This window comes from Bufo bufo, chromosome 7 (assembly GCF_905171765.1).
Source record: "Bufo bufo chromosome 7, aBufBuf1.1, whole genome shotgun sequence".
NCBI lineage: Eukaryota > Metazoa > Chordata > Amphibia > Anura > Bufonidae > Bufo > Bufo bufo.
Genome location: NC_053395.1, coordinates 32,847,167 through 32,991,345, shown reverse-complemented (window position 1 = coordinate 32,991,345; position 144,179 = coordinate 32,847,167). Strand labels below are relative to the sequence as shown.

Below are 144,179 nucleotides of genomic sequence, written 5' to 3'. Positions count from 1 at the left end.
CCCCCTATTTTCTGCGAGGTGACAATGTCGTATTCCATCTGCTACCTCCATCCCCCCCAGCGTGTGATGTGTTATTCTCTACTGTAACCTTATCCCCTCGCCCCCCCAGCAGCTGTATTAAACCATGCTTGCAGTGACCATGACCCATAATTCTTTTCAAGCTTCTTCCATTCTAACCATATTTTTTTTACCATTCTCTTAAAGGAAACGTCATCAGCACAAACTGCTCGGCAGCTCACAGTCGTCAAGCCTTGTCCTGCAAGATGGCCGTGGAGTATGACAAGTTCATAGAGTCCAACAAAAAGTAAGTGTCAGAAAGTCCCCCCAAAAATTACAGAAATGGTTTATTGAGAGAACTTGTAGACAATCTCCTGGTGCTGGTATGTTCTTATAGCTAATTTCTGCTTCTTCTGCTTCTCTTAGGTGGTTCTGCCACGTGGACGATGACAACTACGTTAATGTGAAGACCCTGATAAAATTGCTGTCTCGCTACTCTCATACCAATGACATCTATATTGGGAAGCCAAGTTTAGATCGACCCATCCAAGCAACTGAGAGAATCAGTGAAAGCAAGATGGTAAGTAACCTGGAAGTTTAGTTTTTTTTAGCCTATGAGAACTTTTTGGACAATATTCTTCTAAACTTAACCTGGACCACTATACTAATGATATATCATCTTCTCAGCGTCCAGTTAACTTCTGGTTTGCCACTGGTGGAGCTGGCTTTTGCATCAGCCGTGGGCTGGCATTGAAAATGAGTCCTTGGGCAAGGTAAGGATCAATATATTAAAATACCATGACATGCTTAGGGCCCTGAAGTTTTTCTACTTAGACTGAGGATTGGCATGGACGTTTTAGTAATAAGTGGTTCCTGCTTTGTAATAGTGGTGGACACTTTATGAACACAGCAGAGAAGATCAGGCTTCCTGATGACTGCACCATTGGCTACATCATCGAGTCTGTGCTGGGGGTGAAATTAATTAGAAGCAACCTTTTTCATTCTCATTTGGAGAACCTGCACCAAGTTCCTCAAAGTGAAATCCACAATCAGGTAAGCAACAGAATCTGTTGGGAGGGGGGGTAAACCCTTACTATAGTATAGTTATGTACATGGTAGAATGCGATACAGATTCTGTCCCATGTAGTCAAACTGGAAGAAATTTGGTTGTAACCAGCTTTTTTTTCCCCCCCAGGTGACATTAAGTTATGGAATGTTTGAAAACAAGAGAAACGCTATCCTGATGAAGGGGGCTTTTTCGGTTGAGGAGGATCCTTCAAGGTAAGGAGAATTTAGTGTTACAGTTAACATTTTTATGGTTCTTTTATGGACCAAAGTTGACTACTCACTGTCATGTATTTTTTTTTTTTTATGCACCCACCATCCCGGATGAACCCCCAATATTTGTAACATGTAGATAAAACCTGCTCTCATCTAAAGTCTAAACATCTTTTCTTTCTTTCCAGATTCAGATCCATTCATTGTCTGTTGTATCCAGACACTCATTGGTGCCCCAAGACTATTGCCTATTAGAAGACTACAAATCTTCTTCAAACTCGTCCCAAGTTTCCCTGGTATCCAAAGGGCTATGTGGGACCTGTACGTGTTACCCTTGCTGTGAACGTCGCCGATCTCCGGTGCTGTGCTTGGAACGCACAGTGTTTTGATTTCATAGGCTGCTGTGCGGCCGATTACTGTCTCTGCTCGAGCAGCAAGAGACAGCTTATCTCCACAGCGCACCTCCTCGTGTGGCTGAGGTGTGCGGACTTCTGGAACAGAGCCTGAAGGCTGACATACTTGGTGCTTGTATGTCGTGTGGCTTGGTCAAAGCCTGTAGACTTTTATAAAATTGCTTTGCAGTGTCTGCTATTCTTATAGAATGTATGCTGAAGACCTGCCTGCTAAACATTTGCTTCCTGTAAGCTACCTATAGTTTATATTTTCTTTAAATGGCTTTCCCTATAGTGGACCAAATCTTAAAGCACCAATGTCCTTAACGTTCCCTAGTGACTGAAATATGTTAACTTTTTGGTACTTTTTATACCAGCTTGTTATAATTCCAGGAGGGCCTTCTTGGTGTTAGTCATATTTTTGACTTCTCGTAGGTCTTGCTTGCAGTTTTGGGGAAGTTTGAAGTTCCTCAAGAGAATGTTTCCACTTATTTTTTTAGGCTCCGGATTTATGCCCAAATGAAGAACCTGTTCTCTTGTATATCTTTTGGACAAAGGAAGTGATATTTTAATTTCATTGTACTTGGGCTCTGGTCTTAACAAGTTGGGGATGTTCCTTAGTGTGTGTGCCTGAGATGATCACCACTGGGAACATGACCTTCATTAGGACTAAAGCTTTTACCAGGTTCCTGCCGGTGTTCTGTATCGTATTTGCAGCAGCTGTGGCAGTGAATCGGGTATTTACTTTTTGTTTAAGGCACTTTGATCTATTGTGTATAGGTATTGGAGCTGGACTCTTGAAGCACCTTAAGCTGCTGCATTGAAATGGTCTCTCACACTGACGAAGGTGAGAGCTGCCAGTCTGCTCCCATCCCCTTTTTTTTTTTTTCTAGACCATTCATGATGGTCAGGGGAAGCACATGGGCCTGTAGTATATTTCGGTGCTAAAACTCTGCCAGTAAAGAACCAGACTACAAGGTAAACCTGGAATTGTTTGACATTTCAAATGGGCTCCTTTTACTCCATGATCCAAAGGTGAATTATAGAAAAATGATTTCTAAAAATTCCACCTTAAAATTACCCATAGACTTGGGTTTGATCCAGGAGGCCTCAGCCCACTTTTTTTGGCACGATAGGACTCCATCCTATAGGAGGTAGAACGTCTCCCCTTTTTGCCTTGTTAACCCTTCTCCACCCAACATGCCCATTAGAACCCTATGCAAAACATGTTATCTGGAAATTCACTTTCAGCATTTCATAGAGCACACGGATCAGTCCACCCTGCTGCATTTAAAGGAGTCCTCCGGGTGTTTAATATTGATAACCTATCCTCTTCCTAGGCGGGTGATATCGCTTTCACCGGTCACAGGGCTTAGGTCCAGCTCAGTCCCATTCAAGTGAATGGGGCTGAGCTGCAATACAGAGCACGGCCGCTATCCTGTGGACAGCGCTGTGCTTGGTAAGCTGGGAGGAGGCCGTGGCTTTCACCAGAGATTTGGGTCCCTGCTGATCTCATGTTGACGACCTATCCTGAGGATAGGAGATCAATATTAAACGCCCAGAAACCCCCTGCAGCAGTTTATGGTCAAACTGCACAGTTGTGTTCTGCAGATTTGCTCCACCACCAGTTTCCAGCACCCAGTGAGGCTTCTTTAGTGGCAGAGTTTTACGGCAGCTTCAAGTATTTTATTTTTTTTGGTGTGGGGTAGAGTTAATATTATTGCCCATACTGGGCATTGCTTGTATATAATGTAAAGATGCAGTATTTTTACTGTGGATCTCATAAATTTTTTTTATTTTTAATGTATCTGAATTTATATATATTTTTTTCTGTGGATCAGAAAATGTTCTGTTTACCAAAATGAAATCTGTTCTATCTTAAAATGCGCTTCCATTAATTTAATTTCCCCAGTATCTGGGGGTTTATTCTAGGACTTTTTTAATATAAAGAAAATTAACAATTGTTCTCAGGGGAATTATACCTGGTGTCAGGGTGATTCTGGGTGCTTTTAAATAAAGCAGTTTCTTGCTTGAAACGGTTGTGTTGTCTCACTATTCATTGCATGTCCATACATTATAAGTGTTCGGCTTATCTATGATCACGTGACCGGGGGAGGGCTTGTACAAGATGGGGGAGGCGTCAGTTTACTTAATATCAAGGAGCAAAACGGGGAGATAGAATTTCTCATGCGCCTGAAAAGTGGTGTTACAAAGTTGCAAACAATTGTCCCATCTGCCACTTTTTGCCGTCCTAGCCACTTTTCTGAAAGGGGAAGTGCCTAGCCGTTGCTACAAATTTATCTTCATGTACACCAGTTTTCTGGCGTAAATGAAGCCAGAAATGTATGGCAGATCTGAGCTATCGTAGCTTTCTGGTTAGGCGCACGGACTGCAAGAGAATGCGCCTAGTTTATGACTAGGAGCGTGCCTTGTCATAAATTATGCGCATACTCAAGCAGCGCAGGGGTATCAAGACCAGCACAGAAAGCGCCAGTCTTGATGAATCTTCCCCATGAGCTGCACATACATCACATACAGGAGGACAATATTGGATCAGTGGGGGTCTGACTCCCAGCACCCCCGCCCATCAACTTGAAATGATTGCATCCCCAGCCTGTTGACTTGAATGGGACTGAGCAGTGCCTAGGCCATGTGATCGATAAACGTGACATCACTGGCCTAGGAAGCGGCTGCGGTGGTCAATGTTGCACCAAGCCCTCTTCAAACAGCTGATAAATGGGAGTGTCAGGAGTTGGACATCCACTGATCTGATTTTGGATGAGCTATCTTTCGGATAGGTCATCAATATTGTACTTTCAGAACTCCCTTCCAATGTTTCCAGTGCTCCACGATGATCCAGTAAGGGTCAAGATTATGGCTGGTGACCTATGGTATATAGGTTCTGTATTGTCATGTATTATTGTCCTCCTGGATCAGTCATCAGTATCTGATCAGTTGGGGGTCCAACACCTGGGACCCCAACTTATCAGCTGTTTGAGAAGGCAACGTTGCTTGCACTGCGGCCTTCTCTCAGCTCGCCAAGTACAGTGCCGTCCATTGTATTGTGGCTTATCATTAGTCACATATGGCCTAGGCGCAGCTCAGCCCTTGCGAGAAGGCCACGGCACTACTGCTAGCGCTGGTTTCTGCATAAACGGCTCGTCGGCAGGGGTCCTGGGTGTCGGACCGCCACAAGATCAGATACTTATGACCTATCCAGAGCATAGGTAATCAGTAAAAAAAAAAAAAAACTCTTGGAAAATCCCTTTAAGCTATACCCAGTGACAGTCTTCACAGTACCCATGGCTTTAAAGGGGATGGGTTCTCTAGAATTTCAAAAACATGGCTGCTTACTTCCAGAAATGGTGCCACACCCATCTATAGCCCACGTTCCCTTTAATGGAGCCAAAATGCAATAATAGAAACATCCCATAGATAGGTGCAGAAATTTCTTGAAGAAAGCAGCCATTTTCCTAATTCTAGACACCCCCTTTGTGATTATTCTACATCTTTATTTTTTTTTTTTCCAGTTTAGATATGAAAAAACTAGAGCAGTAAATGGGCTAAATTATCTGGTACAGAATGAATAATTACAGCTGCCTCTGCAGTTCAGTATTCAGACAGCGAAAGGACTTGATGGATATTTCCTGTGGTCTAAGACCCGAATATATTGAGTCCAGCCCTGGAGATCTAATACAGGGATGCCCAACCTGCGACCCACCAGATGTTGCAAGACTACAACTCCCAGCATGCTTGGACAGCTATCAGTCTACAGCAGGGCATTGTGGGAGTTGTAGTTTTACAACCGCTGCAGGTTGGGCATCCCTGATCTACTAGAAAGCTCCTGGGTACCAGTGCAACATCTGTAACAGCCACATGTGCCATTTATGATACTTGGGGTCTGTTTCGGCAGATGGTCTTTATGGGCCCCAGTGGCATGAGGTCCTTGGTGCAACTGCATGCTGTGCACCCCTGTAGATATACCCCTGATACAGCAGCAGAAGACTGTCTAAGACAAGACCTTGAAGGGCATTAACCACCATAATGAGTTGGTCGCAATAGACTTTTTATATGACAAATTTTTGGAACTTCTCACTGCTAATGAGTGTGCAACATACAGGAAATGTTAAAGCTTAACCACTGCTTCAAACCACATTGCCTGCTTCCTCTTCAGCTGCCCAAAAGCAGTAAGATACCCAGAAATGAGTCAAGCTCTGCCAGCCGGCTGCAGACTTCTACCCACAAGAAGACGTGCTCAGCAAAAGAACAGAAATGCTTATCATAACGCAATATCTGAGACACAAGAAACAAAACTTTGTGGGCAGAAGGTTAATGTGACCGATGGATAACCCAACACTTAGTACTGGAAAATGCATCACATCCGCTGCTTTCTACCCGGCGCGTGATTGTTATCTGCCATGATCAACCTCTGTCCTCTTAAGTCGACTTTCATACTAGCATATTTTATATCCGTGTTGTAAGCCTAAGAGCCTAAGAGAAACAATAACGGAAAGATGTTGCATCTCTATCATGTTCTAGATGCACTCCTGGCATTGGCTTACAAATACTGCCATATAAATGAGGCTTTAGAAGTAAAGGGGCAGGTCACTGTTGCCCTCAAGTCAGCACACATCTCCTACTGGGAAGAAAGTAGGCCCCACATCCACATAAGGCAGTCTGGACCTTGTTGATAACCCCATCTCCACCCCCCATATCTAGAACAACAAAATGGGCTTGCGCAGTATTAGACCCCATCTACACAGAAAATGTAGAACCAACTTCTAACCTTGTCATCATTGCACACACAGGACATATCAAAGAGATCTAATAGGTGATTTGTGAAACATCCCCCAAAAAACACCCTGGTGACAAGAACTTGACTCCAAATCAGGGCCTTTGGTGAACCTGTTCTTGTATCAGAATCAGGGTCCATTAAATCTTCTGTTGGGCTTTTCTGACCCTGGACTTGTCTTAAGACTACTTCTCTATTCCACCATTGGCTAATGTGGACAGGGAGACTTGGGTCTCATTCAGATGGTTGCCATATAGCACCTGCATTATGTTTTCAAGTCCCAGCCCAACCGCTGGTCTAATGACCATAACTAAGAATGTCCCAGATCCCTAGGATGCTCTTAGTTCACATGGAAAAGAAGAACATGGCAACCTGGTTTGGGTCTATAGTATATACGTTTTTGGCCTATAAGTCCTATGATCCCGATTGCTGTAGGCTGCTCTGACCTACCCGTGGCACAGTTGGTTAGAGATAGTAGATGACAAATTGCAGAAAAACAGAAGAATACAGCTCAAGGATGATGTTTCAACTCAAAAAAAAGTCAAGAGATTATTTTTGAGCCAAACATTTGTGGTGATCGAAGTACTATGGTCATCTCTTACACGAGTTTGTCCATCTTGAAGTAAAGGCACTGAAAAGAAAACATATGTAATAATAATCATCAGACTAGATCCCATCTGATGTCATGACAAGACCCCCAGATATATTTAGAAGGTCAGAAGGTTGCTCAGTGAGCTGTCCTGCTGTACAAATACTATACATCTACTACATGGCTCATACTAGACAAGAAAAACACTCGGTTTCCGGACCTGGAGTGGGAAAATAAACGGGGAATCTCAGTAATGCTAAGAATTGGATGCAACTAATTATTATGCAAATATTTTTCCATTACTGAAGGCCAACCTAAGACTTGACATTGAGATGTCTCTCATTTATTGTATCCTGTAGTCCAAGATGTTTTTTACAAGTTGGACTTTTTTAAGGAGCTTCACTTTAAGGTGAATTTTTGATAATTTTCTTTTTACGTCTTGACTTTTCAGATAAGCCAAAATTATGAACCATACATGCCCTTTGGTGAAGGTCAGCCACCCACGTAAATCCAAAGGAAACTCCCCTTTAAGTGGTTCTTCCTTTTACTCAAAGACACTTTAAAAAAAAATTCATTAGAGGCAAGTCTTCCTCGAAGTCCTAGATGTAAGGAAACAGTCCATTATTCTGCTCCATTAGGTTTGCACAAGTCTATGGATTCCTAAAACCCATAGGGTCCTCTACTTTATACCCCATCAGAACCCAAAGAAATTGTCCCCAAAATCCAAATGTTCTTACGCTTTAGAGAGCTATTTGTTTCAATGGGGGCACATTAAGATAGCTTGGACATAAAGAAATCTCAGTGGCGTTGCGAGGGGGGGGTGGCGGCTGCGCATCGGGTGACACCAGTCTGATGGGGTGAGTGACATCACCCGCCAGACCCAACACCACTAGCACAACCCCCCCCCCCCTCCGTAGGCGATCTGTCTGTTAGCACCCCTAAACCCCCAAGACTCCCCCTCCCCGTCGGCGATCTGTCTGCTAGCACCCCCAAACCCCCAACACAATACAGGCATATCACACAATTTGACCGGTTTGGGTGATAGACGTGAAACTGGTCAAATTGTGTGATATGCCTGTATTCCTCTCAAGTTTGTGAGTATAATAAAAGTTTGGGATTAAAACTCATTGCGGTGCTTCACTATCTTTGCCTTTCTGGTCTTGACCAATATAGGAGAGGAGAATAGATGTGTGGCAAGAAAACAGTAATTGGCGTATGGATGAATGTCGGCACATCCTGAAGTGGTCTGAGTGGAGTTATTAGAGAGCAGCGCGGTTTCATCACTGTGTTAACATAACCATGAGCCTAACGCCCTAGCACAGCTCTGCATATAAAACCCCCCTTAAATAATCAAATTCTGGCTACCCGCAACAACCACTAGGAGGAGCTCAGAAGCTTACTGCAAACTGTTTCTACATTAAAATCAATATTAACACAGTATGCAGTATACTCATGTGTAAGAATCATAACACTTTAATAGGCGTTCCCATCCCAGCCATTCATAGCTGAGACTGGAAGACTCTTATGGGGCAGTTAGGGTGGGCAAACTGCTGCTCCTTTTTGTTAACTCCTATAGCTGCCAACATTTCAAAATTTACTGGAAATTTTGAGAGAGAATCTTTGCAAATTCAGGCTGTTCCAGGCTGAAAATGGGCAAGCTCATGCCCCGGTTGGGCATTCCTAGGGGCGGGGCTTACTTGCCATGCATTGACCAATTACAACGTTGGTAAGTATCCTATAGGAGTCAAAGGGAGCTACAGAAACATCATGACAGTGGCCCATTGAGCCCCATTCTCTATTACAACATACTTCCCAACAGTGCAGTTGGTGAATTAGGAGGACATGCAGACCCAGCCACTGGGAACGCCCCCAAACAGTGCAGGGCCACCCATTTATAGGCGGGGCTTCCATAAACTCCCCCCATTTTTGAACCAGAGAGACCGAATTTGCAGGGACTGTCCCTACAATTTTGAGACTTTTGGCAATGTTAAAAATCAGTGTGTGGGTAAAAAGCTTGGCTCGCCTTTCCTCTCTTCCTCCCGGTATCATCAGTCGAGGCCAGAATATAAAACTGAATGTGCGGTCGATGTGTTTTACTCTTTCCTTTCCTGTCCCTTGTGCATGTCAAAGACCACTCTGCTTCATTCACACGCTTCTTTCACAAGTCAAATCAAGCATTCTCCCATTTTGGCCTTCCCTTCTAACTCCCCCAACTGGAGCCTGCATTGTAGTAGGCCCGGTTGCCATGGAAACCTTTCTGCCATTATCGATAGAAAGGGTCTTTTTGTGCTCGGAGACTCTCTGTACTTTGTCCCCACAGCTTTTACATCAAGACGTGTCGGAGTTAAAGTGATTGTTGGGGTGTAAATAAGCTGTTTGGATTCTGAGCAGGGAGGGATGAGGAAACATTTCACGGGTGACATGAGGGTTCACTTATTTTAGTCTGAATCATCTCCTCTGTAGAGCAGACAGCATACACTCCTCAACGCGGAGCGTAAGAAATTAGGACTGGAGCAAAGCTTAATACCTCCTCCACCCCTTGTCATACGGGATCCAGAAAGCAGAGATTTTGGCTGCTGTACGCAGGAGAGGACTTGTACATGCATTCATGGATTTTGACCCAGCACCTACTTTCCTTAATATCAGTTCTTTAAAGTGCACCTGTCAGTAGAATCAACCCTATTAAACCACTGCCTGGTAGGGTTGATCATGCTGAGTAAAATGATTGGGGGTCAGTCAGCACATCCCAGTGGGCAGGTGCACGTCGTCATGGCTGAAAACACAAAAGCAAAAAACAAACAATACAAGGGCGCTCTGCAAACTCAAATAACAAATAAATTTCAATAGTGCCATACTCACTATAGAAAATGTACATTATAAATGTGAGATTCTTGGCAAATACATTTAGTACAAAATTATTTGTGCCTGTCCGCCAATGATAAGGCGATCTCTTTTGGACAGGAACCTACACTAAATACCACCTCTTCTGGTGCCATACTGGCCTCCATTAAATTCAGGGAATGCATGAAGAGCCTGCATTTCCTAAATTTAATGGAGGCCATTGTGGCAAAAAAAAAGAGGTATAATACAGTGTGGGCTCAGCATGTATGTGGAACCTGCATTCCCTATGACAGCTATGCCCCTATGACAGTCTCTATGCCCACCATGCTGGCCACAGTTCCTCAAGACAACCATAATGTCCAGGGGCAGATTGGCCATAGACTTTACAGGCAAATTTCCCGGTGGGCCGATGCCCACCTAATGAGCCCTCCTAATGGCCTGCCAGTGGAAGTTTTTGGGGATGTATTTTGTGATGGACTGTGGTATTTGGCTCTGTTGGGGTGGTATAATGTGCCCCAATATGGTATTGCTGGCCCTGCCTTCCATCAATTTAGGGGGCCAGTTTTAGTATTTTTTCCAGGCCCACTTCAAAGGGGTTGTCCGGGTTCAGAGCTGAACCCGGACATATCTCCATTTTACCCAGGCAGTCCCCCTGACTTGAGCATCGGCGCAGTTCATGCTCCGATGCTCTCCTTTGCCCTGCGGTAAATCGTGCGTGTATGGTGGTGTAGGCCAACCATACACTTGTCTACACAATAGAAAAAGTGGAACGTGAGTATAGCATATGCCGTGCCACATACTCTGGAGAAACGTATGTTGGACCTTATGTTTTTGCCCTAATAATGACATGCTTACTGGCCGGGTGCCAACCCTAATGATACTCTGTAGCCTGAAAGCATCAATTCTCCACAGTTTTGACCCTGCCCACATAATAGCTGCTTGTGCTTTGCGCAAGAACGTGGCGGAGTCTGACATAGAGGCCAGATGGGTTGTGGGATGTCATCAAGTTGCAGATTACAGCAATTTGAGGGAGTCAGATAGGATCCTGTTTCTGCAGGCAGGTGGCACAAATTTGCAAGAGTAAAATATATTCTTTCTTCATTTTCCAAACTCAAATCTGTCTACATCTGCACGGATAATGGTATCTTGGGCCTACGGCCTGGATTTGGTTTCAAAACATTAGCATTCCTACAAATGTCTATATGTCAATCAACAGAGTAATGAGATTCTACGTGGTGTTTATACGAACACTCTCCAAAATTTTGCCCCTTTAATACCAGAACATACTGCTCTTAAAGGGGTTGTCCAGTTTAGAAAACCCATTCTCATACGCCCTATTAAGGAGCGTTCTCTGTTCAGGATCTTCATCTCTTGACCAGTGCACTTGCAAAGAACGTCTCGTGTTCTGGAGGACCTGTCCTGTCCAGCATTAGTCACACAACCTCCCTTAATAGACGTCAGTATTAAAAGCAGAAAAGAGAAAAGCAGCCTGATAAAAGCAGATGGAAGCATTTTCTTTAACAAGATATATTACAAAGTTTCTTATATTCACCATTACTATTTATTTATGGATAGTTGTTCTATAACTGGAGGTACACTTAAAGGGTGCTGAGGACAACCCCTTAAACATTGTCTATGTGGAGAGTCAACCCAATGGTCAATGGGATTGCCCTCTCATTGTAAATATTCCACTTGCACCTGTGGCCCAGGCCAAAAGTAAATTGACAAAAGCCTATTGAGTCTCATGGCTTGGTGTAAGTGACAATCATAGAACAGCTGCACGCTCAATGCCCTTCCTATCCTTGTGGACAGAGGCTTCAAGATCACAGTATTAGTTTTTCCTTTCTGTCTAGGTCATGGAGCACAATGCCTGTTAGGTACATTATGCAGCTTCTCATTTTGCAGATGTCACAAGGCGGTGACCTGATTTGACTTGTTCCTCCTTCCAAGACTCTGACCTATCACTCAAACCACTATGTAAGGCAACAAGAGAACCTGCAAGGCAGTGCCGCTCTGTCAATAGGCATAGGCTTACAAACTCTACAGGCGTTATTGTGTTTGCATCAACTTATGAAATGGATTTTGAATATTTTTTTGTCGGTGGTGTTTGGAGGAGAGCTGTCAGCTGAAAAGTCTTCTCTCGGGCTACACCTTCCAGCTGTTAGCAGCTTCCATCATCCCTTTATTTCTGGTAGTAGTTCCTTGATGCCCCCTATTCAAAGTCCATTTGTCTCAAGCCAAACTGGGTAGTTGAGGACCATAGGTGCAAGATAGTATTCAGACACATTGCCTCCAAATCCACTGTAACCACGTACATTCTACTTAGTATGGTATTTTAATAAGTTTGGGAAATAAACATCTGCCTGGTAGCTCAAGTTGCTTATCTAGAAACATAGAATGTGTCGGCAGATAAGAACCATTTGGCCCATCTAGTCTGCCCAATATACTGAATACTATGAATAGCCCTTGGCCCTATCTTATATGAAGGATGGCCTTATGCCTATCCCATGCATGCTTAAACTCCTTCACTGTATTTGCAGCTACCACTTCTGCAGGAAGGCTATTCCATGCATCCACTACTCTCTCAGTAAAGTAATACTTCCTGATATTACTTTTAAACCTTTGCCCCTCTAATTTAAAACTATGTCCTCTTGTAGCAGTTTTTCTTCTTTTAAATATTCTCTCCTCTTTTACCTTGTTGATTCCCTTTATGAATTTAAAAGTTTCTATCATATCCCCTCCGTCTCGTCTTTCTTCCAAGCTAAACATGTTTAATCTTACCAGGGAAGATTAAAGGACCTTAAAGGGAACCTGTCATCTGGAGCCGTAGCCGGGATCATGCTGTGGCAGGACACGCACGACGCATGTGCGAGAAGAGCGCGGTCACGGCTACAGGGAAAAATGTCCATCAATATGCGGAGGAGCGGCATAGGGGCGGGCCGCTGCCCCCGTGACTTCAGCACGACTTCAAAAAGGTGCCAAACACAGTTTTATAAGTCGATTTTATGAGACAGCACAACGCAGAAAGAAGATATGAATACATCTTTGGGCACACTATGAGAGATACTTTAAGGTACTGTGATTAGTGTAAATTGTCTTTTCCAGGTAACAGGTTCCCTTTAAGGTCCTTTAATCTTCCCTGGTAAGTTTTATCCTGCAATCCATGTACCAGTTTAGTAGCTCTTCTCTGAACTCTCTCCAAAGTATCGATATCCTTCTGGAGATATGGTCTCCAGTACTGCGCACAATACTCCAAATGAGGTCTCACTAGTGCTCTGTAGAGCGGCATGAGCACCTCCCTCTTTCTACTGGTATTGCCTCTCCCTATACACCCTAGCATTCTGCTAGCATTTCCTGCTGCTCTGTGACATTGTCTGCCTACCTTTAAGTCTTCTGAAATAATGACCCCTAAATCCCTTTCCTCAGATACTGAGGTTAGGACTGTATCACTAATTGTATATTCTGCTCTTGGGTTTTTACGCCCCAGGTGCATTATCTTGCACTTATTAGGCCTCTTTCACACTTGCGTTGTCCGGATCCGGCGTGTACTCCACTTGCCGGAATTACACTCCGGATCCGGAAAAACGCAAGTGTACTGAAAGCATTTGAAGACGGAACCGTCTTCCAAATGCTTTCAGTGTTACTATGGCACCCAGGACGCTATTAAAGTCCTGGTTGCCATAGTAGGAGCGGGGAGCGGGGGAGCGGTATACTTACAGTCCGTGCGGCTCCCGGGGCGCTCCAGAATGACGTCAGAGCGCCCCATGCGCATGGATGACGTGATCCATGCGCTTGGGGCGCCCTGACGTCACTCTGGAGCGCCCGGGGAGCCGCACGGACGGTAAGTACACTGCTCCCCCGCTCCCCGCTACACTTACCATGGCTGTCAGGACTTTAGCGTCCCGGCAGCCATGGTAACCACTCTGAAAAAGCTAAATGTCGGCTCCGGCAATGCGCCGAAACGACGTTTAGCTTAAGGCCGGATCCGGATCAATGCCTTCCAATGGGCATTAATTCCGGATCCGGCCTTGCGGCAAGTGTTCCGGATTTTTGGCCGGAGCAAAAAGCGCAGCATGCTGCGGTATTTTCTCCGGCCAACAAACGTTCCGTACCGGAACTGAAGACATCCTGATGCATCCTGAACGGATTACTCTCCATTCAGAATGCATTAGGATAATCCTGATCAGGATTCTTCCGGCATAGAGCCCCGACGACGGAACTCTATGCCGGAAGACAATAACGCAGGTGTGAAAGAGCCCTTAACATTACATTTTAGTTGCCAGATTTTTGACCATTCCTCTAGTTTTCCTAAATCCTTTTCCATTTGGTGTATCCCTCCGGGAACATCAACCCTGTTACAAATCTTTGTGTCATCAGCAAAAAGACACACCTTACCATCGAGGCCTTCTGCAATTTCGCTGATAAAGAAATGAAACAATATGGGTCCCAGAACATCAACATCTCCTGATGAAATGGAAAAAAGCCAGGCTGGCCTGGGAGTAGAAGAAGTGGAGATGGATCTGGATCTCCTTTTCGAAGACATCATACATGTCAATAGTTGGCCAGTAGTGAAGTCTCGGTCCTGGTGCATGTGTGATCGAGAAAAGGTGAAGACAGCTGCCAGGGTGTGTCTTTTGTCGCTATGCAGATCTCGCTTTGAGGTTGTTGACCTACATGGATTTCAGATAGTGTTGAAGACTTTTCAGGCACACTTAGTAGATGTCTCTTTGTTCCTTTTATGACCCTTTTACATCTGAGTGTGAAACAAGTGTGTCTGGCATGTGGAGGACACCTGCCTCCAAGCCTTTCTCAAACACAACGCAATGTCAGCTACTGATACCTTGGGTGACCTGACTGATAGAGAACATTTAGGGTGATCATCAATATGTCTTCAAAGGGGTTGTTTTATTTGAGAGCAATCACTGACATCAGCTCGCTAATTTTGTAGGGTAGGTTCAGATCAGACAGACAAAAACATAGTATTACGTGACAGCCGTACAGATCAACGGCCATCCATGTAATACACGGATGAAGCAAGTCAGCCAGAGAACTTCAAGAGTGCTTCTCCATTCTGGCACATAGAAGGGGGTCAGGTGTGGGTCATATGAAATGCCACGCAACCGACTTACTGGTAGAGTGGTATGGCCCTTTGGTCAACTCTTTGCTCTTACAATCAGAATGACCCCAATACACATATGGTGTATAACTTGAAGGGTGCCTTGAATGTGTGAATATTAACACATTCTAAACCCTTTTGGTGGAGATCACCTGTGAATTACAGAGAGTGTAGACAGGCACACTTTCTTCTCAGTCCTGGAGTGACACTTCCTTCCATTAGACATAATTATCAGGAATGTGCTAACGGAGTGCGTCTGAAGAGGGGAGAAGTGTGCTTCACCTTTCCACTATACGTTTTTCCCACACTGTTTTTAGCATGGCAGGGGTACGCATTACAACAAACTCTATTTACCCCCTATAGGCACATTAGCATTGAATTACTGATTTACACCTCAATGGCAGCTGTGTCTGGCAGCAGTTTACATCCATCTCCCCATTAAGAATATGTCAAGCCTGTGTGTAGGGGAAATAGCTGTCGGCCGATATGGGCAGCTTTACTCACTTATCCATTGAGATGGCTTCCAATCGTGGTCTCCACATGACCACCATGAGATGATCAGGTCATTCCTGGCTTATTTATAGGCCCTAGATTCTCAACTTATGGAATATGTACCCCAGGGAGTTTGTGCCAAGTCTCTAGGGGGTACTCATACTGTGCACAAGCAGTGCTTGTAATAGGGGGACATTCATAAATTTATTTGAGTAGAGGGTTGCTTGGCCTAGAAAGGTTTAAAGGGTTGTACCAAGAAGAAATCTTTTACAGGATAGGGAATAAGTATCTGATTGGTGGGGTTCCGACTGCTGGGACCCCCATCAATCATGAGAACAGAGATACTGTGTCCTCACATAAGCACTGCCGCCCATTCATTTACAATAGGGCACTCCGTTAGACCAATAGTGATGGAATGGAGCTGCAGTATAAATGCCCGATCACCGTTCCATTCATACTAGGGATAGGACCTCCATTCTCATGATATGTGGGGGTTCTAGCAGTCAGAGCTTTCACAATCAGTCACTTATCCCATTTAAACTTCAGACAACTTCAAGAAACACTGATATAGGGGACAGTCTAGGGCTGTGATGGCTAACCTCCGGCACTCCAGCTGTGGTAAAACTACAACTCCCAAGATGTTTATTTGCTTGGCGGTTCTCATAACTCCTTAGAAATGAATGGAGCATGCTGGGAGTCGTAGTTTTACCACAGCTGGGGTGCTGGAGGTTGGCCATCACTGGTCTAGGGTTATGTTATGTCCCGGCCTCATTTATGGACCATCCCGTTGCCGGTCTACTTAACATGGACAGGACAATTTCTGGAAATTATGGACCACTCCAGACCAAATATAAATTCATGTAAGTCGACGTCTTTGAATTCAGTTATACAGTTTTAGAGAGTGTGTCATGCATAATGTATGTAGGTAGACTAGAAGGACATTGAGAACCTCAGTTATTATTGAAGAGCATCTCATATTCATTTACTTACCTGTAGAGCTCAGTTATGTCTACTCTGACATTTGGATAAACTGACTCTTTCCACTTGAAGCCTTCCTATTGCAGGGTCTGGTTTCTAAAACCCATTTTCAAATACCTGGAGTGGTTGCCCTATTTCAGAATCTCATTAGCTTAAGTAGAAAGTGGTTTCAAAGAGCATCCATGTCCATGTATAACACTGACAGCCTATTGATTATAATAGAAAAGGTATAATTCTTTATTTCTCCTGTGGTGGCACTGTAGAGAAACTGTAGGTTCTTCACCTGATCATAGCTGATCATAGGATCACACATGTCAATCCTTACATACAATCTTTATATCTCCTAATTGACCGGTTCCTGCGGTGACACCACAAAGCCCATGAAGCACTTAGCACCTCAGTGTCAGTATGACTGGTATGTCTTTGCTAGATCACCAAATTGGTTTCTTTTACACTCTCCTTCATGCTAAAGTCAGTCGTTACCTTTATGGCATCCTGTTGTCCATGTCCTACTTGTCCTTGTCTGGCTCACTCTTGTATGAGTGACATCCTTGTCTTCTCCACGCCGGGCAATAAACCTAATTATATATTTGTGCTTGATGTTTTGCTTGACTTCATGATATTGGCTTTGTGGATGTTTCGGGGTGAGGATGATCTTGAGAAAATAAAGTGACATTCCAGAGATTTATGGTCCATGGAAAAATTTACTATGTTTTAGAGAAGTTGACTTGGGCGGAAACACTAACAAGGCTTGGGTTGATGGCCAACCAGGTGTCACAATAGACTGCAGCCCCGGACTTAATATAAGATCACTAATTCTCAGGAAGGTTTTGATGAAACATGTAAAGCAGAATTCTTAGGCCCCTTGCAGACAAGCGTGTCAGGATTAGGTCCGGATGCGTTCAGTGAAAACTGCACGATTTTGCAAAAAAAAAAATCAGTTTTGTTTGCGATCATGTTCAGTTGTTCAGTTTTTATCGCGCGGGTGCAATGCAATTTACTGCGTTTTGCACGCACGTGATAAAAAACTGAATGTTTACAAACGACATCTCTTATCAACCATCCCTGAAAATCGCATCGCATCCGCACTTGCTTGCGGAAGCGATTTTCACGCAGCCCTATTCACTTCTATGGTGGGGCCCGCGTTGCGTGGAAATCGTAGAATATAGAACATGCTGCGATTTTCATGCAACGCAAAAGTGATAAAAGAAAACCACCGCTCATGTACACTGACCCATTTAAATGAATGGGTCCGGATTCCGTTTGGGCGCAATGCGTTCGCATCACGCATTGCACCCCCTGTGGAATTCTCACTCGTGTGAAAGGGGTCTTAAAGTGCAGTCACGTGATGACAAAGCTGAGCCCAAAAACATACATGGTGAAGATGTGCTCTTCAGCCTCATGATATATCTTTTATTATATCTATCTATCTACACAGAGCAAAAATATAAACACAACACTTTCGGTTTTTCTCCCATTTTGCATGAGCTGAACTCAAAGATCTGAAACGTTTTCTACATGCATAAAAGACCCATTACTCTCAAATATTGTTCACAGATCTGTCTAAATCTGTGTTAGTGAGCACTTCTCCTTTGCCGAGATAATCCATCCCACCTCACAGGTGTGGCATATCAAGGTGCTGATTAGACAGCATGAGTATTGCACAGGTGTGCATTAGACTGCCCACAATAAAAGGCCACTCTGAAATGTGCAGTTTGATCACACAGCACAATGCCACAGATGTCGCAACGTTTGAGGGAGCGTGCAATTGTCATGCTGACTGCAGGAATGTCTACCAGAGCTGTTGTCCGTGCAATGAATGTTCATTTCTCTACCAGTGTATCTATCTATCTATCTATCTATCTATCTATCTATCTATCTATCTATCTATCTCATATCTATCTATCTCATATCTATCTATCTATCTACGGTATCTATCTATCTATCTATCTATCTATCTATCTATCTATCTATCTATCTATCTATCTATCTATCTATCTATCTATCTACGGTATCTATCTATCTATCTATCTATTATCTATCTATCTATCTATCTACGGTATCTATCTACGGTATCTATCTATCTATCTATCTCTTTCTCTCTCTCTCTCTCTCTCTCTCAGCACTCTCAGGGGATTGTAGGTGGCCTCTTCTCACAGAAGGTCAGTGTCTCACCAGTTGGGTGTCAGTCTTTAGTGATGCAGTAAACTTGGTAAAACATTGACCTGGTGGGGCATCCTGTGTTGCCTTGTCTCAGGCCATCTGACACACTCCAGCGCTCGCTGCCTGGGCTGGAATTCTGATGATTTCATCTCACTGGAGTTAATAGGAGGAATCCTGATGGGATCTTTATGGGAGATCTGCAGACCTGTATGCTGTGTATGTATAATGGGCTCATTATACTGATAATGATCAGAAGTCTGAAGGAGAGAAGACTGACCTAAGAGCTATACATATATTACAATATCATGTCGGCTTTGTTCTGGAGCCAGTATTGACATTTAAATAAATACTAGTCTTAATGGGCCAGTATGCATCACGACTTGGACTCTATGGTGGTCCTCATTACCAATGAGGACCTTGTATAGACGCAGAAAAATGTGTGCATGCACCACTAGATGTAGAGCACCAACTGGACAAGTCTAAAGCCCTTTTTTTCCAGCCTTTTTTTTTTTTAAAAGCAGGGGTCAGCAACCTGCACCGCTCCAGCTGTTGAGAGACTACAACTCCCAGCTTGCTCTATTCACTTCTATGGGAGTTCCAAGAACAGCCAAGCAAGTGTGCATGCTGGGAGTAACCTACAGTAACTTATCTGTCAGTGCGATGGACACGTGTTAAACTATTCCAAATGATGTGAATCTCAATCCTCTAAGGAGTTGTCACCTTAGTGCGGAGTGTGACCTCTATGTTGAGTAGGACTGGGTGCGGATTTTGTCACGTGGCAGCGCCCGGTAATGAAGAAGACACTTGACTAAACAAGTGTGTCAAGCTCCTTCTGTCCTCTCCTCATGCTCACACCATGGTGTCACCATTGTCACCGCCGCTCATAGGTGTCAACTTGATGCCCCGGTGTGAGGATCTTCTGCAGGAGGTCTATGTATGAAGTGTGCCACTCCAGCCCGAGAAAGTCAAGAAATGTCCTTATTCTCACCAGGAGCAAAGTGAATTATTCTAAACTGATGTCACACCGAGGCCAATCCAGTCTAATAGTCCTCCTACTGTCCTCCTGCCACCACGGTGACCTGGGTGAGACTGTCAGTACTAATGGCAGGAACTTTCAGGTCGTGTTCCCTTTTGCTTTGTGGAATGGAACCTGATGGACCTCATGGCAACTCGATAGAACCAGCAGTTGTGGTTTCCATTATAAACCAAAACTATTAGGTAGATGTGAACAGAGCCTAAAATGAACAATTACAGGTGTCCTCTATAACTCACAATGGTGGGACTCAAGGAAAAGTGGTATTACAGCGCGCCCATTCGAATGACCATGTAATATATAGTTACATCAATTCCGGCATATGGAAAGGGGTTGGGGTTGTCTGGGTCAGTGGCGCACCACCAGTGAGGCGAGATGAGGCGATTGCCTCAGGCAGCACCAGATAGGAGCAAGAGGAAGGGATATTATCTGTTTCTGCAGCAAAGCATTGGGAAGCACAGTGGGCACAGCATGTGGTGCTGTATTAGGGCTCATTCAGATGGCTGAATGCTGACCGCAAAAATGCGGATCCGTTTTTTTGCGGATTAGATGCTGTCCCATTCACTTCTATGGGGCCTTTTCTTACATTGCACGGCTCAACAAAACAACTGAAACATGTCCTATACTTGTCAGTGAAAATCAGGACATGGCCCCATTGAAGTCCATGGGTCATCAAAAAAACGGACTGCAATCCATTTTTTTGCGGACATGCTGAACTGTCCGCAAAAAAACGGATCCGCATTTTTGCAGACAGCATACGGCAGTCTGAATGAGCCCTTACTCTGTATGTTCTGTAGCGCTCTATGTAATGTTTTCCAAGTATGTCTTTGAGGGTCCATTCACACGTCAGCAAAATGGGTCCGCATATTTTTTTGCGAGGCCGCGGAACGGTAGTGCGGATGCGGACAGCACACTGTGTGCTGTCCGCATCTTTTGCGGCCCCATTGAAAATGAATGGGTCCTCACCCGTTCCGCAATTTTGCAGACCCATTTTGCGGACGTGTGAATGGACCCTTACAGTAGGGCTGGAGAGAAGGGGTTAGGTTAAGAAATTGGCATTGGGGGGTTGGGGCGCCATTTCAGTTTTCGCCTATGGCAGCAGAAAGGCTAGGTGCACCCATTGTCTGGGTGTGACAACCCCTTTAAGCTTTAACCCCGTTAAGAGTGGAATAGAAGAGGGTGATATACATCTATGCTTAAAGGGAATGTACCATTAGAAAATTACCTATAGGTTTAACATATTTTTAAAGAATTTTTTATGGTTATTTTAAATTTTCCATGGCAATATCTATATTTAAACAAAAACCATAAAATCCTTCCATTTTCGCATTGGCCAATAATCCTAATAAAAGGCTCCACTTCTTGGTCTGTACTGATCATTTTACTGCAGTTATCTGCTTATCTGTCATTCTAATCCTGCCTGTAATGATATCACCTCTGTGTATAGATAAAACAGGATCCACCATTTTCAATAGGCGATTGTCAATGCTTGTCTATTCTTTCCTTGTACAATGACCTCTGCACAGCTCACAGAGCATGTCTAGAAAACTCTGCCATAGAAGTCAATGAGGTCCCCTGCCATGTTCAGGAAATAGAATAAAAAAATCTGCAATCCGGAAATAAAAACAGAGTAGAAAACAAGGAACATGTGTTGCTATCTGGTTTCAACTGGCAGATAAAATTTGACACATTTCCTACCGTTTTCGGTTTATTTATAATATAGTGTATGGACAGGGATGGTAAACAATTTTGTAATATACTTTATTAGAGAAAGATGTTTCTTTGTAACAGATAACATGGTGTAAAGAGTCTTGTTAGCAAAGCTCTAACTGACTGTTGCTTAAGGAGAGTCTGTCTTCAGTCTTCGGCGTTCTACTGAGCGCTAAAGACCCCTGTGTGTAACGTCAGATAGGCAGGGTGATGGGGTAGTCACAAGAGTCAGTCTGGAAGCCTCTGTACGTTACACACAGGTGTCTTCAACGCTCAGTGGAACTGAAGACTGAAGAAGGACTCTCCTTAGGCCTCTTTCACACGAGCGTGTCCGGATTAGGTCCGGATGCGTCCCGGTTCATTGCGGCAAACCCGCGCGAGTAAGTACGCAATTGCAGTCAGTTTTGACTGCGATTGCGTTCCGTTGTTCAGTTTCTATCGCGCGGATGCAATGCGTTTTGCACGCGCGTGATAAAAAACTGAATGTGGTACCCAGACCCGAACTTCCTTACAGAAGTTCAGGTTTGGGTTCAAGGTTGTGTAGATTGTATTATTTTCCCTTATAACATGGCTATAAGGGAAAATAATAGCATCCTTAATACAGAATGCATAGTACAATAGGGCTGGAGGGGTTAAAAAAAAATAAATAATAATTTAACTCACCTTAATCCACTTGTTCGCGCAGCCGGCATCTCTTCTGTCTTCTTTTGTGAGGAATAGGACCTTTGATGACGTAACTGCGCTCATCACATGGTCCATCACCATGGTGATGGATCATGTGACGGACCATGTGATGAGCGTAGTGACGTCATCAAAGGTCCTATTCCTCACAAAAGAAGACAGAAGAGATGCCGGCTGCGCGAACAAGTGGATTAAGGTGAGTTAAATTATTTTTTATTTTTTTTAACCCCTCCAGCCCTATTGTACTATGCATTCTGTATTAAGGATGCTATTATTTTCCCTTATAGCCATGTTATAAGGGAAAATAATAATGATCGGGTCCCCATCCCGATCGTCACCTAGCAACCGTGCGTAAAAATCGCCCCGCATCCGCACTTGCTTGCAGATGGTTGCGATTTTCACGCAACCCCATTCATTTCTATGGGGCTTGCGTTACGTGAAAAACGGACAAAATAGAGCATGCTGCGATTTTCACCCAACGCACAAGTGATGCGTGAAAATCACCGCTCATGTGCACAGCCCCATAGAAATGAATGGGTCCGGATTCAGTGCGGGTGCAATGCGTTCACCTCACGCATTGCACCTGCGCGGAAAACTCGCCCGTGTGAAAGGGGCCTTTGCAATGTTCAGGTAGAGCTTTTCTAAGAAGACTTTTTACACTCTTTTCTAGTATAAAGAAATATCTTTCACTAATAAAGTACATTACAAAAATGTTTTACATTCCTGTCTTCAGGACAGGTTCCCTTTAAGAGTGATACGCAGATTACATAGGTTTGAAGGGATGTCTGGGTTCAGAGCTGAACCCAAACATAACCCAATCTGCACTCATTCACCATGAATGAGTGGAGCATCGGAGCTCTTTATGCTCCAATGCTCCCCCTTGCCCTGAATTGCTCGGGGTAAGGGCTATTTGTTTACATTTGGATAGTGCTAGGTGGAGGCTCCCGCCTAGCAGTGTTGTAGGTGACGTCACCTGTTCTGATGGGCGGTCTTTAGTGCTTGGTAAAACAGGCTAGGTCAGCGCTAAAGACCGCCCATTAGTGCCTGTGACATCACCGGGCTCACTGCTAGGTGGAAGCCTTCGCCAAGGAGAGCTGGGTACATCAATGGATCTCAAGAAAATTTCCATTGACTCACGTAGGGCAAAGGAGGGCATCGAAGCATGAAAAGCTCCAATGCTCCACTCATTCATGGTGAAGAGTGCAGATCGGTTTGAACCCGGACAACCCCTTTAAGTGCTGTTCCAAGCCGTCACCACAGATAAATGTGTCTTCACGATCCCTTCTGGCCAATGAAGAAAGGAAAATGTACACTGATAATAATATGATGCAATATAAATATAATATAATAATATATAAAAATCTAATAATAAAAAATAAAGGAGAGCTGTGTAGAGCATGATGACGTCATCGGGCAATGATGGTTCCTCCATACTGCCTGTATATAAAGCTCTGCTCATTTATGCAGCACCGTGTAGGGTCCTGGGTGAGCCTGTACCTCCTAGAGTTACACCACTGGCATGAGTTGTGCCCCTATAGACACCCGTAAAATAGCGGACAAAATTTAAATTGCATAGAAGTAAAAATAAAAAAATTACAAAACATTCAACAATGAGGACAGGGGAGAAAACAAACATCAAGATGCATCAAGTCCATCTGCTCTATAGCGGATGACATCATAAGATCCCCACAGATATCCAGCAGCGTTCCCTTCTGGGGTGGTACCCATTGCTAGTGTCGACCACTCAAATTCATGCAGAGGGTACTTAGGGCAAAAGGAAGGGCAGATGAGTGTATGATAGGTGGTGGGAAGAGGGTGTCTCTTGGGAGGGGCCCCCATTTTGCTCTTGCTGTGGGGCCCTCCTACTACCCCCCCCCCCCCCCACTATTTTTTAATAGAAGAAAAAGGCAGCCTAATTTTGAGCAAGCAGAAACTTAAAAAAGGCCGAGACTTGAGCGGGTTCCAGTCAGACGATAGCATGACACAATAATGCGAGAGCCGTCTGCCGCAGTTAACCAGTTCCTCCCCAGATGTCGGGGTTCGCCACACGCTCAGGTTTACATTGGCTTGTGCATGCAGAAGATAAAGCCATTTCATGTAGGAGGGAAACGTGTCAGCAGAACAATAGATAAAAAAAAACATTTCCTGACTGAGGGCAAAGTGAGACGCCTGTGGTGCCTGTATGTAGCAGAGTTGTATGGGCTGCACACACAACTGCCTCTGATCTATACAATTTCTATATATTAAAGAGGTTCTGTGCCTTAAAATCTTAAAGGTTGGCCATACACAGTAGACGGCTATCCCCTGATAATTACCTCCCACTATCCTCATGCACGTGCATGCCCGGCTAAGGGTGCACATACAGGTTCTCTATAAGAAGAGAGAGCATCTGTCAGATACCTCTAGAGGTGGTGTATCTCCGATGAGATCCAACTGCCTGGGAAAGTCAAGACAACCCCATACAAATTCATGGATTTGGCTAACATTCATCTAATGTGTATGGGCACCTTAAAGGAGCTTTCTGGGTGTTAAATATTGATGATCTACACTCAGGATAGGTCTTCGATACCAGATTGGTGGAGGTCTGATGGCTGGCACCCTCACCGATCAGCTGTCCTCCTCTCAGATCACCAAGTAGAGCGCTATCCATTGTACAGCGGATGTGTTTGGTGTTGCAAATCAGCGCTATTCACTTCAATGGGACTGAGCTGCGCTTAGGTCATGTGACCGAGAAACGTGACATCACATGACCTTGTAAGTAGTTATGAACGAACATAATCAACCAGAACACACGTAATATCAGACTTACCTGGAAAGATAGTCTTACGAATGTCGAATTCTTGGATATAATGATCACTAAGGGATCTGACGGTCATTTGTCCACTGATCTTTTCAGGAAGTCCACTGCCGTCAATGCCCTTCTCCACGCCTCCTCTGCTCACCATCCCAATACGATTCGGGCAATACCTACAGGGCAGTTCCTAAGAACTCGCAGGATCTGCTCCAGTGATAAGCAGTTCGAACAACAAGCCGGCGTGCTGACACAACGATTCCTCGAAAGAGGTTATCAATATAATACCATACAGCGGGGCTATGAAAGAGCCAAAAAAACAACTAGAGACTCCTTGTTGGTGAGTAGAGTTCAGAAAAGGGATAACCGTGACACATGTGTGAGATTTATTACCCCTTTCAATTCGAAATGGAGGTATATTCAGAACATTCTGAGGAGACATTGGTCAGTTCTTCACACAGATGGTGATCTGGCGGTATGCCTCCCTACATATCCCCAGATTACGTGGAGGCGGTCACGCAATTTGCGTGACATCCTCACAAAGAGTCACTATGTCCCCACACCCAGGGGGGGTATTTTTGGCAGTAAAGGTCCCAAGTGGGGGTCTTTCTCCTGTGGATCGTGTGCCGCCTGCAGGTACATGATTCGTTCTGCCGCCTTCAGTGACTCCTCAGGCCGAAAAGACTTTAAGATTGTACACAACATAAATTGTAACACTGAGGCTGTGATATATCTGATCACATGCCCATGTAATCTTTTTTATGTTGGTATGACAAAGAGAGCCCTGAAGACACGGGTTTTGGAACATGTCTGTAGGATTCGAGCAGCGGCGGAAATCCCTGAGAGGGATTGGGAGTCACTGCAGGCGGTTCCACGACATTTTCGCAGGTTTCACGGGTCCGATCCAGGGGGACTGACGGTGAAGGGTATTGACAGAATCCATCTAGGGTCTAGAGGCGGTAATATTAAAGTGGCTCTACTCCGTAGAGAGACTAGGTGGATTGTCAACCTTGATACCGTCACTCCGTACGGCCTTAATGAATCTAACAGTTTTTCTTCCTTTCTATGAAAATTGCGCGAATTTTATTGCAGGGTATATTTTTTCTTTTGTTTTATTATATTGTATTTTCTATAATATTGTTATTTTTTTCTTTTTGAGATCATGTTATTCATTTCTGTGTGGAATTGGTGATGATGGACGGAGCTACCTATTGTGATGACATGGCCGCCACAAGAGAGGATGTTCGTCAAGACCTCCTAGCAACACATTTACATGATATTATATTACTCTTAGTATATATATATATATGGCGGGGCACTACATTGTGCTCCGAGAATACATGGGTATAGATCTGCCTGGCATATTATAGCCAGTGAGATCTTTGTTATGACATTGCTATATTTTTGGGGAGGACTTGTTAGATATCTGATGTGCTCGGTGCCATATGGGTGGGGCCAATTTCACCGTGGCCCTCCTTCTTTTTTTGTCGGGTTGTGGGGGCCCGGGTCGACCCCGCATTCGGCTCTTTTGGCGTCTGTGGTGCTGTCCCGGCCGCCCCGACTCCACTATTGCCTCGGTTCACATTGCTGCTCTCGTTGTTCCTTGTCTTGGCGGCTGGGGGTGTCTCGGCTGACCCCGCCGGCGGCCTTTGCCGCCGGTGGTGTCACCCCGGTCACCCCTTTCCGTTTCAGGACTTTTTGTGTATCCTCTTGTCATCTTTGCTGGGCGGTGGGTTGGGTGTGCCTGGGGTGACCCCGCGGGCTGCCTTTTGCTGCCCGGGGTGCCACCCTGTCCGCCCCCACCCTCTACCACTATCACAGCGGGTCTATATTATATAGCTTTTTATACAGTATTATCCTTTTTTTACTAATATAATGGGATGATTTCCTTTACTCGTATGAATTGTTTTACTATGTCCACCTTTTAGGCTTACATGTTCTTTACACTTCTGTCTCTTTGTCTACATGAATTTGTCTAGTAATCTGAGAGACTATATTATCATGTACATTTGAGAAGGAGACGGAGAGTGTATCTAGTTATGGGTGAATTACGGCCTAGATGGTAATATTGACCCATATGACCTGAATGGACACGTTCTGGATTATGTATACTAATGATTATATGTATATTACTGATAGCACTTTCTTATATATGTGATGTCTTTACGGATAAGATTTTCTCTTTCATTCACTATACCACCAGATCATCTGTATGATCGCTATATTGGTACTGGTTCTATCGTTATGGACCCCTAGCACATTGTATGTTCTCTATTACCCATCACTGTGTGTGAGTTACAGGGTTATGCTATAGTTAGTCATTATTATGGTTCTATTTATATGGACCCCTTACATGTCACCTTTCTATCTGATATGTCACTATGTGTGCATATCAGGAAGTCACGCTATTATCTGCTACACTTATGATCATGTTACTTCTTATTATCCTTTGATTCATATTAGATGTCCATTGATGGTCCTCTCCTTATATGATATTTTCTGTGAGCGAGGGGCCCGGTGGGGATACAGCAGGTGTGTGCCTGCGGCATTGTGGCAATCGTGCGATTACATCCCATCCTCTAGTTTCTTTCAGAGCTGCGGATTGCGGTTCACCTGCGTTCCACGGGGGTCGCGGGATGCGCATGCGCTGGGCGACGCCATCTCGACGCGCTCCGTGACGTCTGCAAGTGCCGCCGCGCATGCGCGGTGCGCAGACGTGGATGCGCTGAGAGATGGCGCCGCGTACCATGGAGCTTCCCGCGCCCGTTCGTGTGGTCCGCAGATGTGCCGCATCCAGGTAATTTCTGTCCATCGCCCCACCCCTATCATGTTCTATATATACCCTGCTTATGCATCATATAGTACCTCCTGACGAAGCCGTTGAGGTGAAACGCGCGTCGAGGTCTCGCGCCCAGGGTCTGTCATTCATTTTGCCACCATGTCTTCAGGTACGTTCTGTATTTAGCACGGTTCCATACTGCGTGTGGGGCACCCCTGTATGTATCCACGCTGGGTCCCTTGCACTTAGGCGTATACCAGTTTTATTATTTATCCCAGCCAAGTGATTTTTCATTATTTATATTACCTTATTTGGCTGATTGTGACGCCTATATCATTCCGTGTATGCTAGCTACGACTTTGGGTTTATTACATTTAGTCTGTGGTGCTTTGTGTACCATACCCCTATTGAGGAGACTATTATATGTGATACTTATCTGGTTTCCCAGAGCCTTAGCTTTAGCTTTACCTTTCAATCGTACCCATCTGTGCATTACTTTGCGCAGTCTCATGGTGGTTCTTTTGATTTGACTCACCCTGTGCTTCTCCGTGTACTGTATTACATCCTGTTGTTCTCCATTTTTATATTTTATAATAAATGATATTCTTTGATATTACACTCCACTTGTTTGGTTTTTAATGAACGAACATCGGCCAGGACATTTTGCGAACGAACATTCGTGAACATTTGATTGCGTTCGCAGCAGGCCCCATTCACTTTAATGGCAGGCGAACCTGAAAAACCTTCAGGTCATATTTGCAGCCACCAAATACTTACTAGAAGTACACAAATAGTCCCACAACATGGACAGTGACATACCAGAGGGGGATCAATGGCAAAAATTCCCACCAAAAATATGTATTTTAATTAGGAGCCATTTTTATGCATCTCAAAGGGAAACTCTCAAAAATGTGCCCTGATGGAGCCTAGAAATTTTTTATTTTAGGCCACAGGAGTACGGGCCCCAAAAATTAGGCATTCACCGGACAGAAAAGAACAAGTGATTATGTGGCTGGAGGTATATTAGACGGTCAGTGAATAACAATTTTACTGTTGGCCAGTGGAGTATAGACCCCAAACATTAGGCATTCACCTGACATAAAAGGCCTTTTATGCTGCTGTATATACATAAGACAAGGACCATTCTTTGTTCTGTCTGGTGGCGGATGTGTGTGGGCTGGCATGAGGAAATTCGATTACACGTGGTTGTCACAGGTGTTGAATTCCTCCGAGATCCATGCCTCATTCATTTTTAGAAATGTGAGGTAGTCCACACTGTCGTGAGCTAGGCGAGTGCGCTTATCGGTCACGATCCCCCCTGCTGCGCTGAACGTCCTTTTAGACAGGACACTCGACGAGGGGCAAGCCAAGAGTTCCATGCAAAATTGTGCAAGCTCTAGCCACAGGTCAAGCCTGCACACCCAGTAGTCCAGGGGTTCCTCGCTTCTCAGAGCGTCCACATCGGCTGTTAACCCGATGTAGTTGGACACCTGTCGGTCTAGGCGTTCCCTGAGGCTGGATCCGGAGGGCGGCTGTCGATGGGTTGGATGCCAGAATGATCTCATATCCGAAGTGACCAACACATCTTCAAACCGCCCTCTTTTTGTAGGCGCAGTAGGATTGGTACCCGCACCTGTTTCGCTGTGGGTGGAAATTCCTCTGCCAGTGCCCGCAACAGCAGAATGCAGCATCTATCACAGCAAGGCCTGGAAATGCTGCATTCTGACAGCCATCTGGGATGCTGGTAACATGTCCGCCATTTTGTGTTTGTACCGGGGGTCTAAGTACGTTGCCACCCAGTACTGGTCCTTGCCCTTTATGCTTTTTATACGGGGGTCCCTCTTCAAACACTGGAGCATGAAGGCCCCCATTTGCACTAAATTGGAAGCGGTGGAGCGGCCTGGCTCCTGCTCATCGCCCAGGAGAATGTCGTCCTTGGTCTCCTCCCCCCAACCACGGACAACACCAGGGATCCCCAAAAAGTTTAAAGTCCCCCTCAAAGCCTGCTCTTCTTGCTCCTCCTCCCCCCAGCCACTATCCTCCTCTGACTACTCTTCAGACTCCTGCTCACTTGTCTCAGATGGAGTAGCCCTCCCCCTGGTAATTCATTTAGCATTGCGACTTCCTCATCTTCCAGCTCCTGCTCTTCGACGGGTTAATCAATGACACGACGCAATGCACTCTCCAGAAAGAAGGCGTAAGGTACGAAGTCACCTGGCTGCGACTGACCAGTTTCGTGATATCATCAAATGGCCGCAAAAGTCTGCATGCGTCGCGCATGAGCAGCCACTGGCGCGGTGAAAAGAAACCAAGCTCCCCAGAACCTGTCCTGCTGCAGAGTTCGTTCAGGTAGTCATTAATGGCACGTTGCTGCTGGAGCAGACTATCAATCATATACAAGGTGGAGTTCCAGCGCTTAGGGCTGTCACAAATCAGACGTCTGACGGGCAGGTGGTGTCACCACTGAACATCAGCAAGGTGAGCCATGGCCGTGTAAGATCTAAAATGGCCATAGATTTTCTTGGCCTGCCGCAAGACGGCCTGGACCCAGGGGTATTTGGCAATGAATCGCTGCACGACTAAGTTCAGGACCTGCGCAATGCACGGCACGTGTGTCATTTTGCCCTGTTTCAGCGTGCTCAGATTGGCACCGTTGCCGCACACCACTTTGCCAACTGTCAAATTGAGCGGGGTTAGCCACTGATCGGCCTGTGACTGCAGAGCTGAAAGCAGTGCAGGACCGGTGTGACTCTTGGCTTCCAGGCACAACAGCCGCAGCACAGCATGGCAACGTCTCACCTGGCACGTCGAATAGGAGGAGTCAGCCGAGGAGGAGACGGATAATGGAGTAGGAGGAGGAGAAGAAGAGGCAGGCCTGCATGCAATCCATGGCGGTAACACCAAATCCACACGGGTGCCACGGGTTACATGCTTGACAGCCGTCAGAAGGTTCACCCAGTGGGCAGTAAAAGTTATGTACCTTCCCTGTTTGCTAGACTACGTGTCTGTGGTCAGATGTATCTTGGCACCGACACTGTGTGCCAGAGATATATTCACTTGCCGCTGAACAGGGCCATATAGCTCTGGGATGCCCTTCTGGGAGAAATATTTCCTTCCTGGGACCTTACATTGCGGTCTGCCAATGGCCACAAATTTTCTAAAGGCCTCCGAATCCACCAGTTTATATGGCAATAGTTGGCGGGCTAGCAGTTCCAACAAGCCGGTGGTCAGCCGTTGGGCAAGAGGGTTATCCGGCATCAACAACTTTTTATGCTTGAACATTTGCGCCACAGAAGCCTGCCTTCTGCCACATGAACGCGACGACGGCACGTGGAAGGTGGAGTGAAGGACAAATGGGAGGAGAAGGAGAAGAGGCAGGACACGGAGTGCCGGGAGTGTGGCTTTGTGGGTTCTGACAGCGTTGCTCCCACTGGGCACGGTGATGGGAGGCCAGGTGCCTTCTTAAGGCGGTTGTCCCTAGGTGAGTGTTGGGCTTACCACGACTTATGCGTTGACAGTACAGGCTGCAGATGGCAACACTATTGTCAGCAGATGACACGTTATAAAAAGCCCACACTGCGGAGCCATGTGCCGGCGTACTGGGAGCGCAAGATGTGACCATGCATGTTGGATGGCTCGCTCCAGATACATTTGCAGTCTGCTTTTTGCCTCCTGTGCACTGCGAGTTCTGCCTGCTTCTCCTCCCTATCTGCTGCTCCGTCTCTCCCACTGAACTCTCCTCCTCTTCCTCTCTTGTGGGCACTCACGTGACGTCCATAGACTGGTCATCATCGTCACCTTCACCACCACTGACCGTAGAGATCTCGGAGTAGGCAGCAACAGCGGGGACCTCCCTCCTTGGGCTGATCTGTGTACTGTCGTCAGACCGATGCGTGGCGGCCAAGAATCGCTGTGCATCGGTAAGGTCTGGGAATGGATGGGAAAATAATTCCTCTGACTCGAGTGGAGGGGTTATGGTGGTGGTGTCTTTGGGGGCGCACACAGCAGAGAGTGAGAAGGGTGCAGATACAGAGGATGAGGAGGGTGCAGAAGCGGAACGGCCTACCTCATCCTCTGCCTGTCATTTTCAAAATGACCCTGTGCCAAAGTCCCTAGAGAAGAGCAGTATTTCAGGAAGCAGGTATATCGCAGGCCTCAATCAGTATTTTGTGGAAGCAGGTATATAGAACCCCATAATCAGTATTTTGTAGAAGCAGGTATATCGCACCCCTCAATTAGTATTTTATGGAAGCAGGTATATCGCACCCCTCAATCTGTATTTTATGGAAACAGGTATATAGAACCCGTTAATCAGTATTTTGTAGAAGCAGGTATATCCCACCCCTCAATCAGTATTTTGTGGAAACAGGTATATAGAACGCCTGAATCAATATTTGGTGGAAGCAGGTATATCGCACCCCTTAATCAGTATTTTGTGGAAGCAGGTATATCGCACCCCTCAATCTGTATTTTGTGAAAGCAGGTATATCAAACCCCTCAATCAGTGTTTTGTGGAAGCAGGTATATAGAAACCGTTAATCAGTATTTTGCAGAAGCAGGTACGGTATATCGCACCCCTCAATCAGTATTTTGTGGAAGCCGATGTATCGCAGGCCTCAGTCAATATCTGATGGAAGCAGGTATATCGCACCCCTCAATCAGTATTTTGTGGAAACAGGTAAATAGATCCCCTTAATCAATATTTAGTGGAAGCAGGTATATCGCACCCCTCAATCAGTATTTTGTGGAAGACGGTGTATCGCAGGCCTCAATCAATATTTCATGAAAGCAGGTATATCACACCCCTCAATCAGTATTTTGTGGAAGCAGGTATATAGAACCCCTTAATCAGTATTTTGTAAAAGCAGTTATATCGCACCCCTCAATCAGTATTTTGTGGAAACAGGTATATAGAACCCCTGAATCAATATTTCGTGGAAGCAGGTGTATCGCACCCCTCAATCAGTATTTTGTGGAAACAGGTATATAGAACCCCTAAATCAATATTTGATGGAAGCAGGTATGTCGCGCCCCTCAATCAGTATTTTGTGGAAGCAGGTATATCGCACCCCTCAATCAGTTTTTTGGGGGGCAACAGGTATATCACACCCATTGCAAATAGTTGTTCCAATAACGCTTGGCCCTCTGTGAACCTGCAGTGTCGCAGCAGAACCGCACATAACTGCTGCACAATACAAATGCACTATATACTTTCTATGTTAGAAAGCAGGGGCGTAGCTTAAGGCTCACGGGCCCTGGTGCAAGAGTTCAGCTTGGGCCCCCATTCCCTTGGTGCTTGTTGGCAAGGGGCAGGGGAGCACATAGCCTTCCTGCTGTCAAAAGCAAACATTGAAAGGGCACCCCCTCATGCCATATTCTTCCCTCCAGCCAGAGGTGTAAATTGACCAGCATGCACTTTCTATAATGCCAGTGTCTTATGTGGCACAAGGGTTTTTGGGCCCCCTCAGGCTCCTGGGCCCGGTAGCAACTGCTACCTCTGCACCCCCTATAGCTATGCCCCTATTAGAAAGTATCACACCCCTCAATCATTTTTTTGAGGGGGCAATAGGTATATCACACCAGTTCCAATTAGTTATTATTCCATTAGCGTTTGCCCCTCTGTACAGCTGCGGTATCGCAGCAGAACCGCACACAACTGCTGTACAATACAAATGCACTATAATATACTTTCTATGTTAGAAGGTATATTATAAGTATATCACACCCCTCAGTAAGTCACACCTATCGATAGCAAACCTATACCAGTCCTTAAAAGGAGTTTTGTGGACCTATTTGATAGCGTTTGGTGTCCCTAACAGTCTGTCTCTGCTCCACACAGCAACCTCTCCCTACACTGGCAAAACATAGAATGTAAACTGGCTGCCAGATCGGGTTCTGTCCATGTTCTGAAACGTCTTAATTGGCTGTCCTATCCCACCTGATGGATGTGTCATGGGTCAAAGTTCGGCGCAATGCAAAATAATATGGCGCAAGTGAACATCGCCATATGTTCGCATGTTTGGCGAATCGCAAACGAGCAAAATTCGCTGAGAAACGACCGCCGGGTGAACCGCAAGGCCATCTCTACTTGTAAGAGACCGCAGCACTCATGGAGCGTGACTGTTTCGTCAAACAACTGATCAGGACTATTTGAGAGTCAGACCTCACTGATCAGATATTGATAACCTAGGGCAGGGGTGGCCAACCTGTGGCTCTTGAGCCGCATGTGGCTCTTTGCGTCTTCAAGTGCGGCTCTAGCTGTAGAAACGGGAAGCAGTCAGGCCGGCTCGCTCTCCACCCCATGCTCAGATCTCTTTTCCTGATCGGGCACTGTTGCTGCTTTGCAGCCCCAGCTCACTCTCCACTACGTCCTGATTCACACAGTGTGAGAACGTAGTACGTGGAGACACGCACCACGACCTGACGTTGTGCTCATCGGGTCACAGTGGAGAGCGTGTCAGACCTGCAGAGTAGCAGGTGTCCGAGCAGGAGCCCAGTGCCTGATCAGGAGAGGGAAGAGATTTTTTTTTAAATTATAGAACTAAGCATGGGGGTCTGATCTAAGCATGGGGGGTTCTGATCTGAGCATGGGGGGGGGGGGGGGGGGGGGGGGTGGGTGGCCTGATCTGGGCAATGGGGGTCCTGATCTGAGCAATGGGGGTCTGATCTGAGCATGGGGGTCAGATCTGAGCATGGGGGTCCAGATTTGAGCACGGGGGCAGATCTGAGCATGGGGGGTATCTCAGCATTGGGGGGGGGGGGAGATCTGAGCATTGAGGGTCTGACACTGGGAGTCTGATTTGTATTGTCTGATCCAAATATTGTGGGTCTTATTTTGGGGGTCTGATTTGGAGGTCTGATGAGGTTTGGGGGTCTTATTTTAGGTCAGATGAGGATTGGGGATCTGATTTAGGAGTCTGATCTGAGGTCTGATGAAAAATATATTTTTTCTTTTTTTCTCTGCTAATGAAAAATAAGAAAAAAATATTTTTATCAGACCTCAGATCAGATGAAAAATCTTTTTTTCTCTTATTTTTCTTTGTTACAACCTAGGTGCATCTTGTAGGGCGAAAAATACGGTGACCCGTGTGTAAATGTATAGCTTGTGGCTCCTGGTAGTCATAAGTTGTTTTTTTTGGCTCTTTGTGTCTGTAAGGTTGGCCACCCCTGACCTAGGGGGTAGGCCATCAATATTAAACTTCCAAAAAATCCCTTTAAGAAATGCTATCAATGTGATCATGAGAATTAAGGTGGAAACCAGATCAATGAAATATAACCACACCAATTGATAGATATGAGATAGATAGATAGATAGATAGATAGATAGATAATAGATAGATAGATAGATGATAGATAATAGATAGATAGATAGATAGATAATAGATAGATAGATAGATGTGGACAGACATAGATAGATGGATGACCTATAGAAGTAAAGTACTAACGGTACATAGATAGATTGAGATAGATAATAGAAGGGGACAGGTCACCGCCGCAACCTGCTACAGGCTGCACACATATCCCCGAGCCCCCATCCCTTGGGCGACGAATGTTGTTTTCTGCAGGCAGGGGAAATGAGAAGACAACCATGGAGCTATCTGGGAGTAAACCGGTGTCGGGGACCAGGTAAATATGCTTAGTGTTGCGGGTCCAGGCACTGTGGGGGAAAGGGGGGGGGGGGGGGCAGTTTTGGATAACCCCTTTAAGGTGGAACCCAGATCAATGGAATATCTAATATCCAATGCACCTAAATAACATGGTTATGGCTTGTGATGATAGATAGATAGATAGATAGATAGATAGATAATAGATAGATAGATAGATAGATAGATAGATAGATAATAGATATTAGATAGATAGATAGATAATATATAGATAGATAGATAGATAGATAATATATAGATGATAGATAGATAGATAGATAATATATAGATAGATAGATAGATAGATAATATATAGATGATAGATAGATAGATAATAGATAGATAGATATGAGATAGATAGATGATAGATAGATAGATAGATAGATAGATAGATAGATAGATATATTTAACATCTTTTTATTCTTTCGAATCCTAAAGTCCTCCGCAGACACCGGGGAGATGCCAATGTCGGGGGGTAGCTATAGAGGATGTAGAAGATGTAGCTGTGCCCGCCAGTCATGCCTGGGGCAGGCCAAATACTCCTCAGTCAGGGGAGAAGAGAACAGTACTACATTGGTACTACAGGGGGTGCATGATACAGTAGGAGCTTCAAGCCAGTGGCAGATTTAACGGGGTTCGCACACCATTAAGTATCATACGTGTTATATAGATCCTAAAAATGAACAATATTCACCATTTTACAGGATGTTAAAAAATGATCCAGCGAAGAGTTATGACAGTTCCTTTCACACCTGCGTTCAGAGCGGGTCCGTCTGGTATCTGCACAGACGGATCTGCTCCTATAATGCAAACGTTGGGATCCGTTAAGAACGGATCCGTTTGCATTACCATGAACAAAAAAAACAAAACATTTTTTGTTTTTTTTTGTTCATGATAATGCAAACGGATCCGTTTTGACTTTACATTGAAAGTCAATGGGGGACGGATCCATTTGAAAATTGAGCCATACTGTGTCAACTTCAAACGGATCCGTCCCCATTGACTTACATTGTAAGTCTGGACGGATCCGTTCGCCTCCGCACGGCCAGGCGGACACCCGAACGCTGCAAGCTGCGTTCAGGTGTCCGCCTGCTGAGCGGAGCGGAGGACAAACGGTGCCAGACTGATGCATTCTGAGCGGATCCGCGTCCACTCAGAATGCATTAGGGCTGGACGGATCCGTTCGGGGCCGCTTGTGAGAGCCTTCAAACGGAGCTCACAAGCGGAGCCCCGAACGCTAGTGTGAAAGTAGCCTAAGAGTATGGCTCCACCTAGTGTTCAGAGTGTATTGCAATGGGCATGTCCACCTAATGGACTGGTCACACATGCTCAGTCACTCTCTACACAACCAGGTCTCTGCATCGGGATACTATATTCCCTTAAGGGAAGCCAATGGAAATAGCTTTCTTCTCTGCTTGTCAGGGATGGAGCAGAGTAGTTTGGCAGTACAGCTGAGAAGAGACCTCCTGCGGGGGAAATAAGACTAATATTGTCAGCTGCCAGAGGGGGAAGGAGACCGATTCTGCCCAGAGCTTATCCCAAATACTTTTTATGATAGAAACACTGTAAATTATTTTAAAACTGCTTAAATGGGACTGAGCCATGTCGCCGATGAACGTGACATCACTAGCCTAAGAAGAGGCTCCTAGAAATAGGCTTCATGAGCATCAGGGTCTTTAAAAAAGGCTGATCGGCGGAGGTCCCACCGATTAGATATCAATGACATATCCTAAGGGTAGGTCATTAGTATTAAGTACTCGGACAACCCCTTTAACAGCATTTCCTGCACTTCCAGCCTTCACCAGCAGATGGCAGACTGTAATTCCTTTGGGGTCACAGACCAAGCAGACAGGCATCCACAAACAGCTGACCATAATGCCTATGGGGGGCGCTCCAGTAGGATGCAATGGACTCTGTGCAGAGATGAATTGTCACAGACTGCCATGATGAGCAGAGAATCCAGGCCCGGTATTAACCCCGCAGCTGTTGTGGTTTTGACTTGCAGATGGCTTACCATCCAAGAATATAAAAAAAAATTTGGTTATTACATTTTTCTCTTTATCCGAGATTTTGATAGAAGGAGCGGCGGCCTGGCAATGCAGACTTATAATTACGCTTTGTTAATACTTGCCTCCCATTTACTTACAATAGGAGCCTGGACCTCCGGCTCACACCCACTTCAATTACCTGTAACGGATAAAACAGTTCTGCGTCTGGCTCATTTTTAACACGGTGCCAAAAAAAACTGTAATGGTTTTATACCTTCTATAGCATATCTATCTGCATTCCCTCTGCTTGACCGAAAACAGCGCCACACCAGTCCTTAGGCTATGTGTGGTACTGCAGCTCAGCTCCATTCTCTTCAACAAAGCTGAGCCAGAACTCATGGACAAGGTGGGGGTGCTGTTTTTGAAAGAAAGTAATCATGTTTTACCCCTTTAAATACAGCAAACTGGATTTTCACCATTTTCCTTTTTCGGACGAGATCTTATCGGAGTGTTAACGGGAGGACTCCGCTGATGTGTTCCTTTCCTAGGTGCCATACGGTAAGATCTGACGGTGGTTGAGGATCAGTTGATTGATGGGTAATGCCAGTAGACCCACCAAGGGAAGAGAAAATGTTCACATAGGTCTTTCTTAAAAGGGTTGTCCAGGTTTTTAAATTGCTGACCTATCGTTAGGATAGGCTATCAATATCAGATCGCGGGGGTCTGACACCCCCTGCTGACCAGCTGTTCTGCAGTAGTTCTGGTGGCGGAACTAGACAGCTCCACCCATAAAGGACCCTAAAGGAAGGATCTGCCAAAGAGGAGGGCGCTAGGTAATATTATACTCTGTTCCCTATCATATAGGACAATTTGTTCCTGAACCGAGCGCCGCTTTAGGTAAGGGTCAGGTCTTCTGGCTTATAGGATGGGCCCAATCCACAAATTACTGCATAGAACGGGAGACCTGTGGGTATGAGATGAAATTTATGCTTAAAACTGATTTTATATTCCATCTCTGTAAGGTGGATATATAAAACCTTGGCAAATCATGGAAAGAAGCCTTGTACATGAACAGAGCCGGCAGATGGGGGAGATCACTTCCCCGCTATCATACTACCTAGGCTGTAAATGATGAGATAAGGGAACCAAGGTGACCCAAATGCCCCCGCAGTAAGTGCTGACCCAGGTTTTGCACTGGGGGCAAATTAACTTTTAGGCTGCATTCACAAGCGAAAAAAAGGCCATGAAAAACGGACACACTGTCCGTTTTTTAGGGCCATTTTTCACCCATTTTTTTTGCATTCATCGCCCATTCTCAATGGCCGTTTTACATCCCTTTTTTAACGCCTGTTAAAAACAGCCATTAAAAATAAATAATGATTTTTATTGACTTTTTATTTATTTAAGTCTCAACCCCTGCAGTATACATAATGCCCCCCATAGTGGCCCCAGCAGTAATAATGCCCCCCATAGTGGCCCCCAGCAGTAATAATGTCCCCCATAGTGGCCCCCAGCAGTAATAATGTCCCCCATAGTGGTCCCCAGCAGTAATAATGTCCTCCAGAGTGGCCCCCACCAGTAATAATGGCCCCCATACTGACCCCCACCAGTAATAATGGCCCCCATAGTGACCCCCACCTGTAATAATGGCCCCCATAGTAACCCCCACTTGTAATAATGGCCCCCATAGTGACCCCCACCAGTAATAAAGGGGGCCAGAGTGGCACAAGCAGTAGTGCCACTTGCACACACAGGGACAGTCCTTCTTCACTTGATGCAGAAGGACCTACACTCCCAACGTGATGACGTCACCATGCGCTCCCAGTGACGTTTTATTTTAACCCTTAAAAGCCAATTTAACGTCCGTTTGAATACAGCGTTACTAGTGCCAAGGCTACAAGATCCATCATATCTGCTATTTCTCTTTTACTAGATTTTTTCAGAAACTATTACCCTGGTTCCTAATTATATATTGGACAAAAATGAATAAATATCAGGACAGCTCTTGTAATTAACCTTCCTTAATTCTCTGCCCCATGTTTAATGCATTGAACATTTGTGTGCATGTGCTGCCACCTGGTGGGCACTTTGCAGAACTGCATGGACTTTCTTTACACTCTGCTTGTGAAAGGTTATGCTACAGGGGTCAGGACCTATGCAGTCTCTCCTCTGCACATAAGGGGCATACTTCCCATTTTCAAAATTTGCACGTGCTCCAAATAAAGCTTAAAGGGGCACTCTGGTTATTTTATATTGATAGCCTAGTCTCAGGATTGGTCACCAATATCAGACGGACAGGGGTCTGACACCCTGCTGACCAGCTGTTCTGCAGTAGCTCCAGAGCTCCACCCATTGTGTAGTGGACAGAGCTGGTTACTGCAGCATTGCCCCCCCCCCCCCCAAAAAAAAAAAAGAAAAGTGAATTCTGCAGTAACCAGCTCTGTCCACTATGTACAAAGGGGGAGCTGTGTAATTCCAGCACTGGAGCCAATGCAGAACAACTGATCGGCGGCGGTGCAAGGTGTTGTTGGACCCCCACTGATCAGATAATGATGGACTATCCTGAGCACTGGAAAACACCTTTAAAAAGACTAGCATAGGTCAGCACTTTGGGTCTATCCCTGTTGGTTCCAAAATCTGCACATACTTATTGGTTAAAAGGTTTGAATGAGACCTGTGTCTGGTAAATTGCTCTACTCAGTTGGATGAAGCTGAGCTGCAATACTGCACACAGCCACAGACAAAAGTGGCGCTGTTCCTGGAGAACAAAACAAAGAAGAAAAAAAATAGCCATGTTTTCCTAATCCAAGAACTTCTGGGGTCCCTGTGACTTGTGAACGGAATAATCACAATTCTCCTCTAAAATGATTTAAAAAATATTTTATAAAATTATCAGAGATTTCTGATTCACCTTCTGCCCATCAAGCTTATGGGTGACAATTTCATGTACATGTATCGCCATCTGCAGGCTGTGTGCAGAATAGCACAGAGGCCGCTTTTTAACTCTTAAGACATAGGCTATTACATTGGAAGAATGTAGGTGCAGCGGCCCAGGAGGAGCCAGAGCGGAGGATGGGAGTGATAGTGGCTCTGGCTGCTGATAGCTTTCCTCACACCAATGCTCCCTATGGCCGTTCAGTGAAAGGGGGGGGGGGGGGGGGCGCCCCTTTTCTTCCCGTGGGGAACATTCTGATGTTGGGGTTCCTGTGATGTTAAATGTATGGGTGAAAGGGAGGGGGTGTAAAGTAAAATGGCCGGAGTATGGTGTAGGAGTCCGTAACCAGGCCAGAGGTAACAGAATAAACCTCTCTTTACTATAGTACAAATAGGAGTTGTAGTACAACCAACGATATCAAAAACACAACTCCCACAATAGACAATGCAAATCTCCCGAGATGGTTTTGTGTGTATTTGAGCAAGGACAGAAATTATCGTACTCTCTCCTATCTCTTCCTGCAGAATCTATGGCTGGCAATCTCACTTTTCAAATTGTGCCTGTAATTTGCTACGGAGGTGTAGTTTTCAAGCACAACCGACCAAGTTGTGTCTGAACAGTATTCCCCTCATTGCAGTAAAGTCTAAATAGTTTAGGTAGCAGGATGCCTCACTGATTCCGATGCTCAGCCATACAGATTTCTTAAGCTTCATGTATCTCTCTTCCTTTCTGTAGATCATGTAGAGATTGGTCAGTCTCTGCAGCTTTAGCCCAGTCTTGTGAGGAATGGAGCACATGGAGTTGCTTCCTCTCCTTGCCAACTCCAGGCTAGAACTCTCTAGACACAGCGAGGGGGGAACCAGGATGTACACCCCACACAACCTTCCTTTTTTTTTGCCTAGGGGCTTTTTACACACCTTGATTGGTCCTTGGATACGGGTGTGCAATCTGAGGAGATCAAGACTGCAGCCCCATTCGAAGGGAGGTATCTACTCATGCTGGACTCTAATTAGTCATTGACAGCTTTGGAGAAAAGGTCTAAACTTACTAAAAATGTGAATAAACTTCGAGAGGTATTTACATCTTTGGCATTTTGTGAATATCCACAGGAGGTGTAGGTTCCACTTCTATTACCCCTAGCCATTGGGAGAATGGATGTCATAGTTCCCCTAGAGAGTTCAATGGAGAAGTTTGTGCAAGAGCAGCCACCTCACTATTAAAACTGTGAATTGGTGAATGGGGGCCAGAGGCGAAACATGCGCCTATCAGGCATTTCTAGAATATCCAGTGGATAACTCATACATAGTGTTGAGCGAACTTCTGCGTCTAAAGTTCGGCTTCCGGTTAGCGGAGAATCCCGATATGGATTCCGAATTCCGTTGTGGTCCGTGGTAGCGGAATCAATAATCGGCCATTATTGATTCCGCTACCACGGACCACAACGGAATTCGGAATCCATATCGGGATTCTCCGCTAACTGGAAGCCGAACTTTAGACGCCGAACTTAAAACAGAAGTTCGCTCAACACTACTGATACATGCTTAAAGTGAACCTGAACTTTCACATACACTTTATTAAGTGTAGGTTATTAAAAAAAAAAAAAAAAAAAAAAAAAAAAAAATATTCTAAAAAGGTGATAAAAAGAAAATTTGTAATATACTTTATTTTTTCTTTTCCTTGAGAAATAAGCACCTTAAGTTCAGGTGTCTATAAAGCTTTAGAATTTGCAGACCTCTGACATGTCAGGGGTGTACTGATGTACAGATTCCACCGGGGCCACGGTTAGCGATGTACAGGCACGAGCACACATCACTGCTCAAGCCTGGCATAGCACATCATCTCCAGAAGCTCAGGCAGGAGCAGCGATGAGAGCTCCGGCCCCTGATCGCTCTGCTAAAAGCCTGTACTAAAAAGGTGGTATGCAAGGCTTTTAGCGGGCGGCTCTGCATAGGACATGGGTGCCCCTGCCTGTGCCTACTCCTCTAAAGCCAGCCATAGCACAATGGTGATGTGCTATGCAGAGCTGGTACAGGCAGGGGCAGCAATGTGTGTTCCTGCCTGCTCGGGGTTCAGTAGCAAAAAAGAAAAAAAAAATCATATATTATACTGTATATATCACAAATAAAAATAGGTTTTCAATAAAGTCTGTGTGAAGCTTTAGGTAGACTAAGATGGGGACGCCCAGTTACACCTCTACTGTCGATATGTGTAACATCTAAATAAAGTAAACCAAAAAAATTAAAAATCATTTTTTTAATTTTAAAAAAACTTGATTGAATGGCAACCACAGAAATGACACTAATGATTGGGGTCCATAGATCAGCCCAAATGTGCAAAAAAATATAAAAAGTTCAGGAGGAGATCAAGCGAATCAGCGATGGTCTAATAGTATAGCAGTGTATGTATCAGGACACAATACAAATAGACGGAGCAGAGCTCTTCGCGGATATTAGAGCAACGCTTGCTGCCATCTTCTGAGGTGTCTGGCGTCTTTGTCACTACTTCATCCAGTGGTCTCCAGCCTGTGGTTGGGAGTTGTGGTTTCACAAATTGATGGCAGGTTGAAGAACAATTCTTGAAGCAATTCTTCCCGTTCCTCCATCTTTTCTACTTATAGTCTAAGATCTCGGCCTCCTGGTGACTCATCGGGAAGGACTCCACACGAGCAGAGCTGCAATGTATTGCTAGAATTCCCTATGACCATTACAGCGCTTATAGCTACATGTAGGGGAAAGGTAGTCACCAAGAAAGCAAGTCATGCGGTTGCTAGGCAACCCAAACTTGCACATTCTGCATATATATATATATATATTCTAGAAATATATGCAATACCAAGTATACAGTGTTGTGTCTATGCAATTACTGTAGCTGGTAAATATATTAAATCTGACCTCCTCCCCTAGGGATAAGCGAATCGACTTCGGATAAAACATCCGAAGTCGATTTGCATAAAACTTTGTTTCAATACTGTACGGAGCAGTATTAGAATGTATTGGCTCCGATGAGCCGAAGTTATTACTTCGCGAAGTCTTTCAAGACTTCGCATAATAACGTCAGAAATAGATTTAGACCTTAAAAAAAATATTCCCGAACTCAGGTTCGGTTCCAAGTTTTATACGAATGGACTTCGGATTTTTCATCCAAAGTCGATTCGCTCATCCCTATCCTCCTCCAAACTTTGAGGAGCATTGTAGGGATACCTGGGATGATGTCCATGTAAGCTCCAAGAAATCCACTTTTAATCCCTCGTAACACTTCCCAAATCCTCCCCTATCCTGAAGAGATCACCTCCATGGAATTTGGGATTGAGGAACCAGGGAGATTAAATGTTGTATTTCTTGGTCATGGAACTTGCATGACCATCATTCCAGGTATGCTTACACTGCTCTCCTCATCACCTATTTAGCACTATCAGCAGTTCTGAGGGGTCAAAACTGTTGACAGACACTATTTAAAGGAACAGTCCAGACAAAACGGATTCATTTTTTTTATGTCAAGTGCAGGACCTGAGGAGATGGAACAAGACAGAGAAGACCATCAAAACGATAAGTCATACATGACCCCATTAGTGCCCGCATTATGTAACAGTTTATCTGTTTTATAGAAGTGTCCCTTTAATTGCACATGTATTTTTCTATCAATTAACTGACATACTAATTTAAAATCATAATTACAGTTAAAGGGGTTCTCCAGGAATTAAGAAAATTAAAATACCCAGTAGTTAATTATAAATATATTCCCAAATACCTTTCATTAGTTATAATGACTATGTCTAGGGTGCAATCATTAGGAGAAATAAAATGGTCGCCGTCCTATACGTACTCACAAAACCTGTCCTAATCACATGGGACAAGTTACTTCAGAGCAGTTCTCTAAAGAGCTGCCTCATCCTCCTCTCTGCTCTACTTGTCAGGGATGATCATAATGAACAGTTTAATGTGATCTATGTCTGATGAATGTCTGTAGGAACGGAGTTCATGAGGAGACATGAAATACAGAGAAGACGGACTGTGGTAATGGAGACTGCATACAAGGGCTGCAGCTCATCAGCCACATCGTCTCTGTACTTCATGTCTCCTCAAACTCTATTCCTACAGAGATTCAGCTGAAGATCTTATCAGTTGTATTCAGGATCATAATCCTTGACAAGCAGAGCAGAGGAGGATGAGGCAGCTCTTTACCTCAGTGTTCTGAAGTAACTTGTGCTGCTGCGTGATTAGGACAGGTTCTGTGTGTACTAATGGGACGGCGGCCATTTTATTTCTCCTAATGATTTCTCAAGAGACTAAACGAGCCATAATAACTAGTGAAAGGAATTTGGGAATATATTTATTCCTGGAGAACCCCTTTAAGTGGAACTCTATAAAATATATTGATTTTATAAATGGACATACCAAATGCAGAGTCGATCTGATTGGTCAACTATTGCACTGTGCACAATTCTAAAAGGGGTTGTCCAATTTTAAAAAGGACTGCTTTATTTTAGCCAGAAATAGCACCATCCCTATCCAGCGGTTGTGTCTGAAATTGCAGCTTATCACCATTTAAATGAATAGGATTGAGTTGCAATACCAGACACAACCCATGGACCAGAGTGGCACTGTTTCTAAAAAAAAACAAAAAAAAAAAACAACTTCTTTCTAATCCCAATCAATGTAGTCTGATCTAAATCAGAGGCTCATTGAACAGCTGACCCCTAAGCATCATCTTGGACCCCTTAATAACAAAGCAGCACCGATGGCACACGCCGAATTCTATGGAAGGCGGTGCAACAGGGAGCAAAAATAGCAAGCAGGAATATTGTATCTCCCCCAACAGCAACTTCCTGAACCCGACAAGAAACGTTCAATATATTGCTTTCTTAACAAATCATCCCAAAATATCAAGAAGTAAATACAATTTTTAGATCAAAAATGTCTTAAAAAGGCCATATAAGAAGTAAAAGCCTTCTTACACTATTGAGCCACCAAAAAGCTCAAGAAAAGACGCTTCCCAATTTGTAAAATCTTAAGTTTCAGGATAGGGGTAACTATAAAAAGCCAAAAGTACAAGTCAAAATATATGCAATGGGCGGTCACTTTACATATAACTCAACTATGAAAGATCACCTCCTCAAGTAAAATGTGAACCTTTTGTGGCTTAATAGAATAAAATCCATGCTTGAGATACAGAAAATGTAATAATAAATAAAATTCTCAAAATTGAGGTAAAATAAGGGAATAAGGGGTCCTTTAAATTTTGAACTCACAAACATGCGTGCAAAAAGGCTTAAAGCAGATATATCAAATGGTTTCTCGTATAGGTTTGGCTCACAAGAAGGTGGTCTGAAGGAATCTCTAGGACAGGAACAAGACCACGCACCCCCCCCCCCCCCCCAAAAAAAAAAATCAGAAGTACAGCCTGGAATTGCATAGAGAGGGCCACAAAAAGATAAAAAGGCACAAAAAACATACAATAGGCCAGATCAACCAGGGGTTTATTGTATGCCACTCAATTTAGGCAGTATGAACCCTAAAGACACTCCTGAAGATGTTCTTTGATAGTAAAGGTAGGCATACACATTACCGTAGGCCTCATGCACACAATATTTTTGGTCTTCATCTCGGGTGACAGGTATCCAAGGTGTTTCTCATTTTTTAGGCTATAATGTTTTAGTTTTTTTTTGCTACCAAAATTTTTTGTGTTATCAGACACCCACATTTTTTTGGGAAAGGGAAGCAATATTTGTAGGTTGCTCAATGTTTTGCACAAACAGGACGTGGCAACTTTGGACAATCCAGTTTTTTTTTTAGAAAGATCCAGTTATGATGGGCTGATAGCAGGATGTTCTGCTGCTGTGTGATCAGCAATCCTGAGGAACCTGAAAAGAGTTCAATTTTCCAGCAGCACCATCACAGGAGATACGTAACATTACACCTTGTCCATTAAAGCAATGGCCTGTCTAAGTAAGGCAGAGATGTGTTGGGTCCTCCATAGAGAAGCTCTTAGGACTTTCTATGGAGGTACTTTAGCTTTGAATCATGACATTTGCAAGCTCACCAAGAAGGCTATGTTCACACTGATGCTAATACTTTCCTTGTTCTGCTCAACAATGAAAATGAAGGAAGCCACAGATCAGCTGCACACACAGCGTCTGACAAACCCCTCTGACTATGATGAGTTCCGTTGGGTTTCCACCAGGCCATCACCTCACTGGACAAAATAGCGCAGCATGCGGTGATGAAGATGTGAACAAAGCCTAAACCAGACTTAACCGTTACCGATTTTATGGCAATTTAGGCATTTGTACATCGGATAACTGGTTCTTAAAAGGATACCCATCATTTAAAAATACTTTTGACATGTAAAAAAAGTTTTAATTGGTGGAGATCCAAGCGCGGAGACCACCACCGGTAACTAAAACAAAGGGGAAGAAAAGCTCAGCTGATCGCTGTTCTTCTGTGCTTCCGACAGGCGGCCAATGGATCCACATAAAGCATATAAATCTGCAAGTTTCCAGACCGACCGTGTGGAGCCATTTTCAGAGAACCAGTCAGAAACAAAAGGAGCACAGATCTCTAATCACTAATGATGAGGTCAACGCAAATTCAGATCTCTTCTCAAAGAGGTTGTCCAGTATTCTACAGTCATCACTATCCGATTGGCAGGGGTCGGATATCCTGTACTCCCCTCTGACCGGTTGTTTAGTTTTGGTGACGAAACTACACAGCTCTGTCCATTGTGTAGTGGACTGTTATTGCAGCGCTGTTTCCACTGAAGTGAATGGAACCACTACAGAATAGCTGGTGGGCTGGGGTGCTGAAGATAGGTCGTCACTTGTAAAATGCTGGACAACCCCTTTAAGTATCTAACGAGATCCAAAATGGCTTTGAAAAGACCATGTAGACCTGCAGGGGCATATTTTTTTTATGATTGGATTTTACGCATTTTAGCCTAAAACAAACCAAAAAAAAACAAACACTTTTTTTCAATTGGTCTTTATTAAAAATGTTCAGCCGTTTTCTGAGCTACTGCAGGCTGTCAGTTTCTGTTTTCTAGCTCATGTGTAGTTCTTATCTCTGATCTCCTGACCTTCTAAACACTTATTGAAGCCATATTCTTATCGGTTTGATAAGAATTGAGCCATCATAATTGCTTATGATATCAGGAGTTCAGAGATAGAAGATACACATGAGCCTGCAAACATACTGATTTTTAACCCTGCAGCTCAGAAACGGCTGAACTGAACTGATTTTAGCCCAAAATGAGTAAAATGCAATCATTAATAAAAAAAATTGCTTTGAAGGTGTCCACAGTCTAAAACCCAGATTTCTTAAGACCGGCAAGCAAATTGAACCTATTAATATCACAAAGAGGACACAAACACTACAGTAATAATCTCAAGAGGTCTTGAGTTGGTTTCCTTTTACAATAACAAGGCAATCTTTTACAGGGGACACAGAGTCAAACATGCTATTTACATTTCACATTTTAAAGATGTCTGTTCTCGAACAGCCTCGTTATTTTTTTTTCCATTTCGGCTGTTTTAGTCAAGGATATGAATTAAAAAAGAACAATGAAGCGAAAAACCCAGGTGCATAACAATAGCATTGTGCTTCCTAAATGATGTCGATTAAGTGGAAAGATTAGTCCAGAAGGGCCTTATTTGGACCGACTTGGCTCCGTTTTATATCCTGCGGCCCAAGCCATTAAGACTTGACAAAAAAAACAACTAAAAACATAAAAATCATCATTTCTTGAGATTGGTGGATATTATATTTATAGTATGCAAAGGAGTCCTCAGAGTTTTCTCCAAAAACAAATGGCACAAGTCCATGGTATAAGTGAGGTGCGGTACGTTGACGATGTACATATCACATCCTGTTACAAGGTTGAGGAGATCTCTGTACAACAACCACAACAATCCCAGTACTATTCCGCAAAGCTTTCCGGCAAGCCGATAGACACAATGGATGATCAAGCTCAATAGCTTTAGCACCAGTGATAGAAGTTGGAATTCTCCAGTTGTAGACATCTTGATGGTAGGCGGTGATATATATATTTTTTTTCTTGAGATCTGGCTGTCACAATATGTCCCCCCTGAATCGAATCTCATGTCCGTAAGATCGGGAAAGTAAATAAATAACGCAAATGTATTTGTAAAAGTAGAATCAATGGACAAAAAACAATAAATCCGAGCTGGTAAAATAAAGTAGGACTCCAATATGGCATTTATAAGTACACCCGTTTTGGGAGTGACTGGGGTAGGGAGGGGAAAGATAGGACATACCAACAATTTATACAATGTAGGCTATAGGGAAAGGAGTAAATGTGTCTATTGTATTGTGTATAGACATCCCCCCCGTCTTCCATCAGGTCCCGGTCATTTTCCATGATGTTTATGGATTGCATCTACTGTCTATCCATTAGTAGTAAATCACAAGTATAGCAGTGCCAAGTAGATTAACCACAATCAACAGATAAAAATGAAGTTTCTCTTCGAGGACATAGTGGTCTTGGGTAGGTTTTAGCTGCTCTGTTAAACACAATTGGCAAAAAAAGGGGGTAAAAGGCAAGACTGGGTAGGTGGCCCTATAAAAGTCTAGTGGTTACCTCTTCACAACAGCATTAGTGGAGGTATACGGCGCTCACATCTCATCAAAATATTTGCTGCCAACCAAAAATCTGTACTACTGCACCCTCCCAAATTCTGTATAGTTTTATCCTCGACTGGTCCTAATCTTTACAGTTTCCATGCTTGTAGCCTGTGTAAGGAGATCCTACAACAAGTCTGTGAAGGACGGAGAGGGATCTCTTGTATGGCATGTGAGACAACTTCACGGAAGGAAAGGGTGGGTCACTCAGAGGTTTCTATTCAACCTAAACACCCTACAGAAAGCACTAAGGGGAGCTTGAGAAGAGAAGCAGCTTGGGTACAGGTATGAGATACGAACCGGATGATGCGTAAGCAATAAGTCAATGGCGTTGTGGTTTAGGTTGGCAAATTTCCAGTCATTTAAACCAAAGCAGACTATATCACAGCGCATTGAACCGCAGACGGAGGGACAAAATGCAGTAAAGCGCCTCATGACGAGACCAACACGACATGCAATTTACAATATGGAATGTGCACAGAAACTCTGGTCAGTGGTGTCATAAAATTGCTGCCGACCCGGCGAATGGTTTAGTGCATTTTTAGTATAAATTTAATATAAAGTGGTTTCCAAAAGGTTACAAATAATACTGAAAAAAAAAACAAAAAAAAACACTGGCAAAGTACGCATGGGGGTCATTAAAAAGAATGGTGTACGCAGACGATGTAAAAAGAATACAAAATAAAACGCGACATACCATGTTAAATAATAAAACTGCACCTCATGGGTTAAGAAAAATAAAAATAAAAATTCCTTTTGAAAGGCAAAATGAAGAGAAAACATTGAGAAATAAAAGACCCCAGGAAGGAGCAAGCTCTCGACAGAAATGGTTATGAGGTTATGATCCCCGGACTGAAGACATGAGATGAGCTCCTCATTGAGGTCAGCCATTACGGAGGGACATCCCAAGAAACTTGTCATTCCATGCAACGGTCTCCTTTGTTCTTCCCGTGGACAGGAGGCAAGAAGTACAGGGAGGGGTGTCTAGGGATGCCAACATTTTTTTTTTTGTAGACACATTGAACCACACAGTGGGATTTCGGGGGGCTATGGCAGGAGGACATCTGTCTGTAGACGTCTGGATCACCCGCTTGTTTAACGAGCTTCCGATTCTGGGCGGTTAGTAGCCAGATACTTTGCTCTCATGCTTGACGTGTACTGGAGGGGGGAGAAAAAACAAACAAAAAACAAAAACAAAACAAAAATAATTAGTCCAGTCAATGTCACAGAATTGGAATCAATTTGTAAGAACCCACTTTATTCCTCTCAGGATACCCGCCATAGTGAATGAACAAATCTGCACGACAGGATCGGACTGTACGACCACAATCTGACCCGTTACGCTAAAACATGATGGATGGTGAGTACATGGAAGTAGCGGTATGTATGAAACGAAACAAAGGACTGCAATGAAGACTGTATAGTACAGATACAAGACGTGTGCTGCATCACCCATCATCAAGGCTCAAGGATAAGACCCTCATTATGGACGCTATTCCCTGAACTCCAGCAAAAGATTCAGAAACGGCCATGTATGAGGGGGGCCCTCCCCCCCCATGTGTGTCCAGGACTAGTGACTTGTCTATGTCAGGCCGGGGTCCCGGGGTTGGACTCCCAACTATCAAACATTGATGGCCTATGAATGTTTTATTCCCCAAAAAGTACTAAAAGCTCGTCTCAGAGAGGTCAGCTGAATGCCCCTAGCCCTGCTCCTGACACCCCGTCTGAGGTCAGTGAAGCCGCTACCGAGGAACACGTAGTGTTACATCAGAACAATGGCCGCCCTTGTAATACGATGACCGCTCAAGTCTGACAGCATGGGAGCCGCTCATAGAGGAGGGTCTCGGGCACGAAAACCACATTGGGCATACAGTCAAGGGTGTCTTCATGAGATAACTCCCTTAAACGGGTACCGGTATTTCCATCATGGTACATTCACAAGGTATGCCAAAAAAGTCCAATGGATAAAAGGCACTGCTTCTTGAGAACGGGGTCTGCTTGCCGCTTGCGCATGCACAGGTCTTTCCATTCGCTTCTAAGGGGAGCTTGGTTGTCCTCGGGACTCCCATAGAAATGAATGTAAAGGAGTGTGGAACATGTGCGGCCACCTCAATACACTGCAGCTGGCGAACAGGCCCGTTCTCTAGATAACGAGGAGTGTTTGGTGGAGAAAGGTGGACATTACAGTGGTATTCCCATATCGGAGTCTTATATCATACTCCACAGTCTCTGCCCGGGTATAGCATCAATGCAAGTCCAGTTGATGAATCTGAAGTGGGCTGAAACCACAGAGTCAAATTTTTTTATTTGGGGCGTGACTCTGCACCTGCGATTCTGAAACCACCTGTATGCACTGGTACAGCGGCTTAAAAATACATACCGCATGCCGCTCTGCCCCAATATTTGGATATGTACGTAATGCATTAATGAGATGCCACAAACCATGACAGTAAAAAAAATAAAGCCGCAATAAGTTCTGGCAATAGGACCTTGCTGACAGTTTCCTGGTAAGATTCTTCTGCACTACGAGAAGGGTTTGTCAAGCCATTTAATTAAAATAAGAAAACCGCTGAGCGATAAAAGAAGTTATACTTACCTTACCAATCCCCTGCAGTTCCAACCCTTCCCGATTTCGGTTCCTTCTCGATCACATGCGACAGACATGTGACCGCCGCCGCCAATCACTGGCTTTCAAAATAAAAATTTTCAAACAATGCTCTAACCAAATACAGAGATCAGCGACCGTCTCTATAGAGCCTCCCGATCCCACGTCTACCCTAATCAATTTAAATGAGTTCTGATCCATCAAGCAAATATTAAAATTTGCCCTCTAATACTTACACTGCCCCTAACAGTGGGCAATTCTCACGTGATCATGATCAGACTCGGTTGCACATAGACGCCTACACGTATGGACAGGAACGTGTGCCCCTAGGTCTCCACCAAATTGGGCGTTTTAGGGTCCTTTCGCGCTTGCGTTTGTCTTTTCCGCCACCGAGTTCCGTCCTAGGGGCTCAATACCGGAAAAGAACTGATCAGGCATATCCCCATGCATTCTGAATGGAGAGCAATCCGTTCAGGATGCATCAGGATGTCTTCAGTTCAGTCGTTTTGACTGTTCAGGACGGAGATAATACCGCAGCATGCTACGGTTTTATCTCCAGCCCAAAAAACTGAAGACTTGCCTGAATACCGGATCCGGCTTTTTTTTTCATAGGAATGTATTAATGCCGGATCCGGTATTCAAAATACTGGAATGCCGGATCCTGTCTTCCGGTCTGCGCATGCGCAGACTGGTAAAAATGTGGAAAAATAAATAAATTTGAAACGGATCCGTTTGTCCGTATGACAAACAGACAGACAGATCCTTTCTTGCATTGCAGGATCCTGATCAGTCTTAAAATGCAATCAGTTTGCATACGTTTAAGTCTGAAAGTAGCCTTAGCCAATAGTTTCATTTTGAATTTTCATATTCGTTACGTTTCGGCAGAGAGGTACATGCGTTTCATTCCTACAGCGGCTGCAGCACAGGAAACGGAAACTTCCCCTGGCAAAATCATGTGTGTCCTGTGGGGGCTGCGGGATAATGGACATTTGTTGATCGGCGTGGTGGCTGAAAAGGACTTGTCTGCGCAAGACGCCCACAATTGGGCCATCCACCATTGGGTGTCACTACTTGATGGCATTTCCCCCCTTGCGCCAATTTTTGCCGCTCTTGGAAAACCCCTTTAAAGAGGAGCATTGCCTATATAATAACGTTTCTGAAGCAGCTTTTCTTGTGACTATGACTTCCTTTAGGATTCCCTCATCTGGAACTTCATTGCAAACTGCTGGCATTTCATTCGTAAACGTCTAGCAGGAATAATAGGGGAACGGCACTATATAAAGTCATAAGAATAGATGCTCCAGAATTGGTAATAAAAGGGGAACTTAACGAATTGCAAAAAAAAGAAGAGGGGACAGCTCCTCTTTAACTGCATCCTGCTGTCTGATTGTGACAGTGACAATACACTGCAGTCTTCTGCACCCGGCCCACGTGGATGAGACGGGGACTGTGAATTTCTTACAGAGATACTCCTGTGACCTCACATGTTCCTTCACTGGTCACTGACCCAACCAATGATATTATAAAGACAGATATTTCGGATGCATTAATGGCTCCCTGAGCTCCCTCGACCTACGTTTCTGGATCACCTGAATGTAAGTGTATGACAATAACAGCCATGAAAACAATGGAAGGAGATGATGGGAAATCCACCGAATGGTCATTGTTTTCTGCAGGAATGGAGGTCAATGCGCTAACACCTGTGGAGGGGAAGGAAACAAGAGAGAACAAAACACACCAACAATTTACAGCCCCAGAGTTATTGAAATGACAGACACGGGGGGGGGGAGCGGTGAGGGGGGAGAGGTTCGCAAGCTGAGATAATCCTCATGCATGCAGCGCGCAAGTGCGTGGTGCCACAGCTCGACCCTCTGCCAAGTGTGGGGACGGCCGCAGCCAAAGCCGGATCACAAGAAGCACAGCAGGCGGTCAGACACGGTGTAAGCACAGACAGCGTAAGTCCATTGGAAGGGGTCAAGCAAGGATGAAGAGGACGTGTTCAGCAGAGTGTGGGTGCGAGGTGTCTGAAATGTCATGATGGAGAGCCAGCCTGATACTGAAGAGATCCACATCTGGTCCTACAGACTGGTCTGTTCTTCTAGAACAGGGCTAGGCAACCTACGCCACTCCAGCTGTTGTTAAACTACAACTCCCAGCATGCATACTTGCACTGCTCTTTTAAGACCTATCTTAGAAATGAATGGAGCATGCTGGGAATTGTAGTTTCTCAACAGCTGAATTGCCGAAGGTTACTGATCCCTGTTCCGGAAGAATGTACGAGACACAAGAGAGTAGTCCTAAATGGCTTCTGTCTCATCACTTTATGATCAGTGGGGGTCCGATCTCTGGGGCCCCCACAGATCATTGAAAAGGTGCTTACGGCAGAGCAAGGGATAATGGGGTTGCCTGCCAAGTGGCTAGGATCACCAATGGGCAGGTGGCCCTTGCATTCTCAGACTCAGCAGGACCCCCAGCGATCATCAAGTGATGGCATATCCTAGAGTAGAGTAAACCTTGCATGATATTAGGAGATGCATGTAGACGTGGACACCTCTCTGGAGTTGGGCAGAACAGTGTAATACCGACACACTTGTGGGTTGTGTGCTGACAAACACAAATCTATTCCGTCTGACAACCATAATTTGAAGGAGTAGTAGGAGACAGAAGCAAGCGCCACTCTGGACCACAGGCTGCATCTGGTATCATTATACCCATCTCCTACAACCCACTTTAAACAATATCTATAAGTTCTGAATGGTAGGGTAGGGTGCGGCTGCTAAAATGAGGGGGCTGAGCGCTGAGCCTGATCATTTCTGTTTGGCTCTGCTCAGTCGTCCTGGGAGAGCAGTGACAGTGATGTAAGGATTCCTAGGAAGTCTATCCCTTCACCGCTCACTATGGGCGCTGAGTTGTCAGCATCTCCATCACAGCTGTGCCTCCAAGTCTGTCTCTTTTTCATTCTATTCCAATGGGAACAAGAACTTTTGAGGATCCCGTGACGGCAATTGGGCAGCAGGAGTGTCACCTGTTCACATAGTACATATGCATGTGTGACCCTATGATGAAGTCAACTAATTTGATAAAGGTCCATGTGCTAAAAGTGGTTTCATCCAAATGAAGATCTGGCAGGTAAGGAACATGCGTGCTTGCTATAGAGAATGAAGGGTGAGTGACTGTCCGTAAATTCTGGAGATCAGAGGGACGGGAGGCGCCCCTGACAGTGTCCTGAAGCTCCTACATCATCTGCAGGGAGAGTCACACTTTCCAGGTTTGTTTTATATGCTTTTTATGTACATTTATATTTTGCATTTTGTTCTTGAAAATGGTGGCACGTTGTATGCGAAAAGGAGACAGAAAAGTGAGATTTACACGTGCACTGCGCCATTTAAACTTCTTCTCAAGGTCAATGGACTACTCTATAGGACTGTGATAACATAATGCACGTCTGGGATGACCCTCATTTTAGTCACTCCGTGTCAGACCTCTGGTACTTGTCCTAGAAACGGATAATTGGGTATTAAAGGGGTTTACCTGTGTAGTAAGAAGGGATGGCAAATCAGTAGGATAGGTCATCACTTTATAATGAGTGGAGGTCCAACCTCTGGCCTCCTCCATCCACCCACCTCGCACAGCTGTAGTCACCTGAATCGGGTGGTCAGGGTGCCGGAAAAACAGCGAACACCAGCGCTGAGTCACAGCCATCAGTGGGGGGTCCAGGTAGTTGGATCACCAGCGATCATAAGGCCTAACCTAGCAATATGCCATCACTTTATAAAAATAGGGATACCCCTTTAAAATTCAGTGTCAACAGGAAAAACTTAAAGGGGTTGTCCCATCAGAGACATTTATGGAATATTGTTAGGATAAGCCATAAGTGTCTGATAGGAGTGGATGCCGACCCACACCTATCTCCAGAACGGGGAGAGATCAAGACAATCATGTAGGACCACCCTCCAGTCATCACTACTGGACTTCTGGCTCAGCTTGTACAGATGTCCTATAGTGGCCACATATGTGTTGCTTGCTCTCCACTCACTGCTAGGAGACTTCATTTTTAGAAGTCCCATAGCAGTGTGCAGAGAGGACACGCCTGGTGCACGCTTCATTCACTTCAGGGCCTTGTTCTTGAGATGGGAGCAGGTCTCAGAGGTGGGGTTTGCACCCATCTGCCTTAGTGACATATCCTAGCAATTGGCCATAAAAGTCCCCGGAGGAAGGACGGGGGCAAGGAAAAAGAATAACTTCAGTACAAAGTAAAGTGCGAGATGCAATACCTGTGGCCAGAAATCGCAGTAACGGAATACAAGTTTACCCAACATGGCGTGTGATGCCTCTGGAGTGCAGATACACGTTTGCAGAACATGCTTGTTTTTACGAGGGATCTAGGGCCGGGCTGTAGAAATCACTGGACAGGAGAAGCGAGCAGACAGTGGCTGATCACGGCCTCCTCCCTTAGGCTCTGTTCATAAACCCTGATGGAAGCCTCTGAGGTACGTCGCTTTACTGGAATACATCGGCTGTTGACCCCATTAATCAGCAAAAACGTATACAGGCCCAGAATATGCCAAAAGCGCATATGTGGCATACGCTGAGGGGCCTATGGGTAAGTTGGAGGTTTACAATGGGGAATACGCCCAATAATACAGTGTAAGGGTCCATACACACGTCCGTAGTGTATTGCGGATCCGCAATACACCCGGCCGGCACCCCCATAGAACTGCCTATTCTTGTCCGCAATTGCGGACAAGAATAGGACATGTTCTATTTTTTTCCGAAGCCGCGGACCGGAAGTTTGGGGCCACGCTCCGGAAATGCGGATGCGAGCAGCACACTGTGTGCTGTCCGCATCCATTCCTGCCCCATAGAGAATGAATAGGTGCGGAACGGGTGCGGACACATTCTACGGACGGGTGCAGACACATTCTACTGTCCGCATCCATTCCTGCCCCATAGAGAATGAATGGGTCCGCACACGTTCCGGATAATTGCGGAACGGGTGTGGACACATTCTACGGACGTCTGAATGGAGCCTAAGGGCTTATGCACGCGGCTGTAGTTTTGGTCCGCATCCGATCTGCGTTTTCTGTGGATCGGATGCCGACCCATTTATTTCAGCAGGGATGTCTGCATCCGCAAGTCTGTTCTGTGGCCCCATAAAAAAAATAGAACATGTCCTATTCTTGTCCATTTTGCCGACAAGGATAGTACATTTCTGCAGGAGTAACATAAAAAACATGCCGGCAAACACTCGGACAGGATCCGTGTTTTGCGGACCCGCGATTTGCAGACCACAAAACCTTTACGGCCGTGTGCATGAGCCCTACCTCAGAGGCAACCAGGAATGAGTTGTGAATAGAGCCTTACGCCATCACGTTGTTACCCTCCACTTGACATATAGGAAGGGATAAGGTCCAGACGTATATGTCCACCGGACACTAACCATAAACGTGATGTGAGCATAGCCTTACATGGCACAAAGCATGCTGGGACTTGTAAAGTGAGGTTCCTGTGCTGGCGACATGTCTCTTTCACAATGGCCGCCACTAGGTGGAGGAGGGACAATGCCCTTGATTCCTACAAGAACATTACCTGTCCCAGGCTTTGGTTGTAGTGTTTTGGGAGTTGATGGCTTCAGCCGGGAAGGAGGAGGAAGAAGAGGAGGAGGAGAAGAGTGCAGGGTAAAGGAGAAGGAGAGGGTTGAGTGAAGGAGGGGGGACCTTGGTTTCAGTACCTGTTCCAATAGCGAGCGCCGTTACCAGTACGTCCGTGCACTGTCCGAGGGTTTAAACTGCCAGCTCAAATGGCTGCTACTGTCCATGGCAGCCAAATACAACTGTGGTGTTGCAGGAAAGAAAGAGAAAAAGAAAGTGGAGCCTGAACGTGCATGAAACATGATATAGTGCAGCCAACACATCATGGTGAACTGTACATCCATGTGTGTGCAAGAGGGGGCGCTATCACTCTACAGGAATAGCTCTGGATCAGAAAAGGGAGCACACGGGGGGGAAAGGGAAGACTGGGGGAAGAGAGAGCAACAAACACTGGACCACGTCAGACGTCTCGACACCATCTCACTGCAAGACAGGACATTACCGGAATGCTGCTCTTTAGATACCAGTACCTGGTAAGTATGTGGAATGGAGTAGCGAATGACCCCCAAATTCTGCACGACACTCAGGGCTGGCACTTTTAGTGCAGGTTAGGGGCCACAGGACCCCCCCACTTACACATCTTTCGAATTGATTCAACCTGCAAGGAGTCAGCTCTCCAAACCTTCATGCTTTTCTCATCATCTTCTATCAAACCGTCCTAAACTGGGGGTATGTACCCCTCCAACCCCTAGTTCCCCAAGATGACTGGCCAACCTATTCCTTTTGCCCTTAAAGGGGTTGTCCAATGACAAACACTTATCCCGGGATAGAATGACCACTGGGGCCACCACGATCATGAGAAGGGGGGGGCAGTGTTGGAGCGTCGGTCACGCATTTGTGCAGCCGACCCATTCAACTCTATGGGACTGCCAGAGGTAGCCTGGGAAACCCCCTTTAAAGGGGTTGTCCAAGAGGGGGAGGGGAATGGCTGTCAGCTGAAAGAACGTTTGGCCGTCAGCGTGGGCCTGACTTGTATCTTCGAAGATCGCATCCTTCATGCGACTGCTAATGTTACTGATGTAAATAATTCCTTCAACTGGATCTCTGGAACATAAAGTATGGAGGACAGATAAGAAAAAACGTAACCCTAGCAGTAAAGTCTTGGCTGTAAACAGTTCAAGTGCCATCGCCTTCCCCGTTACTACAGCGCTGTGATGGCCAGACGCAATCAGGGATGTCAGAGTAATGAGGTTCAGCTCGTTAAGCCTTGCACGACCATTCCATTTGCTAGTTAATTTTCCCTTTAATGAGCAGCCCTGGGGAGAAGGCAGACTGTGGGGGTTGGGGGGGGGTCATTTGTCATTTCCGAAATCTTGAAAGCAGGCCGGCCATTATAGATGTGATCCACATAAAACGTATCCCTCTAGAAGGCTGTACTTACCCTATGGCCCTTTTCAGTCATATGTTGTTAATTCGATTCCATTTTCAGTGACTTAATGTGCATAAAACTTACAATCTAAGGCCTCCTGCACACGACCGTATGGCTTTTTCAGTGTTTTGCGGTCCGTTTTTCACGGATACGTTGTTCCGTTTTTTGTTTCCGTTGTGTTTCCGTTTCTGTTCCGTTTTTCCGTAGGGCATATACAGTAATTACATAGATAACATTGGGCTGTGCATAACATTTTCAATAGATGGTTCCGCAAAAAACAGAACAGAAACGGAAGACATACGGATGCATTTCCGTATGTGTTCCGTTTTTTTGCGGACCCATTGACTTGAATGGAGCCACGGAACGTGATTTGCGGGCAATAAGGCTACATTCACACGTCTGTGGTGTGTTGCGGACCTGCAAATTGCGGGTCCGCAACACACCAGCCCGTCACCCCCATAGAAATGCCTATTCTTGTCCGCAAGCTGCGGACAAGAATAGGACATGCTCTATCTTTTTGCGGAGCTGCGGACCCAAAATCGGGGCCGCGCTCCGCAATTGCGGCTGCAGACAGCACACTGTGTGCTGTCCGCATCCATTCCGTCCCCATAGAGAATGAAAGGGTCCGCACCCGTTCCGCAAAATTGCGGAACGGATGCGGACAAATTTTGCGGACGTGTGAATGGAGCCTAATAGGACATGTTCTATCTTTAAACGGAACGGAAAAACAGAAACGGAATGCATACGGAGTACATTCCGTTTTTTTTGCGGAACCATTGAAATGAATGGTTCCGTATACAGACTGTATATGGAACGCAAAAAACGGCCAGTAAACGGGGGAAAAAACGGTCGTGTGCAGGAGGCCTAAAAGTGTTTTTCTGTATAACCTCCTCTGATGCACAGCTCTGAATCCTCTGCATGGTGATAAATGATAAAAATTTAGGCAGGCACCACTAGGGGGAGCTTAAGAGCTTACTGCATACTATTCATACATTGAACTCAATAATAATACAGTAAAGCTCCCCCTAGTGGGGGCTGAAGGTAGCTAGGATTTTATCACTGAACTATAGGTTTAGAGCTTTGTATCAGAATAAAAAGGATCCATGAGCGTCAAGACATAATTAATGAGCACAGATCATTGCTCTTGAGAACAATATGGAGTCAAAAGGTGAACATTTAGAGTGCTAGAAGATTTTATACTCTCCTGTAACGTATGACGTCTGCAGACATCCTGTATGAAAATAAAGCAGCTCCATACAACCCCCAACAATTTACAGAATAGTACACCATACGTCTGCAGGGTCCTGAAACCACCAGGACAAGAATGTCTGTGTCCTGTATGGGTGCGTCTAATCCTGATTATTTTACATCCTTCTTAGGCCTAGTTCACACGAATGTATGGCTTTTTCAGTGTTTTGCGGTCCGTTTTTCACAGATCCGTTGTTCCGTTTTTTGTTTCTGCTGTGTTTCTGTTTCCGTTCTTCCGTTTGGCATATACAGTATACAGCAATTACATAGAAAAAATTGGGCTGGGCATAAAATTTTCAATAGATGGTTCAGCAAAAACGGAACGGATACGGAAGACATACGGATGCCTTTCCGTATGTGTTCCGTTTTTTTTGCGGACCCATTGACTTGAATAGAGCCACGGAACGTGATTTGCGGGCAATATTAGGACATGTTCCATCTTTCAACAGAACGGAAAAACGGAAATAGGGAAACGGAATGCATACGGAGTACATTCCGTTTTTTTTGCGGAACCATTGAAATTAATGGTTCCGTATACGGAACACAAAAAAACGGCCCATACACTCGCACAAAAAAACGTTTGTGTGAACTAGGCCTTAAAGGGTTTGTCCAAGTTATTTTAAAAGCTCCCTACAAAACCATTAAATGTAATTAAAAAAACAATAAGCCTTATACTCCCAGTTAATCGCCGCCATTTCCAGGCATGCCGCTACAGTTGGCCCCACAGTGATGAGTTCGTCTGATCGCAGCAATACCCTGCAGTCAATCACTGGCCTCAGTGGTAAAAGGCGTGAGATTGCCAAGGTCAATGACCGACTGCAGCGGTCCTGTGGGATAGAAGGCTGTGTTACTGCTGCAGCCATGTCTATACAGAACGGGGGATTAAGTGGTAGGATTATTTTTTTTATTATTACCTTTTGGGGCTTTGGGGAGAATTTTAGGCAAGTCAGACTGCCTCTAATCGTAGAGAGAAGCGTTACTGGATGTGAGTGACGAGGGAGGTAACAAACAAGAGGCCTATGTTCAACTCCTGCCCGATCATCATTTCTCTTGATGTCATGGGGGACTGGTGCGCTGCCCCCCCCCCCACACGTGTTAGATGATCGCTGGCTCGGCTGACATGCATGTCCTGCCTCAAAGTATGTGGACACATCTCCTAATCAGTAGGGTTGAACGCTTTACCTACACCTATTGAAGGAACACTAAAGCTAAGACTAAGCCGGAGATACTTCTCCTCCACTGTCTGTCGCTCTGTAGGATTATCCTCATGATCCCGACACAAACCGCCTTGTAGAAAACCTACTGAGAACACAGGGTTAATCTCCTGCTCAACTCTTCCATCTGAGAGGTTAGGCCTAGTTCACACAAACGTTTTTTTTTTGCGAGTGTGCGAGCCTTTTTTTGTGTTCCGTATACGGAGCCATTCATTTCAATGGTTCCGCAAAAAAAAACGGAATGTACTCCGTATGCATTCCGTTTCCGTATTTCCGTTTTTCCGTTCCATTGAAAGATAGAACATGTCCTATTATTGCCCGCAAATCACGTTCCGTGGCTCTATTCAAGTCAATGGGTCCGCAAAAAAAACGGAACACATACAGAAAATGCATCCGTATGTCTTCCGTATCCGTTCCGTTTTTGCTGAACCATCTATTGAAAATTTTATGCCCAGCCCGATTTTTTCTATGTAATTACTGTATATGCCATACAGAAAAACGGAACAGAAACGGAAACACAACGGAAACAAAAAACGGAACAACGGATCCGTGAAAAACGGACAGCAAAACACTGAAAAAGCCATACGGTCGTGTGAACTAGGCCTTAATCTCCTGCTCAACTCTTCCATCTGCAGTCGGTGGCTGGCTAAGGGGTGTGGCCTAGCAAAGGGGGCAGGGCTTTGTGATCTCTTGTCCTATTGCAGACAGAACAGGGAGGAGGAGCAGGGGGCACATGGCTGAGCTCCTGGGCTGTTTATCAGCTTTAGGGTCCATTCACATGTCCGTAGTGTATTGCGGATCCGCAACACACCCGGCCGGCATCCCCATAGAACTGCCTATTCTTGTCAGCAATAGCGGACAAGAATAGGACATGTTCTATCTTTTTCCGGAGCCGCGGACCGGAAGATCGGGGGGGCGCTCCGGAAATGCGGACAGCACATTGTGAATGAATGAATGTGGAACGGGGGCGGACGTGTGAATGGACCCTTAAAGGGAGTCTGTCAGCACAATTTGACATTATAGACCGCTTACATAGCGCTGTAGCATAACTATAGATGAGCCAAATGGTACCTTTGTGGTTTTCCTCTGAAGTTTACCAGAGGCAAAAACGCAGTTTTATTCACACGCAAGAGATGCCTCCCAAGTGCCCAGGGGCGGCGCTCGGGCTGTAAGTGCCCAGGCCACTTTGCCTTCTTCTCAGATAACCCAAGCCTCTTGCTTGGCCCGCATCGTAAGCTCCTTCCTCAATTAGTGTACTGGCCGAGATTGCGCCGGCGCATGCGCACTGCATGGAGCGATGCCACTGCCCATAATGGCCATCACAGTGCGCATGCTCGGGCCGGCGGTGAACTGCGCACTCGTGGGATCTCGGCCAGTACACTGGATGATGCAAGAGGCTTACAGGGCGGGCCAAGCAACAGGCTGGGGAGGGGTTAAGTGAGAAGAAGGTAGGGCGGCCTGGGCACTTACAGCCCGAATGCCGCCCCTGGGCACTTGCAGCCCGAATGCCGCCCCTGGGCACTTGCAGCCCGAATGCCGCCCCTGGGCACTTGCGAGCCCTCATTCGCATATGAATAAAACAGCGTTTTTTGCCTCTGGTGAACTTCAGAACACAACGACAAAAGTTATGCTACAGCGCTATGTAAGCGGTCTATAATGTCGAATTGTGGCACGCGACAAAATACGATCAAAAGAAAGGAGGAGCTGGAATATATTTTATGCATTTTCTGTGTTTAGTGTTCCTTTAACCACTTCCCATCTGGGCCATTTGCCCCCTTCCTGACCAGGCCAAATTTTGCAAAACTGACATATCTCACTTTATGTGGTAATAACTTTGGAACGCCTTTATTTATCCAAGTCATTCAGAGATTGTTTTCTCGTGACACATTGTACTTCATGATAGTCATAAATTTGAGTCAAAATATTTCACCTTTATTTATGAAAAAATCCCAAATTTACCCAAAAATTTGAAAAATTCGCAATTTTCTAAATTTCAATTTCTCTGCTTTTAAAACAGAAAGTGATACCTCATAAAATATTTATTACTTAACATTCCCCATATGTCTACTTTATGTTGGCATCATTTTGGAAATGTCATTTTATTTTTTTAGGACGTTAGAAGGCTTAGAAGTTTAGAAGCAATTCTTCAAATTTTTAAGAAAATTGCCTAAATCCACTTTATAAGGACCAGTTCAGGTCTGAAGTCACTTTGTGGGGCCTACATAGTGGATACCCCCATAAATGACCCCATTGTAGAAACTACACCCCTCAAGGTATTCAAAACCGATTTTACAATTTTTGTTAACTCTTTAGGCGTTCCACAAGAATTAAAGGAAAATGGAGATCAAATTTTTAAATTTCACTTTTTTGGCAGATTTTCCATTTGAATCAATTTTTTTCTTTAACACATCGATGGTTAACAGCCAAACAAAACTCAATATTTATTACCCAGATTCTGCGGTTTACAGAAACACCCCACATGTGGTCGTAAACTGCTGTATGGGCACACGGCAGGGCGCAGAAGAAAAGGAACTCCACATGGTTTTTAGATGCCATGTCCCATTTGAAGCCCCCTGATGCACCCTTACAGTAGAAACTCCCAAGAAGTGACCCCATTTTGGAAACTAGGGGATAAGGTGCCAGTTTTATTAGTACAATTTTTGGGTACATATGATTTTTTTTAACATTCATTATAACACTTTATGGGGCAAGGTGACCAAAAAATTGGTTGTTTTAGCACAGTTTCTATTTATTTATTTTTACAGCGTTCACCTGAGGGGTTCAGTCAAGTGACATTTTTATAGAGCAGATTGTTACGGACGTGGCGATACCTAATATGTATACTTTTTCTCATTTATTAAAGTTTTACACAATAATAGAATTTTTGAAACAAAAAAATTATGTTTTAATGTGTCCATGTTCTGAGAGCTATAGTTTTTTTATTTTTTGAGAGATTTTCTTATGTAGGGGCTCATTTTTTGCGGGATGAGGTGACGGTTTTATTGGTACTATTTTGTGGGACATACGCGTTTTTGATCACTTGGTGTTGCACCTTTTGTGATGCAAGGTGACAAAAATTGCTTGTTTTGACACAGTTTTTTTTTTTTTTTTTTTTTTTTTCGGTGTTCACCCGAGGGGTTAGGTCATGTGATATTTTTATAGAGCTGGTTTATACGGACGCGGCGATACCTAATATGTATACTTTTTTTTATTTTTTCTATTTTTAACTTTTTTTTTTCATTCCTTACTTGGGGACTTTTTTTTTTTTTACATGTGAAACTTTTTTTTATTTTTTTATTTTCAACCTTTTATTTTTATTTTTTTTATTTTACACTTTTCGTCCCCCATAAGGTCATTGATTTCTCCTGTAACTGGGGCTGACATAGTAGCCCCAGTTACAGGACAAATACACCCCTAGAGAGGCTGTACAGCAGCAATCCAGCGCTGTACAGCCTCACAGCAGGGCTGATCGAGGTCTCTGAGAGACCTCACACAGCTCCTGCACTCTCCGGTCATGGCGGTCACATGACCGCCGGGCCAGAACAGGAAGCGCACAGCGCTTCCTTCTCTGCAGACACAGCGCTCGGTGAGCGCTGTGTCTGCAGCGATCGTGAAGGCAGGGACACCTGGGAACTGTCCCTGCCTTGTCTTAGGGTTGCCCTGCTGTCACTGACAGCGGGCAACCCGATCAGCAGCTGCACGATTAGCGTGCAGCTGCTATTTCTGACAGGACGTTTTAAAACGTGCTGTCAGAAATAGACGTCCACCCATAGGACGTTTATATCCTATGGGCGGACGTGAGGCGGTTAACCTTCAAGGAGCAACATTAGCAGTCACCGTGTAGCCTCTATCTACATTTTGTATTTTCATTACATTTAGGGCATGTGCCAGGAAAGCTGGCGACTTAAAGGCACTGTACCCGGACATCCCTCCATCTTCATCCCGGCAGCCCCCCTGACAAGACCATCGGAGCAGTTCATGCTCCGATGCTCTCCTTTGCCCTGCGCTAAATCGCACAGGGCAAAGGCATTTTCTGGAGTTGCGGTGACGTACCGGGGCTCTCCATGGGGCCGCCAGGCTGAGGCTTCCGCCCAGCAGTGAGCCCGGTGATGTCACCTGCACTGATGGGCAGGCTTTAGCGCTGCCCTAGCCTGTAAAACGGCAGTGTGTTATAGTAAATAAAAGAGCCCGTGCCCTGAGCGATCCAGCGCGGGGCAAAGGAGAGCATCGGGGCATGAAATGCTCCAATGCTAACATCAGAGTTGCTGCCTGGGTGAAATTATGGGCATGTCCGGGTTCAGCTCTGAACCCAGACAACCCCTTTAAAGGGAACCTGTCAGCTGCACTGTGCTACCCTTATTGAGGGCAGCATAGTGTAGAGACATACTCGCCAATTTCAGCGGTCTGTCACTGCCGTGATGGCAGTCAGTACTTCTAGGCTACCTGCACACAGGGGCGGGGTGTCTTGCCGAAATTTTGCATGAATTTCTGTAAGGCCTCTTTCACACAAACGATACAGATAGGCTCAGGATGCGTTCAGTGAAACTCGCACCATTTCGCAAGCAACTTCAGTCAGTTTTGTCTACGGTTGCGTTCAGTTTTTCTCGCGTGGGTGCGATGCATTTTGAGCTGTTTTTCACCAGCGTGAAAAAAATCTGTAGGTTTACAAACAATATGGCCTCTTTCACACGAGCGAGTTTTCAGAGCGTGTGCAATGCGTGACGTGAACGCATAGCACCCGCACTGAATCCTGACCCATTCATTTTAATGGGTCTGTGTACATAAGTGGTTTTTTTTCACGTATCAGTTCTGCGCTGTGTGTAAAAATGCAGCATGTTCTAAATTCTGCGTTTTTCACGCAGCCCCGGCCCCATAGAAGTGAATGGGGCTTCAGTGAAAAACGCATTGCATCCGGAAGCAAGTGCGGAGGCGATGCGTTTTTCACTGATGGTTGCCAGGAGATGATGTTTATAAACCTTCCGTTTTTTATCAAGCGTGTGAAAACGCTTCAAAACGCATTGCACCCGCGTGGAAAAAACTGAACGCAATCGCAGACAAAACTGACTGAACTTTCTTGCAAAATGGTACGAGTTTCACTGAACGCTTCCGGACCTAATCCGTCACGCTCGTGTGAAAGAGTCCTATCTCCTAGCAACCATCAGTGAAAAACACATTGCATCCGGATGCAATGCGTTTTTTCCACGGAAGCCCCTTTCACCTCTATGCGGCCAGGCGTGCGTGAAAAACGCTGAATATAGAACATGCTGCGATTCTAGAACTGAGGCATGAAAAAAAAAAAAAAACCGCTCCTGTACACAGAGACTCCTTGAAATGAATGGGTCAGGCTCACTTCACGCATCGCACCGGTGCGGAAAACTCGCTCGTGTGAAAGGGGCCTAAGACAGCCCTCCGCACCAAATACCACATGTGTGTTACTTGCGGTTTTTGGTGCGTTTCTGATGTGGTTTACCGCAGCGCTCACCTTTGCATTGAAAAGGATGAAATCTGCACAAAAGAACCACACAAAGAAAGGACGTGCTACGGATTTCAAACCAAAAAGCAAAAATGTCCATGAGATGTGAAATCTCCTACACTCTGCTGGTCCTGCACTACGCTGCACGGAAATCGGCTCATAATCTGCGACACATGGGGGTGGCCTTGGCATACTGACTTGGGCATAGCAGCGTTTCGAGGAATATAGACCGATCTGAGGCGGCTTGTTGCCCCCCCGCCCTTGGATGTTCTGACAGGTTTAGGCAGTGAGCAGCATCAGACTCATCTCTCTCGCAGCAGAGGTGTGGGATGCAACAAGTCAGTAAGTACTGACTGCCATGACAGCAGTGGTGGCCTGTCACTATACTATGCTGCCCAGTGCAGGCGACAGGATCCCTTTAATCTAAACCCTCAATGCAAAGTCAAAAATGGCATCAAGTAACACAAGAAAAAAGAAAAAACAAAAATCAGGAGATTCATGGATTTTGTTCAGGAGAAGCCTAATGAAAGGATCGGATACAGGGGGAGGTCTGCATAAATCTGTTGTGTCATTTGTAAAAAAAATTGGGATTGTTTTCCATAGGTTGAGCTCACCGTCTTCCATCAATCACCTGCGAGCTAAAATCTAGAAGAGCTCACCGGTCACAGGAGACTTCAAGCAAAGAGAACAAGAACACCTTACTTTGAAGATCAAAGAGGAATCTCTGGAGATGTCGTTGTGGTCATTTATTCCTATTAAGTCTCATTAAAAGCAACGCATTTCGGGACATCTGGACACCTCCCAGTCGCTGTAGCGTGATGGAATCCCAGATGCCCTGAAATGCATTGGAAGCTTGAATACCTGCAGCGTCTCCGCCATACACGTAACTTCAGCGTTGTGAAGAGCACATCCTGACCAGGTGATCTCACTAATGTCTTCCTCTACTGCTCGTTACCCTACGAGGAGCTGCTTCTGTTCTGTCTCTTTGTAGTGGCATCAAAAATCACTCTAGAGAAATGTGTATTTCCAACTCTACTCTGCCTCTGAATGTGGAAGAACGCGACACCACTACCAAATCCATTTGGTATAACCATCTGAGAAGCCTCACGAATTGCCTTCTAGCTGAAGGGAACAGGTTTCCTACAGTCACGTTCCAAAATCAAGTTAAAAAAATAAATAAAAAACTTCCCCAGAAGAGATGGGGATGTTACATCAACCGAAGGGGAATGGCCATGGTTCTGGGATGAGATGTTCGCACGAGCAGGTATGGATGTGATGGTTAGGTGTCCACATACTTTTGGCCAAATGCATTGCTAAAAAGAAACCCAAGATCTCGTGCTCTTGAGATTTTCTGTCCTCCCTTCTAAAGTCTCACTATCAGGGTTCAGGTTCCTTCAGATTAATACGGAAAAGGACAAAGCTGGAGTTGTTTGATGGTTGTGCCCCCAACGTCAACAGGTTTGCCCAAGAAAAGATATATGTGGAGAAGGTACTGAATGAGACCATATATAGCCAAACACAGGTTAAAGGGGTATTCCCCAGCTAAGACATTTATGGCAAACAGTATCCCTCTAGTATGCTATTAATGTCTGATAGATGTGGGGCTAACCTCTAGGACCTACACCTATCAACTGCTTGGCTGTTGCACCCGGGGGGGGGGGGGGGGGAGGTGGTCCCATTTATTTCTATGGGAGAAGCAGAACACAGAGAGCTCTGCAGTTTCCATAAACACGGCCACCTCTCGCATCCTGGAGGCAGCGTCACTTGGGATGGAATTCGGAGGGACAGGATCAAGGGACCCCCCCCCTTTCTGGACCTAGATATAGGTCCCAGAGGTGGGACCCGCATCTACAGACATTTATAGAATATCCTCAGGATATTCTACACTATCTGGAAAACTTACTGCGATTGAGCCGAGATTGACAAAGTACAAACTGCTGGTGGTGCTCAGTCAATGACCACAGGCATCTGTACGACCATTACCACGCCAGAGGGGCAGTCGGTAACGCAGCAAGTCGAGATGCCCCCAGTATTAATGTGACCCTGCCTCCACATACGCCCTGCTGCAGAACTCAATATAAAGGGGGCCCCACCGTGGTTGTAGGATCATTGACCGAGCCCACACGAGCAGATTATACTTTAACAATCTTAGTTCAATCACAGTTTTTCTGATGTTCATTTTTGGGCAGTGAGACGAGAACACCACTTCTTTAAAGGGGACCTTTCATGGATTTTTTTAAAGTTTAATTAAATACCTTTACTTGCGCTGATGCTGCCACCCTGCCTGTTTTTTTCAAATACAGCTCGTACGCCCCGCTGTGCCCCCCTGCAGTTTTCCCGCTCAGCATCCTAATCCTGAGCATCGGTACAGGGAGGAGGAGACTCCAGGGTTTCTCAGTGGGCGTCGTCTTCTCCCTGGCTGTGCCGCGATCCAATCACAGCGGAGAGCTTCACAGTCAGGGAAAAAAAAAAAAAGCTCACCTTCTCCCTGGCTGTGATTGGATGGCGGCACAGCCAGGGAGAAGACGACGCCCACTGAGAAACCCTGGTGTCTCCTCCTCCCTGTACCGATGCTCAGTGTTAGGATACTAAGTGGGAAAATGCAGGGGGGCACAGCGAGGCGTACGAGCCGTATACAAAAAAAAAAAAAAACAGGCAGGGTGGCAGCATTAGCGGGGCAAGGAAACCGGTAAATAAGAGGTATTTAATTAAACTAAAAAATCCATGAATGGTCCTTTTTAATGCCAGTGAATATTTCAGATCCAATATGTTGCCCATGTTTGGATAAATAGTCTAATCCCCCCAGTTAAAAGAGGTTGCCCAAGACCAGAACCCGTACCACTCATGGATTGTGTTTGGTAGTGCAGCCCTTGCGGTGTCTTAGCCCCCTGAAGCAACCTTTGAGGCCCCGCACTTATGTCTAATAAATCAGATATTTCCCTTTTTTTTAGCACAACTTTAAGTGTGAAGAAGTTATAAGCGCGCCAAGTACGCAGTCCGTTTTTTTCCAATGTTCAGGTACAATGAAGATCATTCCCTTCTCCCAGCTTTTCTACAGAACCAAAAACTGCAGCCTGAAATGCGTCGTCTAGTTCAGGTACCGACTATGGTGCTGAGGATCACTGTACAAAAAGTGTGGGAAGCGAGGAGCACTAACACAGTCGGCTCTGCCTTGATGATGGGGGTGAAGTGGTGACAAAACTTACTGAAGGAGGAGGTGACTCACGGCCAATCAGAGGAGTGTTTTCACAGCGGGGATTTTGGAAGTTGGCATTCTGACTCCTGCAAAAATGGAAACACCTTGGTCAAAAATTGTGGCTTCAGAATCCACGCGTCAAGACACAGACCAAACAGATTCTGCTCAAAAGGACGGATACGTCTAAAGCGGCCGCCTACAAAAGCCAGTGGTACAAAGAGATGCCAACCATAGGAAATGCTGATAACCACGCCACCACCTATACTACATAGACCAAGGAGGAGGAGGAGACTGAAAATACCGTAAGATGCCCTGCTCAAGGGGAGACGGTGCCACTCAATCTCCCAGCTAACTCCTTCTAGTACTGTAGGCAAACGAGGGGCATATCTGGTCTTGTCAGTGCCCCTTACTGGCAAAGAGGGTGCAGGCTGCAAGAAAGGTGGAAGGCCCATCTGGTGAGCCCTCCTGGCCAGTAAGGAGAACCAACGGGGCTCAATTGCCCCAATATATAGAAGGAGAGACCTTCATCGCAGCCATACCCACCACCTCCCACTGGCCATAAAAGAGATCTGATTGCCAAACGTTTCTATAGCTGCTACAAGAGAGCCAAACTACATTGCCAGGATGCCAATGATACCAAGGCACTGCCCCAACGGACCTAAAAAAAAGGAGACCCTCAATAATTAAAAGGGGTTATCTTCGATGTCAAAACTGACGGCCTAGCTTTGGGGGTAGGTCATAATGTTAGATTCTTGGGGTCCAACTCTCTGTATCCCAACTATTTAAAGGAGCCATGGTGCCCTGTTGAGAGAAACGTCTCCATTTTTTACCAGACGCAGCTCCGTATTTTTGGTCGTAGCGGTGCCTGGTCTTACAATTTGTTACGGCTACATCCTATTGAAGGGAGTGATACTGAGCTGCAATACCAGGCATAGTACAAGGCTGTGCCTGGTAGACCATGAAGATGGGGCAGCTCAGCCGTGCCCGTCTGCTATACATATGGTGGGTTCTACCTACCCAAAAAACTATTGGTCTACAGATTTACAGATTCCTGCTTAAATCCACGTGTGACTGATTTAGGAAGCAGCGAACAGGGTCTGCTAATGAAAGTTAAAAAAACAAAAAAGGTGCCGTTTTACTCGTCTTCTAATTTTAAGAGAAACTGAACAAGCAGCTGACAATGAGGTGATGACCATATCAAAGTACCCAGGTAAATACCACATGCGTGCCATGCCTTCACCCTGTTGTATACCCGTATATTATAACTTTATAAAGGGAGAGTTCACATCTCCATTTCATTCTCCGTTATTCTGATCCGCCAGAAAAACAGGATCCTGTAAAAAAATAAAATAAAATGGATCCTGTTTCACATTTGGCATCCTTTTTAACCGTTTCCGTCTTTTTTTAGACAGAAAAAAAGCTCTTCATGCAGGACTTATTTTCCAGTCTTAAAAAAAAAACAAAAAAAAAAAAAAAAAAAAACGTATCTTAGACAGATATGGCTCAAACGGATGCCAAATGTGCAACGGGATCCATCATTTTTTTTTTTTTTACAGGATCCTGTTTGACGGATCAGAGGGATGCAAAATGAAACGGAGATGTGAACTCTCCCTAACTAGTATCTGCCCACAGAGGAGACAGTGAGACATATCTATGAAGAAGGAGAGGGAGGGGCTGGTAGAGAAAGCAAAGGGTGCACCGAGTGGCTTGGGCCCGCCCTTGGTGCACTTAACTACTTATTTGCATATATATTAAAAGTACTTTTTCTCCAGAATAAAGCAATGGATCACTACGTTATTACATTCAGCCGAGCGTTGCGCCTGGTTATCAGTGAGTTTCCTGGTGACTGGCTCCCCTTCACCTTAGCATCCAGTATGAGTCTATGTATGAAGGACGCTAAAACATGATAAGTAGGACTCACGCACACGACCGTTCCGGGTGCCTTCGGCAATTTGCGGAAAGGAACAGGCGGCCAATTGTAGAAATGCCTATTCTTGTCCGCAAAACGGACAAGAATAGGACATGTTATGGGTCCGCGGCTCGGAGCGGACCAGAACAACGGTCGTGTGCATGAGGCCTAAGTCTATCTGCACACACTGCAGATTACGCCCTGCTTTTGAAATCCACAGCATATCAATTCTTTGTGCGGTCGTTTTGCACAAAATTTGACCCTTTTCAATGCAAGGGATGAGATCTGCGCCAAAACCGCTTCCAATCTGCACCAAAAACTGCAAGTGACGCAATCCGTTTTTGGTGCAAAATGCATGGAAATTCATGTGGAGTTTATGAAAGACAACCTGTGTGCAGGTAGCCTAATGCGATAAATTGCTATAAACAATTTAAAAAAAGTTGAAAAGCCTGCATTTAAAAAAAAAAAAAAGTAATTATTTCGTATAAATACACATATTTTCCAGCACATACATTACATAACAAAAAAAGCCAACATGTAGACTCCCACACAATTGCAACAACCCAAAAAATGTATTTAATCAGGTTATTTAGTGTTAAACATAAACCATTCATTGCAGTTTTTGGTGGCACAAATATAGAAAAAATAAAATTTAATTTCTTACATTTTTATATGGTTTACATAAAAATGTAAGAAATTTTATTTTATTTTTTTCTATATTTTTGCCACCAAAAACTGCAATGAAGGACCCTGTAATTAATGCTGCATGCTACATTTTTCTGGGAGACGTCCAGTGTTAAAACCAAAGCCAGAAAGGATCCCATAGAACTCCATGGCATCAGTTCTGCCATCGGTTGCCCTCGGGTGTATGGGAGCCCAGACCTCCTTGTTTTGGGCGCTACTGGATGTGTACGGTATATTGCTCCCCTGGTTTCGCCAGCTTAGTTGTTCCAAATGTCATTGCAAGACTCCCCACATACGTAACTGAAAAAGTGAGGGAATGGAACGCAAAACACTGGGGTCACCAAAGATGAGATGAAATTCTGATGAGAAAGGGGCATGTGTGACACAGGGGGCTCTCGGTCAGAGTCCACCAGCACGTGACAGGCTCTGCCACAGATACCACCCTTTCTACGTGGAGGACTTACATGTACTCTGTCACAGGAGCGTTGCTCACGGTATGTGCGGCCGCTGGGATACTCGTCTCGCTGCCGTAGCTGCTCCCACAGCTGTACAAACTTGGCATGTGCACCCTGTAGAGGTTGTCATGAGTCTGTCGTGTCCCTGGTGTTGTGGCCTCCTCGTCCCCATCTTCATAACTGCCCCTGGCAGGAAAAAAAAAACATTGCCAAAATGACCAGTGCGTCTCACCAAGAAAATGCCAACGTCAAAGCCAATGCTTGCTTTCCACAGAGCACGCTGCCCGACTCTGCTTCATCTATCCGAATCACAAAGGCAAAAAAGCATCTGCGATACTTCCAAGCACATTGCGACATCGGCGGAAAAGCGGAAATCCAACTTCTATTATTTTCCACGGATAGGTTGCACACAATTTCCAAACCAATAGGGACAAGTCTGCATAGAATATGGATGCAGCTTTAGGATATCGTATGGCGAGAGGAGAAAAAACGGTTATCTGCTATAGGACCACTAGGTGGCAGAAGATGCGCAAAAATCACTGGATGGGACTAGAGACGTGCAAAGAAAGCAAAAACTGGAAGTAATTGACAAAAATGCACATCTGGAGGAACGCTAAGCGCAAATCTTCTAATACAAAAAAATAGATTTATACGTTAAATGAGACGCCATGCGGCGAAAAAAAAAGGGAAGTGCGTGATGGCCAAAGTGCCGCAGGATTGTGGAAAGTCCAAATATTCACTTGGGAGTCCATATGGGAAAGTGATATTGGTAGAGCATGGATTTAGAAGTTTAATATAAAATGTCTAATCGCTGGGACCCCCATGATGTACAGACGGGTGAAGACTGAGTACAGCGCTATAGAGCGGCGCCGCATGCGCTTGACCGCCACTGCATTTAGAGTTTGTGGGGTGAAGGAATAGAGAGCACTGATTGGACCCCCAGTGGTCATATAGATATCGCCTGTCCTATGGATAGACACATTTTGGCTTATATCCCTTTAAGAGAAAGGAATTGTGGGTAGACAGAGTACATATATGACTCACCTCCTCTGCTGCCAGGTATGGGGCACACTGCAAACTATAGAGCTGAACATCAGGGCAGTGACAAAGGAGAAAAGTACCAGGTAGATGAGCCCCTCTACGCCATCGTAGCAGAAACCGGTGAGAGCCTGCACATAATCCTTAAAGGGATAACACACAAGAGGCATCTTATCGTTTGTTCTTGCACAGATCACACACTAGCCGGGCACGGTTGGCATAGCCCTTACCAAATGTAATCCGCGGCAATCCACCAGAGCCGTCAGATGCTGCAGGTTGATCTCCGTGGCGTTAAGGACTCCTTGTATGTTGGTCAGTTTATCCTGTGTGCAATGAAATGGCAACTCGTCAAAAGACACCTCGGCCCACGTGGTCAGGTGCACGCTTTCTAGAGACCACTGATGAACCGGCAGCGCAAAGCAAAAAAGTTATGCAGAAACCAAGGGCTGCTAGAAGGCCTCGAGCCCACCTACCTCTCAGCACAATGATATAGTCGGGTGCAGGACGGCAGACTTACCATGGACCTGGGGTAATCTTTAACTGCGGACCGCAAGAGATCCAGAACGTCGTCCTGCATCTCCACCAGGGCTTTGTGGCCGCTCGACAACATCTATAGAAGACACACAAGGACGTTAAGGTTAATTTCTGGTCCATAGAGAATAATAAATGATGTGATCTGGTGACAGATACATCTAGTAGTGACCCCGATGCACATGTGGGGATTCTGCCACCAAAATGGCATCCCTCTATGGGAGCTATGGAAAGAGCCATGCAAAGTTTTCCTGGTGACGGCCCCCGATCTCCCAATAGGTGGGGTTGCCAGAGCTGAAGGAATTTACAGTGGCCATAGACGTCTACAGGATCTCTTCATAATGCAACATTAAAGGGGTTCTCTAGGATTCAACAATGTATGACCTATTCCTATGATAAGACATCAGTATCAGATTGGCAGGGGGGTCCAACACCCCGTCATCAGCTGTTCGGCAGTAGCTCCGTCCACTATGGTTTCCACACTGACCAGGGCTGGAGCTACCGCCTACCGCTGATTGGCTCTGGTGCAGGGTGTCTGACCCAAGTCAACCTGTATCAATGATCTATCCCAGGGGTGAGCAACCTTTGGCACGCCAACTACAGCGAGACTACAATGCCCAGCGTGCAGACTTGCTTGGCTGTTCTTATAATTTCCATGGAAGTGAAAGAAGGATTCTGGGAGTTGTAGTGTCAGAACAGCTGGGAGTGCCGGAGGTTGCCGATCCCTGATCTATCCTAATCATCAATTGTGAAATCTCCTTTAAAAAGGGATATTCCCACCATAAAGTATATACCATATATGTCTAAAAGATGCCGGTCCTACCTTTGGGAAAAGCCCTTCTCTCTAGTCGGGGAGGGGGGGGGGGGGGGGGGGGGGGAGAGGGGGGGGTCTCGCCTGGTGAGGCAGCCCGAGGCACAGACTAAATGGAGAGGAGGTCATGCACGTGCAACATCCTCTCCATTCAGCGGAGCATGCACTAGGGATGAGCGAACCCGAACTTTACAGGTTGGGATTTGGTGTCCGGGTGGTGTAGGAATTACCATTATGGATTCTGTTATAATGGAATATAACAAAATTCGTAGACTGAACGCAAAACGGAAATCTTTAAGAGGCATTCCGTTTTAAACCGTCTGGCCAAGCATAACGGATCCGTCTATGGCCAACAATAACGGATTCGTCTGGTTTCCTGTCGACAGGACTTTGTTTTCCGTCCTGCATAACGGAAACCAGGCGGATCCGTTATGCTTGGCCATATAGACTTCTATTATGACGGATCAAAACGGAATGCCGCTTAAGGGTCTATTCACACATCCGCAAAATGGGTCCGCATCCGCAATTTTGCGGAACAGGTACGAACCCATTCATTTTTAATGGGGTCGGAATGTGCTGTCTGCATCCGCACTTCCGTTCCGCAAAAAAACAGAACATGTCCTATTCTAGTCCGCAATTGCGGACAAGAAAAGGCATTTTCTAGGACAGTGTCGGCGATGTACGGTCCGAAAAAATGCGGAACGCACATTGCCGGTGTCCGTGTTTTGTGGATACGCAGTTTAAGGATCCGCAAATGTGTGAATGGACCCTAAAGGCTTCCGTTTTGCATTCCATCTAGGAATTCCGTTATAACGGAACCGATAACAGAATTCCTAACCCACCCGAACAGCTAACCTGTGAAGTTTGGGCTCGCTCCTCCCTAGGGTACCTGTTCTGCAGACAAACGCCCATTTATCAGACAATCATGGCCGACCTTGCAGAATCGGTCACGGCGGTTTATTCTGTATTAGGACACTATGCAGATTAACACTGTAAAACCCTTGCGCCTCCTCGTCCCTGCATGTGTAAAGAATCAACACAAGTTCTGCTGACTTGTCTCCGAGCCTCGTCGGACACCCAACGGTAGACGTCGGAGGTGGCGCACGGCAAGACCTACCTGCTGAAAAGGGTTAGCAGATGCTGGGTTGCAGAACAGATAGTAGTTTAAAATTTCTGAAATGGAGAAAAAAAAAAAAAGTTAATAAGTATAAATGCAGCTGAAGCCGGAGCCGTGACACGAGATGATTCCTTATCAGCAGAACGCAGAAGGTAAGCCATTTAGCATAGAGCTCAAGGGCCGCAGGGAATCGCTGGGGATGGAAAACCTTTTTACGTTAGATATATATGGAGTTTGCATCTCTCACTTCTAGAGCGGCAATTAGACTCAGCGGGAACTGTAAATGGACGTCTGGCTACATCGGTACGAGGGTCATTTACAGGAACATTCTCCATTTATGCAATGGGAACTCATCACCGTTATAATTCCAATCACGGTCGGACGTGGCGAGAGGGACGCTTTATCAATGCGTTCTAGGAGGAGCAAACGTACCGCTTTGCCCGCCTGGACATTAATCACCATTGCACTTGCTATACGATTATACACAACACCAGACCTGCATGGGGGGGGGGGGGGGTCTATAATTCTACAGCAGTCTCCAGTGTGATGGTTCCCCTGATGGTGGTAGTAGTCTTCCCCCACAGAGCTTATGTAGAGTTAGAGTATTCATACTGATTTTCTAATCAGCCCCCCAACGCCTGAGGTCACGGGAGGTAGGGTTCAGACTGTGGATTCTCCCCTCTCTTCATTCACTACATACACATTCTTGGCCGAGGTAAGCATGCATATGCCTGGGAGGATCGGGAGAGACAGCTGCCATCCAAATGAGTGTTTGGCCGCTGCTTCTCGCACATGTACGGCCATCAGAAGCTGCTGCCAGATATCTTAGGCATTGGCTTATCTCCCCTGCGAACAAAAGCATCAGGCATGTTGAAAACTAACAGCCCAATCCAAGTTCCCTGAACATCTGCTGTAGGGGGAGAGTTGGGAGACCCCCATACAGATGAGACGGGTGGCCAATCCACAAGTATCTTGTGTGTGGTCAGCTTTAGAGGTCCACTCTTTGGAATCCACTGTTCTAAGCGGTTTTATTTCCCACTTTAGATTCCCTGGACCTTGTAGTGGTGCAGGTTCTTTCACACAGTGGTAGCCCCCAGTGTGCCGGATTACCAGAAGCGCTGGTAGCAAAATAAGACTGGTTTCTATCTTGGACTAAGATTCATTAAAGCCTTGCTCTGCACATCCCGACTGTTTAGCTTCTGAAGAAGGACATGACATCTATAATTTAAGACATGACGCCAAGAGCAGACTGAAGAGAGGGGAACGCCGAATAGAAGCCAGCTGCTGAGGAGACATCTCGGGCAGACCAGGTTCTCACGCTTGGTGGAGGAGAGCCGCCCTATCAGCTTCACAATGTGAATAAGCTGCTCGTCAGACACATCAGCCTCCAATCTCACGCCCTGAATCCACCAGCAGCGAAGTCATGGAGAAGGAAACCCAGCCCGACCTGACCCAAAAAGAAGGCAACTATAGGGTAGAGAAGAAGGTTATGTCATAGAGAGAGAGGGAGAGTTGAGGGACACAGAGTGATAAGATGTGAGAGAGGGGGGAAAAACAGGAGAGAAAACAGAGGAGAGAGAAGAGAGGGGGAGTGGAGACACAGAAGAGAGGGAAGGAGGAAGAGAAGGAGAAAAAAGGGGCGAGAAAAGAAAGAGGTAAGATGAGAGAAAGAGGGGGGGGGGGGGGGAGACAGAAAAGAGGGAAGGAGGAAGAGAGGCAGAGAGAGAAGAGGAGGGAAAACAGGGAAGAGAGAGGGGGAGAATAGCAGGGGAGACAGAAGAGAGGGAAGGAGGAAGAGAGAGAAAACAGGAGGGAGAGGAGGGAGGAGAAAAAAAGGGGAGAGAAAAGGAAGAGGAAGGGGGAGAGACAGAAAAGAGGGAAGGAGGAGAGACAGAGAGAGAAGAGGAGGGAAAAACCAGGGGGGGGGGGGGGGGTTTAGGGGAAACAGGGGAGAGACATGTTTTATCTCCCCTTTTCTCCCCGGCAAAAGGAGAGTGGGAGAAAAGAAGGGCAAGAGAAAAGAGGAAGGGGTGGGGGTGGGGGGAGAGAGAGAAAAAAAAGAAGAGGAGAGAAAAAAGAGGGCAGAGAGAAGCTCCCATGTTTCCCCCCCCCCCATCTCTTTGCCCTCCCCTGGTTACACCCCCCCCCCCCCCCCCACAAGCAAGAGAAGAGAAGGGGAAGAAAAGAGGGGCAAGACAAAAAGAGAGGGAGGGAGGGAGAGAGAGAGGAGAGCGCAGGGGAGAAAAGTGAGGGGAGAGAGAAGAGGGGGGGGAAACAGGAGAGAGAAGAGGGGGGGGGGGGAAACAGGAGAGAGAAGAGGGGGGGGGGGAAACAGGAGAGAGAAGAGGGGGGGGGGGGAACAGGAGAGAGAAGAGGGGGGGGGGGGGAAACAGGAGAGAGAAGAGGGGGGGGGAAACAGGAGAGAGAAGAGGGGGGGGGGGGAAACAGGAGAGAGAAGAGGGGGGGGGAGGAAACAGGAGAGAGAAGAGGGGGGGGGAAACAGGAGAGAGAAGAGGGGGGGGGGGAAACAGGAGAGAGAGAAGAGGGGGGGGGGGGGAACAGGAGAGAGAAGAGGGGGGGGGGGAACAGGAGAGAGAAGGGGGGGGGGGGGGGGAACAGGAGAGAGAAGAGGGGGGGGGGGGAACAGGAGAGAGAAGACAGGTAAGGAGGAAGAAATAGAAGAGAAGCAGAGAGAGGAGAGGGGGCGAGAGAGAAGAAGAAAAAGGATAAAGAGTCCCAAAAACAGGAGAAATGTCAGTGCCGGTCAGTATCAGAGCAGCCAGTGTTATTTCACGTGTTTTGACCTCCATATTCTGCCATTATATACAGAAATACATAAAACCACGCTGACGCACCGGCATAATCGAGGTATTGGAGGCCGTGAAATCAAGTCCAGCCCCAGGTAGTAAAGGTTGCTTCAAATGTTCAATAACGCCCCCCCCCCCCATAAGCATCCAGAGAAAACTCTTTCCCGATGTCTGAATGACGAGGACACTGAATATTTCATCAGTGTCTCAGGAGATGTGCTGCGCGCAGGTCTCTGGATGGAGGCCACCAGGAACGCGGCGACGTGCTGTATAATTCATGGCTCTCCTCTGAGGAGGCTTCCACCAGCTGCTCATCTTTCTTGTCTATCGCTCCGCTGAGCCCATAAACTGTAATCAGCCAAGGGCAGCACAACTTCGCTCAGCACCCTCATCAGGTCACTGGCAGGAAACGGTCAAGTCCTTTTTTTGGCAATAAACACCAGTCTGCGTTTCTTGTTTGAATTGAGCGGCAGATACGCATGCGTGTCGAGGGGGTACGCCGGAGACACGTGGCCCACAGAGTTGAATAGAGCAGCAGGGTGCATGCGTGGCCACCACGCCATTCTAACAGGGGAACACTGGCACCAGTGGTCAGACCCCAGCCGATTACATATTATCCTGTGGCTGGGAGATAATCTGCAGTATTGACAACCCATTTGAGCTGTAATACTGTCTGCCTGGTACCTGCTGTACTGCTTCTCGCTCTGATCCTGGTCTCTGTTCTTGACCCTGATCTTGGACTTGCTCCTGGATACTGCCACGGCCCTGCCCCTTGGACTGTCTGCCTGGTACCTGTTGTACTGCTTCTCGCTCTGATCCTGGTCTCTGTTCTTGACCCCGATCTTGGACTTGCTCCTGGATACTGCCACGGCCCTGCCCCTTGGACTGTCTGCCTGGTACCTGTTGTTCTGCGCCTTGTCATTGTTCCTACCTATACTCCCGATCTCACTCTTATTGACAACCTGGGGCTCTGTTCCTGATTACACTACTACTGCATCAGCGCTGCTGCCGCCAACCCATCACTATTCTGGAGACCATGATCTGGGGAACTTCCCAGGGCAACATCCATACCTCCTTAGGGGGTTACAGGTGAACTAGCTACATAAATGAGTAGAGTGCCGATAACAGTGGTCCAGCTATCTCAACAGGGGTGGCTACTGACTGCATCATACCAGACCAAGCCATACCCAGAGAAATCCATCTCACTGCTAAATTAACACATATCGTGCTGTCCATGGCCGGCAAGCGGCAGCCAGACTGCGTAGCTCAATGTATATGAATGGCCCAAGACACAATGGGCACAGATGGAAGGCAGAGGTGGTCATACATCCCAGGCCTCTTTGAACATGGCACACACGTATACGCAACGCAGGATGGGCATATACGTCTCATCTACATCTATATGAAACATCCAGTTATAGAGAGGAGGGAAAGGAGGGGTAAAATCAGTGATGTATTATTCTCCAAAGTAATTACTGCCCTTGAAGGAACGGATCAATCTCACATTAGAGAGTGTCGAACTTCAAGGTCTTCTGGAAGCCAACGTCTGCCCTATATCACCTCGCCAGTGATGTTTTAAATAGGGTTTCTACAAGTCTCGGCTGCTAAATTAGACATGAGTAAGCGCTTCAGATGATGGCGGCGTCTCCAAAGTGCAAAACCTTGTTAGCAGAATGCAGATTTTCTGTCTGAGATCATTTCATCTGGTATTTTTGCAGCTGTACTGGGAGGCCTCACACCGGTAATGGGTGAATAATATATTTCTATGGAGTAGTGAGGTAGTGGAGCTAGAGACCTACTGTTCATGATGGTCTGGCATAAACAACATCGTCTCAAAGGGGTTGTCATCTGAACAAGCTAAAGCCGCCATGGCCGTCAGCTATACATTTGAATGAATACATGGACAGCCTGAATCCACCGGAGTGAAAAGCCCTGCTTGGGACCGGCTGTTTGCTTTCAGACAGGGTCCAGTACTTTGAGATCTCCTCTATGGCATCCATACGTCCATTTCAACTGAAAAGGGCAATATTTTTAGAGTTTTTTTTCTTTCTAATCTTTCATATTATATTTATATTTTTACTTTTGCAGCAGCTGCTTGGCATTGAGCTTGCAGTTCTTTGCACCTGGAAGGACCATGGTGGCTCACGCTAGGAGTTGGTCGGTCCTAGCCGCCAGGTCCCCGCTGTCCATGACATTAGGGCACATCCTAGCAGTATGCCATTGTATGAATTTGTCATGACGCCCCATCAGTTGCCATAGTAATAAACTCAAACTTAAAAGAAAAAAATCTACTAAAAAATAAAAATAAAGTGACTCGTAATGGAAAATTGATCAAAGGGGGGATGAAATTTTAACACATTTTTATTACTGTCACCTCTCTACGGCCGTCTGGAGGCCTATTCCCTTAGGAAGCCTTTTGCTAATGAACTAAAATCTATGAAAAAGGGCAATTAAAAGGACTACGTGTAAGGCGCCATGCACACGACCATGTCTTACGCGGTTCGCAAAATACAGATACCGTCCGTGTTGCATCCGCATTTTTGGCTGACCCGCTGACCTCAATAGGCCTGTGGTCTGCATTTTGCAGGCAAGTATAGGACATGTTCTCTCTCTTTGCGGAATGAACATATAGATGAGGAAAGCACACAGATCATTCGCGGGGTTTCCGAATCCGTTAAAAGACGTGCAAAATGTGGACGTATTAAAGTCATGGGGTCTGCAAAAAAAAAAAAAAAAAAATGTGGTTGGCACACGAACCACATCCACAAAACAGACACGGTGGTGTGCGCGAGGCCTGAATCGGTATGACAATACACCCAATGGACTGCAGTGTTACAACGTGACAGAAGTAAAGGGTTAAAATTGGTAAACTGAAAACAGAGTCTGATCCTCCCTAATGGAAGCCTCCATACAAACCATCTGAACCTGAGCAGGGGTGGAGGGGCAGCAATAATGGCGACGGGTCAGGACACTTCCCCTTTAATAGAAGCGCGGCAAACATTTATCTATCTGCTCACAGGAGTCTTGAGATGGTCAACCATTGCACTTAAAATCCAGGGGGCGAGCCATCGCTCAATAGGCCGTGAACCTGCTGTGGTCCCGGATGGGTTTTCAACATTGGTTAATATACCAAATCTTATTAACGTGACCACCTACTAGGCATACTTACCTCCGAACCGGAAAAGACCCTCCATACCTTTGATTAGTCACCCAAATCTACACCCAGCATTTAAAAATTTCCACTTCTTTCTTTAAGTATCCATACATTTGGCTGGCTTTTGCAGCAGCTGCTTGGCATTGAATGGTACGTGGCGACATACCGCACATACATTTCTGGGGTTTTTTTATTTTATTTTTTCTTTATACATTCTTAGATTTTGTTTGCTGTTGCAGCACCTGCTTGGCATTGAGTGATGCCGTTTAGCAATATACATATATTTCAGATTTTTTATTTCACAAGTTATACAACCCTACATTTTGGTTGCTTTGACAGCAGCTGCTTGGCATTACGTGCTGCCTGGCGATATACCGTATGTACATTTCACCATTTTTATTTCTCTTCAAACCTTCTTATTTTTGGGTTGACATTGAGAGCTGCTGCTTAGCTTGCTGTTAACTGGTATACCCTAGTCCAGGCATGGCCAACCAGCGGCTCTCCAGCTATTGTAATTAGGGCTGCAGCTAACGATTATTTGAATAATCAATTAGTTGTCGATAACTTAAATCGGGAAAAAACACCAAAATTACAAAACAAAGAGGTTTATATGATTTTACTTGAAAAATTATGTTCAAAGGCCATATTAAAACAAATTGTGTACGGCACTGTTATGGGGAGGGGAATCCACAGATCCCCCTCCCATAACAGTGCCATCCACAGATCCCCTTCCTCATAACAGTGCCATCCACAGATCCCCCTCCCATAACAGTGCCATCCACAGATCCCCTTCCTCATAACAGTGCCATCCACAGATCCCCTTCCTCATAACAGTGCCATCCACAGATCCCCCTCCCATAACAGTGCCATCCACAGATCCCCTTCCTCATAACAGTGCCATCCACAGATCCCCCTCCCATAACAGTGCCATCCACAGATCCCCCTCCCATAACAGTGCCATCCACAGATCCCCCTCCCATAACAGTGCCATCCACAGATCCCCTTCCCCATAACAGTGCCATCCACAGATCCCCTTCCCCATAACAGTGCCATCCACAGATCCCCTTCCCCATAACAGTGCCATCCACAGATCCCCTTCCCCATAACAGTGCCATCCACAGATCCCCTTCCCCATAACAGTGCCATCCACAGATCCCCTTCCCCATAACAGTGCCATCCACAGATCCCCTTCCCCATAACAGTGCCATCCACAGATCCCCTTCCCCATAACAGCCCCGGCCCCACTGCTCACAGCAGACTATTCTAGCAGTAACTTTTACTCAGCGCATCTTTATTACCTTACAATTAAGCTCAGGTAACAGGCAGAGCGGGCGGCGGCGTAACGTCACTCACTCAAGTGACGCACCTGCTCCGCCCACTTTATGAATGAAGGAGGCGGAGCATGCGCGTCACGTGAGTAAGTGACGTTACGCCGCCGCCCGCTCTGCCTGTTACTGGAGCTTCATTGTAAGGTAAAATAAAGATGCGCTGATTTAAAGTAAACCGCCCGCATAGCAACGAATCGGCGATTATTCGATAACTGGATAAGTCGACAACGATTCCCGTTATCGAATATTATAGATAAAGTCGATTAATCATTGCAGCCCTAATTGTAATACTACAACTCCCACCATGCCCTGCTGTAGGCAGTCTGGAGAGTCTCAGGTTGGCCATCCCTGCCCTAGTCCTTCTCAAACTCTCTTCTAGTAAACAGAAAAATAGAAAAATTACCTGCATTCAGGACAGATTTCTCTTGCACCACCTTGGAGACAAATTTGTCCGGTTCCACACAAAAGTCACTGGAGCCCTTGAGAATAATGGAGATGACGGTTACTATACATGTTCTACACATAAAAGAGGCCGTACACCTCAGATCTCTGCCATCGTGAAGGTGCACAGGTGACCATAGTAAAACAAAATAATAAAAAGTATTTGTAGTGTTCATCTTACCACAGCCACCGCCAGCTCCAGGCCCATGGATGCCCAACTAACGATCAGTGCCAGGACCCCGAGGAAGCACACACTGTGAATGCAAAAGGCAAGAAGTGCAAATCTCAGGAGCAGGGTCATCGATACGGGTGGATGTTTGCCGTTCTTAGGCACATACAGTATGTGGAGGCGAATCTGCAGACATTCTAAAATTCACGGCAAACCCCCCCCCCAAGAGACGACATTATCATAGCTGAAGGCCAGAGGAGGATGAGGGTATTACACAGAAATAAAGGCTACAAACCAGTGAATCCCATCCAGCCACTGGATATGTACACCCGACAGATGATGGGAGTCGGGAGAGCGCAACTACTTTTGCAGACTACTGCATTTTCCATAGCAGCTGGATATTTCCACCATATGGATTCCTTAGATTCACTCTCGTTATACTAGGGACGTGTGGTTTTTAGCATTTGGCCAATCCTCTCATTTCTCATCGCACTGTGTGAGGATGATATTCCGGCTATGTAGAGTCACTTCATGGTAAGGCATCCCCCTCCCATAACACAACGCGCGGGATCAGCCTTGTATTTGAAATATACCTGCAGTGATGCTCATGCTGATCTACCTGATGTTCATGATTCTAAGAAGCTGACATTTACACAGGCAGAGCAGGAGAAAAGCGGGTGCAAAGGTGGCCACACAGCTTACATAGGTGTCAAATAACCGCTATTTTGGCCAACAATACATATTCACATTTTCCATATGCTCTTGACAGAGGGAGGAGAATAAGTGGTTAACATTCCCTTAAGAAAAAAAAGGATTGCGCATGTTGAAAACCAATATGTCTGTCCAGCGCTTCTCTCCTCAGTCCCTGGTGTAAAGATGGCATTTCCCAGAATGTAAAAGGAAATTTCAGCTCTAAAGCCTGCAGAATTGTGAGTACAGCTCTGGAGAAAGCCTAATATCCTAGATCAGATTACTGTAAAGTCCCCAATGTTAAAGGGGTTATCCCATCTTAGACAATGGGGGCATGTTGCTAGGATATGCCCCCATTGTCTGATGGGTGCGGGTCCCACCTCTGGGACCCACACTTACAAGGAGAATGGAGCGGAGAAAGTTAAGGAGGGCGCACCGCACATGCGCAGCCGCCCTCCATTCATTTCTATGGAGCTGCCGAAAATAGGCTCGGCTATTTCCATTGGCCCCATGGAAATGAATAAGAGCGGTGACCGCGCATGCGCGGTGCGCTCCCATTCACTTCAATGGGAGAGGCGGGGAGCTGCGCCTGGTGGTGGACGGACCCCGGGAAACACTGGGTCCTTCAGCCACAACTCTCCCCGAATCCGCTCTCCTTTTTGTAGGTGCGGGTCCTACCTCTGGTCCTAGCGATATGCCCCCATTGTCTAAGATGGGATAACCCTTTTAAAAGACTTCACTTTCTGGGATGCAAGTCAGCTGAGCAAATCCTGTACAGACACTGATTGAGCAGGGGAATGGAAGATTGCAGCTCTGAAGCCACCAGAAATATTAATGCAGCTCAGGATCAATACAAGATACGTAACGTTTGTTACTTTTATGTAAAAAACTTCTATATGTAATATGATGTTTAAAGGTAAACCCTGTGGTGATGGCGGCAACAACCAGACTCTCAGGTAATCAGCGTCTTCCAGAACTTGTCCTTCTCCGTTCATGTATCTAACTTCCTTATAAACTCTGTGAGAAAGTTTCGCACCATCTGCCACCTCTTTGCCTTATGTAACCTGAAGGCGGCAGGAGAGGCTTCTACCCGGGACGCAACAAAAGAGCAAAGACACTTCAAAGTACCGCTACGTAGTCGATGAATTAGTAATGAGGATTAGACACTTCCAAGGGCTTTGAGCTCAAAGCCAAGCACAAAAACTCCCAAAAGCTGCAGGGCAAAGGTAAAGCGGGGGGCTACAGGGAAATCCTCTGCTACGGAGTCGCGCTGTGAACTCTTCACTCTTCTGCCGAGAAGAACTTGATGAGAGAAGTGCGCAGGGAATACGCGCCTGACTGCAAGGTGAGCGTTACCAAGAATGGACATTGATCCCGTCCACATGGTCTTGCTATTTTTGCCCATGACGCTATATACACATGTGTAGGACATGATAATTACGGTAGAAAACCGTAGGACCCTTACTGGTGCCCCGTTTCTCAGCAGTACCCTGTAGTTCCATGGGACCCCAACATAGCTTTTGAGCCGAGACTGGTGGTTCTCGACTGGCAAAAATGTCCGGAGCCAGGACGTCGTATTCTGCGTCACTGGTAACGTCCTGATGCTGGCTGCTGTCAGGAGGGGCCCGGGGAAAGAGGAGAGGTACGGAAACGCTTTCTTTTGTCTGGTCTGGGGTCAGGCATCTAAATTTAGTGATCTGATGTCTGAAGTAATTGGGGGGGGGGGGGGGGGTCTGCCGAGGTCTAATTTAATGTAGGGTGTCTCATCCCGATCCATGGACTAAATACATTTAAGGGGCCTGCTGAGGTCTAAATTACTTTAGGGGGTCTAATCTCAGGTCTAATTTAATTTTGGGGTTCTCCCTAAATTAACTTAGGGGGTCTGCGGAGGTGTAAATTAGTTTAGGGGGCGGGGGGTCTGATCCAACATCTAAATTAATTTAGAGGGTCTGCTGAGGTCAAAATTAATCTAGGGTTCTGCTCTGGGTTCCCCATATATTCAGGGATCTGCTCTGGGTTCCTAATATACGACTGGCCGCCTGTTGTGCGCGCACAGGACGTAACCGGTGCCTACAGCAGAGCGTTCTTCCATATAAAGCAGAAAAACATATCTGACACTTTCCTTGTACTCCGCATCCCGATATGTAATCCTGCCTTCCCGGGGACAAATGCGCCATTTACTAATTATTTTCTTCCAGACAATAGATCAGACCTCTGACAGACATGTGGCAACCGCTACCAGCGCCTCGGGGTAACCATGGAAATCACATCAAAAATCCCGGCGCCCGTACAGCGGTCGTCATTTTTGCAGTTTAAATATTGAAAGAACTCGTTCTTGTCTGAAGCACCGACGCAAAATGACGAAGGCCCAATACTACGGAGGAGACCCATCAAGAAGGAGCTTTCAAGTCCGGTCTTGATATCACGACGCCTAGTCCTAAATTAGGCGTGACCTCCAGCATTCTGTGCGCCTAGGATGAAATCTATGGCATCATTTAAATCTCCCCAATGGTGCAGAATATACCACCCTCTTCATGTTCTTCTCACACGTCCAAGACCTGGGGAACATTTTTTAAAGAAAATTGCTCCAGAAAAATATTGCATGTGACGTTCAAGTTGCAGGACGACGCAAAGGTTTGGCGCATTGTCGTGGATTCGGCGCTTTCCTGCAGCGATTTTAGTTGGAGGATATAACCGTGACTCGCAGGGGACGAAGCGCCGCTGTGCAGCTATAGTCTTAATCTTGTCCAGCATGATATTTACCGGTAACCCCTTCGCTCCCACTCCACGCAAATTACCTGGGCGCAGCACGAGAAGCCTGTCGAAGTATGTGCAGAGTTGGACAGCGTTCTGCGCACAGTGCCCTCCGCAGGATCAGGGTGTCACAAAAAGATGCACTTGCGCCAAGTTTATCGTCACGTGGGGGCACGAAGGTGGTTTGCGTTGGCTTTTGGTGCTCATGCATTTATACGTTCTGGTCAGGCAGAACATACATGACCCCTGGCCACCTATCTTTGCCTATTTTACCAAAGCCACACATGGTAGAATTAGAGGATTCATTTTGGGGGGGGAAATAGTATTGTATAATAATACATAGAGGTTGGATGATGACTACTCACCCGGCCAGGATGGCCTTTGAGTTCCGTATAAGGCCGAATAGCACCAACAAGCATATGAAGACGTGGAAAAGGAGCAGGCCCAGGTACCCCAACCACCTAGAAAGAGAAGACAAAATCATTCCGGTACATCAGAAGACAAAGGGCTGGTGGAGGAAAAAATGGCTATGCTCAAATCTAGGCAAAAACTACCCGCCTAAATCATGGGCGTCTTAGGACAAAGGAAAATTAATTAAGTTTAAAGGTTGTGTGCCCTAAAGCACCCACAATACAGGTCACAGATGAAGGGCTTGGCTGCAAATTAAACACCCAGCAATCCAGCAGTGGTGGCCGTGCTTGCACACTATTGGAAAAAGCACCAGCCTATGTGCACTATGACGGTCCCAGCCCCCAGAGAGGCCGGCGCTTTTTCCGATAGTGTGCGAGCACAGCCACCACTGCTGGATTGCTGGGTGTTTAATTTGCAACCAAGCCCTTCATCTGTGACCTGTATTGTGGGTGCTTTAGGGAAGCAATATGGAGAATCACAATACATTAGTAAGTGCCTGGTATTAACTTTCTCTACATGATAAATGCCACTTACTGACGCGAGACAACCCCTTTAATACAATTTGGGTTCTTAAAAAGTAGTTTCCTATCAATTCTCTGAAATGTAACCAAGTAAAGGCCGTGTTCAGCAACATAAGGAAGAGAAGAAAGAAAAGCAGGAGTATAGATGAGAGTGTGAGAAGGGACGATAAGGAAGGAGAAGGAAAAGGCGGCGAGCGGACAGGGGATCGCAAGCGGACGGAGGGGGTCTAGGCGAGAGGTACAAAGGGGAATGAGAGAGATAGAGGAATATGAGCGGTAGAGGAAGGGGGAAGGAGAGAGGGAAGTTGAGATGAATAGTAAAAGAAGAAGAAAACGAGGAAGCAAATTGAAGAGGGAGGAGAAGAAAAGGGAGAGGAAGAAGAAAAGAGGTGGGGAGAAGAGAGAAGCGACAGGTCAGTCCGACCCTGCAAGCTTCATAGACAAGTTTGAGATGAACATTTTCTGGATCTTTTCCATTAGTATCATCGCCACAGCAGTAAAAAAGGGGGCCTCCACCTAAGGGGGAAAATCTAATTGATAACTGACATGGAGAAGGTCAATGTGTGGCTGATGCCAAATTGTTTCTCTCCAACATTGTTGCCAGTGCTGTGCCAATCAAAGATTGCCAGAGCATCTCCTTTTTCTTTCGTCTGTCAAAGTGGCACTCCGCCAAGGGCAGTGAAAGGTAGTGAGGCTTGGCATTAAATCAGACTATACTTCCTCTATTTCCTCCTGCCACAGTAATCGGTATGTGGAGAACCCCTTTAAGGAACGTGTCCTACCATCTGAACCAAAAGACACGAGGTTAGCGTCTACGACTACTTGTCCATGCAGGAGGATGTGATGGAGCGGGCATTCCCGTACCTGTACCAGTCATACAGATCCACCTGTTCGGCCAGGTCGTCCATTGACAGGTCTTGGTTTTTCCAGAAGGGGATGTCGGAGGTTTGTTGCACTAGTGTGTATAGGAGACCCTGAAGCTTCTGCACAATGTGCAGGTAATCAGTCTGCTTTGTAAACATGGCTTCCAGTTCTAGTAGATTTGGTTCCACAGTTTGGTTTAGCGCTATGGTGGTTTCCGACACCTGGAAGAAATGGGCATGTTATGAGGCAAGTACGACTGGGATCCACCTGAAATAAAGAACAGGTAAGTACTTACCTGACCGATTCCATTCTGGTTCTCCTCTATTTAACCAGCTGCAGCGGTGACGTCAATTTGACGACACGTGACTGCTGCAGCCAATCGCTGGCCTCAGCGGTGCACCTGAAGTGGCTAGTGATTGGCTATGGCGGTCATGTGTTGTCAACATGAAGTCACTGCTGCAGCTACGTAATAGAGCCCAATCGAGAGAACCAGGGAGGTGGCATGGGATCAGTCAGGTGCTTACCGGAAAACCCATTTAAAAAAAACACCACTTTGTTTTTAGAAAGGGGCCTTCCCATTCTAGACATTCATGGCATACCCACAAAAAATCCATGCAGATCAATGTCCGATGTAGCTTCACAGTGGATACAGCTTCAGATCCCTTGCATGGACACAGAGGTAAAAATGCAATTCTAGCCGCCTACAGTCACCACTAGGGGGAGCAGAGGAGCTCACTGCATACAACACATATTGAACTCTATGCAGTGAGCTCCTTCTAGGACTGCACATGATGATAGGGATTATTGTTTCCTTGTATGACAAGGTTTATGCACTGGACAACCCCCACTTGCCAGAAGAGTATAATGTCCCTTGCTGGGACCCCAGTGACCGACTGTTCGCTATGTTAAAACCGAGCAATAAGAGTTTGCTTTCCCTGCAACCGACATGAATGACCTACTGTCATATTGTCAGTATATACAAGCCCCAAATCTTAGCTGCTGAGTTTTTTGGGGTATCGGTATTATTGGCAGAAGATGGTTTGCAGCCTGTAGTCTGCGGATGGTCTGAGATTTCCTTTCCTCGCGCCTTGCTGTTACACCTCCTCTGTAGCGCTCCTACATAGAGAGCTCCTATTAATAGAAGTCCATCACCAGCCTACTGTAGATCATGTTCCCCAACGTATCTGCATAGGTTCCAACTCCGAGGCTGCAGTTCAGGCTTCTCCTATTTCTAATGGTGTCTTAACTCTGAAAACTGCTGACAGACAACACTGGGGAAATCCGCAGCTCAAGCCTGTGCTTTTTTGGCCCGAGGGTCACATTGTGCAATGCCAAGTTAATATGGGAAGGTCTTCTGTTCAGGATCCTCAACTTTTGGCCAGAGTACAGAATAATTACAAAAAGCGTCTCTCTCTCTCTCTGGAGGACCGTTCCTGTCCTGCATTACTTAGTTATTTGAATGGGAAATGTGCAATACTTAATTTCCCCTGTGGTGGCACTGCAGGGAAACTGAACACTTCCTGTCTGGCTTCCCCACCGATTACAGATGATCGCTGAGGGTCCAAGGAGGAGGACATTTTGTGCTCTGTTTTCTCTTGGTCCTGAGACCCTTCTAACAAGAAAGGAAGTAGAGAATTTATTTTATTCTACTAAAAGGAGTAGGGGCTTGTGTATCTTTTGACAAAACCCCTCTACTAATGGAGAGCCACTGACAAGCAGCATCTCCCACTCCAGCAGTCCCGGAGGACCGTGCATTAAGCCTTCTTTTACACGTCCGTGATGACATCTTTGACAAGATGGTCAGTGGTTCACTCACGAAGATGTCCAGAAGGATCTGTAGTAGATCCGTGTCCGTTTTCTTGACCTCCATGTCTCACAGTATCCCACGGACACTGCTAGACTGAAAACTGGTTCCCAGGGCACCTAGCGACAATCCATGAAAACTACGGATGGCATACATGTTGTGTCCATGGTTTTCATGGATCAAAAGACTATAATGTGTGTGAGGAACATGGACAGCACACATCCTTTATCGACTGACGTGTGAAAGGGGCCTTACATGGACATCCGTTCACCTGAATGACCGCCAACTTGGGATCCAGACCTACCATGTTCAATGTAACGGGTCAGATTGTGGTTGGATTGTACCTCCCACCATGGTACATACAAAGTGGCGCGCTTTGCCCCATGTTGTGCATTTTCTATGTTATTCAATAAAGAAAGAGGAGGAAACACGTGGACACCACGTAACCCCCTAGAGACCACATAGAAGACACCTTTATCTAATTAGCGACATCCCAGATGACGTTCCTAGGGAAGTTTCCATTCATTATGAAGCACCTATTGGGTCTGAGGGTCACACGGCGAGTAGAAGAATTCTGTGCACTTCCTGATAGAAGGCGCAGGACCTATAGTAACGCTGAATAACAGGAAAACACAGCATCCCGTTCATTGTGAGGCGTCCCCGTCACTGGTGTGAACTGTACACCTACAGAGATGCCTATCTGACCATCACGCTCCATGTAAGCGGCTTACTCCAGGGAGAACTTGCACAACATTGAGATCTGCTGAAGGGAGAATATTCGGTTCCCTTTTCTTAAAAAAACATCCCGTGTCCTTGAGGAGATAGGTCTGTGTTCCGAGAATATCTGCTGACCCGTCACACCACTCCGACCCTGACACCATCCACTTTGCAGAACGTCTTTACATGTTGTCTTCCAGAAGCTACTGCCAGGGAAAGCAGAGTGACAACTCCTGAGGGAGCTGAAATGGAGGCTCTATATGGTTGTCACCCAGCTTTTCCCAGGAACAGATAATGAATTAATAGAATTTTAAACCAGTTGACAGAAGAGGGCGATTCAAGGACTTAAAAGGGGTTGTCCCATGAAAAATATTCTACAGTTTTCAAACCAGCACCTGGATCTGAATACTTTTTTAATTGGATTTAATTAAAAATTTAGCATAGCCACTGAGTTATTCAATAAAACGTATCTGTATAGCGCCACCTGCTGTTTTGTTTCTTCTTATTTCTCTGTCCTGCTGACTGAGAAGGCCGCACATGCTCAGTTTAATCCTTCAACTGCCTCCTGAGCTCTGATAGGTGGAGCATGGACACGCCCCCTTAGCTGCAACAGAAAAGACACGCCCCCTGAGCTGTGATAGGGAGAGCATGGACACGCCCTCTGAGTGCAGCAGAAAAGACACTCCCCTTGAGCTGCCAGCTTGATATAAATCTATCAGAGCAATGAATGGAGAGATCTCTGGATCCATGTGAGGTACAGGGCTGGTTCTAGCTTTGTTAGAAAGAGACTGTCATGTACTACGTGATGTCTCATTTTTTACATTAATCATGGGATAACCCATAAGGCTATGGTCACATCGCCATATGGGCTCAATCGGAGGTTCTCTAATGTGATGGCCCCTTATCTTATAAGTCAATGGGAGCCCACAAGGCAGATGTGAACCTAGACTTACCCCCATTACTGGGTTTAGAGGCCAAGTTGGGCAAATTCTTACATGAGGAGGAAATTTTCCACCATGGATCTTGCAGCAAAACCAGTGTTATATGCAGATTCTGCTGGGGATCCATCCCTGCTCCACCGGAAGTGCCGAAATACGCGGCGTGACCCCAACAGAATGCGCATACATCAAGACAGCTCATGTAGGGCACATTACAAAATATGACGAACATATCCAAAGCAAAGCAAAAAATAAAAACAAAAAAATTATTTAAAATTCCATGCATGTCCACTAACCCGATCCTGGATTCCTGCCACGGTGCGGTTGACATGTCTCAGCGAATATGTCACTCTGTGAATGCCGTCGCTGGTCTCGCCATTGCCATAGAAACCAACAGCGATGCCGGCACTGCAAGGGAGAAACGGAGCAGAAATAACTTCCCATCATGTAAAAAAACACCTTAAGGAAAAGCAAAGAAGTCTCAAATCCCAGTGTAGAAGGAGCTGAAGCAACATTATAAACACTGGGTAATGCATCAAAACGACTCCCCACTCAGATTACGTCAGGATAAAGTAGGGAAACATTTCCTAGTAATTCCATTGGTTTTCCTTCTAGATTTTAAGGGTATGTACACGTTTTCAATAGTCTTGATTAAAAACAAAAAAAATACTTTGTGTATACAGCTCCTAGGCAGATCTATGCGTTTCCATGGTAACAGCCTAGAAGCAATCCCTGTGTAACTTTCACAAAGCGGCGGCAAGATCAGACTACACAGGGTCTGTTTGAAGTCTGTAACCATGGAGACACATAGCCCTGCAGAGGAGCTCTAGGTTCCCAAAAAAGGGGAAGATTTTTAGGTAACCATTTGCAAAGTTGCTCAGTTTCTTTTATTCTGGATGTATTGGAGCAATAAAATAAAAACGGACTGCAAAACTATACATACCCTAATCAGCATGGGTAATAAATACTGGGCAATGATTATTAAAAGGGGCTGTCCAATTGTATCTTAAAAACAGCACCCGTCAGCAGGATCAACCTCGTTAAAGCAGGTAAACTGCCTTTCTTGCTGAATAAAATGTCTTGCGTAAATCTGTTGAGGCGATCCCGAGAAAAGAGATGTATTTGTTTTGAAAATTAGGTCTTTAGTGCACCATGGGCGTGGCCACTGCTAGAAAGCTGAGGAGCACTGAGGAGCTAGCCCCACCCCTGCTGAACCAAAGTCCTCATTGCATAAAAGGTCTTTTCTCAGGATTACTGCAACTGATTTGCGCAAGTCAGATATTATTTTAAATCACCAGAATCAACCCTATGCTGCCGTTAGGGTTGAACCTGCCGAGATGTGCTCATCTAGAATACAAAAGAATGTCTCCGGTATCCAAAATATCCTATGCTCCTCTAAACTCGTACTTAGGGTCCATTCACAAATTTCCGGGTCCGCATCCGTTCCAAAATTTTGCGGAACGGGTGCGGGCCAATTCATTTCAATGTAGTTTCGTTCAGCGGCCCTGCAAAAAGATAGAGCATGACCTATTCTTGTCTGCAATCATGGACTAGGTTAGGCATTTCTATCATAGGGATGGCCGTGGGCGGATCGCAAAACACTGACGGTCGTGTGAATGGACCCTTAGAACAGCACCTCTAAACTGTCTGGGGGTCATAAATCAAACCCAATAACCTTGGTCCGATTCCATCATAAATGAGGATAACACGACAGCAGCAGCTGACCTAGATCCGCCAGGACACGTGCAGGGAAACGCCGGAGGACAGAGAGCTTCACCGGCAGACACAATGATAGATTGACAATCGGCGCTCTCAATGCTCTAGTAATGGCGCGCTCCTGACTGCAGCAGATGAATGCACCGTCCTCATCAATGCTACATCTGTCACATACGTATGGCAGGGCCAACGCCAAAGGAGATTCCTTCCCAGAAAACAGGATTATTCGACATTTGACAAATCTTCCACAGCTACCACTGCTGCAACGCAAAAGCTTCCGTGCCTCCGTTCCGCACGGCTCCTTCCTGTTTGCGGACCCATTCAAATCCATGGTATGTCGTGCATTAGAAAATATCTCACTTCAACAGATGGCATTTATCATGGAGAGAAAGTTAATACAAGGCACTTTTAATGTACTTTGATTGTCCATATTGCCTCCTTTGCTGGACCGATTCGTTATACACTGCTCATTTCCATGGTTACGAGTCGCGACCACCCTGCAATCCTGCAGCGGTGGTCGTGCTTGCACACTATAGGAAAAAGCGCCGACCTCTCTGGTGGCCGGGACCGTGGAAGCACACATACACATACCGCCAATCTCGTATCTGGAAACGAGCAGTGTATAATGTGATGGAAAGATGAATCCAGCCAGCAAGGGTGGCAATATGGACAATCACAATACATTAGTAAGTGCCTTGTATTAACTTTCTCTACGTGATAATTGTCATTTGTTGAAGTGACAACCCCTTTAAGGACTTTGCAATGCACAGGGTGAAATCCGCATGGAAATACAAAAGAAACGCATAGATCTGCTGGGAGATTCACAGCAGAAAAAGCGTGCAGCGTGTGAACTAAGCCTTACACTTCTTGCACCTATAGCATCCTTGACTGGACTGATACATGGCAGCAAACAGGGACTGGTGCTGATATAGCTCACAGAAAGCAGTCTGGACTAGATCCAATGGTTGCAAAATCTCAGCGGTCACAAGTCTTATCTTCAGCCTGTGAAAGATTTAGAGGAGGAAACGAAACATAGACGGCGAGGAACCGAAACACAAAACACGTCCAGTAAGGCTCACGGTGCAGACAGCTGCAGGCTGATGGGAGTCGGAGTACTGCAGCACGGGCTGGATCCATTTTTAATAAGCGGATGCCATTTGGTCGATCCGTCTCAGACTTGCTGATGTTTAGGCGAGAACTACATCAATATATAGATGCATAAAGCTCCCCGCGACCCCTATGGATTTCCAGACTCACGAGTCCCGCTACATAGGCACAAAATCCCCGAGCACCTTTCATTCAGGAGCTGCACTCCCTCGTCTCTTGGCATGTGTACACACACACATACCGTCAGGGTAACCCGATTCCCTAGCACAGTGCTGAGTAATCGGGTTACTCTGATCACAGTCACCGTCGTGGAAGAAGAAAATCGCTGAATCTGCAGCGGAACAGAATCCAATAAATGTGGACTGGGAACGCCCTGCCACTTCTTGGATATGATGTGGAGCGCAGCCACTGACCTAGCGGTACACACGGCACCGGTACACTACCCAGGGCGCAGCAGTCATATACCATCATACTGCAGGTTTTTGGGCGACAGGAAAGTCATTGAGAATTATATGCCCCCTGCCAGTGCCCTGCTCTAATATCAGATCACGCCCCCCCCCAGACCATAATTCTGAAAAATAATCAATGATTTCCATAAAAATAAATAAAAATAAAACACAACACTCCGTCAGGCCCCACAACCAGCACAATGTAGGCCCGCTGAGGAGGAAGGGTCAGGGGTAGGTTTAAATATGGCAAACCGATGTTGTGCAACGGGTTAGAAAACCTATTTTATCGACTTCTTCCCTTTTGTCTGAAGGGACGGTCGCGGTGTCAGGAGGTCAAAGGACATCACGCGGACTAAAAATGTACTAGGTGCCTCCAAGGGTCACTCCGCCAGCCGACAACTGCATGTCCGAGAGAGAAGACGCACTGAGGCTTAGAGGAGTTGTCCCATGATATCAACATATCCCCTGTCCACAGGATAGTGTCCGACCACTGGGGTCCCCCTGACAATCCGCAGTCCCCTTGTTGGGACTTCTGAAGAAAGCGTTTGTGCTCGGCCATCTCCGGCAGTCCAACAGGAGCTAAATGGAGAGGAGGACGCCGCTCCGGTCAAAGGGAGGACACGGGCCCCTGTTCTAGGGATAAGGGGACAACCCCTTTAAAAGGTGGATGGGGAAATCTTCGTACGAGCAACTGGACGCGGCATCTTAGTCTCTGTTCACACTGGGCTTTTGACTTATGATTGCACCCAACAAATCCATAGGATCCCATTACACTGACAGAGGCCAACAAAGTCCTATTTTGAACTGAAGGGACTGAAGATGGAGGCCTTGGTCACCAAGAAACCTTGTCCCGCCACTGACACTGACCCGGTACCTGCACTGACTCCACTGAACATAAGGATGTGATGATGCGGTACGGTCACCAATAAAAATTTTTTTTAAAATACTCTCAATGAAGGAGCGAGTTGTACATTTTGACACAATTCATGGGAAGTTTTCTTACAACCCTGCATCCTACCATTCCTCTGTAATTCCTCCTGGAAATTCCCCTCGCCTGTCCCTAATGCTATTAGCCCCGATTAGACGGTGTCACTTGCTGTAGAGACATGCTTCATTGACAGGCGGAATAGTAACAGCCAGTTGTCAAATGTATTCATGCATTTCCAAGGGGAATAACAGAGGGACAGCACTATGCAGAGTTCTGGGCAATATAAGGGTTTATGAAAAAGCTGATGTCGGGAGAGGCGGCGGCTCCTCCATGGATAAGACACGAGATTCCACATCAGTCGGCCGCAGGAATCTCTCGCCCAGGCTTTCTGTTCTTAGAAAGATCTCAGAAGTGATAATTAATTCTGGGCTTACACGTCGGTATCTGACGAAATCTTCTATTCTGGGTGGAGAGAGACGCCTACTGTGAGCTGCTGTCTCCCCGCAGATGTGAGGATGCAAGTGCTCGCTCCTTCCCGGGGCCGGCGAATATCCCTGCAGACATGGCTGGTAACCAGACTGCGCTCGCTTCTCTACCGAGTGGGCAGACATGGAAATATCCTAAAAACAGTGAACCTCATCCCTCTGCAGCCTGTAAGCAGAAAGCATTAAAGGGGTTCTCCGGGCTTTTAATATTGATGACCTATCCTCACGATAAGTCATCAATATCAGATCGGTACCCCCGCCAATCAGCTGTTTGAGGAGACGGGGCGCGCGCGCAGTGTGCAGGTGCCGTCTCTGTGTTCCTGCTGCTGCTATGTCTATGGTGAGCAGGAAGAGAGACGACGGGAGACGGCGCGTGCACACTGTGTGCGTCTCCCCTTCATACACCTGATCGGCGGGGGTGCCGGGTGCCAGCCCCACGCCGATCTGATATTGATGACCTATCTTAAGGATATTAAATGCCCGGAGAATCCCTTTAAAGTAACCGCTCATAACCAGCATATTCCACCATCAGATCAGCTTCTGGGAAAGCTGGATGGCAGCTTTTTCGGGTATCCAGTGCCACGGATATGCCCACTGCTGAATAGGCAAGAAGATCTGCCACATTGGAATTTGGGAAAGCACAAGTGGCTCCCCAGCGGCCAATAAAGGCGGCTCAGGCAACAACAGAAATGGTCTTTAAAGGCGTATTCACATCGCTCTGGGACCCCCAGCAAAGAGGCTGGATCGTTCGTTTAAGGGCTCATGCACACAACCGTGGTTTTCGTCCGCATCCGATCCACATTTTTTGCAGGTTGGATGTGGGCTGCAAAAAAAAAAAAATGTGCTGTCCGCATCCGTATGGCCGTACTGTGGCCCCGCAAAAAAATAAATAACACGTCCTATTCTTGTCCCTTTTACGGACAAGGTTAGGACAGTTCTACGGAGGGCAGGATGTTCCGCAAAATGCCAGTATCCATGTTTTGCAGATTCGCAAAACAGGCTATGGTTGTGTGCATGAGTCCAAAGGCTGCCCCCTTAAAGGGGTTCTCCAAGATGTATTACAGTTGGGTAGGGCGAATAGGTGGCTTCTTAAAAGTAATCACCTTTAAAACGTCCCTATCCCCCACACTCTCATTCAACGTTCATGTGACCACTGTGTGACCAATCACTGGTCACGAGTGTAGGAATGGCAACCGAACGCTGAAACCAGAGATTGGCTGCAGCAGAACGATAAAGGACACGTCACCGCTGCAGGACTGTGGGAGCACAGCACTGACGCAGGAGTGGCAGGGTGTTTTAAAGTGGAGTGAGGCCTTTGACGCTGGAATTTTGGCGTGGATCCCGGCGGCTGCCACGTGGAATGCTTCTCTCACCGTTTTCAGTGGGTGGTCTTGCTGTCATTACTGTGGTCAGCGGTCTAAAGCCTCAACCGTACAGAGAAAAAATAAAATAAAAAAAGTCATTTCTTAGCCCAGTGTCCAGATAGAAGCCGCGGTGGGTGTCCGTTTGTGGATTGGCTCGACTCTATGGGGCTAAACCGTAAGCGAGTCCACAGAACCGATATTTAAAATCCGCAGCAGAAACTGTTTGCAAAATCCACAGCCTAATAGTTTAGTCTTTTCAATTTTACATAGCCTCCTGCTAAATAAAAAATGTGTGAACTCCTTTAAATGGGTTGTCAGAGTGTTTAATACGGATAGGCCATCAGGATCTGATGGGTGACTGTGCCCCACCCCCCCGCCGATTCCAGCTATTCACTTCAATGGGACCGAGATGCCTACATCATGTGACCGACGAACATGACGTCACTGACCTAGGAATGGGCTACGGTGCTCACAAGGTGCCACGGTCTGATCGGCAGGGGTGGTGGGAGTCAGACTTCCACCATGCAGATACTTATGACCTATCCTGGGGAGAGGACATCAGTACTGAACATCCGGAAAAAAAAAAAACCTTTAAATTTTTTTCCCTGAAAAACAACGCCCCAGTCACCCGGCTGCCCAGGGGATCGCAGCTGTCCCTATACACTGGAATGGGGCTGGGTGGCAGATCTCTGCACAGCTGCTGGTCGGGGGATTCACAGACTATAAATGGCGCTGCAGTCCCTTCATTATCAGCATCGGAGGGGTCCCTGCATATCCTTGGATATGTGAATACCCCTTTAATATGGGACCTGCCCCGGCAACCATCTCATCTGACTCTGAGCCCGAGTTATTACGTTACATTTACTCCTATTACTTAGTTATTAAAGGGATTGTTCACCTTTGTGGACATTTCCTGCAGATCCCACAGGGTGTCTGGAGCGGCTGCGGTAATCATACTTACCCGATTCCGGCCGCTGGGTTCTGGCTCCACTTCTGCAGGTCTCCTCGCTTCAACATCCGGTTTGACGATGGGTCATGTGATTGCTGCAGCCAATGACTGGCCACAGCGGTGACAGGTCATCCATGTGTCATGTGATGTATACAGTCATTGGCTGCGGCAGTCACGTGACCCGACGTCAAACAGAATGTTAAAGGGAACCTGTCACCGGGATTTGGGGTATAGAGCTGAGGACATGGGTTGCTAGATGGCCGCTAGCACATCCGCAATACCCAGTCCCCATAGCTCTGTGTGCTTTTATTGTGTAAAAAAACCGATTTGATGCATATGCAAATTAACCTGAGATAAGTCCTGTATGTGAGATGAGTCAGGGACAGGACTCATCTCAGGTTAATTTGCATATGGATCAAATCGTTGTTGTTTTTTACACAATAAAAGCACACAGAGCTATGGGGACTGGGTATTGCGGATGTGCTAGCGGCCCATGTCCTCAGCTCTATACCCCAAAATCCCGGTGACAGGTTCCCTTTAAAGCTGGGAAACCCAGGATCTGCAGAGCCAGCGAGGTAGTGATGGGGCAGGAACCCAGTGGCAAGGATCCGTGCCGGGGAGGGGAATGATTGGCTTAGTTGTCTGCCGAAAAGATCCACAAAGATGGACAACCCCTTTAAAGTAACTCAACAGAAATTACCCGGTCATGCCAGGGACAGGGCGGAAGAGGCGAAGCAGGACGCGTGAATCAGTTCCTTCAATACCAGTGTTCATTTCCTGCCATTTTTTTTATTAATTTAACATTTTAAAATAGTCACCATTTGTTTATAAAAATTTCCCAAATTAAAAACACGTCTTCCGCCGCAGAGCTCACCTGCACACGAGGGTCGCGATGATGACACACCACGCGGTACAGCAGCAATCCGCATTCGTGTTTTCTTCCGTCTTACGATGGCGGCAGCAGAACCAAAAGGAGTAGAAGAGCAGGAAGAGAAGGTCGAGGGCGAGGCAGGCGAGGGCCACACAGCTCAGGAGCATCAGAGACTGCAAGAGAGAGGAAAACCCAATTATAACGGACATGCATCAGGCAGAGCGCACTATCGCCACGGGACAGCGGAGCGGATTATCTCTCTCTAGGAAAGCTGGGTGACCACCAATAATGTCCACCACCTTAGTGTCAATCATTGCAGAGTAGCCCCAAATAAAAGGGGTGCTCCATTTTAATAGGTATCACGAGAATATGCCACCACTTTGCGATACGACCTCTCTAACGACCCTAAGGGTGCATTCACACAACCGTATGGAATTTGCGGTCCGGTTGACGTCCGTTTTTTTGGGGGGGGCGGATCCATTGTAACTGCCTATTCTTGCCCACAATACAGACAAGAACAGGACATGTTCAATTATTTATTTATTTTTTGCACGGACATACTGTCCACATTGAATGCGTCCACATGTGATACGCAAAAAAAAAAAGCGGATCGGATGCGGAGCAGATATACGGTCGTGTGAACGGCACCCAAAATGATGGGGCTGCACGGTTGATTTATCACTGCGCAGCGACGCCTCCGTCTGTCCACAGACTAGAAAGGGGTCGCGCGCAGGGAAGGGTCCTAGGATCCCTTCCTTCTCAGAGGTCGGAAAAGTGGTGATAACCAATATGGCCCCCAAGTGTCCCTCAGCACCAAGTGAAACAGCTACCCCTCACTTTTTTACATTCCCCATTCAGGACAGTAGTAAGGCCGAGCGATGGAGTTTGGCTGCTGATCCAAATCCCACAAGAAAACGCCCACCCCTTTCCTCCTGTGCGATGATCCCTTTTGTGGAGGATGTAGTGCGCGGGTACGGAGGGTGGAATTTATTATCCATTTACTAAAAGCGGGTATGAGAACACCTTTAGCGAGTACTGTAGGCGGCGCAGGGAACGCCCCCGTACACAGACACTGTAACACGAGAAGATTAGAACCTGCCAAATCAACTGAGTCACCAGCCCGTTACTGAGCCCGCGCTGTCATTCACACCGGCGCGCTATTAATGGGCGACGCTCCCGCCTTACAGTATCTCATCCACAGACTGCACATTACCTGACCATTCCACATCGTGTGCAAGGGCACTGTATGACGGCACAGATTAGGGACCACAAGGCGATGCCAAAAACTGCACCTCGGGGAGTATATGGAAACTCTGCAGCATGAAACGCTGCACCAGGGGCCCGGACCAGAAGGATCCAGAAAACGGCGGGGTGCAGGATTTGATGGGGGCACTCTGGCTTGTGATGCAGTGGTCTGAAACCTGCGGCTCTCCAGCTGTGGCAAGACTACAACTCCCAGCATGTCCTGAAAGCGGCAGGGTCTGTCATTGTGCAACAGCTGGAGAGCTACAGGGTTGGGGACACTGCCTCACGTCAAAGGGCTCGTTTATATTGACCCTAAAATCGTGCCTAGGCTTTAATACAAAAGACGACCCCAGAATAACACCAGCGTTTAAAGGGTTTCACCAGACCCATTGTATAAATCAAGTTCTTATCTTTCACATATTTCTCCTTGCTATAGATAACACAGGATACACCATTAGCAACAGGTGAGGGCACAGCTTATCTACCTCCCCTCCCTGCACAAGGACCTCTGCACAGGTCACAGCTGACTCTCCCATAAAGGTCAATGAGTCCCTTACAGTCCACTGCGTCTGTCTATGGTCCATGTGGTTGCTGAAAAAAAAGTTATGGGTGACACATTCACTTTACAGACGACCCGTCCCCTCTCCTGACATGTCTGTTTTAGTAAGTACTTGCATTCCCCATGTAATAACAATTCTGGAGCCTCCATTCTTCTAATTCTATTGGGTGCCATTCCTTTATTATTCCTGCTAGAAGGTAATAATGAATTTGCAGCAGTTTGCAATGAAGGTCCAGATGGTTGTTACCAGCTGAGGGTGTGTCTCTGCACAGTCTAACACTGATTGGATAGTGTCAGGCTGCGCAGGGACCCGCCCCCTACTGGTAACACCCAGCTGGACCTTCATTGTATACTGCTGGCAAGTCATTCATACCTAGCAGGAATAATAAAGGAATGGTACAACATAGAGTCATAAGAACAGATGCTCCAGAATCGTTTTCCATAGGGATTACAAGTAGTTACTAAAACAGACCTGTCAGGGGAGGGGACGAGTCGTCTAACTTCTTGCCCAAATTCACAAACCCATATGGACTGAAATGCAAACCCTACAGACATCGTCGCAGAGTGAACACAGTACAAAGCTTGGAAGATCAGCTCGGATGTTTTTACTCTATTCAGTGCCCAAATATGTGGCGCTCACTTGGCCGTCCGCTAATCCTCCACATACTGAGCAGTCAGGGACAGGCAGCTGGCGGCGGCTCATCTCCCGCCGGAACAAAAGATCAGGTATGTCCAACAAGCCCGACCCCAACATCTGCCATACCGTACACAGGCATGCTCAACCTGCGGCCCTCCAGCTGTTGTAAAACTACAACTCCCACCATGCCCTTCTGTAGGCTGTCCAGGAATGATGGGTGCTGTAGTTTTGCAACAGCTGGAGGGCCACAGGTTGAGCGTGCCTGCATTAGATGGTCGCTCAGTCCCTCTGAAATATGCAGGTTTGACTGACTTTAAAGGGGTTGATTGAGATTTTGATATTGATGGCCTATCCGTAGAATAGGTCAATATCAAATTGGCAGGGGTCCAACCGCCGTTCAGCTGTCTGGATCGGCCGGGCCTGTGACGCCAAGTTCAGCGATCACATGGCCTAGGCGCAGCTCAAGTGAATGGGCCAGGTCTGCCACGCCAAGAACTATCCAATGTACGGCGCTGTACTCGGTAAGCAGCGAGGAGGCCGCAGCCTCTTCAAACAGCTAATCGGAAGGGGTCTTAATCTGATAGTGATGACCTATCCTGAGGACTTCTGGAAAACCCCTTTAATCTTATGTGCGTGGGTAGAAAAGTAGACAATAGACCCCTGAGCAGCTGGTGATGCGGGCCAGAATGGACGGATCAATGATCGCTCACGTGGACCTGATCTCCGAGGGCTGCGCCGTGCGATTCCTATAGAGGAGGTAAAGCAGAATCGGGACAGGATTTTCCTACATCTGGTTTATAGATGGAAAGGGAAAAACGATTAAGACGGAGCAAATATTTAGAGGCTGTGAGTCGTCATATAAACCAGAGCCGGTAATAGACCTGTAATTAATTATATACATTGATTTATGGGAGGAGCAGAGCGAGCAATGGAGAAAACCGGGACCATGAAGACTGGAGAAAACGCCTGAACCGTTCAATCCAACGTGGAGTCTGTCAGCAGGTTGGATGGCGCCCTGTGTGGAGCCTTCTATTAGCATCCTCTTCCCGCATGCGGTATGGTGCCCAACATGGGGCAGCTAACCCTTCCATACAGCTGCCTATATAATAGTGCCATGCAAAGTAAATACCGCCATACAGTGCTCAAGTAACACCAACATATAGTGACCAGACACCAATTACCGTTACTGGTCACATACCAAATGGGGCGAGCTATTGTATGCTGTATGACTACCCTGGTAATACACTGCCACGAAAGGAACTGCTCTCTTAAAGAGGCCGTCTAACGAACACAACTCTGGGCCATATGCCCTCTAAGGACCTAATGAGACAACCCCTTTAAATGCGTTGTAGGATACAAAAAAACAAAACAAAACAAGGCTATCCTGGAAGCTGTACCAGGAGGAGAGCCACAGGCTTCAGACAACGGCCACAGAGCGCATTTCACACTGTGTGATCGCCGTCCGAACATGGATGCCAGCTGCCTGTATGTCTAGAAAGCTGGAATCACTGAAGGGGGAGTCACACTGTATGTGTGGAGAAGTATGAAGAGGGGACCATTACTGCGTGGGGGGCACAATGGAGACTGGGTGGGATCTGAGGCAAGGCATTGTAATGAGCAGACCGCGGACCTTCACAAAAAGTACTGGAGTACCCCCGACATACCGCCATGTGAGGTCACGCTAGTAAGGCTTTTCCACGTTGCCCTGGAACTTGAAGCTTCTCACTTTCCTTCCCATCATTTACCTGATAACGTCCACCATCTGAATTTCTACAGGACATCTGTGTCGTCCACCCACTTCATTAATTGTGGACCAAGGGCAAAAAAAAAAAAAAAACACCAAGCGGTGTCTTCTGCTCCATCCTCAAGGGTGCTGTCAGAAACATGCTGTAAAGTCCGGGGCGGCCGAGCCCGTGACCCGGTGCCCGAGTTACAGATCTTGGCACGTTGTAGGCCTCTTCAGCAACATGTGGGCCTTGGACGTGACCAGGACCATGAGTAATGCACCTCGCATCATCCAGAAGGCTTACGCTCGAAAAACACGCAGCCCGACATCCAAATTCAAGTCTCGTGCCAGGCCAGGAGGCTTCTCTTCGGTGTCCTTTAAAGAAACCCCTTGAAAAGCCTGAAGCTGGACAAGTGCCAGACGATTCCTCAGAACTTTATTTCTTCTGAAATCGCTGCTTTCCGAGGGTTGGTCCATATGGGATAAGCCCTCATTAGGAGACGTTCAGTTCAGAAGTTGGCACCTTATCAAAGTGTCTTAGAAAGGCTTCGCCAGCACCTACTCTTCAAGGAGGCTTTGCGCTCTGTAGTCGGGGTGAAGCTGGCGCTAAAGCTGCAGACGTCTCCTGAAGAATAGTAATGGCCGACGGGGAAAATGACAATGTCCGAAAAAAATAAGGACAGCTGTTCCGGCGTATCACTGCGGACAGACATTTATTCACGTTAGGGGCGGTGGCAATCTACGGGAAACCCAAGGGTGTAGTTATAGGGGATGCAGAGGGAGCAGTCGTACCTGGCCCTGGTGTACACCAAAGTCCCCTCTGCCACCAAAAGGCCACCACTGTTATAAATGGTACATGGTAGATGGGGTGCCCTGTTATAGATATCGCTCGTGTCCAGTTAAAATATTTTTCTAGAGCCCTGTGCAATGCTTCAGTTCCCCTGAGGTGGCGCTGTAGAAATACTGAACACTTGCCGCAATGCCCTTCATCGATCACAGATGATTGCTCATGGGGACATTTATACTTCCATACATGTGAATAGGGCTGATTTGGCAGCAAGCACATGCATTTCAGAAAGTCTTATTTGGGAGAATGGACCAGTCGTAGAATCTGCCGCATGTGAATATAGCTTTAAAGGGGTTGTCCAGCATTGTTGTTGTTTTTTTTTTTTCTTTAAAGGGGTTATCTAGGAAAAGATATTTATGACTCATTCTTAGGATAGGTCATCAATAGGGATGAGCGAATTGACTTCGGATGAAACTTCTTTCTAATACAGTACATAGCAGGAGCTCCGTACAGTATTAGAATGTATTGGCTCCGATGAGCCGAAGTTATTGCTTCGCGAAGTCACGCGAGACTTCGCGTAATAGCTTCAGAAATTAACTTGTACTGTAAAAAAAACAATTTCCCGAACTCTTGTTCGGTTCCAAGGTACCACTTGGAACCGAACCAGAGTTTGGGAAATGTTTTTTTTTTTTTTTTTTACAGTATAAATTAATTTCTGAAGTTATTACCTGAAGTCTCGTGAGACTTCGCAAAGTAATAATTTCGGCTCATCGGAGCCAATACATTCTAATACTGTACGGAGCTCCTGCTCCTTACAGTATTAGAAAGAAGTTTTATGCGAATCGACTTCGGATGTTTCATCCGCAGTCGATTCGCTCATCCCTAGTCATCAACATCAGATCTGCAGGGGTGTGACAGCCGGGACGCCCGCCGATGACCTGTTAGAAGAGGCCTTGAGTGCCGCAGCCAGTGACATCACTGTACATTGGTCATGTGACCCAGTTGCAGCTCAACCTCATTCAAGTCAATGGGCTAAGCTGCAATACCAAGCACTGCCACTATACAATGTATGGCGCTGTCCTTGGAAAGCTGCTGGGAGCCCGCATCGCCCACCAGAGCTCCGGTGAGCTGCCAGGACTCGGACCCCCACTGATGTGATAATGATGACCTATCCTGAGGATAAGTCATCATTATCTTTTCCAGGATAGTCCCTTTAATGTCTCCCTAAGCCCCTCACCCAGAGGGACCTTAGAAGAGACATATAGCTACCTGCTCCCAGTCAGGCTCCATAACGCCAGGGCTGCCTTCATCGAGCTTTCGGTTCCCACCTGTCAACCTCCACGCTAGGGTCACTTGTGCCGCCAGGGCCAATGACTGACCTCAGCGATGCTTTACCCAGCAGTGACATACCGCTTGGAGAAACGCCACCTCTGAGGCCACTCATTGGCTGCAGCGGTGCACGTGACCCCATCTGTGCAGGAAGTTCACATGGCTGCTCGTCGCTCCTCCTTTAGGCTCGAGTACAGCTCTTATCACAGTCACCGCTGGATCCTGGACAACACCTTTAAGGTGCCCACACCCAATAGACTAAAGTTGATAAAAACGGATGATGGCAACCAGAACGAATGTTCACTGGGTCAAATTTATCAACTCTTTAGCCGACCTATGACACACCATCGTCTTCTGAAAAGAGGTTGGTCGGGAAAGAAGTCTGCCCCCCTCAGGCCTGTACAGGCATAACACAGCGGGTGGATTTACCAATACCGTCCTAAATTTAGACAAGTGCAAGAATCCGGTGCCAAATTTATCAGTCGTCCACCTTGTATGACAAATTTGGCGCCTATTCCTAGACGTGTTGGGCTCATCACTCTTAGTCGATTTACTTTATGCTAACGCTGTGTGACAAAATGACGGTGCACTCCATTAAAGGGGTTTTCCGTTTTTTTTTAACAGAGGACCTATCTTCTGGATAGGTCATCAGTATCTCATCTGTGACCCCCGCCAATCAGCTGTTGGAGAAGACACCAGCGCTCGCAGTCGCGCCACAGCCTTCTCTCTGCTCACAGTGCCATCCATTGTATAGAGGTTGTGCTTGGTATTGCGCTCAGCCTTATTCACTTCAATGGGGGCGACTACAACTAGGCCATGGGAACAACGAACGCGACATCACACGGCCTAGGGAAAGCTGAGAAAAGGCAGCGCCGCTACTGCGAGCGTCGGGGATTTCTCAAACAGCTGATCAGCAGGGGGGTCCTGAATGTCGGACCCCCGCCAGATACTGATGACCTATTCAAACGATAGGACATCCATTAAAAAATATAAAAAATTTCAGAAAACCTCTAATAAAATCCATTTTACGACGCCACTTAGTCACAACACCTTTTCCAAACTGCCTAGTGAGGCGGAAAAGACATCTAAGACACACAATAAATTTGGCAATAAATTACAGATGTGGGGGGGGGGGGGGCACTCCGATATCTCTGGCGGTATATATTAAATCACAATGTGTTTAAGTAGTTTTAATATAACAATAAAAATAGATTTTGGTGCAATATAAATTTATTTGCTAGAATGCTGAATAAAAAGCGTCAAGCGTCGAACTAAAAATTAGTAGAAAAAAAAATTCATTAAACCCTATTTCTTTGAGTGAAAACTTTAAAATAAAAAACAAAACAAAAAAAAAACAAATAAAATATAAGAAATACTAGAAATAATTTTTAGTATTTCTTATATTTTGTTTTCTATTTTTTTATTATCTTTTTGTTTGTTTTTTATTTTAAAAGTTTTCACTCAAAGAAATAGGTTTACTGAATTAATTTTTTTATACTAATTTTTAGTTCGACGCTTGACGCTTTTTATTCAGCATTCTAGCAAATAAATTTATATTGCACCAAAATAATAAAATAAAAAAAATTAATAAATAAAAATGAACATTTTCCAAGTGCAGACAATGAGGGGGAATTACAAGTGGGATGTCATTAGTATGGCGTAACGCCACAATGGCGGGTGAGCGCGTCAGCGGCAGTAAATCAGATACTATTCAGAATCCTGCAGAAGCAGCGCGATGAGGACGGGAGGATGCGGCTATTTCTGAACGCGGCTGCTCGCTTCCAATTCAAGCCTTCCAGAGAGAGGAAGCGAAAAATAAATCCACATTGTTCTGACTCCAGTCAAGAAATTCTAATGGCGATTTCCAGAAAATTCTTACTATAGCACCAAAATGAACTAAATGCACTTAAAGCTGTATTTTCATCTCCAGGATATGCCGCCAATCTCCGATAGGTGTAGGTCCCACCTCTAGTACCCCCACCTATACTTAGAACGGAGCCTGAAAATTGACGAAGGGTGCACCGCGCAGGCGCAGCCGCCCTCCATTCATTCCTATGGGAGGCTCGCCCATTTTCTGATGTCCCATTGAAATGAATGGGAGGCGCACCGCACCACTCTATTCACTTCTATGGGGCTTACGGAAATAGCCGAGCGAGCAGTTTGGGTATTTTCAGCGCTCCCATAGGAATGAATGGAGGGCAGCTGCGCATGCGTGGTGCGCCCTCCGGCACTTTGCAGGCTCTGTTCTAGGGATAGGTGCGGATCCCAGAGGTGGGAGCCACACCTATCTGACATTGGGGCCACATCGCTAGGATATGCCTCCAATGTCCAAGATGGAAATACCCCTTTAAAGTGCAGAACAGGTCCATGGACGGCTGAGATGGGAAGACCCCTTTAAGAAAAGCACCGACTTACAGGGGTTGTGAGGTATGGGCAATCCATGTTTGTAAGGCTACTTTCACACTAGTGTTAAAGTTTTCCGGTATTGAGTTCCGTCATAAGGGCTCAATACCGGGAAAAAAAAAAAAAAAAACGCTTCCGTTTTGTCCCCATTCATCGTCAAAGGGGACAGACAAAACTGAACTGAAGGGAACGGAGCGCTCCAAAATGCATTCCGTTCCCAGACCGGAGAGAAAACCGCAACATGCTGCGGTTTTCTTTCAGTCATGGGATGCGGAGCAAAACGGATCCCGTCATGACCCCCAATGCAAGTCAATAGGGACGGATCCGTTTTCTCTGCCACAATAGAAAATGGATCCGTCCTCTAGTGACTTTAAATGGAGTTCATGACGGATCCAGCAAAAATGCTAGTGTGAAAGTAGCCTAAGACGGGTCTTCTAACAAGAAGCAGAGACCCCCAGCAGCGAGCTGCAATCAGTGGGAGAATCCGACAAAAGTGTTACAATCCTCTGCAGCACCCCCACAGGGGAAACCGAGTATTACACCTATAGCCTGTGTAATGTGCAGCCAGGCCGTCCAGTGAGAGGTGTCATCACCGAAGTGAGGTATTTCTTGTGAAGACCAGACAGGTTACAGGCCCTTGTCCGCCTTAAGGAGCAGCCCCGTCCATCTACAGGCTCCACACTTCACAACAAGGATTTCTTTTTCAGATGACGTCGTCGCATATCCTCGGATTAGCCGATTACCTTAGTAACCTAATGACGAGGCCCGGCCCTTTCTTCTCCGTACAGTATACAAAGAAGCAGAGTTCACGTGGTTAATGAATTCTGAAAGTCTTCTGATGAAGAGAATCCAAAGAAATGCTGCCAGACAACACAAGAAAGCGGAGCCTGTGAATCGGGAACGCCTGACTTTCCCACTCGGCCATGAACAGGAAACGGACGGATTAAGGGACTGAAAAGAGCAGCCAAGACCAACCGCCGGCGGAGGCCTCTCGCCTCTTTCCAGGTCGTATCTCAGGTCACTTAAAGGGGCTCTCTCACTTCAGCAAACGGCATTTATCTCGTAGAGAAAGCGAATACAAGGCACTTAGGCTACTTTCACACTAGCGTTTTTTGCGGATCCGCAAAAACGCTTCTGTTACAATGATACAACCGCAGGCATCCGTCATGAACGGATCTGTTTGTATTATCTGCATCATAGCCTAGACGGATCCGTCCCCGTTGACTTACGTTGTGTGTCAGGACGGATCCGCTGTGTCAGGGGGACAGCAAAACGCTGGTGTCCTCCTCCAGAGCGGAATGGTGACTGAACTGATGCATTCTGAGCGGATCCTTTTCCATTCTGAATGCATTAGGGCAAAACTGATCCGTTTTAGACCGCTGGTGAGAGCCCCGAACGGATCTCAAAAACGGAAAGCCAAAACGAGAGTGTGAAAGTAGCCTTACTAATGTATTGTGATTCTCCATATTGCCTCCGTTGCTGGCTTGATTCATCTTTCCATCACATTATACACTGCTCGTAACCAGGGGCTACGACCACCCTGTAATCCAGCAGCAGTGGTCGTGCACGCACACTATAGGAATAAGCACTGGCCTTTGCACATTCCTGCAGTCCCTGCCACCAACGTTTTTTCCTATAGTGTGCATGCACGACCACCGCTGATGGATTGCAGGGTGGTCGTAACCCCTGGATATGAGCAGTGTATAATGTGATGGAAAAATGAATCCAACCAGCGGAGGAAGCAATATGGACAATCACAATACATTAGTAAGTGCCTTGTAGTAACTTCCTCTACATGATAAATGCCACTTACTGAAGTGAGACAACCCCTTTAAAATCTAGATTAAAGGGGTATTCTCATCTTGCTACTTCATCCTCAATTGCTGCCAGCTAGCTGTTCACTTCCTGGTTTTCTGCAGCTAAGGCTGGGGGCGGGCTTAGGCAACTAGAGTGAAGGCCGGCCACGCCTCCTTATGACATCACACAGAGCTGAGTCCTGCGTGCTCCTTCATGTGAAGAGTATGAGTCATCAGTCTGGCAGCCTGCAGTGTGTGTGGGGGGAATGGTCACTCAGAGAGCCATGTGAAGTGAGCTCAGTGTACAGTAACTCGTGGCTCTTCTGCAGTTTTACACATAAAATATCTGTCTGATCTTTTACAAACCCATTCTGTGCATCAAAAACTATAATTCCATATTATACATTAGATCAAAAGCTTGACCAACCCCCACCCACCAGCACTGATGCAGATTTGTTTCCATTACAGCTGTACTCCAGTTGTGTATAAACCTCACACTATGTATCTTTATAGATGCATATACAGCTCAGCTACATGTGTCTTCTCCAGTCCCCTAACATCACTTTGGCTGAATGGCTTCCTATACAGCTCTGCTACATCTTTATTCTACTCCCCCACTAGCACTGTGTCTGAAAAGCTTCATATACAGCTCTGCTACATCTGTTTATCTCTTCAACCAGCACTGTGTCAGAACAGCCGCATATTCAGCTCTGCTACATCTGTTTCTCTCTTTCACCAGCATTGACATCTGTCTATTCCCTTCCCCACTCGAACTATGGCTGAACAGCAGCATATTCAGCTCTACTACATCCATCAGCCCCCAAAGTGCCTCCATCAGCCCCCAAAGTGCCTCCGATCGGCCTCATATAGCCCCCCCCCCCATCGGCCTCATATAGCCCCCCCCCCCATCGGCCTCATATAGCCCCCCCCCCCCCATCGGCCTCATATAGCCCCCCAATCGCATATATCAAATCAGCCCCCAATCGCATATATCACAAATACTCACCCCGCTGTCTCTCCCAAGCCGTCCGCACTCGTCTCTTCCTTCCACGAACTGATCGGCCGGCCGCGCAGATCTATATTCCTTTGTGCTACGTTGGAGCCGCGCATGTTCTATTTTCAACGCGGCTCAAAGGAAAATAGATCTGCGCATGGGCGGCCGGCCGGAGACGTGCGCGATCTCGAGAAGAATTGCGGCCGCCACTAGATCACCAGGGAATGATGTGCGCAAGCGCGGCCCATGGATGCGGCCGGCGAGCGGTGGCCGTATCCATGGGCAGCGCTGATCCACAAATAATTTTGATTTTTCCATTTCAAGAAGAATGTATATATTTAGTAAAAAGTTTATTGGGGGAGATGTAATAGAATGAGTTAGGATTAAACAGATGGGAATACCCCTTTAAAGAGCTTCTTAAGATTTCCAAGGTGGACGGAGGGAAAAAAAAATAATAAAAAACAGCAGGTGGCGCTATACAGATAGATTTTATTGAATAACTCAGTGGCTATACTAAATTTTTTAGTTACATGCAATTACAAAAGTATTCAGATCCAGGTGCTGGTTTGAAAAACGTATATAGCTAAGCTATGCCATCAAGGTCAGATAGGAGCGATTCCCACCTCTGGGACCCACTCCTCCAAAATTGGGCCACAATGAGTTCCGAAAACAGCCATATCTTACATAGCCTATGATAGGCCATCAAAGTCCCAGATGGGCCAACCAATTTAAGGCTACTTGCGGTAGCCTTTTCTGGCAGGCTGTTCCAGCGGGGGAACAGCCTGCTGGATCTGTGCTACTACCGCAAGTCCACTGTGCCGCCAGAAGTCCGCTCCGGCCCCCGGCAGTAGCACGGCAAACAAGCGAGAGACTGCTGGACAAAAACCGGTGAATGGGGCCGGAGCGGACCTCCGGCGGCATGGTGGACTAGCGGTAGCACAGATCTGGCAGGCTGTTCCCCCGCTGGAAAAGGCTACCACAAGTGTGAGAGTAGCCTAAGATAGTTATTTGATAAAAAATGAAGGGGGGATAAAACTGTCTGCAGCCGCTTTATTTGACTGGCAGGACTCTCTCTCTGGCTGTAAGGCAACTGGCTGCATTATCAGCCCTCTCCCGTTGCCTTCTCTTAACCCCCAGAGTCTACCCCACTGATTTTCAGGGACAGTTGATGAAAATGTCACAAATTAAGGAAAAAGGACAGCATTACATGGATCTCACTTAATGAAATGGTCATGGCTTAGCGTAGCCCTCAATTGGGAATGCAAGAATGGCGGCCCGATCGCTAGTTGTCCCTCAAGGGTCACTTCACATGTAAGAAGCAGAAGTAAAACACAGTCCTGGCACAAGGGCTTAACACGGTGTCATTGTGTGCAGGGCAGTGATGGTCGGTGCATGCTTACTAAGTGACTCACTATTTGCCCGTGTCCTTGTGGCGCGCTCTGAACGCCTGTCAGCAAACACGCTGTATCAGGAGGTCAGCGGTTACACTGAATACACAGACGAGCTCCTCACTGCTAAAGCCGGCCATACGTTCCAGAGCAATATGCGCACACACATGCATGTTAGGTTTGGTCAAGCGTGCATGTGTTCCGAGTGCGGGGAGTCCCTGCCATGCATTCTTGTAGCAGAATACCTCCCAAAAGGGATCAGGCATGTTGAAACCCAACTGCCCGATACGTCTATCCCCCAATATCTGCCACTGGGGGAAAGTCGGGAGGTTAGCTGGTTGGAAGGCCCCTAAAATCTGTGAAATATGACCAGTATAGGCTTCTGTTCCCATCACGTTTTTGACTACACCCCGATGTATACCTCCGCCATATACCACCATACACAACTGCTCTACATTGGTCAGCTGCTCCATCATCTGATAATACTACTACTACAGTTCTCACCAAGTCTAGACAATCTGCAGTAGCTGATGCATGCTGGGAGTGGTAGTTTCCAACCACTCGAATGCCAGGCTGCACTGTTCTAGATAACGTTATTTCTATCCTCCTAAAAGGCGGCATCGATCATTTGGCTGGGACAGCAGGTAATCATTCAGTCAATACTCTGGCGTCCCGCAAGCTGCTGAGCGGGCACAGGAGGGCGGCCGTGAGAATGATTATTATTAGGATTATTGATTTATATCCCACTAATATCTCTCACAGCTGACAGGCTTGATGAATGGAGGTTAAACTGCAGTACCCCGACACGGCCACTACAAAGTGGATGGCGCTGCCTGCTTCCGGCAGCTAATCGGCAGAGGTGCCAGGTGTCTGAATCCCCCACCAATCCTGACGACAGAGCATCAATATTTAAAGGCTGGAAAGCCCTTTTAAGAAATAAATCTGTCCGCGATACTGAACCTAAAAATTTCACTATAAAATCGGTCAATTCCCCCCCCAAGATCAAATATACATAAAGGGCTGGACAATGTTAAAAATAACAAAGCAGCACCGATCCTCTGCCACTGCCTTTCCGTCGCTGCTCCGGTCCCTGCCGCTCTGCACTTCCTGCCCTGGCTCAACAGAAAAGGCCTGCTTAGCCAATCACTGGCTTCAGTGGTGATCTGCATCAGCCACCGATTGGCTGAGCGGTCATGACAGACCAGGAAGTGCCACTTTATTGTGTAGGGGGAGATGGACATTTCCAAACACCAGGAGGATGCTCCTAGGGATATCTCTCATGTATCATGTTCACGTGTAAAAATCTGCAACAGTCCCGTAATCAACTCTGTGTCCAGACTTTAAATGAAGCAGCTGCCTCTGCCTCTCTCTGAGCGAGAAATCTCAGGACGATCTGAACAAGCAGAGTCACAAGAGACGATCAGACTCCTCCGGAGAATGTCTCTTCATGTCCATGTCGCTGGAGAAATGTCCTCTAGTTTCTGATCACTTTCCAGGCACCGAAAAACTTGACCAACGGCATCTGCCTCCCGCCTCATGGGGGAATCTGCATTTGGGCTGATAAGGAGTGAAGAGCGTCCGCTTTCATCATCCAGGACTGGTCGCCGTCTGCTGTATCCTCGCTCTCTATTACGTGCGGTTCACAGCGACGCTCGCGATTGCAGTAACTTTCACGATTTCAATATGGAATTGCAAAACTATCAATTTCCTTTTCTAAGCAAAATGTGCTCAACGTGTAACTTGAACCAATGGACCCAATATAAGAGGGCCCTCACCAACCTTTCATAATACGTGCGTCCTAATGGGGCAGAGGCAACAGGTTTCAAGAACTGCCACTTCCCATAGCCATGCTCCTGGCTCAAATTTAAAGGGGTTTTCCAGGAGAAAGCAGGTCCTGCAAACTACACAGAACACACTGGAGGAGAGCGTTTTTAAATTTACTTACTATTCAAAGTTGAGTGGATCAGCTGCTCAGGAACCCAGTCATGTAATACTTCACTTCTCAAAATCCAGTTTCCGCTGACATCACATCGCGTCCTTATGGCTATGGACCATGCACAAACTCTTGTATCCACCTCATCTGCGTTTGCACCAGAAGGAGGAATAGTTTTGGCCCCGTCCACAGCGGAAGTGACATCTGGTCCATAGCCTTGCCAGAAAGGACGTGAGGTCAGCGGAAGCTGGATTTTCAGAAGAGAAGTATTACTTGACTGGGTTCCTGAGCAGCTGATCCCCTCAACTTTGAACGGTAAGTAAATTACAAACGCTCTCCTCCAGTGTGTTCTGTGTAGTTTGACGTCCAGTCATTGAAAAAGTCAATGATAGAAGCTGGATTTTCAGAAGACGAGCGTGAGGTCAACGGGCTCGCGGGAGACTGATCCACTCAAATTTTCCTCTACATGCATGTTATGTGTAATTAAAGGGGTTGTCTCATCTCATGCCCCCATTGGGACCCTCACCTATATATCGGGAACAGAGCCCCGCAAGGTGGTGGCTGGAGTACTCCGGTCCGGCCACCAAGCGTGCTCCCCACGTAAGTGAATAGCAGCGAACTGCGCATGACCGGCCACCGTTCCCAGTCACTTCTATGGGCCCGACGGAAATAGCAGAGCCAGTGCTCGGCTATTTGCGGCGCCCCTTAGAAAATGAGTGGAGGGTGGCTGCGCTTACACAGTGCGCCCCGCACCACTTTCGGGGCTCCGTCCTTGATAAAGGTGCGGGTCCCAGCGCCTATCAGATAATAGGGGCATATCCTAGCGATATGGCCCCATTGTCTGAGATAGGCTGATTTGTGGGACCCACTGGGTCCTGGAAAACCCTTTCCAAAAACACTGCCACCCCTGCCCACAGGTTGTGTGCGGTATTGAAGCTCAGTCCTCAGTTCCCAAGTGAACCCATGATAACCTCATAATACTCGAAACTAGGAGACTCCTAGTTGTGCAATTCCTTAACATAAAAACGGGCAACTGAAATGCCGTGTGAGCAGGAAGCGCTGTTGCCCATGCGACCGAAAAAACCTACAACCGCGCATTATGATGAACTGTAATCTGGAAAGAAAAGGTCACTTCCATCAGGATGCGCCTGTATATGTAAAAAGACTAAATGCCAAGCATGCATTCAATTACTACGAGGAGGGAGCGGGCACAACACACACAGCACGCTTCATTAAGCAAGTAGTAAAATGACAATTTATATTAAATTTATATTACCCGACACACAAAGCAAACGACAAACACAAAAACACGGGCGCGAGCGTCTAACAAATGGGAAGTATCATCATTACAGTCAGCCAAGGAGAAGCGATGGGAGGCTGCGGGGCAAGGATGGCAAGAACCAAGGCTGCGGGCACAATGGGAGGGGGGGGGGGGGGGGTGTCGCTTCTGCCTCCCCCTGTACGAATCTGAGCCAATACCTCCAGGCGTCACAAATGCAACACTCAGGAGGACGTCATCGCACCGGCCTTGCGGGGCACATCACAGCAGTATGCAGTTCAGGGGTTTGCAAGGCTAAAACATCTCGCAGTGATTAAAAAAGGACACCGCATGGAAAATGCAAAATGGAGGCTATCTTAAAGGGAGTCCAAAATCAGCTTTAAATGAAGCATACCGCCATGTAGGGTAAGTGCCCCGACAGGATGACACATATCTATTCTGTTTATTCTATTCTGAAAATTCGTTCCTCGAATCCTGAGAAAAGCTTCTTTTTAAATTTTTAGGAAAGTAGGTTTTCGGTGCCCTGTGGGCGGGACTGTTCCGTCTGGTGCACTTGGCGTCCCCAGGCATCCAAGCTACTTGCTCTGAAATCTCAGGGACCGTGAATCAAACATAAGAAGCAACAGCTGGGCGGTGTAAATGGCGAAGCAGTGATTCCACCAAACGGAGCGGCTCCGCCCACCGTGCACCGAAATCTTAATTTGCATAAAAAGAAGCATTATAAAAAAGGGGCCGTCTTATCTGAGTCATTGGCGGCATATCGCTAGGATACACCTCTGGGACCGACATCCATCTCCAGAACTGGACCCACAAAGTAAGCAGAGAGCGGCCGCACATGCGCAGCCACCCTCCACTGATTTCTATGAGACTTCTGGCTGAGCTATCTCCAGCAGTCCCATGAATGGAGCGGTAGTCACACTCGGGCGGTGCTCTCCCCATTTATTTCTATGGGACTTGTTAAAAAAAAATAAAAAATGGCTGAGCCCGCTTGCTCTGCTATTTTCGGGACTCCCATAGAAGTGAATGTAGAACACTCCGCGCACTTGCCTTCACTTTCAGGGGCTCGTTCTGGAGTGCGGTGGTGTCGGTGTGAGACCCCTGCACCTATCAGATTGGTGGTATATCCTAGCGATATGCCACCAATGTCTCTCTTCAAGGATTAGAGGGCTGGATTATCACCCCATATGACGGTACGCCTATTTTGAAAATCGATTTAGGAGACGAGAGACCCTTTAAAGCAGCGTGTCCAAAATACAAACCTATTTGTGGGACCCCCTTGTGACGCCATAACATGGATGTTACCCCAAAAGAAGACCCATTCACAATTTCTTACAGGATTGTTCCGCTCTGCGGGATCTCACAGAGTGACGTTATATACTGTAAGTGCCATTTTTTTGCTCTCCCGGGGCTGATAAGTCACAGAAACCCCACAAGCCGCCCGCTGTGCGTAATCATGACAATTCTAAGCTATTTCATTCAAGACCATGATTAATGAGCCCAGCACATACATTATAGAGAACCGCCATATGGTCGCCCACCCACAGCTCCGACCCCAGCTCTCCTATCAGTCTCTATTCTCCGGGCCCATTTCTCCTTTTGTTATGATAACAGGATATCCTGCTCGCCGTCCCTGCGGCGCTAATCGGAAAGAAAAAACAGACAGGACCGCACACGATTTCTCAGAAAGTTGCTTAGAGTGCAATTCCATATAGTCAGTTCTGCTCCATTTCTATGAGGCAGTGATCTCACTAGACTATGGGCGCTGTTTATGGCAGCCTGTGCAGACTGCGATCAGGACCTACGTTTGACGGATGTATCCGTAGGGCTCCAGAGGGCATATACCTTCTCACCGGTCCTCAAGTTGGGTGTGGGGCGGCAGCTCAGCCCCATTCATTTCACTGCAATGCCAGACCCAAACTGTGCACAGCTGTGGCGCTATTTTTTTCTTTTTTAAATCCTGTACCAGCCCTTTAAGCGATTCCCCTCCCCGACGCACCCTGGCAGGTTCACAGAGGGTGAGCGAATAAGCAGAAATCTCAAGGTGCCAAAAACGAATATGAATGTCGCGCGGGGGGAGCTTACATCGTAATCCGCATTAATCACGGAAACTGTAAGCAGGATATTTTGGCTTTGTTCTTCCACCGAGGTTCACAGAGCAGAATGTCTTCTAAAGCGGACCTGCCGGTCGTATTCCACATAGCAGAGTTATGAAACTTTTCAGCTCCTCAGTTATTCCTCCTGGCAACTAGGCATTGCCATTCTATTGCGCCTGCGCTGTAAGCAATCAGTGTAGGTACCAGACGTGCAGGGGAGCGAGGGATGATCTGCGTCCATAGCGACAATGAGAGCCGAGTGTCTGCCCATTGACCCTGCCCCCTCGGCCGCTTGTGGTAATGTGTGCGCCCTCTGCCTCATCTCAGCCTGGGCTCCACACCACAATGGATTCACATCTTGCCTGGTCTCTGTTTTCTACAAGTGGGGCACAGACGTCCACAGGGTCTCTCCAGCCACACTGACCTGTGTGTGACCCTAAGGTGGTCATATCCCACCTGACCCCAGAGGAACAGCCCCGAGTCCCCTGAGGATCCCGTCACGAGAAAGCTCTCTGGGATGCACTTTCGACTCTACACTGGAAATCATTCTTTACTTCTTGTCTCCCCATGGTGGGCACCGGGGTCCGGCACGGTCACTGACATCTCGCGGCTGCAAATCCCATCCAACGATTAACCTTTCGCAGGACCCTCTCCGCCAAGGGAAGCTCTAGTAATAACCATCCATAGATGAACTGTGCCGTCACTGGAGCATCCAGACGTATACGTTTAATGAAAGCCTGTGATGGCCGCCATAAGGGGACACCCATCACCCCTAGGTTCATGGGGGCAATTATATCTCCCGTTTCCTTTTCTCATTCATTTCCAGCGATCTACCTATCTGCCTCATATTTAGCGCCATTTCCAGCCATGCTATTGACGCGAGGGTATATTTAGCTTGGTATTAAATAGAATAACCCATAAACAGGTGAACGCTGATCAATCACTCTCATTATCCCCGCCAGTAAATGTTGATCTGCTAAATGAGAAGCCATAAACACCAGTCAATTATACAATCAATACCTTCTCCGTGCTCGTCTGTAGCGAGGTCTTCAGACGCTGGGACCAATGTCCTAAGGGTTTATCCGGATCTTTTCATAATTAACTTTTCCTAAAGACGGACGGATCTGTTCGAGAACATAATCATGGAAGAGTATCGACGGAGGAAGAGATCACAGCGAGGACGCGGCCCCTCATCTGTCAGCAGTTTTGTCCCTATGACACTGGCTGACCTGTTACATGTGCGCTTGGCAGCTGAAGGCATCTGTGTTGGTCCCATGTTCATATGTGTCCACGTTGCTGAGAACGAAGGTTTAATATATGCAAATAAGCCTCTGGGAGCAACGGGGGCGTTACCATTACACCTAGAGGCTCTGCACTTTGACAGGACCAGGCAGGGAAAACATCATCACACCTAGCCCTGTCAATTGAAGTGGAGAGGGCGTGGCCGTGCAGAGAGAGCGGAGCCGCTAGGTGTAACGGCAACGCCCCCGTTGCTCCTAGAGGCTCATTTGCAATTAAACCATCCTTTTTCTCATCAATGAGGGCACATATGAACATGGGACCAACACAGATGCCTTCAGCTGCCAAGTGCACATGTAACAGGTCAGACAGTGTCATAGGTACAAAACTGCTGACAGATGCCCTTTAATACAAAAGGGGGCAACTTAGGTTCTGCTCACATCTGGCTCAGAGGTATACATCTGGAGTGTCCATAGGCCCCTACCCAAAGATCTTACTAGATAGAAGTCTAAAGGCCTCCATATACATTAATACCGACAGCCGGCAACAATCTAATGTGCGCACTGAGCTCCCGAATTTCCTTCCCAAGTTGATGTCAGGGGAGAGAATGATGGGGGGATGTGCGATTTCAACACCCGCTCCTTTCGTTCTCCTGGGAGATAAGCCGCCATCTGAGGTGTCTGGCAGCAGCTTTCTCCTCTATCCTCATAATAAAAACACATGCATGCTCGGCCGAGCGGTCAACTACCTGTCCCATTTGTCTACATAGGGTTTGCAGAAATCCATGCATCTGCTGCAGAAACATCGTGGCTGTGGAGTCGATATACCCAACTTCTCAGTGACCACCCAAAACTGACTCTGATCCCACAGCCCCTTTTACATGCATGACGTGGACCTTCCAGTTGACTACATTTCTTTAACAATTCGGCCATATTCATTAGATCCTGACGGGACTTGCCATCCAATGTGTATGGAGACATCATTATGAAGGCTAGCGGCGTGTACTGGCCCCAGGGCAGGCAAGGGTTAAATGAATTAATGGGAACAAGGCCTTTGGCTTATGCACCCAGCAATGGCAAAAGGAAGGACCCTTTACCCTACGGGACCTATTACAAACCCCCGTGTGATGCCTCCATGGAGTGGGAGCACAGTCACAGCATCCAAAGCGCGCATGCGTATGCTCGTGTGTGCGCGCGTACGAGAAGCCAGCAAAATAATTCTGCGCTCCGGCTTTCTGAGCTTCCTCAATTTGCACTCTATTTTTCATAGTAATTTTGCAGATGGAAAAATTATAGTGAAAAACTTAAGTGCAAACAAGTTTCTAAGAGAAACCGTATCCTTCCCGCGATTCCCTGAGCGCAATTACCACTTTCCGATGGCGGCGGCGGGATATTTACTTTATTTAAAATGAACCTCGTTGTCCCTCAAGCCTCTCATTACTAAACGTCACACACGGGCGCACAACCCGAGCGCCGGCCCCAGGCATGACATAATTAAAGTGCGAGGGAGATGAAACGGCGGCCGGCGCGCTGCCAGAGAGAGAAATGGTGTCACGCTGCCTCCATGATCCTCCGACGGCCCGGCCTTAAATCACCGTGACTATTACTGCGAGAGATAAACTCTAGGCAGACCGTATTGATTTCTGCGGAAAAACAGTCCAATTTCGCAATTTACAAAAAGGTAAGAGGGGAACGAAAGCTTCCAAACCGCCCGCTAGTAAATGCAAAAAACATCCCTTTAAGAGACAGTCCCTTGTCCTTACGCCCTATTAGGACACACGGACGTGACAGAAGGGGGTCAGGATCCTCCTCTATGAGACAGGACTAGTAGCTGATCCGTACACGACCTGAGACCTCCTTGTAGCGCGTGGACAACCATTCATCTGAACGGCCACCATGCAGTACCACACTTCACCTGTAGAGGCCGCCGCTGGGAAAATGCCTGGCTGAGGGTGCTGAGAGGGGACCTGGGGCGATCAGCTGATTGACCAGGAAGTCATATTCTGAAAGTGGTCACCTCATCACGTTAAAAACGCACTCTTCTGCAGGATCAACCCCAATAAACCAAGCAGGGTTGCTACTGCTGATTACAGTGATACCTGTCTGAAAAATCGGTTGCAGCTAGAGATGAGCAAATTGATTAGGTCATCAAAAATTATTTTTGAGCCGAGGCGGGCCTTCCCTGCTGCTCAATAGGCTCCCCCTGTGGCTTGATTGACATGGCCGGACATTCTGCGCCTGCACTGAGTAGCGGCGCATGAAACAGTCGCTGCTCCATTAACAGCAGCAGCGCCTCTTCGCTTGCGTCGCTACTCGGAGCAACGGCGCATGCGCTAGATGTCTGGCTGCTGCCGCGTCTTTTTGATGAACTAGTTGAACAAAATCAATTTGCTCTTCTCTAGTTGCAGCGCTAACGATACAAAAGGCTCTTATCCTTTATGCAAATGAGGGCACTAAGAGGCGTGGCCAGCGCCGGAAAGATGAAGTGCACCCAGGGCTAGACCCCGACATCAGTGCACCGAAGCCCTCATTCGGACAAAAAGCTGATCAGCGCGCCCCCAGCTTTCGTGGAGATCTGAGAACAAAAGTGTCCAATTCTCCTGCAGCGCCTCTACAGGTTAGGAGATGCATTACACAGTGTCCACTCAAATCTAATGGCGGTCTGTGCGATATGTGGGTGGGCTGGGACACTATTTATCGCCTCTCTCTAGATGAGGGGAATGTGTGGGAGAAAGAATAAAACAAGGGGAGGGGGGGGGTTCACCCTCTTCTGCCATGTTATTTGCACAAAGAGAACGAGAAGATACCGCCACAGACCGGCAGCGAACGCCGCGCAGCTCTAGCGTAATTTTAGAAAAGGACGAGCAGAGCCCGCAGCACATTGCTTCCAGAACCTCCTGTAAATTTACAGTGTTCTCCACCCTCCAATTTTTCTGCCGTGTTAACATGAAAACAGATTTTCTTTGCTAGATTCCAGTTTGGTCAAATGAGGCAAAATACGATTGTAGGAGCTTCACCACAACGGGGGACGTGAGACGCGTTTCATCTCCTCCAGGTCAGTTTTAGCAAAATATAACCCGAGACACGTGGCTGAGCCTTGCGCAGGAGGCTATGCAGCTGAATACAGGGTCCCTGCTGGTCTGCACTATGGTCGTAGGCATGGTGTGCCGCCATATGGTGCATCCAACAGACCATGCTACAACCCACAGGAGTCTAAAGGTTTCCCCTATTGAGGCTTCGTACAACTCCGAATTTGCTCAGATAAAGGCCGACCAAAAATGTAGAGATCGGCGAGGCCGGTCAACCATCTAATGCGGTTGGGGCCTCCTGAGTGTACCGCTGGGTAACATAAGGATTGGGCTGGTCTTCGAGGAGAAGAGTCTGTCTGGCGGTGGATTTCTTTCCTTTCTCTGTGCCAGCTTAGCCAAGCCAAGCATGTATATAGGAGGATGACTGTTTGGTCAACAGCCCTCTGATGCATCTGACCAGCCTAATACGACCATGTGCATGAGGCCTACACCATCTCAGTGTCAAACACATGGAGTATATGGAAAGAGGGGGTTGATTAAGGGCTTTTGGAACGATGGATGACGTTTTTAGGTCACTGGCTTTTCCGATCAAGTTCGTCGTTGGGTGAAAGTATTTCGGGAATCTCTGATCTGTGGGAAGTGACCACAGGACATTACCAACCATCAAGGTGCCTTCAAACCAATGCGTTCTTCAGACACAGATTCTGTCTCAAATCTCATCAACACAGCCTGAAATGCGTCTGATCAAGTCAGAACCGTGGTTTCCAAAACCCAAAACTCCTCTGATCGAGCCAGAAACGCACTGTCCAAGGCCGCTCTGCTCCATTCTAGATCCACTAGTTGCCTATTTAGCAGAACAATGAGAACTCCCCCGACTGCTTCTGACATGAGGATAAAACAAGGCTTTATTCAAGGACTCACTTTCCCACAGATAACCCCCATCCTCCTGACATGACATACAATGCTGGGAGAATACTCGCATACCTCAGCAACGGGAGGAATGCAAGCAAGGCCACCACCATGAGTCACCAGCTATAGCCCCAGGATATGAAATACAGCACTGCGCTCACATGCTATATAGCATCAGACCAGATCTTCTCCAAGGCCACATCAGCTTCTCAAAAAGCAGGGCGACAACCAACCTGGTGCCCTGAAAGCTGGGCGACAACTAACCTGGTGCCCTGAAAGCAGGGTGACAACCAACCTGGCTCCCACACCCAACTCTACTTTTCCATACCCTGGAAAGTCAAACCGAACTGCCAGACCATCGAGCGATTACCAGCAGAACATGTTGAGATGATTGCAGTGAACACGTATGTAATATTTAAGCGTGTGAAGAAGCCTTCACGCTGGTTAACTGTACACAGAGGAGTCTGATCAAATCCTGAAGTCAATCCAGAGAAAGGACGGAATAAGAGATGACGTAATCGCTTCCAGACGGCAACAAAGCGAGAAGGAGCGAGGCAGAAGAATGAAGAATGCAGAACGCGGCTCCCCGAAGAGACATGCGAGCAGTTCCCAAGGTAACATGAAGAACAGCACATCTGGGGAAGAAGCGGGGTGCAAGGTGCACAGCCTGACGCCCCTGAAATGGGCTTCATTGCCATCAGTGCAAAAATTTCAGTGATGGAGGATCAGCAGAGGTGGACCTTCACGCTACCCTGTGGACATAATCTATGGAGACGGGACTAGGACTTACCCATGAATGACGTTGACCCCCCCCACAAATCTCTAGAGCACCCCCCCCCCCCCAAATTCTCCTCACTGCACAACCGCGGTGGTGGCAGCTCCATTCACTGTCTAAGTGACCCAGAGCTGTACTCCTCCGTCTCAGTCAGTCCAATAGACCAAACCCACCGACCGGCCGACTAGCAATCGTTAATGGAGGCATCCCGACTCTCCTCCGCCAAAAGGATCAGGCATACTGGGATTCAACATGCGCTATCCTTTTGTTCTCATGGGAGCAGAGGTATCCGACATCTGCTTTCTCCTCTCATGCACATGCATGCTCAGCTGCTCCGGACACGCACATGTATGGGGAAGTCGGCAGGAATACCTGTCGGCCAACCGCAATTTAAGGCGCCGTTCACACAGAGTTTTGTGCAGGCAAAGATTGGCACCAAAAAACTGGTGCAAAATCCACTTTACACGGTTTTCAATAGCTTAGGGCCGCAACGACGAAGGTTGTGGCAATAAACCACAATGTCGCAACCTCTCATTGAAAACAATAGAAGGTGGATTCCACGCGGCCTCCCGGCGGCTTTTTGGCCGGATTCTGCCTGCACAGAACATCAAGTGAATGGTCCCCAAGGGGTATGGCCGCCTATAGACCTGTCGAAGGTTGTCGGCAATGCTTTCCATAGCGATTAGTCTGTCTCAGAATATTTTCTGATGCTTATGTTGCACCAACATATTCCCGTCGCTTTTCCCACCAGAAACACCAGCAGTGGTCACCAAATGGTCACACAACCTAAACTTCTGCTCAGACACAAAGAACCTGTTACCCTATTAGTGTATCTTTGGGGTGTGCGAGGAAAGTGGAGAACCCAAAACTGAACTCCATGCAGATGTTGTCCTCCTCGATCACATTTGAACCCAGGTCCCCAGATCTTCAGCTCATGGTCCAACTCAGCAGAACAAAGCTTCTCAGTAACTTCCAGCTTTACTAATCAGATTTTTCTTACAGTAAATATCAGTGAAGTGATCCCACCGAGGAGGTAGACATCAGAGCGGGACCGCTACCGGCACTGTACAGGACACGCTCTAGCCGGCGGCGGTCGCTTTGTTATACTGTTGGTAAATTGCAGCTTTTGTCACCAGCTTTTCGCAGCCACCACATTATGTCAACATGACAATTGTCTGGTTTGCAAACAAAACCACACAAAATTTAACCCCAGAGGAGCCCGGCAGTGCTGGACCCCCCCGGAGGAGCCCCGGCAGTGCTGGACCCCCCCGGAGGAGCCCGGGCAGTGCTGGACCCCCCCGGAGGAGCCCGGGCAGTGCTGGACCCCCCCCCGGAGGAGCCCGGGCAAAGCCGAACATGTGAACATGGTCCAAGCCTAGTGTCCATGTCTGACTGTTGCCTCCAGGGTCCTCTACCTCCCAGGCTCTTTGGATATTTTGAGACTGAAAGAACAGGGTCTAATCCTTTCCTGTTCTGTTACATGGGACTGCTTCAGCGTCCAGCGATCACAGGGCGTCCACATGGGCTGGGTATCATGTCACGCCTGCCAACATGACCTCCCATATGTTGTGCCAAGGAACAGAATGGCACCAGACTTCTTCACCATGACCTCCAGGAGCCATGGCAGCAGGTGGAGACCATTCACACTGGTGCCACGCTCCATAGGGTATCTTCACCCCGTACAGCACTCAAACACATTTCTGCACCAGAACCTGCTGCGTGTGAACACAGCCTGTAGTCACGCAGATACGCCGCGCTGCCTGCACCACACATTCGGGTACGGAGAACATGATCATGACCAGTTTGTAGACGCCCCCGGCAGTTCCCAGTCTCGTCCCCCCATCCCCCATCCTTTAGCCTGCAGAATTTCTCTCCCCAATTTCCAACAAAAGTAAACCAGGAAAACAGATGTTCTCAGGAGACTCGTGTTAACCCAGTAGCTACCGGCTCTTAAAGGAGCCCTACACTAGCAGAACAGCCTGTCCCCAGAAGACAGATATGACAACGCCGCACCCATTCCAAAAATGCTCCTTTTTCACCAATTTTAGGGGACATGGTGAGGACAAGAATGGGGACCGGACAGGAAGGACCACGGACAGGAAGGGAGAGGGTCCCCGCAGACAGACCCCCACTACATGTGTCACAGTACACCCTCTTCCCCAGGTCCTCACAGTCAAGGTGGGGGCGGCCTTTCATCGCCAGGACATAGGCTGACCCCATATAGTGGCGGTTTGGCCCGTCCCTTTAAGAGAATTCCCACGTGACACAAGGTTCCCAGGAGCCGGAGAGGCAGACGGTGACTAATGTACACAGGGGGGTGATGACTTATACAACAGGTAGAGCGCCCCCTGCTGGGGGGGGGGGGGCATCCTAACCTGGAGATGACAGGTCAGGACACTGCATGTATGTATGACTGGTGTACATGTATGTATAATAGACGGCGGATTGTGTACTGCACACGTATGATTTATGTATATACAGATGTAGAATACGTGTATGATAAATGTATGACTGGTGTACAGGACATGTATGAGTGATGTATATATGACTGACGACTGCATATTACATGTAGGACAAGTATGACTGATGGAGAGTATGTGTATGATTGATGTATGACTAATGCACACATGAGTGATGCACTTCACATGTATGACAGTGTGTACAGTACATGTATGATGTAGGACAGTGTGTACAGTACATGTATGATGTAGGACAGTGTGTACAGTACATGTATGATGTAGGACAGTGTGTACAGCACACGCATGATGTAGGACAGTGTGTACAGCACACGTATGATGTAGGACAGTGTGTACAGCACACGTATGATGTAGGACAGTGTGTACAGCACACGTATGATGTAGGACAGTGTGTACAGCACACGTATGATGTAGGACAGTGTGTACAGCACACGTATGATGTAGGACAGTGTGTACAGCACACGTATGATGTAGGACAGTGTGTACAGCACACGTATGATGTAGGACAGTGTGTACAGCACACGTATGATGTAGGACAGTGTGTACAGCACACGTATGATGTAGGACAGTGTGTACAGCACATGTATGATGTAGGACAGTGTGTTTCCCCCCCCCCCCCCCCATGTGGCAGCAGTCAGTGATGAATCTTCACCATCATTATTTGATGATGATGATGAGGATGATGATGATGATGATGATGAGGAGGATGATGAGGAGGAGGATGAGGAGGATGAGGAGAGCCCCGGCAGCCATATCCCGCACTCAGCCCGGCACAATAAGATGGCGGCGCCGGCCTCACAGGTGTCTCACCTGCTGGTACTCGCCGTCCTCCGGCTTGAAGTCCCCGCTGATGAGCTCCCATTTGAGGCTGAGGTGCGGCAGCCGGTGCAGCAGGGTCACCCACCAGGGCGGGCTGTAGCTGATGGCGGCCGCCATGTCAGGAGCCGAGAGCCGGGCCGGGGATGTACCGGGGGGACCGCTCTCCGCTCAGGCTCGCCGCCTCCCGTCCATTCTCCCCCGTTCTCCGGACTATTCCCCGCAGCGTCCCCGGGGGTGTGCCCCGCGCATCCTCATCCAGAGCCCGGCTACCGGCGCTGCTCCGGGCGGCCCCCGGTGTCACGGTCCCAGCGCTGCTCCCCAGATCCAGCTCTTTGTTCCCTGAGTCTGCTTGTGCTCGGGTCCCCCCTCCTCTCCCCGGTCTGGCCCGGCCTCCTCTCCGCCCTGCCGAGCCGGCCCGCCCTCACCTCCGCCCAGCGACTCCCGGGCTGCGTCTACCAGCAGGGTGCGACTTTGGTGCGATTTCTACTTCCTCATACCACAGCAGAAACCCCTGACCTGCGGCATGTCGCCATTGTGTGACCAGACCGCCCACCAGTCGGCCATAGCCCGGGGCTACACAGACTGTGGTGTCATGTAGAACTATGGGGTGTGAAGTGGCCCCCCAGGGGGGACTCAGAAAATCGCTTCGGCCAGGGTTACACGACGACGACTACAACAACGGAATACAGTCTTCGCGCGAATCAGACATCGTCACGACCCCAAAAGCGCCCCAAAAAAATCAAACACTCCTTCATTTTTTGGGTGACGATCGGCTACGACCCCATTCACTTGCGAATGCATCACTCATGTCGCCACTCACAATTTAACGCTAAAATTTCACAGTGACGCAAAAAGTCGCTCGGCCATCACAAAAGTCCCGACGTAGATTTTCGATTTTACGTGTGAATTACGCACGATGGTCACGGTAACCCCGCTACACGTCTCGCAGCCTCAAGTTGCGTCGCCAAAAATGTACGCGGTTCGTCTGCGACTCGCTGCTCCACAAGATATGATTCGGCTGGCGATGGCAGACAGGTCGCAAGTGACTGAGGCCTCCTGCCCCTCACCGTATCCGATTTGCTTTTCCGCAAAATACAGATGAGATCCGTGAGCATTGCGCAATTTTTTTCATGGGGTCCTCTGTAAAAAAAAAAAAAAAGCCTATTGTCTGCACAAAAACGGACAAGAATAGGACATGTTCTATAAATTGCGGAACAGCCACATGGATGACATTCGTGTCCTGTCTGTTATTTTTTTTTACGAATGTGCGATACACAAAAAATACGGATTGGACACGGACAAAACATGCATCGGGTTTCGATTTTCGGTGACGATCATGTCGCGTTACGTCACAGATATGGCGATCACTACGTCCCACTACCCGGGCCGCCATGTTGTCCCAGCCTAACACTCCCAGTTGGAAAATATTGGCAAATTGCGCTTCGCCGGCCGTCTCGCAGCAGTCGCTCGTGTCTCCTATTGAAATGAATGGGGTGGAGCAGCTGCGCGACGCATCGAAGTGCGGCTGCGTAGACTCTCGGTGCTTCAGGCTTCAATCACATGACCGTATTTTTGCCTGAACAAACGTGACATGGCGGCATATTGTTACGTGACCCTAACGGGAAAATCATTGGAATGATAGTTTACCGCCAGCTCGCCGGTATCGACCCCCATATTAAAGGGCTTGGCGCACAAATCACACTTATCAATCGTGGGCCCCCGAGTCTTGTGCGCTTGTTGGCGGCCCCTCTACAGTGAATGGTCACGCTCTAGTCACACAGGTGGTTCAAGGACCCCCGTCGTGTGGATAGGTGACGGGCCAACCCCTTTAATTAAAGACTGCCATACTGATGACCTCTCGTCAGTATCGGATCGATGGGAGTCCGACTCCCAGCATCCCTGATCATGAAAGGGATGCAGAACAGCACAGCGCCGTATACTAGGTAGTGGCCATCCCTGGTACTGCAGTGCTGCTCTCACTGCAGTACCACTCATGGCCACTACTAAATGTGTGGCGCTGTTCTGTTCTGTAGCAGCTGAATCCCATTCAAACAGCTGATCGGCGAGGTGCCAGGGGTTGGACCCCCACCCATCTGAGAGGCCATCAGTATTACAGACCCGGAAAACCCATTTAACTCTATGTAGGGGACCTGAATGTGTGTGTAGTGGCCGTATCTGGTACTGCAGTTCAGTGCCAAGTCACTGGGGTTCAGCCTCTGCACCGGACATGCTGGTTAGTGAGGGTCCCAGAGGTCAGACCGTCTGGTTTTACAGGACAGCTACTGCGCAGTGTGAACCTGACCTGTAGGACGTGTGCAGTGAATGCTGCCAGTCATCCCGGCAGTTTTGGGAAGGAGGGGGAGAGTTGCTGTCGTACCCAATATTCTTCCGTCCACGCCGGTTTCCTTTCTAATGGCAGCTTTGTTCCTCCTGCAGCCTCGTCTCAGCTCCGCACGAGCCACCGGGGTAAAAGTGCTGATTTGGGGAGAAAATCTGCCAAGACACATTTCTTAGACCTCTTTCACATGGCCGGTTTTTTTTTTCCACTTACTGGCCGCTTTTTGCGTTCCGTATACGGAACCATTCATTTCAATGGCTCCGCAAAAAAAAACGGAATGTACTCCGTATGTATTTCGTTTCCGTATTTCCGTTTTTTTCCGTTCTGTTGAAAGATAGAACATGTCCTATTATTGCCCGCAAATCACGTTCCGTGGCTCCATTCAAGTCAATGGGTCTGCAAAAAAAAGGAACACATACGGAAATGCATCCGTATGTCTTCCGTATCCCCCCGGATCTCACAGGCCCCGGAAGCTGTATGAGTAATACACACAGTATTACTCATACAGCCAATGCATTCCAATACAGAAGTATTGGAATACATTGTAAAGGAATATACCCCCAAAAGTTCAAGTCCCAAAGTGGGACAAAAAATAAAGTGAAAAAAAAGTTTAAAAAATAAAGTTTTCCCCCAATAAAATTAAAAGTTTTAAGTAAAAATACGTCATTTTCCCCAAATAATAAAAAAAAAAATTGGTAAAAAATAGGGGGGGGGGGAAGTATACATATTAGGTATCGCCACGTCCGTATCGACCGGCTCTATAAACATATCACATGACCTAACCTCTCAGATGAACACCATAAAAAATAAAAACTGTGCTAAATAAACCATTTTTTTGTCACCTTACATCACAAAAAGTACAACAGCAAGCGATCAAAAAGGCATTTGCCCACCAAAATAGTACCAATCTAACCGTCACCTCATCCCGCAAAAAATGAGCCGCTACCTGAGACAATCGCCCAAAAAATAAAAAAAACTATGGCTCAGAATATGGAGACACTAAAACATCATTTTTTTTGTTTCAAAAAAGCTGTTATTGTGTATAACTTACATAAATAAAAAATAAGTATACATATTAGGTATCGCCGCGTCCGTATCGACCGGCTCTATAAAAATATCACATGACCTAACCCCTCAGATGAACACCGTAAAAAATAAAAACTGTGCTAAATAAACCATTTTTTGTCACCTTACATCACAAAAAGTGTAATAGCAAGCGATCAAAAAGTCATATGCACCCCAAGATAGTGTCAATCAAACCGTCATCTTATCCCGCAAAAAATGAGACCCTAACTAAGATAATCGCCTAAAAACTGAAAAAACTATGGCTCTCAGAATATAGAGACACTAAAACATGATTTTTTTTTTTGTTTAAAAAATATTATTGTGTAAAACTTACATAAATAAAAAAAAAGTATACATATTAGGTATCGCCGCGTCCGTATCGACCGGCTCTATAAAAATATCACATGACCTAACCCCTCAGATGAACACTGTAAAAAATTTAAAATAAAAACTGTGCTAAATAAACCATTTTTTGTTACCTTACATCACAAAAAGTGTAATAGCAAGTGATCAAAAAGTCACACGCACCCCAAAATAGTGCCAAAAAACCGTCATCTCATCCCGCAAAAATCAGACCCTACCCAAGGTAATCGCCCAAAAACTGAAAAAATTATGGCTCTCAGACTATGGAAACACTAAAACATGATTTTTTTTGCTTAAAAAATGAAATCATTGTGTAAAACTTACGTAAATAAAAAAAAGTATACATATTAGGTATCGCCGCATCCGTGACAACCTGGTCTATAAAAATATCACATGATCTAACCTGTCAGATGAATGTTGTAAATAACAAAAAATAAAAACGGTGCCAAAACAGCTATTTCTTGTTACCTTGCCTCACAAAAAGTGTAATATAGAGCAACTAAAAATCATATGTACCCTAAACTAGTACCAACAAAACTGCCAACCTATCCCGTAGTTTCTAAAATGGGGCCACTTTTTTGGAGTTTCTACTCTAGGGTTGCATCAGGGGGGCTTCAAATGGGACAAGGTGCCAAAAAAACTGTCCAGCAAAACCTGCCTTCCAAAAACTGTATGGCATTCCTTTCCTTCTGCGCCCTGCCGTGTGCCCGTACAGCGGTTTACGACCACATATGGGGTGTTTCTGTAAACTACAGAATCAGGGCCATAAATATTGAGTTTGGTTTGGCTGTTAACCCTTGCTTTGTAACTGGAAAAAAATTATTAAAATGGAAAATCTGCCAAAAAAGTTACATTTTGAAATTGTATCTCTATTTTCCATTAATTCTTGTGGAACACCTAAAGGGTTAACAAAGTTTGTAAAATCAGTTTTGAATACCTTGAGGGGGGTAGTTTATAGAATGGGGTCATTTTTGGGTGGTTTCTATTATGTAAGCCTCACAAAGTGACTTCAGACCTGAACTGGTCCCTAAAAATTGGGTTTTTGAAAATTTCTGAAAAATTTCAAGATTTGCTTCTAAACTTCTAAGCCTTGTAACATCCCCAAAAAATAAAATATCATTCCCAAAATAATCCAAACATGAAGTAGACATATGGGGAATGTAAAGTAATAACTATTTTTGGAGGTATAACTATGTATTATAGAAGTAGAGAAATTGAAACTTGGAAATTTGCAATCTTTAAATTTCTTTGGTAAATTTGCTATTTTTTTATAAATAAAAATGATTTTTTTTTTTACTTCATTTTACCAGTGTAATGAAGTACAATATGTGACGAAAAAACAATCTCAGAACGGCCTGGATAAGTCAAAGCATTTTAAATTTCTCAGCACTTAAAGTGACACTGGTCAGATTTCCAAAAAATAGCCTGGTCCTGAAGGTGAAATAGGTCTGAGTCCTTAAGGGGTTAAAGGGAGACAGATACACAGCTCAGCAGACAGTATCACACATGATGGTATTAGATACACATCTCAGCAGACAGTATCACACATGATGGGATTAGATACACAGCTCAGCAGACAGTATCACACATGATGGGATTAGATACACAGCTCAGCAGACAGTATAACACATGATAGAATTAGATACACAGCTCAGCAGACAGTATCACACATGATGGAAATAGATGCACAGCTCAGTAGACAGTATCACACATGATGGGATTAGATACACAGCTCAGCAGACAGTATCACACATGATGGAATTAGATACACAGCTCAGTAGACAGTATCACACATGATGGGATTAGATACACAGCTCAGCAGACAGTATCACACATGATGGGATTAGATACACAGCTCAGCAGACACTATCACATATGGTATTAGATACACAGCTCAGCAGACAGTATCACACATATGGTATTAGATACACAGCTCAGCAGACAGTATCACACATGATGGGATTAGATACACAGCTCAGCAGTCAGTATCACACATGATGGGATTAGATACACAGCTCAGTAGACAGTATCACACATGATGGGATTAGATACACAGCTCAGCAGACAGTATCACACATGATAGAATTAGATACACAGCTCAGCAGACAGTATCACACATGATGGGATTAGATACACAGCTCAGCAGACAGTATCACACATGGTATTAGATACACAGCTCAGCAGACAGTATCACACATGATGGGATTAGATACACAGCTCAGCAGACAGTATCACACATGATGGGATTAGATACAGCAGCTCAGCAGACAGTATCACACATGATGGGATTAGATACAAAGCTCAGCAAACAGTATTACACATGATGGGATTAGATACACAGCTCAGCAGACAGTATCACACATGATAGAATTAGATACACAGCTCAGCAGACAGTATCACACATGATGGAATTAGATACACAGCTCAGTAGACAGTATCACATATGGTATTAGATACACAGCTCAGCAGACAGTATCACACATGATGGGATTAGATACACAGCTCAGCAGACAGTATCACACATGATGGGATTAGATACACAGCTCAGTAGACAGTATCACACATGATGGGATTAGATACACAGCTCAGTAGACAGTATCACACATGGTATTAGATACACAGCTCAGCAGACAGTATCACACATGATGGGATTAGATACACAGCTCAGCAGACAGTATCACACATGATGGGATTAGATACAGCAGCTCAGCAGACAGTATCACACATGATGGGATTAGATACACAGCTCAGCAAACAGTATTACACATGATGGGATTAGATACACAGCTCAGCAGACAGTATCACACATGATAGAATTAGATACACAGCTCAGCAGACAGTATCACACATGATGGAATTAGATACACAGCTCAGTAGACAGTATCACACATGATGGGATTAGATACACAGCTCAGCAGACAGTATCACACATGATGGGATTAGATACACAGCTCAGCAGACACTATCACATATGGTATTAGATACACAGCTCAGTAGACAGTATCACACATGATGGGATTAGATACACAGCTCAGCAGACAGTATCACACATGATGGGATTAGATACACAGCTCAGCAGACAGTATCACACATGATAGAATTAGATACACAGCTCAGCAGACAGTATCACACATGATGGTGTTAGATACACAGCTCAGCAGACAGTATCACACATGATGGGATTAGATACACAGCTCAGCAGACAGTATCACACATGATGGTGTTAGATACACAGCTCAGCAGACAGTATCACACATGATGGGATTAGATACACAGCGCACCCGCTTGGCAATTTTTGGAAGTCTCATATCAGTGAATAGAGTGGACACTGTACAGGTGCGGGGAGCTCTCTGTTCACTTCAGGCCTGTCCTAGAGGTGGGACCTGCACCTATCTGATATTTATGATATATCCTAGCGGTATGAATAGCCCTTTAAGGCTACTTTCACACCTGCGTTCAGGTGTCCGCTCGTGAGCTCCGTTTGAAGGGGCTCACGAGCGGTCCTGAACGCAGCCGTCCAGCCCCAATGCATTCTGAGTGGACGCGGATCCGCTCAGAATGCATCCGCCTGCCAGCGCTCAGCCTCCGCTCCGCTCAGTGAGCGGACACCTGAACGCTGCTTGCAGCGTTCGGGTGTCCGCCTGGCCGTGCGGAGGCGAGCGGATCCGTCCAGACTTATAATGTAAGTCAATGGGGACGGATCCGTTTGAAGATGACACTATATGGCTCAATCTTCAAACGGATCCGTCCCCCATTGACTTTCAATGTAAAGTCTGGACGGATCCGCTCAGGCTACTTTCACACTTAGAAAATTTTCTAAGTAATAATGCAGACAGATCCGTTCTGAACGGATGCAAACGTCTGCATTATCGGAGCGGATCCGTCTGTGCAGACATCAGACGGATCCGCTCTGAACGCTAGTGTGAAAGTAGCCTAATAAATTTCCCCTATGGAGGTCATTGGTTATCCATCTTTCAGGGGTTCAGCCCTGTACCCGTTCAGTAACCCCTAGGATGCCTATAGAAAACAGCGGCGCAGGAGAAATGGTGCAATTTTATATTTAAGAAAAAAACTACAGACATTTCTATTTTAAAGAAACACACACAAAAGCCTTTATTTATTATAAAACAGTCTTGGATTTCTGTGGCTCTGGACCTTAAAGGGAGGTGGAGGCTCCTTCTTCACTTTCTCCTGGGATTCTTCCATTGGAGGAGGTTGAGTGTCGCACCTCAGGCAGATTTTCGGGGGCCGGAGAGGGTCACACGCGGCTCTCACATTGTATAAAAGAGAAAGAAACTAAAGATCAGCAAAACAATTCCCAAACAGGAGGCAAAAAGCGGCCAAACCTACCCGATCTGGTCCTGTGCCGGTCGTCAGAGACTTCCTGATGGTGAGAGGTGGAAGGGAGACTGAGGCTGGGGTCAGTGCGTCTCCTCAATTTATAGCCACTCCCCCATTATGACATCACAAGTAAGTGAGTCATCTGCCAGGATTCTAATGATGACATCACAATCAGTAGCTCACCATGAGGGCAGCCATGTTGAATGTAATAAGATACAGATAATGGGTTAGTTAGCACCTCATCCTCTGACTACTGCTCTGCAGGATACAATGATGACTACTGCCCTGCAGGATACACTGATGACTACTGCCCTGCCGAATACAATGATGACTATTGCCTTGCAGAATATAATGATGACTACTAGTAGGATTGCTAGAAAGGCAAATCAGAACCTCCGCTTGACTGCAAAAGACCTTCAGGAAGATTTTGCAGACTAGAGTTGTGGTGCATTGTTCTACTGTTCAGGAACACCTGCATAAATATGGCCCTCATGAATATCATCAGAAGACTACCTCTCCTGAGTCCTTGCCACAAAATTCAGCATCAGAAGTTTGAAACAAGCCTGATGCATTTTTGCAATAACATTTTTGAGGTCAATCCACAGATTTTCAATGATGTTCAGAACAGGGGATTGGTACGATTTTGGGGTGCGTATGACTTTTTGATCGCTTGGTATTACACTTTTTGTGATGTAAGGTGACAATAAAATGGCTTTTTTGACACCATTTTATTTTCTTTTCTTACGGTGTTCACCTGAGGGGTTAGGTCATGTGATATTTTTATAGAACAGGTCGTTACGGACGTGTCAATACCTAATATGTATACTTTTTTTAAATGTATTTAAGTTTTACACAATTATATCATTTTTGAAACAAAAAAAAATCATGTTTTAGTGTCTCCATAGTCTGAAAGCTATAATTTTTTAGATATTTTTTGGGCGATTGTCCTAGGTAGGATATCATTTTTTCGAGATGAGACAACGGTTTGATTGGCACTATTTTGGGGTCATATGAATTTTTGATTGCTTGCTATTACATTTTTTTGTGATGTAAGGTGACAAAAGATGGCTTTTTTTACACCGTTTTAAAAATATATATTTATGGTGTTTACCTGAGAGGTTAGGTCATGTGGTATTTTTATAGAGCAGGTTGTTACGGATGCGGTGATACCTAATATGTCTACTTTTTTTTTTTTTTTTTTTACATTTAACACAATAAAAGCATTTTTGAAACAAAAAGTCTAATAGTCTAAGAGCCATTTTTTTTTTTTGGGCAATTGTCTTAGTTAGGGGCTCATTTTTTGCGGGATGAGGTGATGGTTAAATTGGCACTATTTTGTGGGGCATACGCCTTTTTGATCGCCTGGTGTTGCACTTTTAGGGATGTAAGGTGACAATAAAATGTTTTTTTGGCACAGTTTTTATTTTTTTTGACAGTGTTCACCTGAGGGGTTAGGTCAAGTGATATTTTTATAAAGCCGGTCGATACGGATGCGGCGATACTTTTCTATTTTTTTTACTTTATTTTTGGGAAAAGACGCTTTTTTTGTGTTTTGCGGATTCGCGATTTGCGGACCACAAAACACACAACGGTTGTGTGCATGTAGCCTTACTTTAAATTTTTCTTTTTTTTGGTAAAACTTTTTTTTTTTAACTTCTTTTTTCACTTTATTTTTTGTCCCACTATGGGACTTCAATGTTTCAGGGTCTGATCCCTTTTTCAATACAGCACAATACATCTGTATTGTGCTGTATTGAACTGTCAGCGTCTTACATTGTAAGACACTAACAGTTGCCTAGGAGACCCAGCTCTGGGGCTGGATCTCCTGGGCTTCCGTAGCCGGCAGTCCCGATGCCTGTTCAAGGCATCGGGGCTACCATAGCAACCATCGTGTCTCCTTCACCGCAGCACGGGGACCCGATGGGGATGTACAAGCTGCCGCCGACATCTGTGTTTTCACTGATGCTGGCAGATACAGCAGGGGCCCAGCTGTCAGTATCAGCCGGGCCCCTGCTGATGATCGCGGCAGTGCGTTAACCCTAGGACGAGAATGCTCGTCCTAGTGCCTAAAATACCTGCAAGTTAGGATGAGCATTCTAGTCCAAGGTCCTGAACGTGTTAATGGTTGGAGAGGTGTTCTTTTCATGAAATTCTGTGCCATTTTCTTCGTCAAACATACCTTTGCTCATTAAGGCCGAAGAGTTCTGTTTTAACCTCATTGGTCCACAGGTCTTCTTTCCAAAATGCATCAGGCTTGTTGAGATGTTCTTTTGCAAACTTCTGACACTGAACTTGGTGGTGAGGACGCAGGAAAGGTTGTCTTCTGATGACTCTTCCATGAAGGCCAAATTTGTGCAATTGTCGCTGAAGAGTAAAACAATGTTCCACAACTCCATATTTTGCTAAATCTTCCTGAAGGTCTTTTGCAGTCAAGCGGGGGTTCTGATTTGCCTTTCTAGCAATCCAACGAGCAGCGGTCTCTAAAATTTTTCTTAGGGCTGTTTCACACGAGCGAGTCCATTGCGGGAATCACGCTCCGTGTGTGAATGTGATCCTCCGCTCTGGACTTGCAGGAGCGCACTGCATTATCATGATTTATAATGCTATGTCTCTCTGCATGGCCTTTTTTCCACAGAATCATAGTCACATAAAGCTGTCAGTATGATTCTGTAGAAATAAGGTCAAGCAGAGGCACATAGCATTATAAATCATGATACTGCCGTGCGCTCCTGAAAGTCAAGAGCGGAGGATCACACTCACACACGGAGCGCGATTCCTGCAATGGTGAAACAGCCCTTAGTCTTCCAGACCTTGTCTTGACCTTCACTGTTTTTGTTAACTGCCATTTCTTAATTACATTTCAAACTGAGGAAATGACAACCTGAAACTACCTTGAAAGGTGCAAGCTGAAGGTTTTACCATGGCCCTCACAGTCCCCTGATCAGAAAAACATTGAGAATCTGTGGATAGACCTAAAAAAAAAAAAAAAAAAAAAAAAAAAAAAGAGCAGTTCATGCAAGACGGCCCAGGAATTTCACAGAACTGGAAGACTTTTGCATTGAAGAATGGATGAAATACCCTCAAACATCAATTAAAAGATTCTTGACTGTCTACAAAAAGTGATTACAAGCTGTGTATACCTGCCGAAGGGGCTGCTACTAGGTACTAACCATGCAGGGTGCCCAAAACTTTTGCTTCGGGCCTTTTTCCTGTTTTGTTATTTTGATAATGTAAAATATGAAAAAAAAAATACTTAAAATACAAAAGGAATGTGTCACCTTCAACTTTATGCCTTTAGGAGATCATTTCATCTTCAACTTGCTTAGCTGTTCACAGTAACGGTAATTGTGACCAGGGGTGCCCACATTTTTGCATGCCACTGTATATTGTGTAGGGCCTGTTTCACATTTGCAATAAGCGGATCCAGCAGGATGTTCCGTCCGGGAACAGCCTGCTGGATCAGTGAATACCGGGCGCTGCCAAGATACCGCCCGGACCCATTCACTATAACGGGGACTGGGGGATATTCGGCCGCTACCCTTCAAATATGCAGAGAAGTGACGACAACTCCTGTTTGAGACGGTATTTGTCCGTCCGCTCCTCGGCCTTGGATCTCCGCCGGTTCCCATTATAGTGAATGGGGCCGGACGGTATCTCAGCAGTGCACGGTAGCGCCCGGTATTTACGGATCCAGCAGGCTACACAGGCTGGGGGTCGGCCAGATCATCGCTAGCAAACATTCATAGGAAGGCTCGTTAGCAATAATCAGCCGGTGTAAAGGTGCTGCCGATTACCCTACGAAGGAGCAAAATGCTCGTTCATTGGGTAATCACATCTTTTATTCATCATCATTTGCTGTCAGCAGATTGTGCCGTCTAATCACGCTCTGCTGCCGGCAAATAATGATTCAGTATGGGGACGAGCGATGGCATTAGCGATCACTGCTCCCTATACTGTGGAGGAGATCGCTGCATGTAAATGCTGAGGTCGCCTCCTCTAACAAGCAGGCTTCCGTCCAGACAATCGTCAGCCGCACCTCCCTTAGCCTGATTACTACGTCACGTACTGACGAGACGATGCAACGCGGCCACACAGCATGGTAGGCAGATCGTGGTTAGTGTGAAGACAGTTGTCACACAGGTCAGCGATCCCGGATCTGACAGCTGCTGGAGGCTAAGCAGCGGGTCACCCAGCACGCAGTCACGTTATTGCATTTGGATGGACGCAGTTGTTTACGAATCTATGGCCAACAGACAGTCAGTCACCTCGGGGTTAAGAGTCCAGTTTTATAACATGTGCGAACAATACTGAGGAAACGTGAGCGAATCTAGGACATGTCATTGATTTGTGGTCACATGATGTCACCGTGCCCTGGGGCACTGCATGTGCACTTAACCACCTCCGGACCGCCTAACGCAGGATCGCGTTCCGGAGGTGGCAGCGCTGCGCACAGTCACGCATATACGCGTCATCTCGCGAGACGCGAGATTTCCTGTGAACGCGCGCACACAGGCGCGCGCGCTCACAGGAACGGAAGGTAAGAGAGTTGATCTCCAGCCTGCCAGCGGCGATCGTTCGCTGGCAGGCTGGAGATGTGTTTTTTTTAACCCCTAACAGGTATATTAGACGCTGTTTTGATAACAGCGTCTAATATACCTGCTACCTGGTCCTCTGGTGGTCCCCTTTGTTTGGATCGACCACCAGAGGACACAGGTAGCTCAGTAAAGTAGCACCAAGCACCACTACACTACACCCCCCCCGTCACTTATTAACCCCTTATTAGCCCCTGATCACCCCTAATCACCCCTGATCACCCCATATAGACTCCCTGATCACCCCCCTGTCATTGATTACCCCCCTGTCATTGATCAACCCCCTGTAAAGCTCCATTCAGATGTCCGCATGATTTTTACGGATGCACTGATACATGGATCGGATCCGCAAAACGCATCCGGTCGTCTGAATGAAGCCTTACAGGGGCATGATCAATGACTGTGGTGATCACCCCCCTGTCATTGATTACCCCCCTGTAAAGCTCCATTCAGATGTCCGCATGATTTTTACGGATGCACTGATAGATGGATCGGATCCGCAAAACGCATCCGGACGTCTGAATGAAGCCTTACAGGGGCATGATCAATGACTGTGGTGATCACCCCATATAGACTCCCTGATCACCCCCCTGTCATTGATTACCCCCCTGTAAAGCTCCATTCAGATGTCCGCATGATTTTTACGGATGCACTGATAGATGGATCGGATCCGCAAAACGCATCCGGACGTCTGAATGAAGCCTTACAGGGGCGTGATCAATGACTGTGGTGATCACCCCATATAGACTCCCTGATCACCCCCCTGTAAAGCTCCATTCAGATGTCCGCATGATTTTTACGGATGCACTGATACATGGATCGGATCCGCAAAACGCATCCGGTCGTCTGAATGAAGCCTTACAGGGGCATGATCAATGATTGTGGTGATCACCCCATATAGACTCCCTGATCACCCCCCTGTCATTGATCACCCCCCTGTCATTGATTACCCCCCTGTAAAGCTCCATTCAGATGTCCGCATGATTTTTACGGATGCACTGATAGATGGATCCGATCCGCAAAACGCATCCGGACGTCTGAATGAAGCCTTACAGGGGCATGATCAATGACTGTGGTGATCACCCCATATAGACTCCCTGATCACCCCCCTGTCATTGATCACCCCCCTGTCATTGATTACCCCCCTGTAAAGCTCCATTCAGATGTCCGCATGATTTTTACGGATGCACTGATAGATGGATCGGATCCGCAAAACGCATCCGGACGTCTGAATGAAGCCTTACACGGGCGTGATCAATGACTGTGGTTATCACCCCATATAGACTCCCTGATCACCCCCCTGTCATTGATCACCCCCCCTGTCATTGATCACCCCCCTGTCATTGATCACCCCCCTGTCATTGATCACCCCCCTGTCATTGATCACCCCTCTGTAAGGCTCCATTCAGATATTTTTTTGGCCCAAGTTAGCAGAATTTTTATTTTTTTTTCTTACAAAGTCTCATATTCCACTAACTTGTGTCAAAAAATAAAATCTCACATGAACTCACCATACCCCTCACGGAATCCAAATGCGTAAAATTTTTTAGACATTTATATTCCAGACTTCTTCTCACGCTTTAGGGCCCCTAGAATGCCAGGGCAGTATAAATACCCCACATGTGACCCCATTTCGGAAAGAAGACACCCCCAGGTATTCCGTGAGGGGCATATTGAGTCCATGAAAGATTGAAATTTTTGTCCCAAGTTAGCGGAACGGGAGACTTTGTGAGAAAAAAATTAAAAATATCAATTTCCGCTAACTTGTGCCAAAAAAAAAAAATTTCTATGAACTCGCCATGCCCCTCATTGAATACCTTGGGGTGTCTTCTTTCCAAAATGGGGTCACATGTGGGGTATTTATACTGCCCTGGCATTCTAGGGGCCCCAAAGCGTGAGAAGAAGTCTGGTATCCAAATGTCTAAAAATGCCCTCCTAAAAGGAATTTGGGCACCTTTGCGCATCTAGGCTGCAAAAAAGTGTCACACATCTGGTATCGCCGTACTCAGGAGAAGTTGGGGAATGTGTTTTGGGGTGTCATTTTACATATACCCATGCTGGGTGAGAGAAATATCTTGGTCAAATGCCAACTTTGTATAAAAAAATGGGAAAAGTTGTCTTTTGCCAAGATATTTCTCTCACCCAGCATGGGTATATGTAAAATGACACCCCAAAACACATTCCCCAACTTCTCCTGAATACGGCGATACCACATGTGTGACACTTTTTTGCAGCCTAGGTGGGCAAAGGGGCCCATATTCCAAAGAGCACCTTTAGGATTTCACAGGTCATTTACCTACTTACCACACATTAGGGCCCCTGGAAAATGCCAGAGCAGTATAACTACCCCACAAGTGACCCCATTTTGGAAAGAAGACACCCCAAGGTATTCCGTGAGGGGCATGGCGAGTTCCTAGAATTTTTTATTTTTTGTCACAAGTTAGTGGAAAATGCTTTTTTTTTTTTTTTTTTTTTTTTTCATACAAAGTCTCATATTCCACTAACTTGTGACAAAAAATAAAAACTTCCATGAACTCACTTTGCCCATCAGCGAATACCTTGGGGTCTCTTCTTTCCAAAATGGGGTCACTTGTGGGGTAGTTATACTGCCCTGGCATTCTAGGGGCCCAAATGTGTGGTAAGGAGTTTGAAATCAAATTCTGTAAAAAATGACCTGTGAAATCCGAAAGGTGCTCTTTTGAATATGGGCCCCTTTGCCCACCTAGGCTGCAAAAAAGTGTCACACATCTGGTATCTCCGTAATCGGGAGAAGGTGGGGAATGTGTTTTGGGGTGTCATTTTACATATACCCATGCTGGGTGAGAGAAATATCTTGGCAAAAGACAACTTTTCCCATTTTTTTATACAAAGTTGGCATTTGACCAAGATATTTATCTCACCCAGCATGGGTATATGTAAAATGACACCCCAAAACACATTCCCCACCTTCTCCTGAGTACGGAGATACCAGATGTGTGACACTTTTTTGCAGCCTAGGTGGGCAAAGGGGCCCACATTCCAAAGAGCACCTTTCGGATTTCACAGGTCATTTACCTACTTACCACACATTTGGGCCCCTAGAATGCCAGGGCAGTATAACTACCCCACAAGTGACCCCATTTTGGAAAGAAGAGACCCCAAGGTATTCGCTAATGGGCATAGTGAGTTCATGGAAGTTTTTATTTTTTGTCACAAGTTTGTGGAATATGAGACTTTGTATGAAAAAAAAAAAAAATAAAAAAAAATCATCATTTTCCACTAACTTGTGACAAAAAATAAAAAATTCTAGGAACTCGCCATGCCCCTCACGGAATACCTTGGGGTGTCTTCTTTCCAAAATGGGGTCACTTGTGGGGTAGTTATACTGCCCTGGCATTCTAGGGGCCCAAATGTGTGGTAAGGAGTTTGAAATCAAATTCAGGAAAAAATGAGGAGTGAAATCCGAAAGGTGCTCTTTGGAATGTG

The 144,179-nt window shown here is 46.4% G+C and overlaps 2 protein-coding genes across 3 annotated transcripts in view; one reads left to right on the top strand and one right to left on the bottom strand.

Annotated features, from left to right (window-relative positions):
- Positions 1-2,939, top strand: part of LFNG (LFNG O-fucosylpeptide 3-beta-N-acetylglucosaminyltransferase) — a 9,849-nt gene extending 6,910 nt beyond the window's left edge. The window contains exons 3-8 of the mRNA XM_040440040.1: positions 205-304; positions 424-577; positions 685-770; positions 885-1,050; positions 1,193-1,278; positions 1,464-2,939. Of these exons, the coding sequence (XP_040295974.1) occupies positions 205-304; positions 424-577; positions 685-770; positions 885-1,050; positions 1,193-1,278; positions 1,464-1,530 (659 nt within the window). The 3' untranslated portion in view covers positions 1,531-2,939. The remainder of the gene's footprint in view (positions 1-204; positions 305-423; positions 578-684; positions 771-884; positions 1,051-1,192; positions 1,279-1,463) is intronic.
- A 42,953-nt stretch (positions 2,940-45,892) lies between these two features.
- On the bottom strand, positions 45,893-128,400 carry TTYH3 (tweety family member 3). Of its 2 annotated transcripts, XM_040441187.1 has the most exons (14): positions 128,007-128,399; positions 100,603-100,772; positions 93,027-93,138; positions 89,272-89,492; positions 87,841-87,936; positions 84,044-84,116; positions 83,825-83,900; positions 76,133-76,188; positions 74,191-74,283; positions 73,904-73,996; positions 73,680-73,816; positions 72,645-72,821; positions 69,598-69,673; positions 45,893-49,989 (listed from the first exon to the last, which is right to left on the bottom strand). In XM_040441187.1, exons 1-14 carry the CDS (start codon positions 128,130-128,132, stop codon positions 49,927-49,929), a joined length of 1,569 nt encoding a protein of 522 aa, XP_040297121.1. In that variant the 5' UTR covers positions 128,133-128,399; the 3' UTR covers positions 45,893-49,926. The 2 variants fall into 2 exon arrangements, with proteins under 2 accessions (XP_040297121.1, XP_040297122.1); XM_040441188.1 differs by lacking the exon at positions 69,598-69,673 and having other exon boundaries at positions 128,007-128,400.
- Positions 128,401-144,179: the final 15,779 nt, after the last annotated feature.

What these genes read in the sequence shown, in the direction of transcription:
- TTYH3 (XM_040441187.1), bottom strand. Translation starts at nt 128,132, where the DNA reads ATGGCGGCCGCCATCAGCTACAGCCCGCCCTGGTGGGTGACCCTGCTG. An exon ending in ATCGCGACCCTCGTGTGCAG is followed by an intron (nt 93,139 to 100,602) that starts GTGAGCTCTGCG and finishes TCTCCCTTGCAG; the next exon opens with TGCCGGCATCGCTGTTGGTT. An exon ending in GATCTGTATGACTGGTACAG is followed by an intron (nt 87,937 to 89,271) that starts GTACGGGAATGC and finishes TTCTCTTTCTAG; the next exon opens with GTGGTTGGGGTACCTGGGCC.